Source organism: Dipodomys merriami, unplaced genomic scaffold (assembly GCF_024711535.1).
Source record: "Dipodomys merriami isolate MVZ:Mamm:240054 unplaced genomic scaffold, mDipMer1.0.p SCAF_900, whole genome shotgun sequence".
Classification (NCBI taxonomy): domain Eukaryota; kingdom Metazoa; phylum Chordata; class Mammalia; order Rodentia; family Heteromyidae; genus Dipodomys; species Dipodomys merriami.
In genome coordinates this window covers 71,186-211,608 of record NW_027206514.1, presented here as the reverse complement: position 1 = coordinate 211,608, position 140,423 = coordinate 71,186, and the positions used below count along the sequence as shown (strand labels likewise).

General features: G+C 54.8%; 1 protein-coding gene across 2 annotated transcripts; it reads right to left on the bottom strand.

Annotated features, from left to right (window-relative positions):
- Positions 1–51,705: 51,705 nt before the first annotated feature.
- Positions 51,706–122,291, bottom strand: LOC138821254 (nectin-1). Of its 2 annotated transcripts, XM_070013391.1 has the most exons (8): positions 121,763–122,291; positions 79,725–80,075; positions 78,749–79,051; positions 78,341–78,458; positions 76,810–76,961; positions 53,640–53,787; positions 52,413–52,488; positions 51,706–51,837 (listed from the first exon to the last, which is right to left on the bottom strand). In XM_070013391.1, exons 1-8 carry the CDS (start codon positions 121,839–121,841, stop codon positions 51,706–51,708), a joined length of 1,359 nt encoding a protein of 452 aa, XP_069869492.1. In that variant the 5' UTR covers positions 121,842–122,291. The 2 variants fall into 2 exon arrangements, with proteins under 2 accessions (XP_069869492.1, XP_069869491.1); XM_070013390.1 differs by lacking the exons at positions 51,706–51,837; positions 52,413–52,488; positions 53,640–53,787 and adding an exon at positions 65,518–69,376 and having other exon boundaries at positions 121,763–122,278.
- Between the last annotated feature and the right edge of the window lie 18,132 nt (positions 122,292–140,423).

Sequence of the window (140,423 nt, the reverse complement as noted above, 5' to 3'; positions counted from 1 at the left end):
ATCGGCGGTCATTCATTCATTCAAGCAAGAAGACAATTTGATTGATCCAGAGATGGAGCTGGGTGCTGGTGGCTCACGCCTGTCATCCTAGCTACTCTGGAGGCTGAGATCTAAGGATTGAGGTTCAAAGCCAGCCTGGGCAGGAACAGTCATGAAACTCTTATCTCCAATAAACCACCAGAAAACCAGAAGTGGCGCTTTGGCTCAAGTGGTAGAGCACTCCTTTAGCTGAAGACTGAGGGACAGTGCCCAGGCCCAGAGTTCAAGCCCCACGACTGACAAAACAACAACAACAACAAACCCCCCAAAACTCAGATGGATACTCTTCGAGGCACTGGCTAGTTAATAATCTTTGCTACTCAGCCGGGGCTGAGATTTGAGTATTGTGGATTGAAGCTAGGCTGGGCAAAAAAGTCTGTGGGAGGGGCTGGGAAGGTGGCTTAGTGGTAGAGCGCTTGCCTTGCATGCATGAGGCCCTGGGTTCGATTCCTCAGCACCATATAAGCAAAAAGAAAAAGGCCAGAAGTGGTGCTGTGGCTCAAGTGGTAGAGTGCTAGCCTTAGCAGAGAAGCTCAGGGACAGCGCCCAGGCCCCAAGGTCAAGCCTTAGCACACACACAGAAAAAGTAAGAAGAGAACAGAAAATGAAAGAAGGCTTCTATTTGGGTCTTCGGGGTGGGGGTCTGCCCCATGGCATGCAGACACATGCGTGTTGGAATGTCTTCCTCATACTGCATGCACTTATGCATGCATGAGAGGTTCACGTGCATGGGCGGGGCAGGAGGGGGAGGGAGGGCAGGAATGAGTGGTGGGGGGCTGGCATAAAGGAAGGTATCGCTTGCCAGGAAGCTGCCCTGTGTGAACTAGCGGGTAAGGTTGGCTGTGAGGAGAGGAGCGCGCGGGGGTCCACGTCCCCACCTCGCTCCCCAACAAGCCCATCAGTGCAGAGTCAATCTGAGCCCAGAGCGGAGCCGTTCCCCTGCCGGGCACTCCAAACTAATTTTCTGGTACATTATACACTTGGCCTTTTGAACAATCAATGGCCTTAAATGCTGTTTGGTTCCTGCAGCCAAATCCAAGAGAAATAAGACATAATCCATCTGCTGCGATGACTGGAGCAGGACGGGGAGGGGAGCGGAAGGCAGAGTCTGGAGCTGTCAGGGTGGGGGGCTCTCCTTTTGCTCAGGGAAGGCGGGGGACCTGGAGGGGCCTGCCAGCTTGGAAGAGAATGGGCCTTTAAGAGATCTTGATGGCTACCTAATCACAGCCCGGTTCATCTCAATGCAGCCGGCCCCCTCTAGCTGTCATTCTCAGGGAGGCTGGGGGGAGGCTCGGGATCCGGGCCTGGAGGGAGGCCCCCTCTAGCAGATGTGTCCTGGGTGGGTGGGTCTGCAGCTGGGTTTGGGGGCAGTGGTCTGGTTCCAGGCCAGGCCGGGGAATGGCTGGCAGAGACCAACCCCATCCTAGGAGGCTCAGACTAGGGCCTTGCCTGGAAGAGGTTGGGGTGCCAGCAGCGTCTTGGGGGACAGTGGAGCCTGTAGGGCCCAAATACGTAGAGAAAACAGAGCTTGCCTTCCTCCCAGCCTCTGCTCTGCCCCAGGACAGGAAGCTGTTGTACACAGCTAGGAGAGCTGTACCCCGGGTCCCCCCAAACACCCTCAACTTCTCCTACAGCCTCTGGCTCCTGCCTCCCTGGAGGAAGTTGGGGGGGGTGTCCAGCTCCTGTCCAGGTGGGATGGTTTCCAAGTGGGAAAAGACTCCTGGTAATTGGGGGGTGTGGTGGACCAGCACCTTTCCTGAAGGGTTATTTCAGAGGGGTTTCTTGGAGGAGGCAGGTGGGGCGGGGAGTGGGAGGTGGAAGATGGCGCATCCTGCACCTGGCTGTGGAGACCAGGCCTGCCCTGAGGCTCTAGCCCTGCCCCATGCCCGGGCTGCCGCCGCCATGTCTGAGAGACTGCATCACCACAGTCCGCCTCTTGGTGTAGAGACACAGAGAGGAGGGACGGCGGCGAGACTAGAACCCTGTCCCTGGTGTCAGAGCAGAGGAATTGGAGACAAGGGACAGGGAACGGTGGGGAGGGGGCGCCCAGGGTGGGCATTTTAGGGGGGGTTACTGGAGGTAAGGAGAGGACAGGAAGAAGCAGGGCTCAGCATTCACGGGCTGTGGAGCCCATTCCAGGTTTCTGGTGGAGATGCCGGTTCTTCATTGCCAGGGCCTGGGTCTCCTGCCCGCCCCTGCTCCCTGCGCCCGCTTCCCGGTCCAGGGCGGCGCAGCACGGAGACTAAGCAGGGACAGCTCTGTGAAGAGGGCAGAGCCGCGCACCTCCCCATGGGTAACTCTTCTTCCAGCGTGTTCTAGGGACAAGGCGTGTACTTGTTCCTGCAGAGGCCTCTGGGAGCTGAGGGAGAGGTGACAGTTGGGGAACCCATCCCAGTAGTAACGAGCGGAGACTCCCAAGCCGCATCCCCTGTGACCCCCATCCCTCCTGGGCCAGGGGAAGGAGGGAACCCCGGTCCTCTGACCCCGAGGATCTTCTGAAAAGGGGCGTGGTGTGTGTGGGTGTCACCCAGGCTCAACAGCCACTCACTCCAGCTGCAGCGATTCCTGATAAAGCTACGGCCGGCTGCCCTTTGCATAGTGCTCACATCTGATTCTCTCTGCGATGCTTTGAAGAAGTGATGCATCCTTAACTGATGGGAAAAAAACTAACCTGGAGAATGCTGGGCAGCTTGGCTAAGGTCCCAGGGCCTCTGGTCTAGAGTCCTGGCTGTCTGGATTATTTTCAATTTCACTGGAAGAAGTGCTAATGTTTGAGATCAGGGCTTTCTGATTTCCAGGCAGGTGCTCTACCACTTGAGCCATGCCCTCAGCCCTTTTGCTTTCATTAATTTTTCAGGGAGGGTCTTGTGTTGGCCTCAGACTAAGAGCCTCCTAATCTGGCCTCTGGAGTTAAAAAGGTTATATAATGAGGGGGTTCGGGGTTCACTCAGTGCAAAGGAATAAGGACTGTCTCCTCCTCCTCCCTCCCTCCCTCTTTCCCTCCCTCCCTCTCTCCCTCCCTCCCTTCCTCCCTCCCTCTCTCTCTCCCTTCCTCCATCATCTGCCAAGGGCTTTCTGGGGGAATTTTAAAGGGAGAACTCCTTTTCCCAGGATTGAGGGTGGAGGGAACTCAGGAGCTATAGGCACCTGTAAAACCAATTTGAGAATCAGTCTAGCCAACCAGCCCCCGAAGGAACCAAAGAGAACTATAGAGTAACTCAAAAGCAGACACTAATGGAGGAGAAAAGAAATGTAGTTACATATTCATCAGCTTTTAAATATTCATGAGGATTGTAAAGCAGATTAATTTTCATGCCTCATTTCTCTCGTGGTTCGCGCTGTCCATATTTTACCGAAGCGGCAGAAGAAAAAGGAGCTATGGATCACTTGGCCATTGCCTGACCATCACTTAAGAAGCAGGGTGTGTGTGTGTGTGTGTGTGTGTGTGTGTGTGTGTGTGTGTGTGTGTGTGTGTGTGTGTGTGTGTGTGTGTGTGTGTGTGTGTGTGTGTGTGTGTGTGTGTGTGTGTGTGTGTGTGTGTGTGTGTGTGTGTGTGTGTGTGTGTGATGGTGGAGGTACGGCACTGGTCTCTGGGGGAGACAGCCTGTCCCTTCTGTCCCAGTGAGGACAGCAGGGTGTGGTGGCTGAAAGGTTGGGGGTGTAGAGCGGCTAAGGACAAGGACTCTGGGAGCATCCGGGCAATTTCCTGCCTCTGCCAGGTGAAGAACGGGAGAGCCTTCTCAGAATCAGCCAGCGTCATCTCTCCTCTCCTTAGTCACTCCTTCTACAAATGATCGAGGGTGGGGAGAAAGCAGGGGGAAGGCCATGCAGCTGATGGAGAGGCTGCTAGGGAAGAGGCCAGAGGACAAAGAGACACAGCAAATACGAGGGCAGACAGACACACGGACAGAGGACTCGGTTAAGATGAAAGGATGTGGCCAAAAGATTTGGGGATAGAGGTTAGCTACCTGGAAGGACTTTCTAATCCCAAGGCTATGGGACCCAGCACCAGCTGGGAGGCACCGTGGAGAGGGGCTGGAGCCAGACCTGGACTAGGCCTGATGAAGGCTTGAGGAACAGCCAGCCAGGGCAAGGAGGAATTAGGGAAGATGCCACAATTGTGAGAAAACTATGGGCAGGAAGCTGTAGGTTGGATAATTCCTGGAGCTCATGCAGGGATGGGGAAGCGGCAGTGAGCTGGGCAGCTTTGTGGTGTTTGGTACTTCAGATGGGGGTCCTCACAAAGATGGTTATCTTGGGCGAGGGGTACGGCTCAAGTGGTGGAACCTTTCCCTAGCATATGTGAAGCGCTGAGTTCCATCTCCAGTACAGCCAAAGGGGGAAAATGATGTTATCTTAGCCATAGACCACAGCCCATCCCAGATCCATTCTACAGAGCTTAAATGCCAGCTCAGCTGAACCCAAGTTTGCCTGGTGTGGTAGTGTATACCTGTAATCCTAGCAGTACAGAAGTGGAGGCAGGGGGATTTTGAGTTAAAGCCCAACCTGGTCTACATAGTGAGATTCTGCCTCCATGGTGAAACAAAACACCACCACAAAGGAAACAGACAAGCAAACAAAATAAAAACAGAAACTCGAAGTTATTCCAAATAGCCATGAGCTAGAAGGAAGCCCAGTGCTCTTTAACGGGATAGAACAAAAATCCAGAGCCCAACAATGGAAGACTCACAATATCCATCATCTAATAATTAAGTTATGCCAATGAGCAGAAAGATATGACAACCAGAAGAAAAACCAATCAACACCAAAGACTCAAAGCACAGAAGTGACAGAATTAGCAGATAATTAGCAGACACGACAGCAATGGTTATAAACATGCTCCCGTGCTCAGTATGACAAAAACGTGAACACAATGAGGACACAGAGGAAGAACACAGACTCGGTGAGGATGAAGATGGAATGTCTGAAATGAAGGACACGGGACACATAAGCATTCTATTTCTGCTGCTGCTGTTACCAAAACATGGGGGTGTATTGTCCCCCCAAACTTATCGTCTCAGCAGCCAGAGCTTGCTCTGAGATTGTCTGGGAGAGGTTTGCGTTCCTAGGTCCCCAGAAAACAGGGGACTTAAGGAAACAGGTTTCTCTTCCATTTGGTTCCTAAACACAGTCTGGATTCTAGGCGGCAAACTACTGCTTCCAGGAGTCTTCCCTTGGCTGGTTTTGGACCTACTCTCTTGTCCTGTGATCAGGGCCTTCTGCCTCTGTCCAGCTGCATCACGAATCCTCCCCCCCCGCCCACCTCTTTACCCTCCACCCCCCAATTACCTAGGGACATTTCCAAATGGGCCCACGTCTAGCTTAGTTTACCCAATACAACGAAGAATGTGGCTGAGTTCACCGCTCTGTGTTGATAAATCACTCCGGGAGGGAGCAGACCTCATTCGGCAGGAAGGAAGGCTGCGTGGAGGGGGGACGTTCGGGCTGAGGTGTGGAAGGTGGTCAAGGCCTAGGCTGCTGAATGTGATGCGGGGACCAGCGTTCTGGGCCAGGCTGTGGCTCCTTGTGAATTCCCTCACTTGTCCCCCCCCCTCTCCCGAGGACCTTTGTCAGCCGCCAACACCGCCTCGAAGCAACCCAGATGAGGGCACCTGGTGGCTCACTGCCCTAAGCACGCTACGACCAAGATGGAGATCTGCACATCGGCCGGCCTTTTGGGGTGACCCTGGGACACGGTGTGGGTGCCCCGTCGGGGTGAGGGGGGCATGACGGGTGAAAAACAGAGCCAGAAGGGAGGCCAGGTATCATGGCGAGGTGGCCTTCCTCCAAACGCACTTGGAAAGCCACAGATGCGCTTAGCCCAAGCAGGGCGGTTCCGAGGCGGAAGGGTGGAGCAGCCGGCTGCTCAGACACAGGCCATACGCACCAACCCTTTGCGTGGCTGGCAAGGCACCCACGTGAGCCCTGGGTGCCCCTGGGCTTCCCCCCTGCGGGTTCCGGCCTACACGGGAGGTGTTGTCCTAGGTACTGGCCAGGAGCAACCTGGGAAGGGGGCACGGGACGGGAGCGGCCATGAGTCCCGAGGTTGCCAGGTGGAGCAGGGCCTGAGTTGCATCTCGTGTCTTGAGGGCTGGAGACACTCTCCAGTTCCTCGTCTTCTCCGTGAAGTGCAGACGATGACCTGTTCCGGGCTGAACCCGGGGCAGCTGCTGATGCTCTTGATGGACTTCCAGAGTGGATGGAGGCCCCTCCCTGCCTGCCTCCCCCTGCCCCCCCTCCCTGCCTGCCTCCCCCTGCCTCCTCCCTGCCTCCTCCCTGCCTCCTCCCTGCCTCCCCCTGCCTCCCCCTGCCTCCCCTGCCTCCGCCCTGCCTCCTCCTGCCTCCTCCTGCCTCCTCCTGCCTCCTCCTGCCTCCTCCTGCCTCCTCCCTGCCTCCCCCTGCCTCTGCCCTGCCTCTGCCCTGCCTCCCCCTGCCTCCCCTGCCTCCCCCTGCCTCCCCCTGCCTCCGCCCTGCCTCCGCCCTGCCTCCTCCTGCCTCCTCCTGCCTCCTCCCTGCCTCCCCCTGCCTCCCCCTGCCTCCCCCTGCCTCCCCTGCCTCCGCCCTGCCTCCTCCTGCCTCCTCCTGCCTCCTCCCTGCCTCCCCCTGCCTCTGCCCTGCCTCTGCCCTGCCTCCCCCTGCCTCCTCCCTGCCTCCCCCTGCCTCCCCCTGCCTCCCCCTGCCTCCCCCTGCCTCCCCCTGCCTCCGCCCTGCCTCCCCCTGCCTCCCCCTGCCTCTGCCCTGCCTCCCCCTGCCTCCTCCCTGCCTCCTCCCTGCCTCCCCCTGCCTCTGCCCTGCCTCCCTCTAGCCTCCAGCTTTTGCCAACCCCTCCGCTTCCTGACCCTTGCTCTGCACCCTTGTCTGACAGCCCCCAGAGGGCCTTAGTGAGTCCTTCGTTGCAATTCTTCTGCTCTGGCAAAGCCATCAGCACCTAATGTCCCATGTCATTGCTGGGTCTCTGTCTGCAGACACCTCGCTTCTCCTCAGCGCTCAGCCATCCAGGGCGGCTCCATCTGGCCAGGAACGACCATGGCGGGAGGGGGTGGAAGGGGGCGGGCGAGGGGGGGCAGAGTCAAGACCTCAGGGAAGCGCGGGTGACAACTTGCCTCAAATAATTTAATATCACAAAGTTAAGGCCACGGTCACTGGTCCTGCCTCTTACTCTGGACCTTCCTCTAGTCCCTCCCAGAAACCTCTCCCGGGACTCCACAGAGCAGAGCCCCCACCCCTGCAGGTCTGCCTGCCATGCAAAAGCCAGGCTGGAGAAGAGGAACCTGGGGACCAGGGCCAAGGGAGGCCTGATGCCAAGCACCCAAGCTGCCGAGGGCGGGCGCCGTGCTCCGAGTCAGGCCCCCGCAGCCCACGCCTGGCCTCAGCACCCAGAGAGCATTCAGGGGCACGGTGTGGCTTCCTCGGGATGAAGTGGGCCAGGGGCCAGCCACGTTCAGGACAACGGACTTTGCTCTAAGGAGCCCAGAGTCAGCCCAGGAGACAGAGACGGAGGGAGGGCGCCAAGGCAGGCCCCTTCCAGGGGAGGGGCCTCCTCTCCCAGCTGGGATCGGGTCTCCCACAAGCCCTCCTGCCTCCTCTCTCTCCCCCTCCCCCACTCTCTTTTTTCTCTTTCTCACACAACCACACCCCACACGCTCCAGGAGGTATGTCTCAGAGAGACACACAGACACAAACGGCTTGGTTAGCTCCTGTCTGCGCGGTTGAGATGGCCTGGCACCCCCACAAAGGTCTTCCATAAACACTAAGGGAGAACAAAGGAGAGGCAATTACAGAAAAGACAAACAGCATGAAACAGTCCAGTTTTGTAAGTGCACACTTCCCCAGCCGCAGACCACCACCCTGGCGCCCGGGCCGCTGGCCTGGCTTCCCAGCAGGCCCTGGACCAGGAGACGGCAGCGTCCCAGCCCAGCCGCCATCTTGGATCCTGCCGGACTAAGGGCCAGGCGCAAGCCCCTCAGCTCTGGTTTTCCTGCTTGGGGGTGGCCTTCAGCCACAGCTGGCACCTGCACCACGGGGCCTACTCCACCAAACAGCTCACCACCTGGCTGCCTCCTAGTACCACTGCCTGGCACGAGTGAGCACCCGTGTGGACCCAAGGCCTCGGCCATGGGATCCCTCTCCTCAATGAACGCTGTCAGACTTGCCATCTAACCCTCCTCAGCCCCAATCCGTCCTTCTTGCTTATGAAGAGTGGCAGGGACTGGCAGACATTTGTCCAGTGTGATACAGCATCCAGTGGAGGAGGACTGGACTAGACATTGTAGCCAATGTGGCTGGTTGGATTTTAACCTTAGGGGTGTAGGGTCAGCCTCAGGGGAGCCCCTTTGTGCAGTTCTTTAACCTAGTGCTTGCACACGTGGTCATCAGGAGTCCTGGGGTCTCCTAGAGAAAGCCCCGGGGCTGAGCAGCAAGCTGGAATCGCCAGTGCCTTGGTGGCTTTCCTGTCTTTGACAGAATCTACCTTCCTGCCTCTAGGTACCATAAGGTATTCCTATGTCCTCTGTGTGTGTGTGTGTGTGTGTACATCCTGAGTCTTGAACTCAGGGCTTGGGAGCTGTCCTTTAGCTTTCTTTGTTCAAGGCTCAGAACTCCACCACTTGAGTCATCTCTCCACTTACTGCTTTCTGGCAGTTAACTGAAGATAGGAGTCTCATGGCTTTTCCTGCCTGGGCTAGCTTTGAACTCGCAGCTTCCTGAGTGTCTAGGATTACAGGTGCCGACAGTGTGGCTAACATGTTAAAGAACAAGTCCAGGCCCCGGAAGGCTGCAGGGGGGCAGGCACCTCACCTGAACCAGCCAGCGGGCCCCGGTGGCTGCTGGTCCTTCCCCTTCTGCTCCCGCCCCTGGCGCTCTCCCTCCCCGCGTGGCCATCCATGCCAGGCTCCTCGCCTCTCCGTTCCCAGACTAGCAGCTGGGAGCAGGGCGCCTTCGATTTCTCTATTCAGGCTGAGGCGTAGCAATTTTCTGCTCTCCTGTAATTAGGGGATTTTAAGCAAACTCCCCGACGGATGATTACAGCAGGTTCAATCCCGGCTCCTTTGATCAGTGAAGAATGAGGACGTTGTTGGAATATTCCTCGCTCGACCCCAGGGCCAGACAAGCAGGAGAGCATGGCTGGTTCTTGGGCGCCCCCTGGAGGGGCTTTGACGTTTCACATCGGCCCCTGAGTCTCCAGAGCGGGGGCGTGGGGCTCAGATCCTGCTTCACCAGAGACTGCTTCCCATGTGCTCATCTGGGCTTGGGCCAGAATATGAGCTCTGAGGTTGGGCTGGTGTGTGTGTGTGTGTGTGTGTGTGTGTGTGTGTGTGTGTGTGTGTGTGTGTGTGTGTGTGTGTGTGTGTGTGTGTGACTTAGGTGTTGGCATGGTGGGCTCCCAGGGTACTCTGCTATAAAGACTCTTGCATAGCACAGCTTGTGTGGACTTCAAATGACTCCAGTTTTCAACCCCGCTTCGGGGTTGAAAGAGACTCTTCTCCTAGCCTGTTGGTCCAGAAAAAAAAAAGAGAGAGAGAGATGATTGTGGCAAAAATAAATAAATAAAGAGTGTGGCCTTTGGAATAGCCAATCTAGAGGATGAATTCTAGTTTGACTACTTCCTGGCTGTGTGACCTCAGGTGAGCGGACGAACCTCTCTGAACTTTAGTAGTTATCTTAAAGGATTATTTGCAGGTTAAATAACAAGGGCCCTTTTGGCCTCTCGTAGGTGCTCAGTAAACATCGCTGTGGTCTTGCTTTTTCTACTCCTTTCACACACGCCCTCTTAAACATCATCTCTACCCAGGGCAAATCTATTCTCTTTGTTTGTCCCCGAGCCCCTGTGTCCCCCTCAAAGTGTGCCAGAGCTCAGACTGGGCATATTAATAGAGCGTTCTCGAGCAGTGGGCCTGGGTTTTTCATAGGTTAATTAGGCCATATTTCAGGATAATTATGGCTGTATATCCCTGCACTAATTAAGTGGCTTTAAACCATCTCCACAATGCCGCTCCGTGAATCGTAATTAAGCCTTCCCACCGAGGGCCTCCGCCAGCCTCCCTGCCCTGCATCCAGCCCCTGCCGGCCACGCACAGGCACGAGAGAGGCCGTGCTGGAACAAGGGGCTTGAAAGGGACGTGTTTTCCTGGGATTGTGTCAGGCTGCGTCTCCGTGAATAGCGGATGAGGCTTTGAGCGGTTCCTCTTTTGTGTGCGCAGGGAGAGGAGGAGACAGACGGCGTGGATGCGGGTGGGTGTCGACTTGAACATACTCCCAGGGGCTGCGGGTGGGGCGGGCTGGGGAAGGGGCTGCAGGCGGGCTCTGGCGTCTGGGTGCGTGTGTCAGGCTGTTGTGAGTGTGCGTGACGCAGCGCGTGCCCACGCTGTTGTTCCCTAGGGACTTGTGTCTCATGTCGGTCAACACAGCTCACCTCCACTTGCAATGAGAACAAAGGACACGCAGAGATACCTGGTCAAGGGGCTGGCTGGGTCTGGGCTGTCGTTCCTGTGTGTGTGTGTGTGTGTGTGCGTGCATGTGTATGCATGCATGCATGCATATGTGCTCACGTGGGTGGCTGGGGACCGAACCCAGGGCTAGACAAGCGTTCTACCACTGAGCTACCTCCGCAGGTCTCAGTTGGTTTTGTTCCCAGTTCAGAGGCTCACGGCAAATCCGCGAATGTCAGGACCAGCCTGGACGGCAGACCCAAGTGATGGCAGACCCAAGTGATGGCAGACCCAAGTGATGGCAGATCCAAGTGATGGCAGACCCAAGTGCTGTCGTTGGCAGAAGGCCAGCTCGCGGCCTGGCTCCACCACTTCCGGCTTCCAGGGCTTTAGGAAAGGCGACGCCTCCTGAACTGGGATTTGCTCCTCCTCCTCCTCCTCTCCCACCCCCTCCTCCCCTCACCTCCTTCACTACTTTTTGGTTTTTGTTTGGTCAGTCACTGGGCTTGAACTCAGGGCCTAGGCGCTGTCCCCGAGCTCTTTTGCTCAAAGCGAGCGCTCCACCACTTGGAGCCACAGCGCCACTTGCAGTTTTCTGCTGGTTAATCGGAGATGAGAGTTTCATGGCTTTTCCTGCCTGGGCTGGCTTTGAACTGCGATCCTCAGATCTCAGCCTCCTGGGTAGCTGGGATGACAGGCGTGAGCCGGCAGCACCTGCGCACGTTCTTGTTAACGAGGGAGATCACGAAGCCCCTCTCACCCCTTCCCTGGGGGCGAGCTCGGGGAGCGCAGCAGGGCGGAGAGGCAGACACAACCAGACATGCACATGTCTGGAAAAGCCACCCTGGACATGGCCCAGGGCCTGGGTCCCCGCTGATGGCCCTTGGACCCCGGTTTCCCTGCTCTCCTCTTCTGCCTCCTGACTGCTCTCTTGGTGTCCCTCCTCCCCCCGGCTCCCTGCAGTCCTGTTCCCTCCTTTCTGGGGACCAGCCATCAGGCAGCAAAGGAGAAAGAGGGGGACACACCTTGTCCCTTGCTGTCTTCCACGCGAGGGTGGCCTCGGGCACTCAGAGTGTGCCGCTGATCACGTAAGGACAGGCGACACTACGGCGGACGCGCGGAAGCCGGGAGATGCCGGCTGCCCTGTGCAGCAGGACGGGGAGTTGGGGAAGGAGAAGGAGGCCGCCTTTATTTAACCTGCCTGTCACACAACCCCCGGCTTCTCTGACAAGCGAACGTGGCGTGAAGGGACGGATAAGCTCCACTGGAAAGCTGACAGCAGCACAGGAGCCCGGCACCCGCTCACTGCTTATGGCTCTATTAAAATAGAGAGCGGTGAGTGGGAGCCAAGACCCCCCCCCAGCTCCCCCTGCAGATAGTGGGGGACCCAGCCTGGCTCTCCCTGGAGGGAGCGTCAAAGGGCTGTGGGCTGACAGGAGGAAGCAAGATTAACTGACGTAGAGAAGAGACCGTGTGGAGAGGCGCAGGTCAGACCTCCAGATGGACTTCCAGCAATGCGCACTGATGGACAGGGAAGGAGGTTGCAGAAGGCAGAGGCTTAGCACACAGGGTGGTGGTGAGAGGGTCACAGTGCTCAGCCACGCGAGACTCACATCGCCCTTTCTGCAGCGAGAGCGAGCTCCCTGGCACACAGCGCATGTGTGCCGGGGACAGGGGCTTGACTCAGGGTCTGAGCGCCGTCCCTTAGCTTTCCACACAAGCCTGATGCTCTACCACTTGAGCCACGACTCCATGTCTGGCTTTTTCCTAGTTAATTGGAAATAAGAGTCTTCATGGACTTTCCCTCTGGCTTTGAATTGTGATCCTCAGATCTCGGCCTCCTGAGTTTAAATTATTATTATTATACTAATGAAATTAACTATTTGACTGACTACCGAAGTGCGCATGTGTTTCTAGGCCTCTTGAGATTCTGGAAGGTGGGGTAAGCCAAACTCTGAGTCCCGCAGTGATAGCTGGGCACTGGTGGCTCCTGCCTGTAATCCCCTCTATGCAGGAAGCTGGGATCTGAAGACGGAGGTTCGAAGCCAGCCCAGGCAATACAAACTGAGAGACTCTTATCTTCAATTACTCACCACAGAGCTGGAGGCGAAGCTGTGGCTCCAGTGGTAGAGCTCCATTCTTTAGTCAAAAAACTGAGGGATAGTGCCCAGGCCCTGAGTTGAAGCCCAAGTACTGGTATGCATGTGCACATGCATGCATGCACACATGCAAACACATACACACACACACACACACACACACACACACACACACACACACACACACACACACACACGATGACAGCAATGGAAATTACAAAAGTCCTATGGATTAACCAAACAAAGAAGGCCTAGAATCACAAAGGGAAATAATGTTTTCTGAAGTCCATTAACTAAAGGACCTGAATAAAACAGACACATTCTATCTATGCTCGGGGTGATTTAATCTTGGAAAGGTGCCTATTAACCCAAAATTAATTTCTACATTCAATTAAATTCCAGTAGGAATTTTGGGGAATTAAATTGATTATAAAAATCTATCTAGAAGAATTGAGATCCACAAATAGCTAATCCAATTTAAACAAGAACAAAGAGCAACACTGGTGCTGATAATCAGACTGATTGCAAAGAAATAATAATAAAAGCAGGGTGTGTCTGTGATAGGAATAGACAACTAGGCTGAAGGAACAGAGCAGGAGACCAGAAACAGATGTAGACACGCATAAATAAACACAAACAAGTCTAAACAAACAGAACCACAAGAGAACTCAGCGGATAATGGAGGACCACTGTCAGCCAGTGATGGAAGGATGCATTATTTAGTGCATGTCTCAGGAAAGATGGTCTACACTTTTGGAAATAAATTAAATTGGGTTTACACTCAATAAATCATACACAAACCATAAGGTACAAAATAAATGATTTGTTTACAGTGACATTATAGATTGCTATTAAAAGGAAAAACACGTGCTCTGTGCAGATGAACTCATGCCTGTAATCCTAGCTACTCCAGAGGCTAAGATCTGGAGGATCAAAGTTTGAAGCCAGCTCAGAGAGAAAAGTCCAAGAGACTCTAATCACCAAAATAATCAGCAAAAAAGCCACACTTCCAGCCATGAGCAAGAGAGCTGAGCAACAGTGAGTCCCTGAGTTCAAAACCCGGTATTGTCAAAGAAGAAAGAAAAAAAGGAGTGGAAGGAAGGAAGGAAGGAAGGAAGGAAAGACACTATACAAACAGAATTAAAAGAGAAGTGGTAGAGTGGGTATACATATATACACATTATATGTGTGTGTGTGTATATGTGTGTGTGTGTGTGTGTGTGAGAGAGAGAGAAAGAGAGAGAGAGAGAGAGAGAGAGAGAGAGAGAGAGAGAGAGAGAGAGAGAGAGAGAGAGAGAGAGATGTTTATTAGTGAAGGCTCAGCCCAGGACCCTCTCCCTCAGGAAGCCTTCCAGGATTTTTCTTCTTGTGATTTGAACAAACAAAAAAGTCATTTTTGAGGCAACTAGGGCATCATATCTATTTAAGGAAGAGCATTTTGGGCTGGGAAGGTGGCTCAGTGGTAGAGTGCTTGCCTTGCATGCATGAAGCCCTGGGTTCAATTCCTCAGCACCACATAAGCAGAAAAGCTAGATGTAGCGCTGTGGCTCAAGTGGTAGGGTGCTAGCCCTGAGCTGAAGAGCTGAGGGACAGCGCCCAGGCCCAGAGTTCAGGGTGACGGTATTGTAGTAGGTTTGAGCTGGGCCTGGTGATGGTATTGTAGTTAGCTTCCAGGAAAGGAAGGCCTCTTCTGAAGGCGTACAGGTGGGGTGAAATGGTGTCTGTGCTTTGCTTAGGAATCTTCAGGGGGAGAAGGTGTGTGGGGAGCAGGGGGATGCGGTCCCCGAGAGCGGGCCGGGCGGCTCTTGGACGCACTGTGGGCACGGATGGCAGAGTTGGTTTAGCATCAGCCAGAGGAGGCTTTCTTCACGGCTACGCCTCCTGCTGACCCCCGACGGCACCGCGCCATCCTCCCCCTGCGTCTCCCTCGGCTCAGACCCACTCCTGCTCCAAGAGGAAGAAACAGAGAATGGCATCTGGTGTTTTCAGTGGCCGGCGCTCGTCAGCCTTCTGCTCCCGTTGCACAGACCTGCTCGGAGCCGGGCCACGCGGGGGACCGTGTGGTGGCTCACACTTTCGGAGCTGGCGGTGGGTGGAGGAGGCTCCACGTGGCTGGCGCTGTGGGCTGGATGGTGGTGCCAGAGTCGGTGGAGGAGGCCCGTACCCCCCCAGCCCCCCCTCAGCTGACACTAAGGGCAAGAGAGGGGGCCTGGCTTCTCACAGCCCCCTAAGGACTCACCCGATGCCTGAGACCCAGACCTGCTGGGTGTCACCTCCCACTCCCGCCTTTAACACACGGATGGACTTCTTTCTCTTGGCATGGTGTTTGCATGGTTCTTGGAGCTTCCTTCCTGTTGGTGGGTGAGCAATGACCCTGGTACAGAGAGCACACAGCTCCCCCATCCGCAGCACGGGGGATTGAAGCGGAGATCGCAGGCTGGCTAGGCAAGGGTGTTACCACTTGAACGATGCCCCCGTCCCATCCATTTATTTATTTATTATTCATATTTCTGTGCTGCTGTTTGAACTCAGGGCCTTGATTCTCCACTCCGTGAGCCTTGCTTTAGAGATGATAATACCTATGCCGATCTAGCCTCGAACGTCAGTCCTCTTGCCTCTGCCTCTTGAATAGTTGTGATTATAGGCATGCAGCATCGTACCTGACTGATAGATCACATATTATTTAGCCATCAGTCAATTAACCAACATTCCCAATTGTTTCCATCCTTGGGCCATAATAAGTAATGCTGCTACGAATATTTACTTGTGTGGCAGTGCTTGTGCAGATTACGTCTTCCTTCCTTCCTTCCTTCCTTCCTTCCTTCCTTCCTTCCTTCCTTCCTTCCTTCCTTCCTTTCTCTTTCTTTCTTTCTTTCTTTCTTTCTTTCTTTCTTTCTTTCTTTCTTTCTTTCTTTTTCTTTCTTTCTTTCTTTCTTTCTTTCTTTCTTTCTTCCTTCCTTCCTTCCTTCCTTCCTTCCTTTCTTTCTTTCTTCCTTCCTTTCTTTCTTTCTTTTTTGTCGGTCTTGGGGCCTGAACTCTGGGCCTGGGCACTGTCCATGAGCTCTTCAGCTCAAGGTGAGCACTCTGCCACTTGAATCACAGCGCCACTTCTGGTTTTCTGATGGCTAATTGGAGATAAGAGTCTCATGGACATTCTTGCCCAGGCTGGCTTTGAACCTCGATCCTCAGATCTCAGCCTCCTGAGTAGCTGGGATTACAGGCGTGAGCCACAGTGCCTGGCAGATTGTTTTTCCTTGTCCTCATTCTATGCCTTTGAGTAGATTTGCTGGTTCACTTGTCTTCTCTTTTATTACTTTTATTAATACTGTTATAATGTATTAACATATCATTATAATTTATTAACTTATTTTTATCATTAGGCTAGCTATTTACCATGCTATTTCACAACACATTTTTGTTTTATTTTAGCTTTAGTTGATACATAATAATTGTACAAATTTATGGGATACCATATGATATTTTGATACATTGTAAAAATCATCAAATTGGGGTGATTAACATACTCATCACCTAAAAAATTTATCATTTATTTGTGGCAAAATACTCAAAACCCTGTCTTTTAGCTGCTTGGAGATACACAATGAGTTATTATTATTGTTGTTATTATTATTATTTTGGGTCTGGTCGTGGGGCCAGAACTCTGGGCCTGGGCGCTGTCCCTCAGCTCTTCAGCTCAAGGCTAGCGCTCTACCACTGAGCCCCCTTCCCAGCCCACAATGAGTTCTTATTGAGAACAGCCACCACTGCACAAAAAAGGAGCAAGGCTTGCTTTTATCTAACTGTAGCTCCGTCCTGTTGACCAGACTCTTCCGTTCCTCCCTCTCCTGTTTCATAATTTAAAAGGTACAAAAGAATTCTGATTCTGTCCTAGGAGCAACAAATATTTCCCACTTGCTGTGTATTTTTGAAGACATTTCTGGCATCTATAAACAGGGATGGGCAAGCTCCTTTTTATGTACAAATGCTCATATACAATACACACTCATCACTACCTTACTTTTGGGGGGGCACTTAACATTAAATCTTAGAGATTGCTCTTTCTCTAATGCAATCTCTAAGATTTAATGTTTCCATTCTTTTTATATCTGTGTAGTCTTTTCTTGAATGGAAGGAACTAATTTAAATACCACACACAGTCTTCAGTTAAAAGGCATTAGTGGCTTCTACTCTTTTGTTACCACAGACAATAAAGCAGGGAAAACCTTTGAACAAATATCATTCCCCATAGAACTTTATAAGTTCACGACAATAGGGTTGAAATTGTTTGTTTGCTGAAAACAGACCAAGGAAATCTGTTGAGATTATTTTAAGAAAGGGGAGAAGGTAAGGGAGAGGGATGGAGGGGTGAGGTGAAGTTGGTTGGGATATATTGTGAAAAAGAAGAAGACGAAGACGAAGATGAAGAAGAAGAAGAAGAAGAAGAAGAAGAAGAAGAAGAAGAAGAAGAAGAAGAAGAAGAGGAGGAGAAGGAAGAAGAAGAAGAAGAGAAGGAGAAGGAGGAGGAAGAAGAGGAGGAGGAAGAGAAGAAGAAGAAGAAGGAAGAAGTAGAAGAAGAAGAAGAGGAGGAGGAGGAAGCGGAGGAGGGGGAGGAGGAGGGGAGAAGGAGGAGGAGGAGGAGGAGGAGGGGAGGAGGAGGAGGAGGAAGAGGAGAGGAGGAGGAGGAGGAGGGGAGGAGGAGGAGGAGGAGGAGGAGAGGAGGAGGAGGAAGAGGAGGAGGAGGAGGAGGAGGAGAAGGAGGAGGAGGAGGAGGAGGAGGAGGAGGAGGAGGAGGAGAAGGAGGAGGAGGAAGAGGAGGAGGAGGAGGAGGAGGAGGAGGAGGAGGAGAAGGAAGAGAAAGAGGAAAAGGAAGAGAAACAAGCAGTAGGAGCAGGAGCAGGAGCACACGAGCTTTTCTTAGATCTCACCCCTGTCCTTCCTCTTCTCCATTGGCACAGGCTCCCACTGAGGTGGAGAGCCATCCCTCAGCAGTTCCAGACCCCTCTTTGGCCAGTTGTCCATCCTTGGTGGAAAAAAGAAGAGCGTGCGCAACACCTCCACAAGTGTGCCAAGGCTGAGGTTTGGGGAACCGGTGTGGAAGCTGCCTGTTCCCAGGAGAGCTGTCCTGTGTGGAGGGACTGAGCTGCCCGTGCGGGCGGGCCTCCCCCGCGGAGTTGCCTGAGCAGCAGGAGCGGCACGCTGTCTGCCGGGAGGGGGTTAGGATGCCAGCCCACCGGGCACCGGGCAGGCGCGATCACACGGAGTTACCTGGGGCATGGCGGTGCCCTGTGCCTGGCACGCAGGAGTTTGGTGAAGGCTTGTGGGCAGATGGCATGGATGATACGAGAAAGGACGTGACAGGCACCAAGCACGTGGCTCGGGTTTTTCCGTGACTTCCCACAACCGAACTGCGAAGGAGGCGTTAGGACTTCAGTCTTGCGGAGGTAGAAATGGAGGCTTGGTGAGTTCAGGTGATGGGTTGACCGTGCCAGAACAAGAAGGTGGTAGAGCTAGGACTCAAAGCCAGGTGGCTTTCGCCCACCAGGCCTGTGCTTTCTTATTGCACCATGCTGCCTTTGTCCACAAGACCCACACCAGAGACAGCTGCGTCAACAAAGCGTGCTTGTTGATCAGGGAGTTGAGGTGGAGGAAGAGGAGGATGATGAGCAGGGGGAGGAGCCAGAGCAAACTCAGGGGCTTCACTCTGAGTAATTTATCTCTGTTCCTGGGCCTGGAGCTCTGAGGGAGCCAGGTACGTGGGTGAATTCATTGAGGGAATCTGTGTAAACAACTGCTGCGATGCCTGTAATCCTAGCTGCTCAGGAAGCTGAGATCCAAGGATTACGGTTCAGGAGCAGACAGGGCGGGAAAGTCGGTGAGATTCTGATCTCTAATTAATCAGCAAAAAGCTGGAAGTGATAGAGTGCTAGCTCAAGTGATAGAGTGCTAGCCTTGAGTGAAAAAGCTAAAGTGTAGCATCTACGCTGTGAGTTCAAGCCCCAACAAAACTGCGAGGGAGGGAAACATAATCTTTTTGATGATTGGATGTCAAGGTCACGGGGACACCCAAGGGGTGACCTGCCTACTTAAAGCCTCTCTTGTAGCTCAGATGCCTTCCTGCCTGGGGCGCTGTTGAGCAGGGGTGCAGGGGTTGGGACCATGATGGTCTCCTGAGGCCACCCCTCAGGGTTTCTCAGCAGGATTTGGCTGTGGGGGTTTTGACTCTAGCTTCTACCAGCATCAGTGTCTGTTCATATAATGTTTCGTGTGATTAGCCAAGTAATGACACCTTAAAACTGTAGAGCTAATATATTACGTAATAAAACACAGGAGCAAATCTCTTTGACACATAGTGGTGATTTACTCTGCCAGCCGCAAAGATAATTGCGTTTCGGGTTGATATATACAAGGCGGCACTCAGACCTTGGTGTTGGACCCCTCTCCCTCCCCCCCGTCCCCACGGGCCTGTTTATCCCTCCTCTTTTGATCAGCTGGCACGTGCCAGCCAAGCTGGGGCTGCCCGGTGCCTGGGCAGGTTGGCGGCTGGCACTTACCAGGCAGGGTTGGAAGGCACTTACTCCTCCAAGCGGCTGTCACACCCCAGGGGGTGCTTGCCCAGGAGACCCGGTACCTTATCTCTGGGCTTGTTTCCCACCACCAGCTTGAAGCTACTCACAATATGCCCTGGAGACATGGTGTTCCCTGACTTGCCCCATCAACCGGGAGATGTTTACATAGAATGCTCCGATCTTCTGGGCCAATTTTCCAAAATAAAAGTCCAGTCTGTCCACCTGCCAACTACTTGTACAGTGGTAAGAACAAGGGAACGGGGCGTGCGTCCAGGGGCTCAGAAAACAGCGGCCTCAAGCACAGTGCTTGGGTGCAGCCATGCCTTCAAACTGGAAGAGCCTACAGAGCAGCAGACAGGGCTGGGCATATGGAAAATGTTTTCTGTTTACCTAACAGCAGAATGTTCCAGAAGATGTTCTGCGAATCCCTTCACTTGGGGAGGTGGGTATGAGAAAGGAGGTTCCCCCTCTGTCCTCTGAAAGTTTGCTGGAATCCACCTATAAGGAGAGATTAACTAGGAGAGACATTTATCAACGTGCGAAAGGACCAAGGCTCCAGTACAGAGTTCTGGAGTGTGGCTACCCATAAGTCCCATGTTACCATGTCCTCCATGTCTGTGGCTGTGTGTGCCAGGGACAGAGTAAAAGGATCTTTAGGGGAATTTAATGGGGTTGGAAAAGATACAGTGACCCAGGACAAAGTTGAGAATAATTAATCAATGTTATTGACAGGACCAAAATAGAAGAGAATGTCATGTAGCAAGTCTGCCTAGCTTTGTGGACAGACTTCCATCATTCTCCCTGAAGCATAAGCTTAGAGACAGGACCAGAGACCATTGTTTCTCCTTTAGCAGGCAGATGAGGGAACTTGTAGACAGTTCTCTCCTTCCTGCACTGAGTAGGAGGAGAGAAACAGGGAAGGCCAGGGGAAGCTGGTTTCTGAGGCAGAGTCAAACGACTGTCAGCAAGACAAAGCACCGGTCTTGAGGTGTTGTTTCCTAAACCCCATAGATGCCCATCCTGGGAAGGAGGGTAGATTCACCCCAGAGCCCCGATGCACTTGGTCCCAAGCTATCAGTTGCTCTTCAGGCCTGTTTATCCTTTCTAAAAGTCACTTGAAAATGACTTTTACATTATCTACCTCCAAATTACTCTGCTTCCCTCTGCCCTGTAAGGAGTTTATGTTGCTTGGGTTCTTGCTCTCCTGTGACATCCATGAACATAATGAATGTGTGTGCTTCCTGTCCTGTCCATCTGCCTCTTGTTCATTCACGGTCACATGGCTCAGCAGCACAACTTTAAGGGATGCAAGGAGCATTCTCATTGTCCTCTACATTGCAATTGACGCTGTCCTGGAGTCACTGGCTTCCAGGATTCCCTCCTCCATTTCCCTGCTCCCCAGACCAGGAATGAGATCAGGAGTTTGGAATTCTATCCATGCTTCCTGCCTGTTTGGAAAGCTGGGGGGGGGGGCTGATTCTCCCTCCAAATTCTGTAGAGGAGGAATAATTTTTTTTTCCCTTCTACTCATCTTAGGCTCATCGGCTGGGTCCCCGGTGACCAAAGACAGACTAACAAGCGAAAGACCAAATGTGATTTCCTCATCCATCTATGGGAGAGGATGTTAGCTTTCTGTCACTGTGACAAAATGCCTGAAGTGATCAATTTAGAAAGAGAAAAGGTTTATTGGGCTCACAGTGTTGGAGACTCCAGTTCATGGTTGATGGCCCTGTCGCTTTTGGCCATGATGGCAGGCCGGAGTGCATGACCCAGCAAAAGCATTCACTCTCATGGGCCAGGGAGTAAAACAGAGAAAGAGGAAGAGTTGAGGGTGGGGGTAGTTCCACAATTCACCTCAGGGGGTTGTCCCCCGGGGACACTTCTGTGAAATGCCACTTCTTAAAGGTTCTACCACCTCCTGAGCGTGCTATCCCGGAGACCAACCCAGGAACCCTTAGGGAGACCTTCCACATCCAAATTAGAGTAGACACTCAGAGGAAAATGAGTGAAGACCAAAAAGGAAGGTTAGAACTCGGAGCGCAATCTGAAAGGATGAAGGGCTGGGGTATCAGTCTATGACTAGGAAAATCACTGCTCACAAGGATAGGATGTGTTGAAGTTGGTGATTTGTGCGTAGAGCAGCGTCTTTAGTGATGCATTGTTCCCGTGCAGGAGCACCCTTACAAATGGGATTTCCTTTAGAGATGTAAATTCCTCCCTCCCCCACCTGCCAAGGGCAACCGCTCCTCTGTCTCAGCGCCTGCCTCCCCTGTGTGTCTGCTGCTCTCAAAATAATCAGCTCAAAATAGCTTTATGCCGAAGAGACATATTTTTGTGTGGAATATTCTAGTCTCCAACAGTCATATTCTAGGGTGGCGTATTTTGCTGTCTTATAATTCACACAGAAAATGAGTGTCAGAGCTGAGCCTAGAAACCAGCATGAGACAGGCCAAAGCAAAGACATGAAATCTTTGCTACCAGCCTGGTAAGCGGCTCTGCTGGGCCCTAGAAGCTTGGAGTGAGGACCCAGGACGATGCTCCATGGAGAACGTGGTCTCCACGCCAGGCCTGGGCACGCCTGTCATCCCAGCCACTCAGGAGGCTGAGATCTGAGGATCACAGTTCAAAGCCAGCCAGTGCAAGAGAGTCCATGAGACTCTTATCTCCAATGAATCACCAAAGAGCTGAAAGTGGAGCTGTGGCTCAAGTCGTAGCGTGCTATCCTTGAGCAAAAAAGCTAAAGGGGCCAGGCACAGGCCCCGAGTTCAAGACCCAGGATGGGCATTAACAAGTAAGACAAGGGCTGGGAAGGTGGCTCAGTGGTAGAGCGCTTGCCTTGCACGCATGAGGCCCTGGGTTCGTTTCCTCAGCACCACATAAGCAAAAAGAAAAAAGCCGGAAGTGGCGCTGTGGCTCAAGTGGTAGAGCGCTAGCCTTGAGCTGAAGAGCTGAGGGACAGTGCCCAGACCCAGAGTTCAGGCCCCACGACCGGACTCCCCCCCCCAAAAAAAAGTAAGACTAGATAGGAATTCAGCCATGCATTGAGAACACTGGGCTCCAGATGTGGGTAAACAGAAATCCCTTGCAGGATCTAGAATGTTCAGACAGCTGCCCGGAGTCCCTCTCAGCTCTCTGCTGAGCCCAGCAGGCAGATCACATAAGTTGGGGGTGGGAACACTAGGAACCCCCAAGCTCCTCTTCCTTCCCATCATGTCCGGCAGCAGTTCCCAGGAGGCAGCTTGTGTGTGGGGGGGGTTGGGAAGGGAGGAGGGAGCTTGGGGGAGGGACACGGGCTCTTGGAGTGACATGGGGGGGTTGTGGGCGGGACCTGGGGTGCTTGTGAGAACTCAAGCTCTTTGAGTGATGGGGGTGGGCGACAGAGGATCTTGAATGACATGCAGGGTGGTGGTGGGGAACGCCGGGTGTTCATTGTTCTCGGGGGTGGGGGTGGGGAGTGGGGTGGGGTGGGGGAGGGGGCTGATGAATGTGCCACTAAGGGCTGCCCCTCCACCTGCACCTGCTTCTGGGAGCCGCCCCAGCGGGGAGCTGGGGGAAGTTGAATCTTGTTGAGTGTCAGGCTGGATGTTTAATTTGGGCATCTGTTTAGGACACCCTCCGCCTCCACCCCTGCTCCCACCCTGCACCCTGCTGGAGAGAAAGCCTGGCTCCTCAGAAGTCACCTGGATGGATGCAGAGGAAACCCCCAACGTGGCTGACTTCTAGAAGGGTGTGAGGGAAGACGTCTACAAGGATAAGATGGGATTTGAGTCAGACATCCGGAAGGACTGCGCTGTGAAGGATGGGAAAATTGTGTGTGTGTGTGTGTGTGTGTGTGTGTGTGTGTGTGTGTGATTCTTCGGGTGGAACTGAGGCACCTGCTGTTACTTGTCAGGTGCTTTACCGTTTGGGCCACCCTCCAGCCCTATATTGGCCTGTGACTTACCATTTTGTGACTTGCGCAAGTTTCCTTGCTGGGGATGGGGCACTTGGGGTCCCAATCTCCTGGGAGTCCCACTCCAGCCTTGCTGTGGGAGGGTGGAGGGCCTGTCTGCCCAGCGGTGTGAGCGTCGGGAGGGCGGGGCTCAGGCCGCGGGGCTGGGAGGGCTGTGGAGCCCGCGTCCCCAGTGGTGGAGTGGCACCGTCCCTCCTGCCCTTCACCGAGCCCACGCTGCTCGAAACCCACTTGAAGGGGGGTGAGGTGACTCTTTGAGTGAAGAGGAATTGGGGAGCCGGGGATTCACGCTCCTCAGGGGCTGTAGGGTGGAGGACCGTTGGTGGCCGGACACAGGCAGGTCTGGAAGCACCCCGCCTGCTCAGAGGTGCTCGTGCCGTGGGTGCCATTGCTTTGCGGTGTCTGGCTGTCCGGCAGGCCGTTCCCACCCTGCAGCAGACCTGCTTCACAGAGCCAGGAGGGTGCACGGGCTGGAGTGGGGACAGGAGTCCTTCCTTCTGTCCACTCACTGGGGCCACTGCTATCCTGAAGTGGGCTGGAGAAGGGTGTAGCAGAGGTGTGGCGTGGGTATGAGGTGCTCCCACCAAAGACTCCTGAATCGAGGGCTTTGTTCCAGCTGGTGGCATTATAGTGTGTATGTGTGTGTGTGTGTTGGGGGGGTGGCAGGAAGTGGTGAGTCGCTAAGGGCCACTTCCTGTCCACCATGAGGATAGCAACTCTGCTTCTCCAAGGCCTCTCTGTCAGCATGCTCTCCTCACCACAGCCCACACCCACAAACAGTGGGGCTGGCTGACCGCTGACTGAAACCAAAGTCCAGAAATCCGTCCTCCTTTTAAGTTGTTCTGCCAGGTGTTTTGTCAACGGGAGGGAAAAAGTCTGACTAATGCAAACAGAAAGCTTTCGATCAGAGCCAGGTGTGGTAGTGCATGTTTGTAATCCTAGCTTTTGGGAGGTTTGAGCCGGAGGATATCAACGCACTCAAGGTCAGCTTTGGAAACACGTCAAGACTGGGGGGAGGAGAGGGGAGGGGTCTTCATTTGGTAGCTGTCGACTCAGTTTACCTGTCTATAAAATGAGAATGCTCGGTGGGCTGTGAGGCGTCAGGAGGGGAAGTGACAGCAGTGTCAGAGTGATTTCAGGTGTGAATTACTGTTGTTATTATGCGCCGTCCAGCAGCAGGCAGGGCACTGCGCCAGGTCGCCTCACCTCAGGGTGTGAATCACTCACCCCGGCACGTCCCACCTGCAGGTGCGTGCTCCCCGCTTGGGGTGGGGTGGGGGGCCCTGCAGGAGGAAGGAAGTTGGAGGATGAGCAGATCTCTTCCAATGCCAACCACCATTTCCTGCCCTTCATCCTCGAGACTGACATTTTATGGGTCCCAGAATAATTGCAAAGGGTTTTACAAGGCCAAGTGAATGAGGCCAACCAAGCAGGGGGAATTATGGACCCATTATGTGCAGATCCTCAGGTCATAACTGACAGCTCCAGAACCGTGAGCCCCACGAGGCCCTTTTCTCTTTGTCAGTTGATTACCCAGGGTATTTGTCACAGTACTGGAAGGCTGAGTAGCACTGTGATGTTTGAGGGTAAACAGGGTCCTCTCTACTTGGGCTGGGAGAGAGGATCATGGAAGTACTGGGCAGGAACGTTGGGGTGCCGGGCATTGTGGCGGGTCTACCGCCTGCCTTCCAGTATCAGCTCTCTGTCACCCGCTTGGGTGGTCCTGCTATTCAGTTCCGTTCCCACACCACTTCTCAGAGGTGGCACGAGTTACCAACTTGTCCTGCAAGGGTGACCCGATTTCAGATGTCAGCGGCTAGTCCCCAAGCCTTCCCGAACTTCCCACACTTCTGCCTGGTCAGCCTGAAATTCAGGAGTTCCTACCGGTCCCCTTGCTGACCCCTCTAGAGTCCATCGCTCATGAAGACGCTGATAGAACTCGCCAGAAGCACTGATGTCCACGCTTAGCATTTCATTGTGCTGGACAGGAACGAACAGCCGGCTGGAGAGGTAGAGTCTGGAGGAATCCCAGGCTCCAGAGTTTCTGTCCCTGCGGTGTTGGGGTGCGCCACCTTCCCAGTCTATCAGCATCAGTACGTTCTCCAATCAGGAGCCTGTCCAAAGCCATTGTTCAGAGTTTTTATTGAGGTTTCACTGTGTAGGCAGGCTTGATTAAATCACTGGCCACATGACTGAACTCAGGCTCCAGTCCTAGGACTCTTCCTGGGTGGAGGTCCACGGCCCATGCCTGAGAGCCAGCCCAGCTCTTCTTAAGGGACTCCCTCGGTGACCCGTGGTGACTCATCTTATCAACCTGAAACCCAGGTGTCATTGGAAGGGGCCTTTTTGTGAATAACAAGAAAACACTCTTATCATCCAGGACATTCTGTGGGTTGTTTCCCACCCCCCAAGTTCTGTGCTAGGAAACCGGGATAGAATTGTCACATATATGTTTATTTGTACCATCGTTTCTTACAGAGAGGGTCCAACCCATGGCCATAATGGTGAGAAGAAGGGAGATCAACAGGAGAGGGTGGGGAGGGGCTGGCACTGGCTCTGCGGGAGAAGCATCTGGAAGAGAGGAATGTGGGTGACTGAGGAGGCAAAGTATGTGGAAGATAGAATCACAGGTAGCTCTCTTCTCTGCAGGTGGAATCCGGAGCACTGGGCCAAAGGGATGGGGCGCTGGGTTTCAGCTGCACTGCCCGGTGATGGGGTGGGCGGCCTGGGAGGCGATGGGCCCCCGGGAGATATTTGTGCAGCGCTGAAGGCAAGCTGCACGTGAGCACTGACTCAGTGAATTGGATTCTGCTCGACGCCCGGGGCCGAGATATTGCCTGGCAAAGAACAGATCCTTAATAAATATTTGGTAAATATTTATTTGCTGAGTGCCCATTTGTCATGGCTCGAGAAGTTAGATTAAATAGCACGGAGGGCTAGACAGATCTTTAGACTCTTGCTTTTACCTTACTCAGCCATGGTGCTGTGCTGACTTTTGAGGGATTTTTTTTTAAATCTCTTTTTAAGTAGCTCAGCTCAGTTAGTTGGGAGACAGACATTTATCTCTAGAATGAAGTTCAATAAAACACAAACCAATTTCAGTTAAAGATGGCAAGTGGAACCCATCCATTTGTCCCCCTGCCTCCCCCTTGCCTTGAAGCCTGTGGTCTGAAAGCGAAGGGGGGTTATTTAAAAAGCCTTCAGTTCATAGGTGCCATGCAGGTGGTGCTTCTAGTAGAGACAGGGAACTGAGCATACAATTTGGTGCCTTTTGGAAGCCCTGAAGCGGCTGTGAAGGAATTCCCCTCCCTTCCCTGCCCCTTCCATCCCCCCTCTCCTCCTCTGCTCCAGCTCCTGCTCCTTCTCCTCCTGCACCTCCTCCTCCTTCTCCTCCTCTTCTTCTCCCCCCCCCACTGCCTGTCTGTCTGTCTGTCTGTCTTTCTCTCTCTCTCTCTTCAGAAGCTCACAGAGATGGAGCAAATAGGAGAGTAGACACATGCACACATTTGGAAACTGAAAAGTGAGGATGAATTCACTTAGCAGACTAAGAAAAGCCAGAGACCAAACAGACTGGTGGGAAAGCTGAATCTATGTTCCAGCCCACAAGCTGCCCAGAGCCAGGGGCACGGTGACTTTACCAGTTGCTGGCGCTGGGACGAAGAAGAGGACTGTGTCAAGGAGACCTGGCTATAAGCAAAAAGTTTAGGCCCTGAGTCCCCACCCCAAATCTGTGCAGGTGGATAATTACTTCTGCTGCTGGCAGGAGGTTTGTCCTTAGAGATGGCAAAAGCCAGAATCAGAAATGGATGTTGTTAAAAAGAACAACATGAAAGAACTCTTAGAAATGGGAACTGTGATGACAGAAATGAAAAATTCAATAGAAGCATTAGAGGATCATGGTTGGAGAACCTCCTAGAAAGTAGAACAAGAAAGAGCAGAAAAAAAAAAAGAGGAAATAGAAAAATCAGACATTAGAGAATTGGAGGTGGTGGCTCAGGTGATACAATGCTTGCCTCTGTGTGTGCGTGCGTGTGCGCGTGCGTGTGTGTGCGTGCGTGTGTGTGTGTGCGCGTGTGTGTGTGTGTGCATGTGTGTGCATGCGTGTGGACAATCTGTAGTACAGGGGAAGTTGGAAGGGTGAGGGAGGAGAGATAGAGGGGGAGAATAGTAAGAGGAACATTCCAGCAAGGGAAGAGGAAGAGGAATGAAGGAAGAAAGATTTTTCTCAGAAGGAGGAAGCAGAGAGAAGTCCTAAACGAACTCAAGCCAAGTCTTGAGGGTGTAGCTCAGTGGTAGAGAGCGTAGCATGAGGCCCTTGCTTCTATTCCTAGTATGGAAAAGAAGGAAAGAAGGAGGAGGAGGAGGAGGAGGAGGAGAAGGAGGAGGAGGAGGAGGAGGAGAAGGAGGAGGAGGAGGAGGAGGAGGAGGAGGAGGAGGAGGAGGAGGAGGAGGAGGAGGAGGAGGAGGAGGAGGAGGAGAAAGCCCTAGGCCTGAAGGGCATGAGTTTCTACAATGACAAGACCTACCAAGTACTCTACAGACTATAGAAGCAGCCCACACCAAATCACAGCAGTGTGACAGTTCAGCTCCCTGGAGAGCAGAGATGATTCCAGGAAAAGGAGGGAGAAAAAGCCATTACTTACAGAAGGAACAAGCATTACATTAAACTGGCGTCTTTAGAATCCTACTCTGTAAACAACAATGTAGTCAGACTGGAAGAATGGTGGGGTGGGGGGGAGAAGAGGCGGGGAGAGGAGAGAGAGAAAGCAGGAGGGGAATGATAAACAACAAAACTGTGGAAAGTTAATAGATCCCACCAAGAAATGGGAACACAAAGAAGTTTCAGAGTAAGCACATTTTAAAGCCACTCGAGATGACCATCAAAAGAATCAGCTGAAAGCACTGTCAGTAGTGGCCTCCAGGGTGGGGGGGAAGTTGTTGTTTGCTTTGTTTTCAATATCAAATGAAGCAGAACTGTTTGAACCATGGATGTATAGCCTTGGTAATTAAAAAAGCACAACTAAAACAACAAAAAAGTTGAGTACATCCTTTTTGTTACATTATTATATGTATTTGTATATCTGTAATTTTCTTTAAAATGTTTTAAGCAAAAAAAAAAAAATCCATGGGGCTGGGAATGTGGCTCAGTGGTAGAGCGCTTGCCTTGCATGCATGAGGCCCTGGGTTCGATTCCTCAGCACCACATAAGCAAAAAGAAAAAAGCCAGAAGTGGCACTGTGGCTCAAGTGGCAGAGCACTAGCCTTGAGCTGAAGAGCTGAGGGACAGCACCCAGGTCCAGAGTTCAGGCCCCCCGACCGGACCCCTCCCCCCCAAAAAAATTCCAGATCTGATGACTTCAGAATAGAATTTCTCATTTTCTTTTTCCTTTCCTTTTCTTTCTCTCCCTCCTAGAGGTGGCGCTGTGGCTCAAGTGGTAGAGTGCTAGCCTTGAATTGAGGAGCTCAGGGACAGTGCCCAGGCCAGGAGTTCAAGCCCCATTACTGACCAAAAAAAAAATTAAAAAATAAAATAAAAAATAAAAAATTAAATGTATATTTCTCTCCCTTCATCCCTTTAAACTTTTGTTTTTGTTTTTGTTTTTGTTTTTTGTTCATGGGGTTTGAACTCTGGGTCTGAGCACTGTCCCTCAGTTCTTCAGCTCAAGGCTAGGCTTTACCACTTGAGCCACAGCACCACTTCTGGTGGTTTATTGGAGACAAGAGTTTCATGGCCATTCCTGTCCAGGCTGGCTTTGAACCTCGATTCTCAGATCTCAGTCTCCTGAGTAGATAGGATTACAGATGTGAGCCACTGGTGCCCAGCTCCTATTTGAAAGTTGAAGTTGAAGGTTGCCAGCCTAGGGGATAGGAGACCAGGCAGAATATTGTATTTATTGTTGTTGTTGTTATTATATTTTGTAATTTACCAAAAGCAGATTTTAAAAAAGTATACATATACAAACATACAATCACCAACAACAGAAAAGCCAGACAGTACTGGAAGACAATGAGACCCTTGCCCCAGCCATTTTTATATGTCTGCTCATAAGTTTAGGAATGAATGGGTCTGTCTGGGGCTTCAGTTGAGGGGACTTGAACTTGGAGCCTGGGTGGATTTCAGAAAGGACAAAAGCCTTTGGAATCATGTGTATAAATTTGTGTATCCAGATACACGAATGGCATGGTTTGGGGGGACAGCCCCCATCTTGGGGGCTGCAGAGGTTGAAACGCTGTGGCTGGGCTGTGTAGTGGGCCTCCTCTCAGGTGGGTGCCAGACCTGCAGAGAGAGAGAGGAGCGAATCCCAGAGTGCTCAGGCACAGGGTGGGGAATGTCACTCCCAGACTACGTTTGGGTTTTTGTGGTTATGAGACATGTGACTGTGAGCCGATTGTTGTACATGTGTGTGCCTGTCAGTCAGCATGTGGCAGGTGTGTGAGTTCACCTGTGGATGGAGGAATGTGAGTGTGTACAGGGATGTGTGGTGGGGAGGGGACGTGCACGCATTGGACTCTGTGTGTCAGTGGAGGGTGGGATGTGTGTTTTGTGGTCCTGGGGTCTGTGTAAAGGGCAGATGTGTGTAAACATGTCTACACGAAGTGTGGGGTGTGATCTGAGTTTGGTTTCTGGGGTAGGTGGATGTGATGTGTGCCTGTGGCGGTGCTTGGGCGTGAGTGGGCGTGTGGGTGAGGAGGGGCAGCCATCCCAGCCCCCCAGGTCAGGGGCCCTGCTCCTGTGGGGTCTGACACTGTGGGTCAGGGAGAGGGAAGATGCTTTGTCTGCTTGTCACCCGCTCCGAAGCAGTGACAAGAAAATGTGCTTGCTTACGCCCAGATCCCTTAATAACCACACTGCCCCAGGATGCAGGTGGCATTCCAGGGGGGACACGTAGGCACGCAAGTCACGGTGTGACCCCTGAGGGGCTAGAGACCCTAGGCTCGGAGACCCCAGGTCCCAGGGAAAGGCCCCAGGCCTTTTCCTCCTCCGCTCTTCTCTTGCCCATTAGCAAAGGCTTGGAATAACATTAATTTATCTAATGCGTGTACGCCATAAGTTACTTTTTAAAATTATTATGATCAAAATATTACTTAGACTTGATGCCAGCTGCATGTGTTTCTGCTGGGGATCATAATTGCAGTTGTAAATTGGGGAACAGCTCAGCGCTTGGGCCTCCCCGAATATCCGCCCCGGTGCGGTTGTGGAGGGGTGGATAAAAATAAACACGAGCAGTGCAGAAATTCGCGGGCGCCGCTGAAGGGTAATTAGCCGACCAGGGAAGCAGGGACACTCACAGCTTGCTGGGCTCCTGGGGGGGGGTGCTGGGAGGAGGGCAGGGGGAGGGTGGGGAGGAGAGGGGTGTGGGAGAAACCCTCGGCTTGACAGCTCAGGAGTTGCTGTAATGGGGTCAGGGAGACTTGGTGGCTTTTACACCTCCCCCATTAGAAATGAAGGTTACTGTTTCTTTCCTTCCATCCCTCCCTCCCTCCTTGCTCTTTCTCCTTCCTCCTTCCCTCCCTCTCTTGATTTCTTTCTTCCCCTCTCTCCCTCCCCACTCTTTCTCCTTCTTTCCTTCCTTCCTTCCTTGCTTGCTTCCTTGCTTCCTTTCTTCCTTCTTCCTTCCTTCCCTCTCTTTCTCCCTCCCTCCCTCTCTCCCGTCTTCTCCCTCACTGCTAGGAAAGCCCTCCACTGCTGAGCCTCACCCAGCCCCGTTTAGACTGCATTAGCAGGAGGCAGCAGGTCCAGGACCTGGACTTTTTGGTTCCTGCCTGGCCTAGGACCGTCCAGGCCCTGGGGTACAGAGAGCAGGCTGTGGAGACCCCTGCCCTTGCGAATCTGGCCAATAAACACTGGGACAGGTGGCAGTAGGCTGATACAGAGGCAGACTGGAGAGCAGCTAGGAGCAGGTATTTCAGTTGTAGGACAGGACAATGCCCTGCCCAGCACTGCCCAGCCCTTTGGATGCAACAGGACATGCCATTGCCCTGGTGGTAACAGAATGAAGCTAGCTGGAACCCGTGTTGTGCCAGGCATGGTCCACCTGGTTAGGGGGTCTGTGAAGCCTTAATGATGGCCGCATGCTGGGGGAAGCCGTGGAGTTGCTTCACGGGGAGCAGAGTGATGGCCTCCGCATGCCCGGCCTGTCCACTGCCTGGCTCTCTGAGTGCGGTTCCCACCTCTGGGCAATGGGAGCAATGAGGGCACCAGGCTCACAGCGTTGACAAAACGCTGGTGATGGAACCTAGCACATGCTTTGGTTTTGAAAGGTACTGGGGTCTGAACGCGTGGTCAGGAGCTTGCTAGGCAGGCGATTGACTGCCATGCCTCCAACTCTGTGTTCCCTGGTTTCCGTGGTGGTTTATTCTTTAAGATGAATTCTCATTCATGTGCCTCTATTTCCGGCTTCCCTTCATTGCTGGGGTGACAGGTGAATAGCACCACCCCCAGCTTCCCTTTCTTGAGATGGGGTATCCTGAACTTGTGTGTAGGAGCTGTACTCAACCTCAGCTGAGCTGATCCTCGGCTACCTCAGTCGCCCAAGTAGCTTAGATTACAGCCTTGAGTCACTGCACTCAGGGCTTATCTTGCTTTTGCTGGTCACCGGTAAGTCTCTGATTAGGGATGAAGTCAGTTAGGGGCCCCAGCCCAGGTTCTTCCTTCACCTGACTGTAAACCTGGTCACCGGCTGAGTCGACCGGAACCTACGGCATCTCATGGAGATCACGAGGTGGACTGCCCCGGAGAGCCGCTGCAGGGACCTTTGTTCCTAGCCTGGGATCAAGTGAAGAACAGAAACTGGGAGCTGACACGTGGGGCTCATGTCTGTAATCTTAGCTACTCAGGAAGCTGAGATCTGAGGATCATGGTTTGAAGCCAGCCAGGGCAGGAAAGTTCTTGAGACTCCTACCGCCAATTGACCACTGAAAAACTGGAAGTGGAGCTGTGGCTCAAGTGGTAGAGCACTAGCTTTGAGCAAAACAAGCTCAGGGACAGTGCCCAGGCCCTGAGTTCAAGCTCCTGTAACAACACAAAAACAAAACAAAAAGAAGAAAAATGGAGAGTTAGACAAGGACTTTATTTCAAATGACAACCAGAAAAGGGGGGGGGAGGGGGAGATACTGTAATAGAAGACTATGAAACTCTTAAAGGTCATGGGGGGAACAATTTTTTCCAAATACATTTTTTTCTATGTTATTTTCCCCCTAAGGAAAGAACCAGTGTGTGTGTGTGTGTGTGTGTGTGTGTGTGTGTGTGTGTGTGTGTCTGTGTGTGTGTGTGTGTGTGTGTGTGTGTGTGTGTGTGTGTGTGCATGCACAGTGGGGGAAGAGGACCGGTGAGCAGGTGGAAGCGAGGGTCATTTGGGAAGCCGTGTCTGAGCTCAGAGGCCGGTCCAGGCTGAGGGCAGAGGTACTGGGGAGAGAAGCCTGTCTGGACATGGCCAGGGCCAGCAAGTGGGTGTCCGGTCCTGAGTGGCCAGTGACCCCTGGCTCATGGCCTTGGGGGCCATCTTAGAGTCTTAGCTGAGTCATAAAGACCATACTTAGGGTTTCAGGATGTGTAAAGCTGGGCTGGGGCCAAGGGTATGGGGTGTGAGGACCCTCCCTTTGTTGAGTCTCCTGTGTCACTATCCAGGACTCTGGGTGCTGTGGCGGTGTGGGCGGCTGCTGGACAGAAGCTTCCCTGTGGGGAGGGGACAGGAGAGTAGCTCAGCCCTGAGCTCCCCAGCTCAAGCAGCCACCAGACTCCACCCTCCTGTCTTCTTGTCTCCCTCAGGGTGACAACCTAATGACTATAATCAGGATGTAGGCTGAAAGACAGGGGAGATGCAGCCAGTGGAGAGGGTTTCTTAAGCCACCCTGTCCATTAGTGGGAACAGTGGCCTGTCACGGCTGCCCGGTGGTAAATGGGCCTGGACCAGCTGTAGAGGACCGGGGTATGTGTGGGGCCTGTGCCCTACCTTCTCCACCCCTGCCTCCTCTCTCTACTCCCTGGGTCTCTTACTTACCAGCCCTGCTCTAATTATAAATGGCTTGACAACATTTGGCCAGGGCCTGTAATTAAAAATAAAATGGAAGACAGCTTTGTCTCCTCACATGCCTTTAATTGGTAGAGTTAATTTTAACGGGGCCTAGCTGGTGCGTGGAGGAGGGAATTCTGGAGCTGGGGTACTTGCTGGCATCTCCCAGACGGCCTGCCCCCAGCCCCTTCCCACCGGCCTCCCTGCCGGCCTGGGGTCTCCTCATACTGTTGTGGTGTCTTTATTTATCTCTATCCCCAGACACCCGGAAGTGCTGAGAAGCATCGCAGAATGGCCTTCCACGGGGAAGACCAGCAATGCCCTGCACCTCACAGGGTGCCAGGCTCATTGGAAGGCGCCCATTTGGCTCCCACCCCATAAACCAAAGCTCTTGGGCCTAAGCTGTGCCTCAGCCCTGTCCCCATCACCCAAGCTCTGGCCCCTTATCTTGACCGGTTTCTATGAGGCTGAATCATGTGTTTGAAATCCTAAACCCACGTGTTCCTTTGTGTGGTGGCACCTCACCACTCCATTGATGGCACTACTACCCTGGGACGCACGGCCGCGGCCTAGAACAAAGTAGTCAATTGAGTTTCAGAATGGATTTTTTAAACTAGAGGCAGCCACAGATATAAGGAGCCAAGCGACTCTGATTTGCAAGAACTACAGCTTAAGAGAGAAACAGTTTAGCTTTAAATTCCAAAAAGACTTAGTTTAAACTCAAGGACTGATGGCTGCATTTTTAAAAGTTAACCCTAGAGTGCCTAGGGACAATGATGTTTAAGTGTTCATTGAATAATTCTCCTCCTCCTCTTCCTCCTCTTCCTCCTCTTCCTCTTCCTCCTTCTCCTTCTCCTCCTCCTCCTTCCTCTTCTTCCTTTTCTTCCTCTTCTTCTCCCTCTCCTCCCTCTGCTCCCTCCTCTTCCTCTTCCACTTCTGCTTCTTCTTGTTCTCCTCCTCCTCCTTCTTTTCCTCATGTTATGCTTCTAATACATGATTTTTCTTGTGTGTACCAGTACTGGGACTTGAACTCAGAACCAGGGCATTCTCACTTAGCTTTTTGCTCAAGGCTAGTGCTCCACCACTTGAGCCACAGTTCCATTTCTGGTGTTTTGGTGGCTAATGGGTGATAAGAGTCTCACTGGCTTTCCAGTCTAGGCTGGCTTTGAACTGTGAATCCCTCCGATTTCAGCCTCCTGGGAATTCAGTGAGTCACTGTGTGTGTTGTGCTTGCTATGTGCGAGGTACCATGCCAGGGGCTTGAGATAGCTCACTTAGTACTCTCATTAGCCTCATAAAGGTGGTATTGATTATCCTGAGTTGCGGATGAGCTCATAGCAAATTGCCTAATCCTCTCCAGTTAGAACAATGCCTCTATGTGTGAAGTGGTGCCTCTGCCTGTTTCCATTGCTCCTCTTCTGCCCAAGTTCTAGCGAATGCTCTGTTCTCTGCCAGGGAGAGGGTTGACAGCGTGTCTGTGGCAGGCCAGCCAGGGTTCCTCCCATGCCACTACTTCACTTGGGCACACCAGGTTTCACCTTTGCCCTCTATGTACAAAGTCTCACTGTGATTCTTTGTGTATATCACTTTCTCTTATTGTTTCCAATCACACAGTCTGATTGTCTTCCAATCTAGCAAACTCTTGGCATGAAGAAGGGATTGATGATTGACTTAACCAATGGGATACAGTTTCTGGTGGAGCAGGTAGCTGAGAGGCGTTGCCTACCGGCCCAACCAGGCCCTCCTTCCTAGGAAGATGGGGAGCCAAAGAACAAGGCAGAATCCGCGGCAATGAAGGAGCCTGTACTCAGTCAACCTCCTTCACTTTTCGTTGTTGGAACTTTAAGACAGGATCTTGCTATATAGCCTAGCCTGGTCTCCAATGCAAGATCTCCCTGAGTATTAGGGTTACAGGCCTGCATGCACCAATGGAAATTCTTCTTTTTTTATGTTTTATTTTTTGCTGGTTTTGAGGCTTGAACTCAGGGCCTGGTTGTCCTTGAGCTTCTGTTGCTCAAGGTTAGCGCTCTATCACCTGAACCCCGTGCCACTTCTGGCTTTTTCTGAGTAGTTTATTGGAGATAAGAATCTCACGGACATTCCTGCCTGGGCTGGCTTTGAACCGTGATGCTCAGATCTCAGCCTCCTGAGTAGCTAAGATTACACCAGTGCCTTGCATTTAAAAACAAAAACAAAAACAAAACCAAGCTGTTTTCACTGTCCCTATCTTTTTCCCTCTTGTCCCCCCAAACAACCCATAGTTACAGTCACATTCTATGTCTATAGGAGTACATATGTATGTGTGTGCATTTGTCTATGTCTGTTTGTCTGAGGTTAAGGCTGAGTTTTCCAGTGGGATAGCCAGGTTCCACTGCCCATCCATTCCTGTGGAATCTCCTCCAGGCACGTCATCTTCCTCTTGTGCTCTTGGGTGCTTGACAGGTGCAGTTCTGACAAGACCTGAAACTTGCCCATTGGGGGAAGGAATTGGCAAGGAGAGGCCTGAGTGGCTGAGGGGGTGGGGGCTGCCCCTTCCTGGGGGCACTGTGTAATGCCCCCTCTTTTCAGGGCTAAGGAGATTTTCCAAGGTCTACTCATTGCTTTGTGGAGGCCTTCCCTCCTGTCTACACCTGTCCACTACTGGCCCCTCTTGTAAGGACATTGTGATGCGAGTCTTCTCTCCAGTCTAGCCCAAAGGGATAATCCAGAGGGCTGTAAATGTGAGCTTGGGGTGTGGGTGGGAGTGATTGGCAGGTGAAAGGCCCAGGGCCCTGGTGGTAGGCCCACCCACCGTCTGGTTGGGAGGTAGGGAGGTAGGGTGGTGAGGGAGAGATGTGATTTGGAGGGGGCGGGGAGAATGCTGGGAGAGTGGACAGTTCCCATGGATCCTAGACACTGGCTGGCATTGATTAATCCATTCATTCTGTAGGGAAATGGACCAGAACAATTGCTGGTTCATCCTCTGTGACTCCTGTGTGTGTGTGTGTGTGTGTGTGTGTGTATGTGTGTGTGTGTGTGTGTGTGTATGCGCACTTGTGCATGTGTGTGGGGGTATTGAGGATGGAGCCCAGGATTGTGTCTGTGCTAGGTAAGTTTCTCCCACAAAGCTCCAGTCCCAGCTCCTTATGTAGTTCACACTAGTCTTAAGCTTGGGATCCTCCTGCTGCTGTGTTCCGCAGACTGGGATTACAGGTGTGCATCCCCACACCGGGAGCTTCTATTGCTCTAGAGATTTGAACCAGCTGTTTTTGGGGGACAGAGAGCAGTTGTCTGCTCCTTAGGTACCCAGCTCTCTTCCATCTCAACCCTCACGGGGTTCTACTGCTTCTCCACCCACCGCTGCAGTTCCTTTCTGGAATCTTCCATGATTGTTACAATTGCACAACTCTGTTAAAACAAAATAAAGAAAGGCCTCTCTCCCTGGGCCCCTCCTATCTCTTCAGATAATATCTTATCTTTCTCCCCCTTGCATATATTGAGAGAACTATCTCTGGTCTCTAGCTCATTTATTTGGCAAGCTAATGATGGAATTCGCTTCCAGGTGGTTTTTCTTTCCCAAGTCATCAACCCACTCCCCATTTCTACACCCAACGCTCATTCTCAGGAGCTTTCTCATGTCAAAAAACAAAGTAAAACAACTTAGTTTAAAGGATCTTAACTGAGCCTGGCCAGTAATCTTAGCTACTCAGGAGGCTGAGATCTGAGGATCCTGATTTGAAGCCAGCCAAGAAAGTTTGTGAGGCTCTTATCTCCAATTAACCACCAAAAAGCCAGAAGAGGATGTGTGGCTCAAGGGGTAGAGCACCAATCAGGATCGAAAGCTAAGCCCCAGTACAGGTACCAATTAAATAATTAAACAGATCCCATTGGTTTCCTCGCTCTCTCCCTCTTTCTCTCCTTCCCTCCCACCTTCCTTTCCTCCCTCCTTCCTTCTCTTTGGTACTGAGGATTGAATTTACACTCCTTTTCTTTTTTTGGGTCTGGTCATGGGCCTGAACTCAGCCTGGGCGCTGTCCCTCAGCTCTTCAGCTCAAGGCTAGCACTCTACCACTTGAGCCATAGTGCCACTTCTGGCTTTTTTTTTTTTTCTGGTTATGTGGTGCTGAGGAATCGAACCCAGGGCCTCATGCATGCAAGGCAAGCGCTCTACCACTGAGCCACCTTCCCAGCCCCTGAACTTATACTCTTGAGCCACGAGAGTCACACCCCTAGCCCTCTACCCGTGTTAATTGGCTTTATTATTTTTATTTCAGAACCAGGCATCACTTCATTCTAGAGAGTGAGTATTCTGATGTTTGAAACACAGGTGATGAGTTTTTCAGACACTGATGGGCCTGAAGAAAGCAGGAGCAGAATAAGCAAAGGGAATTGTCCTGTCAAAGTTACTCTTCTTACATGCTGGGGACAGGGAGACCCAATGGGAAAATCCCTGGTTGGTAAACAGGTTATTTCAGGTTACCTTTTCCTGTGTCCTGTTGGTGCCAGAGGGAATTTATTATCATGCCAATTGAAACCTGTCTGGGAAATTTGGCTGTTATCTCTGTAATCCTGATTTCTCCAAAAGTGAGATAAACAGCTCAGCTTCAGCTTCGTGATGTGGAACTTTCTAGCGTGACTGACTCCATTTTGAGTTGTAGCCTGATCAGTCGCTGATCTCCAGCAGAGGATTAGTCCCGAACAATGGCTTCCCGGACTTGTTATTCAACATTGACTTGAAGAGCCTTGGACAGCATGGCCACCTGTTGGGAGACGTCCATCCCCTGGGCCTCGGCTGGCGGCTGGCGTTTGAGGCTCCTCCTCTGGTGACCCTCCCATGGCTGCTGTGGGTGCAGTCCGGGGCTTTCTGCGCATCCTCCCCTGCTCTGTCCCCAGCCCCCACCCGCCGAGTGAGCTCATCCTCTCTGTGGTTTTAATTACCATCCGGAGGGTGATGGCTTTCCAGTGCGGGCTTGTCTCTCAGAAGGCAGCCTGGGAATATCTAGCTCGGGTGCCGCCGCCTCGGCCCTTCCCACTCCACACGGGCGAACGTGAACACATCCTAGATGTCCTCCTGGCCTCCACCGCGGTCGGTTTCTCCGCCAGCGACCCCTCAGTCGTTGACCATTGGAAATCTGACTTGATTCTTGTCTCCTCCGCCCGAATCCGTCCTGCTGTGTGACTTGTGCAATTGCTCCTTTACTTTCCCCCTCCTAATTAGCTTTCCACACCCGCCCCAATAGCATTTCCTGTGGTCTCCACCCTAGTGGTGGAGGCCAGACTGGTTGGTCATGGCCTGCTCTGGGGCTCCCTGTCTCTGGGTCATGTGTGCTCACGGGGTCCAGCTCTTGGGTGGTGGGCCATCTGTCTGTCCCCTTCCTTCAAGATTAGTGTCATGGCCGGGCGCTGGTGGCTCACACCTGTAATCCTAGCTACTCAGGAGGCTGAGATCTGAGGATCGTGGTTCAAAGCCAGCCCGGGCAGGAGAGACCGTGAGACTCCTATCTCCAATAAACCACCAGAAAACCGGAAGTGGTGCTGTAGCTCAAGTGGTAGAGCGCTCGCCTTGAGCTGAAGAGCTGAGGGACAGCGCCCAGGCCCAGAGTTCAAGCCCCACGGCCAACCAAAAAAAAAAAAAAAAGATTAGTGTCATGGCTTACAGGGGTCTGGGGCCCATGGCCTAGTTCACATCCAGAGCCATTCCTTACTGGCTCTGGGATTTGGGACAAACTTCAGTTTCCTCTTAAGGGCCACTGAGAATGAAGCATGTCCTAGCTACTTAAGTGTCCAGCTGGTGCGGGGAAAGTCTGGCCTATGTGCCATAGGAGAGCCATAATCATTTGGTACATGAGGGACAGAGGCGTCTCTTCCTGTCAGCTGCTGGTGGCCCTCTGCCTCTACTGGTAAACTTTTATGGCCTGTGAGTGATGCCACAAATATCCAAATGGCCCTTTGCAGAAAGAGGGGTTCCCTACCCCTGTGAGAAAGGCCCATCATGGCGCCTAGGGAGCCCAGGTCTTCGTTTTGAAGCATGAGCCCCTGGGAGGTGGAGGAAGTACTCCGGCCTCTGAATGGAACTGGGGAGAGAGGACGAGGTAGGGGCTTTCTACACATAAAAGTCAAGCATCATTTAACCAGGAAGAGGGTGAGAACCAGGGGAAGGGCAGGGCGGGCGGGTGGGCGGGTGAGCGGCCGAGGTTCAGACCTGGAGGGCAGAGGCTGGAGCGAGAGAACACAGCATTCCACTTCATGGATAGAAAGACACAAAAAATCTCACTGAAGGGAGGGGACAACCAAAATTGGCCACAGCTTATTTTCTCAACTCTTCCCCTGACAGCCAGTCCACTAATGGGGACACATGGCTACTGGTGACATTGTACAAGCAGGGTCATCGTGAGGTGCTGTGTCGAACATCTCCCAGGGCCTATGTGTTGAAGGCTGGGTCCCCGGTCTATGCTGCTATGGGAAGGTAGGCCTGGCGGGAGGCAGTTAGGTCATTGGGAGGCGTGTCCCTAAAGGGGTCGTGGGACCCTGGTCTTCCTCCCTTTGCTTCCTGGCTGCCTTAAAGTGAGCAATTTCCTCTGCTGCACGCTCTCCTCATGGGGTTCTACCTCGCCACAGGCCCCAAAGCAGCAGGGTCCATTGTTGCTGGGGTTCTTAATGCTGCTGGGCCCAGAAAACAAGACTCCAAAGTATGGCACTGTGCTGTGCTGAGCACTTTGAACTAAAAAAAGCAAACTCAGAACCAAAGGAACCTGTGACAGTATGAGCCCAAATAAACCTTTTCTATTATCAACTTGATCATGTATATATATATATATATATATATATATATATATATATATATATATATATTCACAATCACAGAATGCTAGCATGCTGACCCTTCTGGAAATGTCTATTAAAAAACAAACCCATTCTTTTCCATAAGTGTCATCTTTAATGATGCTGCTCTTCTCCCTCTGTGCTTCCAGAGCTTCTTCTGTCTGTCTCCAAGCTGATCTGTCAACAAGCACTGATCTTGGATGGCTGTTTTTCTATTTCAGTGTCAGGGACCTGGCTGGATTTCACTTGTGTTTTACTGAAATCGAATTGTTAGTTGTAGTTCCATCCTGTCTTCTCTTTTCTTGCTTTCCATTTTCCTGAAAGCTCTTTGAGTCGGAATGGAATCAAATGGCCACTTCTCTTGGTGCCCTGTGTCTTATGCACAGTTGCGGCTCCAGGATGTTTGCTGTAGCCCTGAGTGTTAATTCTGTTCGGCTCTGAGAGCAATATTCCAAAGTATGGTGCTTTGACATGAGGAATTAGAATTTTTTAACAGTAATTTTAGTCCAGGTGACACTTAGGAGGCTGAGATTGAAGATAGCTATTTGAAGCCAGCCTGAGCAAGAAAGTCCATGAGGCTCTTATCTCCAGTTAACCATCAAAAAACTAGAAGTGAAGCTGTGGCTCAAGTGGTAGGGCACTAGCCTTGAGCAAAAAAGGTAAGGGATAGTGGCCAGGCTCAGAGTTCAAGCCCCAGTATGGCCACAACAAAACAAAACAAAATAACAACAACAAGAAAACCCTGAACAAAAATTCCCCACAGTGACTGAAATGGTTTCCATGAACCGCAACCAAACCGGAATCTCTAATCCTGAGTGTACATGACTAAATTTTGAACCTAACTAAAAGACTTTGCGTTCATCCGTGACACTTTATTTATTTTTGGCTTGTGCAAGTATTGTAGACTGAGAATTTAGCTACACAGAACGTTCCTGACCCCTCTCTTCTCTTTCACCCATACAAGTTCAGTAAGCACAATTTCTATGTTCAAGGAAATAGTAAGAAATTTAGGTGGTGCCAGGCCAAGGAGAAAGCTTGGTTCCGTGGTGCTAGAGTCCTCCCAGTGGAGGGGCGGGCATTCTGTCATTCAGGTTTTTTTCTATCCTCCCTTATAAAAAGGAAGTGACGTCATCAGAAGACGTGGGCGGGCCTCGTGGAGATTTGTCTTCTTTAGGACATGATGCTTGCCCTAGCTACTCTGAAGGCGACCTGCTCTAACTCCCCACTCAGTACTGCCTACCTGGGCAGGTCTGGCCTCCTCCCTGCATTCTCTGGCCCCTTCTTGGCTTGGGAGAAAGGAGCTGGGCTGTGGGCAGATAGGAGACAGTGAGGGCATATTACAGCCTCTCAAGGCAAGGCCCAGATGGCTCCTGGACCCTCTCGGCCACTGATGTCAGAGCTGGCTCCGGAGACGCACCCTGTGCCAGGCCTAGGGCCCAGCGAGTCTCTATGCTTTCTGGGCTAGCTCTCTGGGCTAGCTGAGGAGTCAGGTTGGAGAGGATGGGACTAGAAACTTGATAGCCCCCAGAAGTAAGAAAAGCGCACCAATGGGAGCCCCTAGCCTCCTGGGCCTCCTGGGCCTCGAAGGTGGACAGAGGGACTCGGTCAGACCATGGTGCCCCAGGCTCTGAGGGCCAGGGGGCTGTGGTGTGGGCCTTAGGGATCTCCTCACAGGCCTCATTCCCCTTTGTCCACCTGGAGGTCCACTCCATGAGGGCCGGAGGGAGGGGTGAGGCTCTGGGGGGCTGGGTGGGGTGTCTGTTGGCGCTTCCCAGGCTGGCTGACACGCAGCAGGAGACGGCTTGTGTGATGGGAGCAGCCTTCTCCTCACACAGGCCCAGGAACGGTGCCCGGGGAGGCCAGCAGCAGGAGGAGGAGGAGGGAGAACGGGACACGGGCAGAGGTGGGCAGCCAGCTCTGGGCAGTGGTCTTCCTGGGTGTGGGCTCTGAGGTCCTGGGCTTCCCATCCAGAGTTCCAGAAAAGAGAGGAGAGGAAGAGGCAGGCAGGATGGCAGACACCGCCGTTGCTCCAGGAGCTACACTTCGTCTCTGCTTACTTCCGTCTACCACCCCCTCCCCCTGGTGCTGGCAGCTGGTCGCCTGTGCCCCCTCCACAGCCTCAGGAGCTCAGTCCCCAGCCCAAGACCAACCTCTCCTGTACATCACAGGCCAGCCTAGCGGGGAGGTGGAGAAAGAAAGGCCATCTCTCCAGGGCTAGTAGCAACTTCATGTCTGAGGTTCTGAGGTGACCTTTGCCTGGCTCCCCCCGCACCCCAAGCCCTGGAGGGGAGGACTCGGGTGCTGTCTCGCACCCCTACTGGATACCCCTCAGCTACTTCCTTAGGGAAGCCTACTTTTGGGAAGGCTCTAGACTAGGGTGTGGAAGCGAGGTGTCTTTCCTGACCTTGCCAGCAGGGGGAGCGCTGCCTCCCAGCTGCTGTGTTCCAGGGGCTGACAGGCTCTCAGAGATGCAACAGGCCTCTCTGCCTGGCTCTACCTACTACACTGCTGAGCCAGACAGCCTTGGCGTAATGACTGGCCCGGTCTGCTGGCTCTGGGGACGTCTCAGCCCTCCGCCTGGCCTGTGTGATATCTGGCTTCTAGGAGGTTGGACGAGTCTTCGGCCATTCCACTCCCAAGCCCCTTCCCAAGATGAGCCTGTCTCCCCGCCCTGCCCCCCACCCCCAACCTCCCCACACCAGGTCTGGAGAAGAAAGCAGGTCACCTGAGATGGTAGTGAGGTTCTAGGGGGAAAAGAAACTCCCCTGAGGGAAAGAAACCCCTCCCCAAAGGCCTCGGCCAGAAGCTCAAGCCTGCACAGGCCCCGTCTGCGTGGTCCAGTTCAGGGCAGGTCATACGTCAGGGCAGCGCCGTCAGCCTCCAACTGGACCACCTGGTCCCCTCCGGGCAGTGGGTTCAGGGGAGGGCACCCTGGGCTGGGGAACTGGAACTTTTCTTGTTTCTTTTACTGGGACTTGAACTCAGGGCTTGGGCATTGTTCCTTAAGCTTTCCACTCAAGATTAGCACTCTGCCACTTGAGCCACAGCTCCAGGTCCAGTTTTGTGCTGATTAGTTGGAGACAAGAGTCCACCAACTTCGAATTGTGCTTTGCATTGTGCGTGTAGGTGGCAGCCTCCTGAGTGGCTAGGATAACAGGTGTGAGCCACCCACCCCCAGCGTGGAAGCTTCCCCAGTTTATTCCATGGTCCTGCATTCCAAGGCCAGGCACGGAGGGTGTGTGGGAGCTTCTATCCACCCTGCCTGCTATGGTTGCTCTTGACCAGTGTGCACTGCCACTTTGTGGAATCCTGGCAACTGGGAACCTTGATAGCTTGCTTGGTGACCCATGCTCCCAACCATGACGTAAGCCAGACTGACGCTGAGCCCTCTTGGATCAGCCCTGTGGTTCCCCGCCCCTCTTCCACCCCAGGGACTGGAGTTCTGTCTCCTTAGTTCAAAATTATACTCTGTGTGTGTGTGTGTGTGTGTGTGTGTGTGTGTGTGTGTGTGTGTTCAGTCTACTTCCTAAGGAGGATTTGAGGGAGCTAACCTGTTATTTTACAAACGAGCAAACAAGCTCTGAGAGGGTTGGGGACTGACTCAAGACACGTGACCTCTGAAGTCCCCTGCGGCTCAGAGCCCAGGAAAGTTTCATTAATGCAGACGTTGGTCTCTCATCCCCATCAGGACACCACCTCCCCGCAAGGGACTGTGGGGAGGACTGGAGGCTGGGGATGGACTGCAGGCTGTGAAGCTTGGAGAATGAGCTCAGGTGGGCCTAGAGCCAGGAATGCTAGGACGCCGTGCTCCAGGGTGGCAGCAGGCATACTCCACATACTGCCGGGCCAGAGGACTTGCGTAGAGCAAGGGTTTACTGAGCAGCTACTATAAGGCAGGCAGAGTGCTAGGTATGTGAGCTGTGTCCTCTGGTTGAACACACTCAACAACCCTGGAAATGGCTCTGTTTAAAACAGGGTTCAGCCACCTGCCCGGTGTCACTCAGCCGGGAAGGGCCGGGCTGAGCCGGCTTCCCAGCTGTCTCTCTCCCCCCACGGCGGCCCCACCCTCCCATGGAGAGCACTGGGGGCCCTGGCTGAGCATGTGCTTCCCGGGGTGCTGAGACGCAGGACCCCGGCTGGCTGTCGGGGAGAGTTACAGTCTGGCCGGGGTGCTCCTGGCAGAGCCTGGTGTTTGATGGGGGAGCCCAGCTTTGATCTCCTTTTGAAGTTCTGGCTGTGGAACAGCAGCTTCAGCAGAGAGATGGTGCGGGGTGGGGGAGATGAAAGGGCAGGGAGCCAGGGAGGGAGGGGGGGCAGGCCAGGCCAGAAGAGAGAAAACAGATGTGTGAAGAGGAGGGGAGCCAGGCAGCTGGGGAGAGGGACAGGAAGACATCAGTGGGAAACGGGAATGGGGCGGGGGAGGCAGGAGGGAGGGGCCGGCGTGGAGGGAGGGGCGGTGGGGAGAGAGGCCTGTGGAGCCCAGCTTCCCACTTCTTCTGCACTGGAGTTGGGGCTCTGGGGTGCTCATGCAGTCTTGCCCGCCTCATTCACTGCCTCCAGTCTCAGATCTCTCCCTTGCTCCCTGGTGACATCCACAGGGTCCAGCAAGTGTCCAGCCAAGGCCTCGAGATGGCGTTGGATGGCCTCAGGGAGGGGTGGGCGCGGTGTGGGTCTCGCTGGACTTCTGGGGTGGATGGCAGAGGCCTGCTCCCGGGTCCAGGAGGCAGGGAGGGATGGGGGAGAGTCCTCCGCGGGCTCCTGCACCTGTTCCTGCCCCTCCCGCAGGGCCGGCGCATGAGAAGGGGGGTGAAGGGGCCCTGGCAGGCAGCGCTGAGCTCGGCAGCACCCCATGCCTTTTCCTGTTGTCCCATGCTCCCCGCCCCCCAGTTCCTTGTGAGCGCCTCCCTTGTCCTCAGTGTCTGGTCCAGCCCCCGGATGGAGGGCCTCTCCTGATCGGCCCCCCTCCCCCCTCCCGCCCCCTCTGCTGAGGGTAGGAAGGCTTAGTGAGGGATTGAGGGGGGCAGCAGGACCCGTTCTGCCAGGAGCACCCAGCTTTATACCTGCCCCAGCTCCAAGCCCTTCAGAGGGGCTGGGAGGGTGTCCAAATGAAGACTTATTGGATTAATGGCTCCCGCCCGCTCCCTCCCCTGGCCCCCGGTCTCCCCTACCCTGAGCTCCATGCCTTCCTCCTGCTGTTGGCCCCCCTGAGCCAGACCTCACAGGAAGCTGGCTCAGCCGTCCGTGGGGGTGGGAAGGCGCCCTGCCCCTCTTCTGCCCACACGCCCCTCCGCAGTGAAACGTGGGATTCAGAGTCCATGTTGTTTGTGGGTCTCGGACCCCGACTTGGTTTCTGGAAGAGGGAACTTTCTGTAGGGTTTCCAGAAAAGGTGGCTCCAGTGACACCCCCATAGGATCTACCCCTGCTGCCGGGGGAGGGGGCGGGGAACGCTCTGGCCCTCACTCCTCTCTCCTGGCCCGCTCCACCTTCCTTCTGTCCTGCCCTCTGCCCTGCCCAACCTGCTCAAGCCCAGGGTCGTCTGCCGCTGTCACCCGCAGCTAGTGGGGGGAGAGGCCCAGCCCCTGAGACCAGGGGCTCACGTGGAGGGTCTTTAGCTTCCTTTGCCCCCCTCAGGAAGGGGCCTTGATGTCTCCTTGTGCCAATGTCTGGCTTCTGTCCTGAGGCTTCCCAGTATCTTCCACAGCCCAGCTGCTCAGCCTCTGTGGAGCCTGTGCATGTAGAGGCTCCCCTGGCTGGGAGCTCCTCGGGGCTAGGGCCCTCCCTGAACCTGGGGTCCTCAGCGCGTGCCTATCTGAGTGGGTGCCCAGTGAAGGTTGTTGGTTGGCTAGTCAACTGGACCAAGGGAGGCCAAGGGGAATGCGGGCATGTGGCTTGGAATCTGGGAACCCCTTGGTAAGAAAACAATGTGGGGTGCACTGGGAGCCATGGTAGATAGATAAGGAGGAGAGCTGTAGCAGCACAGAGCCCTGGAGGTGGTCGGGTCCAACCTCCTCTCTTCACAGGTGGGGAAAATGAGGCTCAGGGAGAAAGGAAAAGGGGTGCTCAAGGCCACAGCAGTCGGTGGCAGGAATGGAGCTGTGTTCTAGGTGTCTGGGCTTCTGGTCTGCGACCCTTCTCCTGGCCCCGCCCCTGCCCTGCCCCCTTCACGGCTGGGCATCCCCAGCTGGGCGCAGACCAGGGTGGGAGGGGCTGGAGGAGCAGGAGGGCATCCGCAGGCTCTACCTGTTGTCCAGAGCGGGGCAGGGGGTTAGGAGTCCATGCTAAGGTGGCTCGACTGGATGGTGGCATATTCTACAATGTCTCCAGACCCTGGCAGGGTGGTCTGCGGCCCGGGCACAAGCTCCAGGGCAGAGGTGTCCAGCTCTGCATAGTAGATGTCCTCATCCTTGCGGCCAGAACCCTAGGAATAAGGCGGAGGAAGAGACGGCAGGACAGGGAGCCATGGTGGGGAGGGTTAGGCGGGCCAGGAAATTCCCAGGAGGTGGCAGGTTGGGTGTGCAGGGAGAAATGGGGTGGGGAGGGTGAGGGAGAAAGAGATCAGAAAAACAACTCATCCGTGATGACAGAGAAAGCAAAGCTTTTAGAAGAGGCGTTCACAAGATTGTGCCGTGAGCCTGGCACTGGTGGGTCACGCCTGTAATCCCAGCTGCTCAGGAGGCTGCTCAGGATCTAAGGATTGCAGTTGGAAGGCAGCCCAGGCAGGAAAGGCCAGAGACTCTGGTCTCCAACTAACTACTCAGAAAAATGCCAGAAGTGGTACTGTGGCTCAAGTGGCAGAGTGCTAGCCTTGAGCAAAAGAAGCTCAGGGTCAACTCCCAGGTCCTGAGTTCAAGCCCCAGGACTTGAAAAGCGAGGCGTGACAGGGCCGGATGAGGAATGCAAGGCTGCATGGGGACCAGACGCGCTGCCTTCCTGCTGGAGCCGGGCACTGCTGTTACTTGTCGGCAGATCGTCCAACCCATCCGAGCCTCATTTTTCATGTGTAATGTGGGGAAATGAAATTGATGAGCGGTTTATCACCTTTGTGAGAGCACAGGCCTCCTCCCCCACTGGGGTCACTGAGAGCGCTACATGATGCGAGCTCCTGGCGTGATTTGGAAATGTGTGTGTGTGTGTGTGTGTGTGTGTGTGTGTGTGTGTGTGTGTGTACATGCACGTGCATGCACGCAGTACTGGGGCTGGAACTCAGGGCTTTGCATTCTTGCCTGACTTTTTCCATTCAAGGTTAGTGTTCTACCACTGGAACCACAGTTACAATTCTGTGTGAGTGGTTTATTAGAGATAAAAGACTCTCATGGACTTTCCTGCCTGGGCTGGCTTTGAATGAGGATCTTCAGATCTCAGCTTCCTGAATAGCTAGGACTGCAGGTGGGAGCCACTGGCGCCAGCTAGCACTTCTGAGAATGGTACCATGGCTGTGTTCGTTTCTCCTCCAGTAAAATGTAAGGGTGGCTTGGTGACCAGGAGCCCTTCCAGCTCTACCTCTTCCTCCTCTCATCTCCAGGGCTCCATGCTAGTGTTTAGGCAGACAGACAGATGTCCTGTTCACAGAGCAGGGCTGAAGGAGAGCAGGCCAGGAGGGCAGGAGGTCTGGGGAAGACATGGGCTTTGGGCAGGCTGGGCCCTCTGAGCTGGCCCTAGCGGGCGCATGCTCGCCACCGGATTGTCAGCAGGCAAGGCTGAGTGTCCTGATTTCTCTTGTCCTCCATCAACGCCAGCGCGTGCCCATCAGTGGAGGTCAGGGGCTCGTGGCAGGGCTAAGATTAGCCCAATTAACTCCTGACTGCTCACACCCAAGTCACACTCTCACACCTCGCATCTCCACCTTTGGGCCTCCAGGGCCTGCCTGGGGCAGGGGTGAGGGGGACACCTCTTCAGAAGGAAGGAGCCCAGGACAGGAAGCTGCCGAGACAGAAGGGAGAGGAAGGGACTGGACAGGAAGGAGGTTGGGGTCCTCACCCATGGCCTGGAGGTGGCTGTGGGGTAGGGAAAGGCAGGGGGAGGGGAGGGAGGGAATAGGCAAGCAGGGGTGTGTGTGAGGGTGGAGGGTGGCCTCGCCGTGTGCCATCCCTATGGCCGTTGGAGCAGGAAACACTGACTCCTTTGCAGCCACGGTTGCAGGCGGCTGCCGGGTGGAGATGGAGATTGGGCTCGGGGACCATGGCTCATGCACACACCGGCGTATGAGGCGGGACACAGCAGACCCCGTCCTCTCCTGCTGCATCATGGCCAGGGTGCCTGGGGGGGGGGTGTCAGAGGTGTGGCCGGCAGTGTCCTGGGACAGCTGTGTCTGAGTTCACGACCAGGGCATCAGCAGGGCACCTTGGTTCTGATGACCTAAGTGAGGTCTGGGCATTGGGGGCAGGGGGAGGGGGCAGCAATGGCTTGGGAGCATCTCGGTGGGAAGAGGGGCGTTCTGCAGCTCGTGCCCCAGGCTGTGGGGCTGCACGGTGAACCCGGGCACACTGCCATGGGCCTTGACAAAATCCGTCCCAGAGATGACCAGCCTACAGTGACCCGAGCCTGGCTGGCAGACACACAGGGAGGGGCCTGGGGGGAAAACAGGTACAGCAGGGGAAATCGAGTCCTGACTTACTGCCTGCCAGTGAGGAGGACCCCATCTCGGAGGTAAGCGGGGCACAGCGCACCCCTGGCCTGTCTGATGAAGATTTCAGGGATGGTGGTCTGGGAGAAGGTACTGTAGGGGTTGGCTCTGGGGACAGCAAGGCAGGCAGTAATGATGTATGGGGGCAGGGGTGGGGGAGGGAGGGCTGGCTATTGGGAAATCATGCATAGGAATGAATGAGTTCTGAGAACCATCAGCCGTGAAGGTTCAGTGTGCGAGCTAGCACCTTCTGGAAGGTGAGCTTCTGCTGCAGAGGGGCAGACAGGTCATGAGAGTATGGCTGGGTGGGTGGGGGCGTCATGAGAACCCCAGAGGGGCTCAGGCTGCAGGCTTGCTGTGTGAAGGGCCCTGGAACCGAGGTGGGGTGAGTGTGTAGAGATCTCCAAGGCGGTGTCCTCAGAGCAGGCAGCGTGGCCCACCCCCGCCACGGGCTAGCAGATACCACCAGCCCACCTAAGTTGGATTGTGTAATTTCCTTCCTTCCTTCCTTCCTTCCTTCCTTCCTTCCTTCCTTCCTTCCTTCCTTCCTTCTTTCCTTCCTTCCTTCCTTCGCTCCTTCCCTCCCTCCCTCCCTCCTTCCCTCCCTTCTTTCTTTCTTTCTTTCTTTCTTTCTTTCTTTCTTTCTTTCTTTCTTTCTTTCTTTCTTTCTTTCTCTCTCTCTCTTTTTTTGGTGGTACTTAGGTTTGAAAGCAGAGCCTCACACTTGCTAGTCTGGTGCTCTGCCACTTGATCCATGCCTCCAGCCTTGCTTTATGCTGGTTATTTTGGAAACAGAGTTCAGTCGACTTTTTGACCTGGGTTGGCCTTACACCATAATCCTCCAGACCTCAGCCTCCAGAGTAGCTTACAGGGAGGCCTGAGTTAACATCAGAGCTTCAGAACTCTACCCCTCCAATGGCTATTCAAGCAGGCCTGAGCTCACAACGCTGAGAGGCTGCCAAGCCTCTCTCCTCAAAGGTAAGGCCATGACTCTCTTCCCTCCACTCCTGGATCTTCTGAAGGTCTCTCTAGGATCTAGCCTCCACCCACCCAGCTCTGCAAGCGCATGCATCCTCCAAGCCCGGGAACCTCAGCAGGCACAGGAGTGCGTGCAGTGTGGGCCTGGCTTACGCGCAAGGCCCGGACCCTGTCAGGCTGAGGCACCGAGACTGGTCAGGCTTGCAGGTGCTGGTCCTCCCAGCTCCCCGCAGCCTGCTCAGCCCCAGAACTCCGCCTTGGAGAAGGTGCAAGCTCCCTGCTTGTTGAGAATTGATGACAGCATCAATAATGCCACTTGTATACAAGCTGCACGGACAACAAACAGGAGTACTGGGGATAAATCCTTGGCTGGCCCAGTAATTGCTCTGTAAGCCAAAAGGAATTACACTTCTCTTGATCATAGCAGTAGGGCCTCCCCAGGGCGCCGGGAGACCTGCACACACCACCCGCTGGCCCCTCTCACAAGCATCTATCCATCCAGACGCCTCATCACAGGCCCTGGGACTCACGCTGGACTCCGTGGGAGGACTCTCCCCATCGCCCGGCCCCTCCTGCCCAACGCTGGTGGGTGGGAGTGGCGCCCTCTACTGGTTGTCCCAAGAGGCAAATAAACTCATCCAGGGCTTCCATCAGCCCAACTCGGGCAGAGTGGGGGAGGGCTGGCGGTCTGGGATCCGAGCTGTGGGCTGGGGTCTGGTGTGCCCACATGGAAGGAGGAGTGGGCAGAAGGGCCTGGGGGTGGGAGCTGACCTCGAGCTGGGGCTGCCAGGCCCCTCCTGGGTCCCCAGGGAGGGCTGTGCATGCCCAGCCGTGGGAGCAGCGGTCAGACAGCAAGACGGGGACACCAGCGGTGGGGATTAGGGCCAGCTGCAGCTGTCCTGCAGCTCACAGCGATTTTTATGCTAAGCTTGGACCTGCTCCACACAGGATCCACTGGAGTCTCCCATGAAGTTCCAAATCGCTAACTTCCGCCATCTTCTCCCTCTGTGCTTCAATCCTCCCCCCACCCCAGCCCCCACCCCTTCACCTTCCTGACGGGAGGTGGCTCGTGACTGGACGGCAAAGGAGAGCATCATTGCCTACATCCTGGCAGGGACCTGGCTTTCTCTCTCCATCCTGAGCTTGCTGGGCTCTGGTGGCTCACGCCTGTCATCCTAGCTACTCAGGAGGCTGAGTTCTGAGGACCAGGGTTTGAAGCCAGCCTGGGCAGGAAAGACCGTGAGATTCTTATGGCCAATGAATCACTAAAAAGCCTGAAGAGGAGGTGTGGCTCAAGTGGGAAAGTACCAGCTCTGAATGAAAAAAAAAAGAAAAAAGAAAGAAAAGATTCCCGAGCCTCAGTTTCCCCCTGTATCCAACGAGCAATCACAGGGCTCACAGCTTAGATTGCTGTGAGGTTGATGTGTTTGAAAAGCGGCCGGGGCTCTGCGCGGTGGCTCTGATCCCTTTGTGGGAGCCACGCGGTGCACACCGGGCTGCAGCACGCTCTCTGGTGGTGAGGATAATGTACCCAGTGGACCAGCCGCTGCCTGGGGAGGGGGTTCCCATGTCTCCCGCTCCTTGGAGGTCCGGCTCACGTCCAGGTGTGACCAACGAATGGCCCTTCCCTCCTCCCACCCCTGTGTTGTATCAGAAGGTGTAGGCCCAGCACCCAGGGACAGAACGCCACTTCCTTGAGCAGGATTTGGCATCTACAGTGGGCCTTTGCTGGCACTTCCAGCCAAGAGGGAGGATAGATGTGCGGGGGAGACAAAGGCCTGACTCTCCCGCGGGTGCCAGGAGAGAGGGTATTATCGTTGGGCCCAGGCGCTCTGGCCTGGGACTTGGGGCTGGCACCGTGTGGTTCCATCCCCAGCTCCCGAGTCTGCTGAAAGGGGTGTGCACAGAGGCTGCAGCCATTCTAGTGGGTGCTGGCCCTCTCCACAGCCACTGTGCAGCCAGTGCTGGCTTCAGGTGGGGCTTGACGTGACTGGGGATTGGGGTGCCGCTGCAGAGCTGGGGGCACGTCAGGCTGGGCTCTGTCTCTTTGGAAGGCTCACCTCCCCGCTTGTCTGTCCAGCGTTCAGCACCCCTTTTTGCCCAGTGCCCCAGGACCCAGGCTTCTTTCTCGGGTGAGCCTCCCACATCCCTCCTTTCCCCCCACCGTCCCCTCTTTCCTTTCTAGTCAATAGGGGAGCCACTGGTCTCAGGGTTCAGTCATCCTTACCAAGGGCTGGTAGGCAGGGGTGACCCCCAGGTCATAGTATGGAGGGAGTAGGGGCTCCGGCTGTAATTCTTCTTCCTGCTGTGAAGGCCGCTGGGACTCCAGGTGAAGGATCTAGAAGAGCAGGAGAGAACACTGCACAGACCTCTTTCTCCATGCCGGCTCCGGGCCTCTGGGTGAGGCCCCACACAATGGTGGGGGGGCCCTAATGCATACCCCGAGCCTGCAGCATTGCAGCCTCTGCCTGGAAACAGCCCAGAGCTAGATGCTGCATGGGGGCTCATTGAACGCTCAAAGAACAAACAAACAACATTCCCCCAAACAACAAAAAAATACAAATGGAATAAAGGAGCCAGGCACCGGTGGCTTAAGCTTGCAATCCTAGCTACTCTTGGAAGCCAGCCCAGGCAGGCCCTGAGTTCGAGGCCCAGTACTGGCACAAAATCAAACCAAAACAAAAATGAATGAATGAATGAATGAATGGTAGGAGAAGGGGGCTCTCTCCCTACTCCCCAGGGTTCTAGGTAGGAAGCGTTCCAATTTGGCACCTGGCAGGGTGAAGGCAGGGGAAGGCCAGTATCTGTCCGTGTGGGGTCTGCCCACGGGTGTGCGTCCTCTCCGGGGCTGTCTTCTATTTTATCCCCCCACCCCCAACTTAGACATTCGGTTCTCTGCTGCCCCAGGCCCACCTGGATGTCCACAGGCGCCAGTTGACTCTGCCTGTTGGGAAAAGGCTCCAGCTTCTGGGAGGGAGACAGGTCCATCCTGGAGGAAAAGAGCAAGGGTGAGCTCACCGCATGGTCTCACTCCGTGGGACCCCCTGCCTGTCGCTATGAGAGGCGCCAGGCCTCTGCGGCCAGGGCTAGGGGTGCGGTGGGTTATCCGGATGGTGGGTGAGATGCTGAGGGTGGTCTGTCAGTCTTTCCTGGGTATCTCAGCCCATCCGGTAAAACTCCCAGATTTCTGAGCAATAAAGAAGCTGGCATCCAGGGCCCCGGGAATGAGACCAGGGGTAAAACAGTGGAGATGCAAAACTAAAACCTCACCCATTTCTGTAAATAATATGTAGTGTGATATTTCAAAATGAAAATGAATGCAAAAATCCATGATGAACGGAACGTTTTAACTAAAGACAGGATCGGTAATAGAGGCATGCTGAGCCATACCAGAGCTCAAGGCAAAAGGAAAGAATAAAATCAGACATTCTACTCCTTGCTTTAGTTAAAATGTGCTTTTGTTCATCATGGAGTTCTCTTCACTTTTTTTTTTTAATTAGGAAAAAAATTGTCTCTCATGCCTATAATCTGGAGATCAGAGGATTGAGATTTAAGGCCAGCCTGGGCAGAAAAGTCTGAGAGACTCTTCTTTCCACGATTGTCAGCAAAATGTTGAGCCAGAGGCATGGCTCAAGTGGTAGCCTGCCAACTCAACAAGTTCAAGGCCATGAGTTCAAACCCCCGTACCACCATCACCACCAGGTGGTGGCACATGACTGTAATCCCAGCAATTGGAAGGCTAAAGTGAGGAGGATCACATGAGGCCAGGAGTTCAAGGCCAACTTGGGCAACAGAGCAAGACCTTGCCTCAAAGAATAAAACACAATAAAACATTACTCACAGAAGCCATCTATAAGTAGATGCCATCTCCGCATGGAAGAATGTGAAACAGGGCCTATTATTGAGGTTCTTTGGGCAGCGTTTTGGGACATCTATAACTCATGGATTATAATTGCACATCTACTTCCTCTAGCCGTGGAGGGTATAACACATCTCTGTGCTGGGCTTGAAGTCTTCCCGCCCAAAGTCAGACGCCACTGGCCCGCAGGTGGAAGGGAACCGCACCGCTGAGGGGCCCTGAGTGGCGGGTGCGAGACGTGAGGGAGCTGTGGTCAGAGGCGCAGCCTGGCCGCCACTCACCCGTCGCTGTCCACCGCTAGCTGGCTCTTCTGCTGCTGGCAACACAGGAAGAGGACAGCCAGAGCCACGCCGAGGACGAGCAGAATGGCCACGGCGCCTCCCAGGAGCCTGGCTGTGCTCCCCAGGCCCCCTTGGTGGAGGGGCTTTTCTGGAACAGAGAGAGAGGGTGTGTGTGTGTGCCTGAGAGGGGGAGAGTCAGCCAGGCAGGTCAACAGTGTTCCGAGGACACGCGGGGCAGGAGGGGCTGGCTGGCCCCAGAGCGGACGGAGCCCCGGCGCCCAGGACTCGAACCACAGGCCTGGCTGTGATGTGGGATCTGGGTCACGGAGGTGGGGGGTGAGGGTGGGTGGGGTGGGCAAGCCTCTTCATCCCGTTTCTGGCCCTGCAGGGAAAATCCCCGTTGAGTTCAATTTCCTTCCCCTCCCCACCCAATTAAACAAGCAAATGTGCTAATTGGAGCTTTGCCCTCCTGGCTCTGAAGAGGAAGAGGAGCAGGAAGGGAAGAAGGGAGTGGTGAGTTGGAGGGGAAGGGGGCACCTTGGGGACTCCCAGGTGAAACGAAGTCTCTTCCGTAAGCCCCAGAAGCTGCAGCTTATGAGAGGGAGCTCTGCCTCTTGGTTCCCTGGGAAGGAAGTGGGGGTGGGGAGGGGGGAAGGGGTGGCACCAGGCAAGCTGTTCTAGGTTGGAGCAAGCACTCAACCTCTCTGAGCCTCAGAATGAAAAGGGCCCTGGAAGTTTGGTAGCGTTTGTGGAGCTGATTCTGTCTGGGCTGAGCCCCCATCCATCTCGGGGCCAGGGGCTTACAGGTCTCTGGGCATGGTGTGTAATGCCACGGAGAGTGGGAAGCGCTTTGTGTCCCTCCCTCTGTGGGGCTCCATTCCCCACCTCTGGTCTTTCCAGTGCTCAGGGAGGAAGGACTGAGGAGAGAATCACACACACACACACACACACACACACACACACACACACACACACACACACACACACACACACACACACACACACACACACACTCCTGCCTGCTTCCTCCCTGCCAATGTATTATGTGTAATTAAGCCTGGGGAGGACCTGAATAGAGATGCTAAATTGTAGTTTGCAATACACATCATGTAGCCAATTTTCCTAAAGTGGATTGACAAACACTTGCATCCCCCCCACCACTCCATTTCAATATCATGAAGGAAGGGGCATCTGGCAGGGGCCCCCATATAGCCCATCTCCTTCACTCCTCTGGACAAAGGCTGTGGTCCAGCGTCCCTCCATCTTCCCACAGCCACTGGAACTAACAGACCAAGGGGGGCGGGGGGGGGTGTCTTTTGGAAGGCAGCTCTGGGTAAGAATTACAGGTTCCAGGGCTGGGCGCTCTGTCTCTGTCTCTGTGTGTGTGTGTGTGTGTGTGTGTGTGTGTGTGTGTGTGTGTGTGTGAGAGAGAGGGGGGGGTGGTGGAGGGAGGGAGGGAGGGAGAGAGAGAGAGAGAGGGAGGGAGAGAGGGAGAGAGAGAGAGAGAGAGAGAGAGAGAGAGAGAGAGAGAGAGAGAGAGAGAGAGAGAGAGAGATAGGGACTCAGATGTCCCAACATCAAATCTTTTGTTTCCAGACCTCTTGGGCAAGGAAACTACCTTGGTTAAACAAAACCCTTCTCCCCTTTTCTCTAACCCCTGGCATCTTTGCACGTGCATTTTTCTTCTGTGCCTTCATCCCTCTTGCTCTGCTCCCCGGCCTCCCTCTCTGCCTATAGAGCAGCACCTGTGGCGTCGGGGTAGGCCGCGGTGGGAGTTGCAGGAGATCTAGTGCCTGCCTCTGATCCCGTGAGATTTCCCCAGCAGCTCCTACATCCCAAATAGCACGCATGTCCGGGGCTGCCTCAGTGACTAGGCTGTGGCCACAGCCAGCCAGCCCCTCGGCCTCCAGTCAGCCTGGGCACTTGCAGCTTTTCCTCTTGCTTGGATGGTGCAGAAACACTGTCTTGGGAGGGCCTCTCTCCCTGCCCCCCCTGCCAGGTGATCCAGCCTCCCGGTGTTGTTGAACATGCTTCCCTTCCGGCCTCCTGCACTGCGATGCCTCTCCTCCTCTCTGGGACTCTCCTTTGTCCCTGGACTGTGGGCGCCTCTCTGTGTGACTCGTTTGGCACAGCCATCCTGGGCAGGAAGGGCTTGCCCAGGGTGCTCCGTGAACCTGGCGGCCAGCCCTGGCCACTCCAACCTCACCTTCCACCAGGGGGCGCTCTCACCTAGAGGCCTCAGGCTGTTTTCCTGAACACGACCCAAGGACGTATGTCCCCTTTCTATGGGTCCAGCTGAGGGAGGCTGGCATTTCCAAGGGGCTGAGTGGGTGTGGCCGTGGGGAAGCCTGCAATGCCCTCTCTGGCTTATGAAGTCCAGGGGTTTTTTCCCCCACTATAACCAGTCCTGCGTGGCTGGTCTGCCCCATAGAGCCCACAGGAGGGAGAAGATGAATCAGAACCAAGAGTTGGGGTCTCAGCCCTGCCCTGACTCCGTGCTGCCAGGGGTCCTCTCTCTGGGGCTGACCCCTTACCCCCTCAGGGATGCTGGGTCTACTTGTCAAGGGAAGGCCTTTTGCCTTCCTTAAATTGAAAACAAGAGTATGTGGTAGATTAGCTGGGCACTGGCAGCTCAGGCCTTTAATCCTAACCACTCAGGAGGCTGAGATCTGAGGATTTGGGGTTGAAGCCAGCTCAGGTAGAAAAGTCTGTGAGACTATTATCTCCAGTCAACCAGTAAAAAGCTGAAAGTACAGCTGTGGCTTGTGTGGTAGAGTGCCAGCCTACCTTCAGCAAAAACAAAAACAAAAACAAAAAAAAACAAGTAAGAGACAGAAGTGGCGCTGTGGCTCCAAGTGGTAGAGCACTAGGCTTGAGCTCAGAGGCAGCATCCAGGCCCAGAATTCAAGCTCCATGACCAAGACACACAGACACACAGACACACACACACAGACACACAGACACACACATGCACTCACACACGGAAGAGACAGTGCTTAAGCCCTGAGTTCAAGCCCCACTCCTGGAGCACATGTGCACACACACACACACACACACACACACACACACACACACACACACACACACACACACACACACACACACACAGAAGGAGGAAATGTTAGCCTCCAGTCTGTGGCATGCCAGGCTCTGTGCCAGGGGCCTTGACCGAACTGGGGTCGTTTGGATCTTCATATCACATCTGCAAAGTTAGATAATGCTATTCTTCATGAGCAAACTCAGGCTCAGGAAGGTGAAGTAATTTGCCCAAGGTCCCTCAGCTGACCAGTGGCCCAGGGGATGCTTGGACTCAGGCATGTGTGGCATTGCCTGGCTTGAGTTGGGAGGCTTCGTGGACTCTCACTGGGTACTGCCATCCTCAAATGGTCCCTCTGCAGACACTACAGGGCTACCGAGTCTCCCTGCCCCAAGCGGGGCCCCTGGTTGCTTTGTCTCTGAGCCCCCCCCCTTGACAGCTGTGAGGAGGGGGCCTGGCCAGGGCCCCAGCTGGAGCTCTGGCATGGAGCCCCCAGACGCTCTCTGCTTACACCGTGACCAATCTGTTTCCCCGGGCCTAGTCCACAGCTTTAGCGAAGGCCTTGTCACCTGCAGGCAGCTGGGCTTGGCTGGGCCGGGGCTGGAGCCTGGTGCCCGAGAGAGCTGGGGCTACACCCTGTCTGTGCATGGGCATCACGCCTGTGTGTGTCTCTGTGTGCCTAATTCTGAGAAGGCTCAGCTGTCTAGAGACTGCCACTGCTAGACTTGGGTTTCGGTGACTTTATTTGTACCAGGGCTTGAACTCAGGCAGGGCCTGGCTGCTGTCTGTGCCTTAGCTTATTCACAAGGCTGGTGTTCTGCCACTCGAACAGCAGCTCCACTTTGGGCTTTTATGGTGGCTAATTAAAGAGGCTCACAGATTTTTCTTGCCCGGGCTGATTTCAAACCTTGATCTTTAGATCTCAGCCTCCTGAGTAGCTAAGATTACAGGCCTGCGCCACTGTGCCGGGCTGACTTAGTATGAGGTCTTGCTATGTTGCTGAGGCTGATCGTGAAGTCACGGATCACGTGATCCTCTTGCGGCAGCCTGCATTACAGGCATGCCCCTTGGCTCAAGTTGGCCGATCGAGTCTTTTTTTTTCCCTCACACATCAGTGGGCCTGATCTCCTCCCGACTGCTTCTCTCCCCTGGCGATCATGACAACACCCCTGGGTGTGCCCACCTCAGATTAAGTGAAATCCCCCGTTAGGTAGCACCACAGGCCTGGGTGTGCGGGTGAGGGGGCTGCTAACCAGGGCCAGCTAGGATCCTCGCTCTCCCAGTCACACGACTGCCCAGAGGCCTACCTTCCCAGCCCCCCGGAAATGGGAATCACTTGTACCTGTCACATGACATCAAGGTGGAGGTGAGGGGTGTTAGAGTCCCCGGCACAAAGCCCAAAGCCCTGCCTGTCATCAGTGTTGGTGGTATTCCTGTGTGGGTTTAGGAGGGGGGGAGTCAGGATGTCCCAGTGTGTGTGTGTGTGTGTGTGTGTGTGTGTGTGTGAGAGAGAGAGAGAGAGAGAGAGATTCAGAGGTGCCCTCTTTGGGGAGGGTTGAGGAGCATCTCCCTTTCCACTTTGCTCATGATATACTGTCCATCTGGAATGTTCTCCTCCCCTCCCCCCCCCGGCCCCTTCCCACCTTGAGTTGTCATTAGGTAGGAGGAGGGGGCTCTGAGCGGAGGTCTCCTGGGTCAGGCCCAGCTGGAGGGCGTTAGTGGGATTTCACACACATTCCATCTCCCGTGGGGACCCTGTCCAGCAGGGACCTGACCCCCCAGCCGTCTTAGACAGAGGCGGGGCAGCCAGGGCCGGTTGGGGGAGGGCCCAGGGCCCGGGGAAGCCATTGTTCTGTCACATTTCCATCCCTCACCCTGCCAGGCACCCAGTTTCTCTTACAAGCCGCCACCTTGAGTGATGGAAGTGCCAGGCAGGCGACCCTGGGAAACCCAGGCTGGAAAGGGCTCCGCGCAGAGGGAAGGCTGACAGCGGGCTCCCCAGGGGCTGCTTTGGGGGAGCGGGTGATAGGATACTAAGGTTTGCACTCCAGGTCTCGAAACTGGCTAGGCTGGCGCTCTACCACTTGAGCCGTGTCCCCAGCCTCGTTTGCTTCAGCTTGTTTTTTTTTTTTTTTTTTTTCAAATAGAGTCTTGCCATTTTGGAGGGGGGCGGGCAGAGTGCTGAACTATGATCCTCCTGTGTAGCTGGGATTTCAGATGCATCCCACCATACCCACATTCCTTGTTGAGATGAAGTCTTACTAAGTTTTGGCCCCTGTGGACCTTGAAATATAATCCTCCTGAGCTGTTACCTCCTGAGTAGCTAGGATTACAGGTGTGAGTCTCCAGCACCTCTCAGCTAATCTGGTGGCTTTGAGTGGTTCTAGCTTAGTGGGGTCTTCTATATCCAAGGCATGTCTTCCTGGCCAGTATGGCTAAAACAAAACGGATGGCTGATACCAAGAATAGGTAACAGGGCGGAGCCATGGGAACTCTCCGGTGCCGCTGGTGGAGTCTATGTCAGCCCTACCCCTTCAGCAAACCGCATCTACAGCCCTAATTCTACCCTGGGGTAGGTACGCAACAGGAGTGAGTGGGGTGGGCCCCTGCACCAGTGCTTGTAGCAACTTGATTTATAATTGTCCAAATTGGATACAAGTCATATATTCCTTGCTGACAGCATGAATGTATTGTGGCCCGTTCCCACACCGGATCACACTCAGGGGAGCGTGGTTGTACAATACAGGTGTCCTGTTAAGGTAAAGGCACTAGACACTCAGGTACATGTGATATGCTTCTATTTCTTTGGATTCTAGCATGAGGGTGTGGCTGGTGGAGTTGGGGAGGGTGAGGGAGCCCGCCTTAATCTGAGGGGGGGCGGGACATCTGTATACACACAGCACTGGGCCCTGGAGCTCTGCATACTTCACCATTGGTAAGGCATCACTTAATTAAAAATGTTAAAAAAAAAAAAAAGAGCTTAACAAACTACTAAAACCTTACATGGAATCTTGATTAGTTGAACAGACCCACGTTCAGGCCTGTCCTCTTGCTTTCTGCTTTAAGGAGTTCTGGGACCTTTCTCTCTTTCCTTCCTTCCCTCCCTCCCTTCCTCCTTCCTTCCTTCCTTCCTTCCTCCCTTCCTCCTTCCTTCCTTCCTTCCTTCCTTCCTTCTTTTCTTTCCTTCTTCCCTTCTTCCCTTCCTTCCTTCTTTCTTTCTTCCTTCCTTCTTTCTTTCTTTCTTTCTTTCTTTCTTTCTTTCTTTCTTTCTTTCTTTCTTTCTTTCTTTCTTTCTTTCTTTCTTTCTTTCTTTCTTTCTTTCTTTCTTTCTCTATCTTATTATTTTTCCTGTGCTGTGGGATCAAACTCAGAGCCCCATCCATGCTGGGCAAATGTTCTACCATGGGACCTGGGAGATTTCTGCCCATGCCACTTTGGAGGCTGCACTAGACATCTTTGCTGTGGAGCAAACAGGGCCTCATATCCTTCAGCTGGCCCTAGGCCCCATGCACGAGGGTGGTCCTGCATGGGTTCCCAGCCAGGACCCTGCTCTGAGAGACACACCCCAGCCCCTCCTGTCTCCCTCCACCCAGCTGGGGGGACGTCCAGTGTGCAGATCAGGAAAGAAAAAACCCAAAGAGGGTGGTGGTCTCCACATAACTTGGAAGCACAGAGCTAGAGTCTTACCTAGGATTTGGCAAGTGTCCTAATACCTGATAGCATTTCCCTGGCAGGTTCTGATTCCCTGCCTAGGGCAGATTATGCAGTAGTGAACATTGCAGTAAAGAAAAAATGCTATTCTCACCAAACTTGTCTGAGCACTGGGTCTGTTCCAGGCACTGTGTTGACTATTTGACAAGAAGATTATTTTCTTGTAATCCGTATAGCAACTGCCTGTGGTAGGTGCCATTCTTATCTGCCTTTCTAACAGCGAGTGCGATCTCTGAGGCATCTGTGGCCATCCCAGCAAACTGTTCACATAGATTGAGAAATGAAGCTCTGGGAAGGCAAGCACTTCCCCCGAGGTCCACGCGGCTGGTGAACGTCGGACGTGGGATCGAATCATGGTCAGTCTGACCCTCCAGCCCTGTGTCTTTCCTTTCACACTGCTTCCAGGACATATTGGTGGTGAGCTGATCATGGAAGAGCTTCTGAGGAACTGCAACAGCTCAAATGGTGACCCCAGTCATTGAGATAACACATAGCAAAGACACACAACGATCCCCACACTGGGGGGAAGATAGGCAGTCCAAGTACGAAGGATGTTGATCAATTTAGGCCAAGCACACAAGAAAAGATTCAGAGGTTTACTTGCCTATCGAAACATCCATCAGTCTATCCATCCATCTGTCCATCCACCCACCCACCCACCTGTCCACCACTCACCCACCCACTCACCTACCCCTCCCTCTTTATCCAGGGCTGTAACCACTAGGACTGAGTCCCACTGCCAACCCCACGAAGTCTAAGAGTTGGTTGTGCCAAGGTTAAAGTGTAGCTAGGCCAAGGTTAAAGTGTTCACTCCTGAACGCTCATCCTCTGCAGGTCAGACTAGTTTTCGAAAACAGTATTTTATCTCAACTCCTTTGGAATGAGAGGGAAATGGTAATTCCCCCCACGAACACCTGGAACAACTGGAACTTTCAAAAAATAGATTTGATTTTCTATTTCACAGTGTGGGCCCCTGGAAGGCACAGCGTGCCCTCCCGCACCGTCATCTCTACCAGAGGGTGCATTTGTTATACTGCACGAACTCACCCAGAGGCATCATTACCTCCTGTAGCTCAGAGGTGACTGGGACTGTGCGATGCTGGCTGAGAGCTCATTCGCTCTTGAGATCGTGTTTCCCTACAGCTATTGACCAAGGGGCCAAGACTTGAACTCATCTTCACCTGGCTCCAAAGAGCAGCATCTTGGCAAAGTGGTTTGTTGACCAGTGACCATCCTCCAATAGCTGACGATGTTGCACCAGGCTAGGCTGAGTTATTCTTTTTGGCCTCGCACAGGAGTTCCCCTGCCTGGGCTTTTAGCTCAGCGTCTAATTCTCCCTTTAGGCAGATTCCCAGGAATGGTGGAAACCACGGTGGAAACTTGCTTCCTGAAGCTCACAGGTGAGGCTTCACGATGAGTGTCTCGGGGAGGCCTGGCCCACGGGGGGAGGCCTGCGTCACGCAGGCTCTCATGTCTTGGAGGTGGAGATGAAGATGATTAATGACCGATGATGGCAACAAGAAAGAGCAGAGCTGGCATTTAAGCCTCACGTGGACTCATTCACGGAATCACCGATACCCACAAGAGGCGGAGTTTGTGTCAGGGCCCGCCTCTTCCTCATGATTGACACCTGGATCAGCCCTGACTCCACCCCCGACTTGGCTGCTCATCTTTTAGAATCTTATTAACAAGTCCCAGCCCCGGAGGCTCTGCCCTACTTGCCTGGGTCTGGGGCCTGTTGTTTTCAATCCTCGGGGATCCGGGTGTTATTCTGGGCCAAGTTCTCTGAGCTCAGGGGGTGTCGATGCCCTGACGCTAGCTCTCGAGGCCAGCACAGCCATCCCGGTGCCTTTCCCAGTACTTGGCCATGGAGCCAGACATGACACCGGTATGGTGTGCGTGCGTGTGCACGTGGCTGCAAGGGAGCGGTGGTTGTCCGTGGCTACCTAGGAGCTGGTGGTAGCGATGGGGAGAGCCAGTAGCAGCTGAGAGGAGGACCTAGCCTGGCTGTCTTTAAAGGGAAATAGGGCCTGGGGCCACAGGAGCCAGCACCCAGGAGCCGAGGGCCGGGTGCAGTGTTCCTCCACCCTAGGAGGTTCCCGACCCTCTCCAGATCCCCTCCTTCCTCCTCCTGCCCTGTCTTGCCCTTGAACATGGTTGGCACACACTTTCTAAGGTGGGTTGGGGGCAAATGGCAAGCTTTTTCTGAAGATGTTAGTTCTCCATGTGCTAGACTAATGTAAGGGGCTAAAGTCTCTACCTGGAGTCCATGGAACCTGGAGATCTCCTATACATCCTTCAAGGCCCAGGTGGAAAATGACCTCAAACCCTCCTGAACAAAATTAGCCACTCCTGTCTTGTATTTCCACATGCGGCTCTGCATAGCCTGTGGACAGGATGACACTACCTGTACGTGAAGCTGGGGTCCCTGGGGTCCTTGGGTTACTCAAAGTGTGACCTAGGTGAATGAATGCACGTGAATGAATGAGTCCTTCTACTCACTGAGTTCACCCTCTTTACCATCTTGCAGTCAGGAGCAGGTGGGGTTAAGGGGATGGAGGGAGCAGAGTCAGGGGGTCTCCAGGGAGAGTTCCAGATCTCCAGGTATCTGAGAATGAGGCCTAGCAGTCGGGAAGGGGCAAAGGCAGGCCGCACGGAGGATGGACGTGGCCACTCGGCCACTCGGGCAGGCCACCTCCAGTCAGGCAGTCCGGCTTTGGCTCCTCAGCTCTACTGAGGGCGGGGCGGGGCAGGGCAAGGGCTGGGATTTGGGTAGAAGAAGGAGCTATCACCTAACGAGTAGAAAGTTCTTTCTAAGCCAGACACAATAGAAGTTAAGAGTGGTAGCCGGGCGCCGGTGGCTCATGCCTGTTATCCTCAGGACGCTGAGATCTGAAGACTGCGGTTCGAAGCCAGCCTGGGCTGAAAAGTCTTTATCTCCAACAAATTACTCAGAAAAAGCTGGAAGTGGTGTGTGGCTCAAGCAATACCCTTGAGCACAAAGAAGCTCAGGGACAGCACTCAGGCCCTGACTTTAAGCCCCAGGACTGGCAAAAGAAAAAAAAAAAAAGAAAGAAAACCATCACTGGACTCTGGTATCCTGTGGCCAAGGCCTGGAAGGGGCTGGGCTGGCTTCTCTGGCACAGAGCTCCTCCCAGAGAGGTGGTGCTTGGCCTTCACTGGCTTGCCCTCCTTCAGCACAGCCAGAGAAAGTCTTGGCTAATTTGCCGGAACGCTCTAGTTAAATGCCAATTAGGACGTTCTGTCCACTGCTCTCTTCCAATATATTAATAACGTAATTAAGCATTTATTGCCTGTGCAAATTAAAAATTAACTTAAACAGACAGCCTGAAAAACCAAGGAAGTGACCACTCAAGCAACCTATTTGCATCACATTCGAAGATCGGCATCTGAAGGCTGCCCTGTCCATGGTGGTCCCCCCCGTCCACGGAGAGGGGCCCAGCCAGCTGCCTACAGCTGCCGGCTTCTCCTCTGTGGGACCGTCCTGCCCTAATCCTAGGTGTGGAGGATGTGGCCTGGCCTACACACGGGCAGGACTTTGTGCTCAACAGCTACCGTGGCATCTGTCCCTCCCCCTCTCCCAGGGGTCCTTGGTGTGGGTTTCAGTGAAAAGAGATGCTACTGGCCAGGGGGCCCGGGGTGGGGCAGTCCCCTCACCCCCCACCCCTCCCACCCAGGTCCAATTTGTCCTGCATTCCAGTCCAGGAGATGGGAAGCAGATGGTGCTGGCATGGGGAGGGGGAGGGAAGCAGGGAACGCGGGGATCTTCCCCTCCCCACCCTTAACCGGGCCCTTGGGGAGAGATGGGGCTGTTTGGCTTGGACTGGCAGGAGATGGTCCGGGCAGGATGGATGTGAGGATAAGGCGCCTTTCTCTGGCCTTGGGACTCCACCCGGGCGGGCGGGCTGGCGGGCGTGACCAGCAGGGTGGTTTTCTGTGCCAAGGAACCATGGGAGGAAACCGAGCAGAGCTTCGGGACACCTTGAGAGAGACTACAGGAGAGCAGGGGAGGGGCAGGAAGCAAGATCTGGGGACAAAGGACAATGCCGCTGAACAGTAATATTTATTGAAATAAATTCCAGGAAAGGAAACAGGATGCTCCCCCCCCCCCGCCCCCGCTGCTGTTGGTGAAGATAGCGTTGTCTGTTTTTGCTTTTTGGTGGTTTTTATTGTTTTTGTTTTGTCTTGTTTGTTTACCTGTATTTAAGAGGAAGGGCACAGAGGGGCATAGAAATGGAGGGACAAAGGGTGACCAAATGCAGCTGTGACACTCAGTAGACACTATGTTGAAAATGCACTGCACAACTGTGGCAGGGGAGAGGGAAAAACTGGCAAAGAGTAAAGGGGTGACACTGCCCAAAAGAAATATACTCTTTACCTGACGTATAAAATAGGAGCCCCTCCACACATCACCCCAATTTAGAAAAAGATGTGTGTGCAGTGGAGGCCTCTCTCTGGCTATGCTCAGCCTCCTTTCTTGTTTTTGGTTTTGTGCTGGTATTAGGGCTTGAACGAAGGTCCTCACACTCTTGCTTGGCCTTTTCTACTCAAGGGTGGCTTTCTACTACTTGAGCTACACCTCCACTTGGGCTTTTGGCTGGTTAATTGGAGATAAGAGTCTCCTGGATTTTTCTGCCCAGGTTGGTTTTGGACCACAATTCCTTCTCGGATCTCAGCCTCTCGAGTATTTAGGATTGCAGGAGTGAGTCACTGGTGTCAGGGTCAGACCGCCTTTCCCCGAGGGGTCCTACATCAGCCCCGGTCCATCCACAGCCCACAGTCTTCCCATTCATTGGGACATTTGTCCACAGCCGTCTCCAGCTTTATTCCCCCACCCCTACCTCGGTAATAAGAGGCAGTTGGGTTTGTTTTAAACATTTTATTTATAAAAAAGTACATTTTTTTTCCTCAGTACATTTTTCAACCCATCATTTTTTTTTCTTTTATACAAGTAAAAGGGGGGTGTGGCAAACACCCCGGGATCAGAACCAGGAGAATGTGCGGGGCCGTCCCCAGGACCACAGACAAAAATGGTGACATAGAAATTGAAGCAAATCACACTTGGTGATGAGGGTGGCAGCTTCTCCTGGATTTTGTTTCCATTTATACAAAAGAGAGAGAGAGAGAGAGAGAGAGAGAGAGAGAGAGAGAGAGAGAGAGAGAGAGAGAGAGAGAGATCCAACTTTTCTGGCCAACAAGCCTGATCCTCACAGCAGCAGCCAGGCCTGCAGCCCTCCCCTTGTGGGCAACTCTGGTCCCAGGGTGACTTTAGCCACCTGCCCTCACTAGGAGCGGGTTTTTGTTGGCAGTCAGGCTTGGAGGTCTCCAGCTCAACCCCTCAAGGCCTGGAAGCACCCCCCCTCCTCCAGGAGAGGAAACACCGATGTCTGCTGGGCTCAGGTGAGCCGCCACATCCACCTGACATGAGTCCTGATTCTCCTGCCTTGGTGGCAGTAAGTTATTGCACCAGTGACTGGGGCCCGTGGGGGGACAGCTGGCCAATCTGCCCCGGAACCAAGCACTAGGAAACCATTGCTTCCCCTGAACGGCGCTCCGCAGGATGCACCCATTCTTCTGCTGCGTCTGCACTGACTGTCCGTCTGGCCGTGTGTGTGTGTGTGTGTGTGTAAGTGTGCGTGCACATGCACACGTGTCTGTGCCTGCAGGAGGTGAGTGTGCCCATGTGCGCGTGTGCTGAGCTTGTGTTCACTGATTCCGTGCTGCTGCCTTTCAGCTCCTTCTGGCAAAAGGGGACACAGAGGGTTGTCGCACACTAGAACAATATCAAAATCCGTAGGGAACCGGGGGCCGGGGGCCGTGGGGGGCGGCCGGGGCAGGGAGGGCCACGAGAGGCAGGATGACAGCTGGGGAGGCCTTGGCACGGTAAACACCAGGTTTATTTTATTTCCAGCGAAGCGGAAGCTCAGCTCATGCTGGGGGCATGAAGAAGCAAAATGTCCTCATCTTTCTGCTGGGCTGGCCCTCCCTCCGGCAGCTGGCTGTGTCCACCACTGTCCCAGGGACACAGGGCACAGGAACCCCCAGCTCCCTCGGCCCGAGCGCTAACCCGTGCCTCTGGGCCCATTCTCACCCCAAGGCAGCAGCTGCCCGGTGAGCAGGCAGGGGCTGGGCTCTCAGCCCCTGCTGCAAGGACCCCATCATTTGTGCTTTGCTTGTGGGGGGTATGGAGATGTTTTATGGGGGACTCAGTGCTTTGGCTGGGCCCAGGGCCTCTTCAGTCTACCACAGAGGGGCGGGGCGGGGGGGGGGTGACTGGTCCCACAGGGATAGGGACGGCCTCTACCAGGCAGACCCCCGGGCTTGCCTCCTGGGGAGGAGGAGACAGAGCAGTGGGACCCGTGTGGCATGAGGAGGAAGGAGGGCAGTAAGGTGGCGTGGGAAGGGACCTTGGCCCTAGGGGACGCTAACACTGCTGAGGAAAACAGCCCAGCTCTTCCACTTCCCTCCGCCTTGTGGCTAAAAATCCTTGAATTTTCCCTCCCAATCCTGCCCCATCCAGTGCCTCCAATGCCAAGAGGGGAGAGCCGCGCCCGGGCTGGCATGGCTTCAGACTTCTGCTACATGGCTACTGGGCGGCCTGGGCTGGGGCTCCGGCAGCGAGGGCCAGCGGGGTGGCCAGGGCAGAGATGGAGCTTCTGGCTGGGGGTGGGGGTGGGGATTCAATAGCAGCACCTGGGCGGGGAAGAGGCTGGGGGCTGGAGGTTCCCTTGGGAAGCCTATGGCAGGGTGGTGAGTGCCCCTGGGGCACAGAGTGGTCTGCCTCCTCTTCCCCCAACATCTTCCGTTCCACAGTACACAGCACCCTGGGCTGTTAGCCGAGATTGTGATGGGCAGGCCGAGGGCCCTCCGAGCCTGCCCGTCCATCCCAGGGGATGGGCATGCCCATGTCGAGTGCGGGGAACCTGGGAGGGGAGGCAGGTGAAGAAACTGAGGCACTTTGAGCTGGGGGACAGAGAGGGCTGGGAGAGGCCAGCACCCGTGCAAGCAAGGGAAGCCTAGCCCTGGACGGCCGAGAGGAACCTGAAGTCCCACTGAGGAGAGAATCTGAACTCAGCGCAGGTCTCTCCCGCCCAGCCCGGGCGCCAGGGGCTGCTGAGCAGGGAAGGGAGAGTGGACCAGCAGCAGTCTCCTGGCCGCTCCTGGCTCTGCACTGGCCCTGGGCCTGCGGCGAGGCCTTCCTGTCCTCCCCAGTCTACCCAGCCGTCCTCGAAGCTTCTCCCACAAGGCTTCCTTCTCCACAGAAATCCTTGGCCTCCACCTCTTGGACGGAATTCCCTTCGGAGACCCCAGCCCTGAATTGCCAAGAGAATTAAGTGTTGCTGGCAGTTGATAGGTAAGAGAGGAATCTGAGAAACTTCTATACTATAGGGAGAGGTTGGGGCCATCCTGCAATCCTAGAGTGGCGGCAGCTGGAAGGCTCATCCTAGCTGTCCCTAGAAACTTGCAGATGAGGATTCATCTGGAGAGGGGGAGAGGCAAAGCAGGAGGGGTGGGCCCTGGGCAGCGTCCAGCCTGGGCAGGGTGCAGGAGCCCTGGGAGATTGGGGCAGGCCGAGTGGCGTGGACATGTCCCCCCTGTGCATGTGTGGGCAGAGGTGTTCAGGAAGGAGGGGTGAGTCCCCCCGGAGTGTGTCTCCCGGTGTGAGGAGCACACCCTGGGGGCACAGGGAGGGGCGCACCAGAGCTGGGTCAGCTTGACTCCGTAGGCCAAGGAGAAAATAAAAAAGGTAAGACCGCCCTCACCGAGAAAACATACCACCCAAGGCCCTGGGTAGGAACACTTGACAAGACTCCTCTGCGGGGCTGTGGGACGCCTCCCTACCCCTGTCTCTTCGGTGTGCTGGGTGTCTAGACCAGGTCCCAACCCCCTGGCTGTGTCAGCTTACGGTGGGGTGTTGGGTTTCTTCTGTCTGGAAAGAGGAGCAGCATCCAGGAGTGAGGGGTGTGTGTGTGTGGGGGGGCTCTTCCTCTTGGAGCCCCGTTAGCCCTGCACCCCCAATGAAGAGAATACGAACAAATTTCCAGTGTTAGGGGGTGGGGGCAGGGCAGGCTCCCCAAATCCTGGAGGGAGGCCCAGGTACACAAGACAAGAACGGGGCTCCCTACACAGTGGGTAGCGGGTGGGGTTGTTAAAGGAAAGATACAGCAACACCAAAGCCACAGTGAACACAACACCACGGGGAAGGGCTGGGAGAGGGAGGAAAGAAAAAACAAAGCCAAGGCGGGTCTGCCCTGGGCTCCCCTGGCTCCCCAGGGTGGAGGCTGGCTTTGGACAGAGGGGCGGGGGAGTCTCTGTGGAGCTCCTGGGGGAGCGGGCAGTAGGGGGTGGACAGGGGGCGTGCGGGTAGGGGCGGGGAGAAGTGGGCACAGACAGAGGCTCCACAAATGGGGGGGTAGGGGCTACACGTACCACTCCTTCTTAGAAATGAAAGACCCGTCGTTCTGAGAAACCATGTTCTCAGCCAAGTCCAGCTGCTCGGGGTCGTACTGGTAGCCCAGAGTCCGGTCCCCATAGCTGTCCTGTCGGGCCTCGGCTTCGTCCACAGTGAAGTAGGGCCGCTTAGCATCCTCGTCGTACTTAGGGTGGGGGGCGCCCACCTTGCGCTCGCCCCCTCCGCCGCCCTCCTCCTCGTCTTCCTCCTCGTAGCTGCTCCCGCCCAGCGGGCCGGCCTTCTTCTCGTCGTCCGAGTCGTCGGGGTACTGCAGGTTCTGCGCCATGGGCGGGTGGTGCTGAGGGATGCCTGCCTTGCTGTAGCCGTTGCCGTACACGTGCTTCTTGGTGCTGTAGTCACCCTTGAAGGTGTGTCGGCGCCGACGCAGGGACACCACGATCCCGCCGACCACAATCAGCACCAGCAGGACGCTCCCCGCCACGCCCCCAATGATGGCCGTGGGCACCGGCCCCGCACGCAGCCCATGCTCAGGAGGAGATTGGGTATAGGGGAATTCTGGGTGAGGAAAAGAGATTGCGGGGGAGAGTGTCAGCATCAGCTCTTCGGGAATCAGCGGGGGGGGGGGGGGGGGGGAAGGGGAAGGAAAGGCCAGGGTGTGGTCCAGGGCTAGGGATAGGATGTCTGCACCCCAGGCTCAAGCAGCTCTGCTTCCAGAAAACCCTGGGCACCCGCCCTCCTGAAGCTCAACCGAGGTAGGCGAAGGGAGAGGCACCCACAGGCTCTGCCACCATGTCTGTTCTTGGAGGGCGGCCGTGCACTCGACCCATGCGCTGGGGCAGACAGGCACACGGTCCCCGGACCGTAACACCAGGCACCACTCGCTGTCGCAGCCATGCCAGGCAGACTGTTACTCATTTCTAGTTGATTCACGCAGCAGATGAGGCGTACGGAGGTTAGATAACTTGCTCAAGGCCACCCAATGGATGATGCAACCGTGATTGCAATAAAGCCTGTGCAATGTCACCAATGTCCCTTTGCTGGACACCTAAAGGTCACTGTACCCCAACACTATGGCCTTGAGACTCAAAGCTCAGACGAGACTAGGAGATCCATGACTAATCTAATCTGCTCCCCAGGACACAGGAAAATGAGTTCCCCAGTTTTGGCTCAGTAGATGCCAAATTTTGGCTGACTGTGAGTGCCAATCAGCTGCTTAAGGTGCCAGAAACCAGGGCTGGGGCTCTTGGCTATGGTCTGGGCCTGCAGGGCACGGTGGGGGCGTGGTGGTGCTGCCCGCCTGGGCTGCAGGCATGAGACACGCAGCATGGCAGGTGGCAGGCTCACAGCGGGGCTGAGCACAAAGGGGAAGTGCAGGCACGAGCATGCACTGAAGACTTGCGTCTCCGAGGCTGCACATGCGCATGGGCTGCAGCCTGCCCTGGTGTGAGGAATGCGCTGGTTTGGCTATGTGTACGCTGAGGACAGAGCAGAAACAAAAAAGCAGGCAATGGAATGAATGGAAACGAAGAAGCTGGGCACCAGTGGCTCAGGCCTGTAATCCTAGCTACTCAAGAAGTCTGAGACGGTAGGAAGGAGGTTCAAAGGCAGACTTGGCAGGAAAATCTGTGAGACTAATCTCCAGCAAAAAGCCAGAAGGTGTGGTCTCTAAGGTGTGGTCAAGCGCCAGCCTTGAGTGAAAAAGTTAAGCAAGAGCACAAGGTCCTGAGTTAAAGCCCCAGTAACAGCATTAAAAAAAAAAAAAAAAAAAGGAAAGGAAAAGAAAAGGAAGAGGAAAGGAAGAGCGTGGATGGGAGAGGCTGGGCTGGTGGCTTTTGCATCAGCAAGCCATAGTATTGTGGAGCTCTGGGCCATGCATGCTGCTCCTTCCTTTTGCTTCTAGAGCCTCGGGGGTGGGGAGGTCAAACCAAGCCACACTAGGCAGAGGCCAAGAGGTCCCAGGTCGAGGCTCAGGGAGGTGGTTCCTGGCACTACCACAGGGTGGCATCAGAGACCGTGACTGTGGGCCTAGAGCAAACCTGCAGGGCCATCCCTAGCTGCGCTCCCTCCCCACTCCTGGTCAAGGCCAAGCTGAGAGCCAGGGTACAGGGTCTGTCTGTCTTGGCCCATGCTGTTACCCCTGGGAGTCCATTGCTGCCAGCTCACTCCCTGATTCACCCCATCAGAATCACGTCCCTCCCCGGAGCCCATCCCCTGCTTCCGATGGAGCCCGGCCCTGAGTGAGCCTGTAGGCTATGGGGTGGAGATTTTGGAAAGAGGAAAGGCCTCTTGAAGGGCTAACGAAAACACAGGGGCCCCAAGAAGGGGCGGCCATTTGTCCATGATCACATGGCTGAGCTGAGGTCACCCAGATGTTCCTGTGCTTGGGGCTGGAGAAAGAAGCACAAGCCCCATTTGTCACCCTGTGTCCTCAGTCAGGCCACTGAGGGGCTGCTCCGCATTGACTACCCATATCTAGAACCTCAAGCACCTGCTACCCCCTGAGACGTGAGCCGCCTCTGCCTCAGGTGTGCAGGGCAGCTAGGAAGAGGCTGCTCCAGTCTGTACTTCCAACCTGCTGCTCCCTCTTTAGATCTCTCCAGATCTGAATGCTATACCTGCTTCCATCTTTACACTCAGCAAACACATCCTGAGCCTATCTTTGCTGGTCACAGTATCTAAGAAACTCAGCCTCGCGAGGGATCCAAAGGGTATGCTTAGAGTCAGAGCGGTAGGCAGATACCACGGAACTGACAGTGAAGTGGTCAGGAGTGCGGGGAAATGGAAATACGCTGGCACAGACAGTAAGCAAAGGGCACCCGGATGGAGGGACCTGCCTGCTGTTCCTCACACACGTCCCTTGCCTACCAGATGAGGATTCCGGGATCCTTGGCGTTCCTGAGTGCTCTGTCTCCGGCACAGAGCTGGGCCGTCTCTCTGCCCCAGCTCTCTCCTTGGAGTCTCTGCCCTTGGGCCGTCTGCTGTCTTTCTTAATGATAGACTACTCTCGGTTTCATGAGTTATCTTTATCTTCTTGGCTTTCCAAACATTTCAGGTATACAACGCTCACCTGACTCCAGAACTTTACTTACAAAGGCCTTGCAGACAGTTTCCAAACTGTACAGAGGAAACTTGAAAAAATTGGCTCAACGGTCAGCAAAATCTTCAGGCCAAACACCCGGGAAAACGTTGGCTTAGATACAGCCTCAGGTTCTCACGCACACACTGGAGGCTACAAGAGGTGTAGGGTGGGATGTTCTCTAGCTTCGGGAGTGTGAGGCCCAACCCTCCTGCTCACAGGACATCGCAGAGATCCCACATTTAAGGTCGGACGTTTGAGAAGCTGTCTCTGAGCCTTTGCTGTATCTTGGATCCTGAGTTCACACTACCATGGGCTCAAGCACCAGCTTCTGGTGGAGGCCATGCCCACCCACCCACATTGCCGTGTGTGAGCCCTCTGCTCCCAGCACTGCTGTTCCCCCCAGACCCCCCCACTCCTCTGTTCTTTTTTTCCATTTTACCTTAAAAAGTTTTACAAAAACTTCACGGGACAGGGGTGTGGTCCTTTTTTGCCCACAGATCGATTCCTGAGCACCTAGAAGGCTCCCATGTGGCTGGAGTTCAAAAATCTCTTTTCGAATGAAGGACTAAATTGTCTCAGAGGTGAGCCCCGGTGTAGGGCGAACACGGGCTCAGGGGACACTCAACTGAACCAGGCATGGGGCACCCTGGGGACCTCATTTCACTGGTGTGGGGCACAGGAGTGGAGCGGTGGCTCATGAGCAGATCACACACGGTTTCCTCCCTGATCTGGGCTTTCTGCTTCACTTGTTTGTTCCTAGGGCCTATGGAGGTTTACTCTTCCCTAGGGATCTTCTGGGATCAAAAGGAGACTTTATTTTTGGCTACTTTAGGGTCAGGCCTGAGTAAGAGGCAGAGGGAAGGCTAGGATGACCTTCCAGCACCGGGAGAGGACAGAAGAAAAGGGTAGGTGTGGGGACCTAATCTGGGTGCAGGCGGAAGGGGCTGTGTGCCGTGGAGCATCCTCCCCCTCCCCCTCTGTCCCTCCAGCTGTCACATTCAGCCAGTAGCTCCTGTCTCGGTGCCAGGAGCAGAGCCCCAAGGGCCGCAGCTGGGAGGAGAGAGAAGAGCGGCAGTGGAGTCGTTTGTGCGGGCTGGCAGGGGCCCAGCCAGCTTCCCTCCCACTCTTACAGAAGGGGCAGTTTTGCTCTGTTTCTGAAGGGTTGCTGTCTCCCCCCTGAGATCTCAGACTGGCTAGGCTGGGACCGCAAAACCATGCAAGTGGGGCTTTGCATTCCTCTGGGGCTCTGGCTCCCTGACCTAGGTGGATGGGTTGTGTGGGGATGCATCTGTGGTAGAGTGAGAGACAGAGTTCACAGTCTGGATCTAGAATCTGGAGGTTTGGGGGTCAAGCAGAAATGTTTTGGATTGTTTCCACAGTCAATGCCCGATGCTCCCTCAGACAGGAAATGCTCTAGCATCTGTCCAGCATCAGATCAGGCTGGGAAATGGTGAGAACTACATCTCCCAGCATGCAGTGCAGATGGCTGCAGGGAGAGTGGGAAGGCCTGGGGTCACACTCTGGGAAGTCCGGCCATCCTGCAGCTGTGTATTGGGTCTGACCACCAGGGGCCTTGCTGGAGGCCTCCGTCCTCCCAGAAGCATGGGCTCGGCTGCCTCCTAAGACTCCTGGACGCACTGCTTATTTGTCAACAGCTTCAATATTTGCACACTCAACCTGAAGACAGTGGCAAGCCTGCTCACAGTTACACGCTCACAGAAACACATATCCACACTCATGCCTGAGTGTGCACACCTGCACATCAGGCCTTGAAAACCAACCATTCATGGAATTCCTGGTTTGCTAGGTAGAGCCCATGACCACATACCCAAGGGAGTCCAGACTGCACTAGAAACGGAGTTAGGTCTGGTGCCTTGCCCCTCGCAGCCTCCCTCACCTGCTCTTAGAAGAGGGGCAAGAGGCTGGGCCCCTGCCAGAGATGTCTGGCTACGCCCCTCCTAATATCCTGGGAGTAGATGCTACACCATTTGGTGTCCTGAGCTGGTCACGGTGACATTCTGAACCCTTTCTCCAGCCTTGGCATTAGCCCCTGAGGAACAATGTGGAGAAACTCTACGTGTGTGTGTGTGTGTGTGTGTGTGTGTGTGTGTGTGTGTGTGTGTGTGTGTGTGTGTGTGTGTGTGTGTGTGTGTGTGTGTGTGTGTGTGTGTGTGTGTGTGTGTGTGTGTGTGTGTGTGTGTGTGTCCACTTTCCTCAGCACAAGGGCTTGGGAAGGGTGGGTTTTTTGGTGCCATGGAAGTTCCCACACACACTCAGTTCTCACCACTCCCACAGACACAGCCTGGACTTACTGTTTTATACTAGATGTGACTTGTTGCAGCAGCCCCTAACTGGCATCCAGTGCCACCACAGAGCCTCCTGAGTGCCCAGCACTCAATCTAACCCGTGCGCTAGACCTGCTGCTTTCCCGAGAGCCACCCAGAGCCCCTCTGCAGTCCTGCTCCTTCGTGCCTGCCAGAGCTGCAGCCTCTCGCCTCCCACACGCCCTCCCTACCCCCTGCCTGGCACCCTGACCTCCACGGCTCCACTTATGCCTCTGTGTCGCCCTATCCATGTGCATCTACACACACGAGTGACTTTGCGCATGCCCCGCAGCTTACAGCGCCTGCCCTTGCCCTTGCTGCTCTTCATTCCCCTCTCCAGATGTGTGCAGGGCAAAGCTATTACCTGAACGGATGGCCAGAATGAAAAATTAAATTTCCACTTATCCGCCTCACTCAAGCATTGCCTCAGGACCGGTGGGGCTTAGAGCACAGGGCCCAGCTCAGCCTCGTGGCTCCCCCGCGGCACCCCCCCCCCCCGAGAATTCCCATGTGGGATAAAGGGTGCTAAGGTCGGCTGCTACTCAGAAATTGACCGGGAGCATGACAATAAGCAGTCCTGAAAAGGCCCAGGTTACCTGGAGCAGTTCTCTAGAGGGGGCTGGGAGTTCCGGAGCATGGCAGTGATTTGGTGAGTGGCATGCCTAATGGGGCTGTCAACAGCAGAGTCCCGATATGTCCCTCTTCTAGCCACAGTTCTCAGGGGGGCCTTGTCCATCTGCCCTCCAGATGCAGCACTAGCGTAATGACCGGCACAGGCAGGACAGCACACCACCACCTAGATGGAGCACCAAGCTGACCCCGGATGCCACAGCAGGTATGGGAGAGTAGTCTCCCATCCCCACAGGGCTTTCTCTCCGCCCAGCTCCAGATCTGAGCCTTGCACTCTTGGCTGTCACCCTGCCCCTTAGTCTTTGGAGATAAAAAGCTGTGATCCTCTTGGTCGCAGCTTCTGGGGGACAGGCACACGTTATAGCTTAGCAGGGCCTCTGGCTGGTGCTCTTACACAGGGGAAGACCCTGCTGTTGTGTTTCTTGGCTTATCTTGATTTTCCAATCAGCAGTTTCTCCAGAGAGCCCAGGATAGAAGGTGATACATACATCATGACACGGGCATGCCACCCTTAAGGGAAGGCATCACCAGCCACAAGAAGCTTGAGATTCTATTCATGAAAAACAATGACATCCACATTACAGAAGCGGAAGCTCAGGCTCAGAGAAGTGAAGAACTTGCTCAGGGCTACACAGTCCAGAGCTGATCTTGAGAACACGTAGGCCAGGTTATGCTGGCCCACACCACACTGCCTCTGAGAATTGTCCATTCCCCATCTGACTGCGCCCTATGGAAGGGGACCCTGCATTTCCCCGTCTGCCCCAGGGGGCCCCTGGATCACAGCTTGGCTCAAACCTGCTCCAGAAGGAAGCCATGTGACTGCTCCTCCTTTCTGTTTGCCAGGCTGTGGGAGTCCCCGATCTCCGGCCTGTGTGTGTGTGTGTGTGTGTGTAGCCTCTCCCAGGCTCCAGCCCCGACCCCGGGAACCCAGGCATCACTACCTAGGTTCCTGGAAGTCCGAAGCCCTTTGCACATATTACGTTACTTCTTGTCCACCTGGCAGCAGTAGGGTATCACTTTCTGTTCTAGAAGGTTCTTTCTGTCACTTTCTCACCCTGCCATTAGCTCCAGGAGTGACATTCCTTGTGAAGTCTGATGGCAATGACTCCTCTGTTGCCTTGTTTTGATGCTTCCCTTAATCATGATAATGACAGAGGTCATCACGATAATCACAGAGCCCTGGCCATTTATGAATAGACTGATCTGTGCTCGCTGGGTTACCTGACCTACATTGCTTATCATTCTGACATAGCCTGTCCTGCCAGCAGGCCACATTATCCCCACTTTACAGATAAGGCCTGCCGTGGGGCTTCTCCACGGGACATGTTGGTCGTGCTGTTCCTTTGCCCTGAGAGCATCACACATGCTGACAAAGATCAGGGGGGAAACAGCAATTCAGTTGCTGCTGGCTTTGGGCTGTGTCCTTGCTCCGGTCTCCCTGCCTGAGGCAAGCCTCACTCTTGCAGCCCAAAGGGTTTCTTCAGCTGCAGATGTTGAAGATGAGCTCTGTGTACAGACTGCCCTGCTAAGCTCGCACGCCACAGCAGAAGATCCCCAGGCAAGTCTACCCTCCGCTCGCCCTGCAAACAGCATCCCTGCAAACACTACATCCTCCTCCTTCTTGGCCCTCTCTGATTAGGACCAGGAAAGCGGGCACCCTAACTGCTCCATACAGCCTTAAATAAAGCAAAAAATAAAGCAAAATTAGACCCATGGCTAGAGCTCCAGGGAAAGCCAGCAAAGCAGAAGACACAAAGAAGACACAAACTTTCCAGAATGATAGAGCTTAAAGGGGTGTGTGTGTGTGTAGCAGAAAGGTGTGTGTGTGTGTGTGGTGTGTGGTGTGTGTGTGTGTGTGTGTGTGTGTGGTGTGTGTGTGTGTGTGTGTGTGTGTGTGTGTGTGTGTAGCAGAGAAACCCCAGGGCGGGACAGCCCGAGCAGGTGCAGCTTCCTACCTGTGATATTGACCTCCACCTGGCCCGAGCGGGTACCGATGGGGTTGGTGGCCTCACAGATGTAAGTCCCTGCCAGACTGTAACTGATGGGTCCCCTGAAGAAGAGGGTTCTGTTCTGGGCCTCCACGCCCTTCGGGAGAGAGCCGTTCAGCCTGTAGGCATGGAGAGACAAGGTGTAAGGTTAGGAATCTTCTAGACCTCTGGGCCAGGGGCTTGGTTCCAAGACTTCTTAGCTCTTTTGCTGAGTGCCTATGGTAGTAGTCAGTCTTAGAAGGAGGAGGAAAGAAATCAATAAGGACTGCTTGCATTTGGCAGTTTTATATTATTCAGCATACTAGATCATCATGTCACTGAAATGTATACAAAGCAAGCTTAACAGATAAAACCTGAAGTTCAGGCCAAGGAACCCAGCTAGCGAGCAAGCAGCAGAATGAGACCTCTAATCAAGTCTCTGGACTCCCGGTAGAGTACTCTTTCTACTGGTTGTTGGTCCTCAGTCTTCTGGGTACTGGGTAACAACGGGAGACGCCTTGATCCTGACCCCGGGTCTCCTGAAGCAGGACGGGAAGCCTGGGCCTCTGCATTTTAAGAAGTTATTAGGGACAACGAGATGGAGCTGTTGTGCTCCATGCCACTCGGGGCCTGGTGCTCTTGCTGGGCACGCCACAGCACTTTTTCAGGTGGAAGAATCCTGGAGTTTGCAGAGCACAGACAGCTTCCTTCCTTCCTCTTGATTCCCAGGACCATAAAGCGATTGCTCAGTTAACAGAGCAGCCTCTCAGCATACAGGGTCTGCTGGCCGGTAGCCTCTACTCACTTGTACCTTCAGAAGCATGTTTTGTTCCCAGAAGCGGAGGCGAACAGACAGGGCCCACCAGGGTCCCCTGCTTCTTGAGACGGCGTAGACTTGCTCTGTGCTGCTGTCCTCTGGCCACCCGGGTGACCTTTCTTGGCTCCCCCCACCCCTGTCTCTGTTTCTTCTAGATCTTGGTGGGAGGAGCCATGCTTGGAGCTGGCTGGTGGGGATCCGGATCACTGCGTTCCCGGCCCCCGACCAGGAAGGCAGGAATGGGCAGGAGGGTGAGGGGTGGGTACTCTAGGGGCACAGGCATTCTAGGCTCATGACTGCCCACTCCAAGAGTCTGCAGAGAAGGAGCAGGAAAGATCTGGGATGCTCCAGAATGCCAGCTTCCCCGGGGACACCTCGATAAAAATAAATACCAGGGTGGGAGTGACTCAGGCTGAATCACCAAAGGAAAAATGACAAAAGTTCTTTCTTAGTGACAGGGAGGGAAGCAACTTGAGAGGGGAGCCCCTACTGGCAGGATAGTTTGTCCTACTGACCCTGGCACTCAAATAGAGGTGCGTGCGTGCGTGTGTGTGTGTGTGTGTGTGTGTGTGCGCGTGCACGCGCTGATATGAGGTCTTTTAAGGTTCCCGTCTTACTGAAAAACCTCAACACCGTCTCCCGCCTCCCTGCTAAGGCTCCTGACCTCACTGTGAGCTGGCAGCGAGTACCTCACGCACTTACGTGGTCCAGTGGTACTCCGTGGCCGGGGGGTTAGCGTCAGCTTTGCACGTGAGCCGCACATCTGTCCGCTGCAGGTACCAGTTGCCATCAAACCCCTCGATGGTCACCTCGGGCTCATCTGTGGGGCAGAGGATGATTTTGGAAGGAAGTGAGGTCAGCAGAACAGGACCTGGGGTGAGTGGCCCCCAGAGAGGGAAGGAATGGAAGGAACAGAGACATGGGGACAGTTGGGAAAGAGAGAGGGAGGTGGCATTGTGGGACCTCAGAGCAGAAATGGCAAAGGGGAATGGGAGGGAGGAAAGGAGGAGGCAGGTGCCAGTCCTGGGGCTTGAACCCAGAACCCCAGAAGAGGAGGGAGCCTGGAGGGTGGGGCTGGAAGAAGCCGCCCTGCTCCCAGTCCCAGCTCACACTGCACATTGAGAGTGAGGCTCTCCTTGAAGCGGTCCAGATGGTAGTTGACAATGCAGGCCAGGGACTGCCGGTGGGCCTCCCGGCTGGGTATGAGGCGGTAACGGCTAATGACTGTCACGGTGCCATTGGGGTTTCGGATCTCCTGGTACTCGGCTTCGCCCTTTAGCCGGGTTTCCCAGGACACCACGCTAGGAGGCTTCCCATTGGCTGAAGTGCAGGTGGCCACCAGGACCTTGTCATCCTGCCCCTTCCGGACTCGAAGCACCGTCTGGGTGCCTTCTATCCAGTTGGTGGGTTTGGCTGTGGGGAGTCAGAAAGCAGCAGCAGGTCAGTTCTGGGAAGCGAGGTCCCCCCCACCCTGCCTCAGCTCCCCGTGGCCGCCCGCCTCTCTGCGCACAGCTCACGCCTGTGTTCCCTGCTGCACTGGCCAATGTCAGCCTTCCTGGCGTCTACCTGAGCTTTCTCACTCACGGTCGGTGCTCTACCACTGGAGCCACAGCTCTGCTTCCAGGTTTTTTTTAAAAATCACAGTCAGTCTCACTGGCTTTCTTGCTACAACTGGCTTTGAGTCTCGATCCTCAGATCTCAGCCTCCTGAGTGGCTAGGATGACAGGCGTGAGCCACCAGCGCCTGGCTTGTGTCGTGGTATCTGGCCAGGTAGCCTGGCCACTCACAGTGTCCCGAGGCAAGGCTTCCTACTTAAATATTGACTCTATTTGGTTTTCTTCCCCACCCTCCTCCCTTCTTTCTTTTTTTTAAAATGGTGGTGGGGATGGAACCCAGTGCTCTACCACTGATCCTCTATTCTGTCCATAGCTTTGTCTAGCCTAATCCCTAGTAAATTGTGGACAGTCTGGCTAGAAGCCTAGAGGTTTGCCCAAGGAGGGTATCAGGGCCACGGAGGCAGCATTAGAGACGGCCAAGCCCCCAAGAGCACAGGCATCTGGAGAGACGCGGAGGGCGGCCAGCTTACCCATCACAGTGAGATTGAGCTGGCTCTCCCGGTTGCCGGTTGGGAAGGTAGCAAACTCGCAGATGTAGACGCCCTCGTCCTCCAGCTCCAGGCGGGAGAGGCGGATGGTGCCGTCGATGAAGGATGGCCGCAGGAACTTCACTCGCTCACGGTAGGGAGGCAGCACGGACACACCCATGGCTGGATTATAGATGGCCACATTCTGCTTGGAGCCGTTGGTGGCCTTCTGCCACGTGACCTGGGTGATCTTCACAGCGGGCAGCGGGTTGGCAAAGCTACAGTGCAGTACCACGTCTGTGCCGATGAAGCCATACATGGAATCGTTCACCTGAACCACCTGAGAGTGGGTGCCTGGCAGGGGGAAAGGCAGGGCACGGTCAGGGCCAGTCCCAGCTCCCTGTCCCCCTTGCTCCCTGTGACTTTTATAGCAGTCGTTAATTTTTAAATTCTTCTTATAAAAATAATTACTTGTTATAAAAACACTCTGGGCAGTACTGAAAACTATTGAGAAGAAAATTACACCATCACATCCGTAGAATCCATCTTCTCTCTCCACATAAATGAGCAAAATCACAATTACACCATACAGATTACTCTATCACTCCTTTCCCATTTAGTAACATATTGCTATCTCTGCATGCTATCTATCTATCTATCTATCTATCTATCTATCTATCTATCTATCTATCCATCTATCTACCTACCTACCTACTATGTATCTATCTATTTATCTACCTATGTACCTCTGTATCTACCTGTGTATGTATGTATGTATGTATGTATGTATGTATGTATGTATGTATGTATGTATGTATCTATCTATCTATCTATCCATCTATCTACCTACCTACCTACTATGTATCTATTTATCTACCTATGTACCTCTGTATCTACCTGTGTATGTATGTATGTATGTATGTATGTATCTATCTATCTATCTATCTATCTGTCTATCTTCTCCACCCCTGTGAGATAGGATCTTGCTATCTATGTAGCTCAGCCTGGCCTTAAAGCTCCTGCCTCAGTTTCTTGAGTGTTGGGATGACAGACATCCATCACCACAGCCGGTACATCCTCATTTTGGGAAGTGTCAGATGCTCAGCTTGCAATGAAGAGTCCCGGCCCATGAGCTCTGAGCTTCTTTACTTTCCTGGCCTCAGTTCCCTCATCAGATAAATGGGGCGGATAATCCAGTCTTCCCTACCTCAAGGGGTTGCTAGGAGAAGCAAAGGCACAGGGGAGAAAGTGCGTCATGCGACGGAAGCCACGGGGGAGCATGAGGGCTCACGGTGACCCACATTACGGCCGCTGCACTGTCTTCTCCCTCATGGCTCCCTCGTGTGCTGGGTCAGCCCATTTTCTGGTGGCCAGGCAGAAGGACATAAATGCTACCCAAGGCTGGGTCTCTGGGGTTCTGATGCCTTTATAATCAGGTCTAAATGCCTGAACTTGGCTTTTGGCATCTACAGCGGTTGCCTTTTGTCCACACCTTTCCAGAAGCTGGGCTCTTCAACCACATCAGACCTGTCCTCAACATGGTTCTTTTCTGTTCCCTTCTCTCCCTCCCAATTACCCCAGAACTGTTTGCTGAGTGGCTATATGCCAGGATCTATTATTGGTACTTGGGTCCTATCAGTGAGTAATTAATTCAGCCAGCCCCTGGCAGATACAGCCAGCGGCGTGCAGAACCCATCCACACAACCCTTCTCAACTTCTGTTCATAGAGTTCCTTCAACTGTGTGGGTCGCTCTCCCTCTCCACCTGTGGGGAGCTTGTGGTAGCCCCCTCCCAGCCAGAAGCAGCCAGCTACCCGAGCACGGCTCTTTCTGCCTTGGAGTGATGTTTATGTACCTTCTATGTCTGCTCACGTATCTGCTTAGGTATCTTATGTATCCAGTGTCCAGCCCAGCCCCTGGCCCACAGGACAGGTTTCCAGGTTTACTTTTCTCTACTACTAGCAAACAGTTCTCCTTGGATGAACTGCAAGTGAAGGCCTGATAATAATGATTTGCAAGGAGGGAGCAATGGGTGTTGTGGAATGAACAAGTCCCCTCCTGACTCCCCACTGATGACATGATCACATCCGGACTGTTTTGGTTGAGCATCCTTTCCCTTGCAATTGGCTGTCTCATCTATCCTGGCCTGGCCGCCGCCGGCCCTAGGCTCTGCCCTCCGCCCCCTAGCCTGTCAAGTCTGCATCCTTGACACACATTTGTGTACTCATGTCCTTGCAGCTTTACTTCACAGAGTCAGTTTATTAGAGGGCCATCAGTACTATCAATAATGCAGACTCAGAGATAGGGGGACGGGATCCAGGGGAGTCTAAGATCTAAGGGTGAGAAGTGGGGGCGTGTGCATGATGGAGACTCAGGAGCAGTGTGGGCTCCAAAGCCCACGGTCAAGGTTTTCATGGCTCCCCACCCTCTCCTCCAGAGCACAGGTGACTATGGAACCCCAGTGCTCAGTACACAGCAGGAACTCCACAAGTGCTTGCTCAGCCAGGTATGGTGGTGCATGCCGTAATCCCCGCACTCTGAAGGCCGAGGCAGGATCTTGCCAGGCTGAGCTTGCAGAAAAAGAACCAAGAAGGTCAGTGTAGTTTATGTGCCTACACAAAATACAATAATGAAACATGTTGAAATGTTCTAAGAAGGGGCAAGTGGATGGGGAGCGTGACAGAGAAGGTGAGGTGGACGGGGGTGCTCATGCGTGGAAAGGTCCTAAGGACCGTCCCCCAACAACGCACATTAATACTAACTAAATAATAGAGAAAGAAGAAAAACTGTACAAGTCTATGTGTGTGTGTGCGTGTGTGTGTGTATATGAACGCTAGCACTAGGGTTTAAACTCAGGGTCTAAGTGCTGTTCCTAAGCTCGGTTTGCTCAAGGCTGGCACTCTACCACTTAAGCCATGGGACTTTTTGGTGGTAAGTTGGAAATAAAGAGTCTCAAGGACTTTCCTGACTGGGCTGACTTTGAACTGGGCTGCTAAGAGCTCAGCCTCCTGGGTAGCTAGGATTATAGATGTTAACTACTGGTGTCTGGTTCTGTATAGGGTTTTATGCCATCAGTGTGTCCCCATCCCTTCCGCTGCTCCCTGGGCTGTTCTGTGGGTGCTTAGTACCTAATAGCTTTCAAGCAGAGGCACTGGGACAAGTGCCACCGACAGTCAGAGGCTGGGCTCTGCCTGCTTGTGCCTTTGACTGGTCACTGTGAGACCTTGGCCAGTCACTTCCCCTTTTGAATCCTTTCTCCTTCTTTTGCAAAGGAGCCAGCTGGGCTCCCAGTTTCTCCTGGCTCTAACTGTCTGACAGCAGCCCAGCCCGGGCCTCACCCCAGAGAAACAGTCCCACAGAGAGGTCAGTGGGTCAGACAGTCCAGCACTCTTGCTGACTGGTTGGCTGGAAAGCAGCTAAGCCCCGGAGGATCCTCCCCATCCTCGGGCAGGAGAAGTGGGTGCTCCCTGTCTGCCCCCCCCCCCCAGCTTCCACTCCCCAGGCCTGCTGGAGGCTGCCCAGTAGCTGAGATAATATGGGCATAATTGGAGAACTTGCGCCACACAAAGCCAGGAACTGGAAAAGCCAGTTGGAGGGCTTGGGCCCTAGGTGAGAGTGGGGGAGGGGGCAGGGCTCTCAGAGCCATCTTGAGACTGGTACCAAGTGTGGTGGGTCTACAGAAGGACACAGCCTCCTCCCTTTCCCCCTGCCATGCACGGGGCCCAGCAGGGCACGGGCCCAGGCCCACGGACTGACAGCCACCCACCGCTTCCCAGGTGACCTCACGCTTCAGGCCAGGCCAGGGCAGGAGGGGAGGTCCCTGTGTGGGCCGGGGAGGGCGCTAAAGGGCCTGGGTGCCTAGGCAGTGAGCTCTACCAGCCGCAGCCCTGTGGCTGGACAGTCTCCTCACTGTACATGGGTGTGTCCCCAGTCCTAATGTGGTAGTGATGGCCAGGGTGGGGCCGCAGGACCTCTGAGGAGGTGGCTCCCTCACTTTCACTCTTGTCTGTCATGGGTGACTATCAGCAGCGTCGGGGAGGTGGCCCTGGAAGGGCCTGACGGACTCTTGGAGCAGCGAAGGTGAGGACAGCTTCCAGCCCGGGAGGGCTGGCGGCTCTTCAAAGTCCTGCTCTTCCCTATTTCACCCAGACCCAAGCTTCTGCCAAGGGGTGCCTGGCCTGGTCAAGGGTTGCAGAATAGAGACAGCATTCCTAGCTTTGAAAGGGCACACGGGGAGGCCTCCTGAGGGGTGGGGCAGGGGGTTGCCCTGAGAAGGGACAGGAGGGGCTGGAATCCTGAGCCTTCCTGGGAAAGCTTCGGCGAAGGGTCCAAGATTAAAGGATGCTCTGGATGGGGGGGAGTAATGTCCACCGAGACTGCCCAGCCTCAGGCAGTCCCAATGCCATGACATCTCAAGCTGGGGATGGAGGTGACGGATCCAACCCTCTGAAGAGCTCCAGCCCCTCAGGAAGAGCCACCATGTGTTTTGTTTTCTGCCTCTGCAGAAGACTGGCCCCAGGCCAGTGACTTAACCTCTCTATGGCTCAGTTTGCACTAAACCGTATGTCTCCAAAACAGGGATTCTTATCATCAACACTATAAAACTATATGCCCCAGAAAACTGTTGTGAGAATTAAACGAAGGAGTATAAGCAGCATTCAGTACACAAATGCTTCATGAATGTTGCTACCATGCCTACTACCACCACCACCATCATCATCATCATCATGACCATCATGATCATGATCGTGATCATCATCTACTGAGCATCAATCCCGCCCTGGCCGTTGTACTGGGTGCTATGAGACCATTCCTCTATTGGAACACCCTTGTAAGTCTCATCCTTTCCTTCTTGGCTGACACATACACCTTAACAGTATAGAACCTGCACCTCTACCTCGTTATTGTCCATTTCCAGATGGTGTAGCGTCTATGTCCTGTGTCACAGGAGTTGGCAGACCCCTGTGAGGGAGGCAGGAGCAGGCTGGGCCTTGGATTGCATTGAGGGCACTATACCTCACCCTTGTAGATCTGGGGCTTGAGGGACACCTGCCACCCTCTGTTCCCAGGCAGGGGTGCTGCTCACAGAAAGCACCACCTCCTCCCCATCCTCCCCAAGGCGGTGGGAAATTGGACCACTCACATGGCAGCACATGGGAGCTCAATAGACCAGGCAGCCTGTCACTTTCCAAGTCTAGCAGCCTCTGGCCTGGTGCTCTCCCACCCTGACTCAGACCTGACTCTGGCTGAAGTCTTCCCAGAATGCACTTTATGAGCCTCAGACATCCCCTACAGAAAAATACAAACTCCTGTGACGGTACGCAGCCGCAGTATCTGCAGGCACCCCACCTGCACTGAATTTTGGGGAGCCCAGGTGACAGTACCTGCAAAAGGTTGCCCTGAATAGAACAGGATGAAGAGAGAGATGCCCACAACACCTGTGCCCACACAGAGGGGCTCTTGTATCCTGGGGATACAGAAGTTCCGCCTATATTTTCCCTGACAATCCCTAACATGCTCAGGGTACGGGACACAGGTTCCTGTGGCCTGTGCTTAGGTGCCTCAGTTTCTCCCACAGATACGTTGGGCTGGGCAGTTTGGGTGACCTGGCTTTCCAGAAGTGCTGAACCAGCAGGGCAGGCGTTCGGGCCTGCCCCCCGGAACGTCACAGAGCTGCAAAAGCCCGAGCTCAGCAACAAAACACAAAGGCTCCTCAGTTGTGGTGGACAAACCTGCTCCCCAGGCCCAGCCCTGCCTCCTCAGAGCTAATCTGCAGGTGGGAGGCGCAGTTCCCACAGAGGGTGTGGCACTCTCCGCTTCCCCACATGGGCTTGGAGCAGTTTCTCTTCTTGCCCTGTTAGACCTCAGACCCCTTCATGTAAACCACACAGGCTGGGGCTGGGCCCAAGTGAGTGGGTAGCTGAGCAGGGGGACTGGGTGACATGAAGGAGAGTTGAGGGTTCTGTGGACCACCTTGCCCCCCTTTTCCTGACAACTGAGTGAGCAAAAGTGGCAGCACACTGTAGAGAGAGCAAGTCTCTGCGTGTGTGTCCATGTGGGGTGCTGGGCCCCCAAGGATCCCCCAAGGGATCCATTTCTAGGGCTTTCCAGGGACGCTCCCTGTCCCCTCCCCCATATCTAGGAATTGGCAGGAAGGACGTGAATTCTGGTGAGAAACAGCTAAGTGTGAATGAGGATGGCTCATCCATGGAGAGGGAAAGGGTCCCCTCCCTGCCTCCCCCCCCCATCTTAGGATCCTCCTCTGGTGCAGCCTCTACCCCAAATGCCCACTCCCCAGGCTGGCTGGCTTCTCACCCTCCAAAGCCCAAGCTGGATCCACCTGGGAGAGACTGGCAAGGCAGAGGGGACACCGGGAGCGAACCGCCTCTCTGAGGTCTCCTCTTAGAAGGCTTTGCCAATCAGTGTCACTTGCACCTGATCAGGTTTTGCCTGCAAGAACCCACAAGGGCAGGGCTCTTGAAGCCCTTGGAACTTGTCCTGTCTTGTATCTATGCCCCAGGCACAGTTCCCCATTAGTTTAGGGGAGTCCTGGGCCATATGATCTGCCTCTAGACTCTCCTCCACATCTGGGGCCCAATGGACAGAGGAACAGGGCTCAGAGGGGCCAGTGGGCAGAGAGAAGCAGCTGACCCAGTTCTTGTCCCAGTAACCAGTCTGCCCCCCAGGGCCAGCAACTGGAGTCCAGTGGGAGCTTTGGCTCTGTGCTGGAGTTAGCCCAGCATCTTGGTGCCCTGCTGGGGGCTGGTGGGAGGAGGGCCCTGGAGGATTCTTTTCTTGGGGACAGTCCTTCTGAGGAGGCTCCAGGACACCTGGAGCCCCCTTCCACACCCCCTTCAGCAGCAGTGGTGATAACATCCCATGATCCCAGAGTCGGGGGACTAATTGCTACTGTCCAAGCCCAGGCGCCTCCATCCCCCTCCGGGGTCACAGAAACTGCCCATGTTTTCCTCTTGGCTGAGGCTCCCCCAAGTCCCCACACAGAGCTGGTTAATGATGGGCTGTGGAGTTGGCGCCCGCCGCCTTGGGCGGGGGAGCACAGCGCGTGGGAGAAGAGGGGGTGCGGCAGCCTGGGAAAAGCCCCGAGAAGGAGCTGGATCCCAGGATCTTTCAGACAGGCCAGGCCGGCCCTGCTCTGCCAGCAGCTCAGGGGCCCTGGGGTGGCGGCAGCCATGGGGGTGCTCTGACAGGCCCCATCTCTCCCTGAAACCTGGAAGGACAGGTTGGGGGACAGGGATGAATCAGCGGGGAAGGGGGAGGAAGGGGGAGCTGGGTCTTGCTTTTTCCCACCAAAGAGCAAGTGGCTGAGGACGCCCGAATCCTGCAGGCCTATGTCCTGCTCTTGGCTCTTTCCCAGGGGCCCTGGCAGGCAGATTCTGACCCAGCCCTTCGCTTTCCCATCAGCACCCAGGGGCCTACATGGTGGTTCCCTTCTGGCCCTGTCCAACTCCATCTCTAACCTTCAAGGTGGCACCTCTCTGCCTATTCTACACCTCCCATCCTGTGTCACACCCACTCTTCCTCTGGGCAGGTGGGAGAAGGGAGGGCTCCAGCTGAAAAGTGGGAGAGGCTGTTGTGGTTCCCACTGCCCGATCGATCACTACTTCTGTCTGGAAATGAGTGCTGTGCTCTGGACTTTGACTGGCCAGGCCCCTTCCCCCTCCCAGCTTTGCTCCCTGCCCTGGATCAACATCAGTGGAGTGTGTGGATCCAGTGGCTCTTGGCCTTTGTTTACTGGAGCTGGGGTTCACAGGATCTTCTATAGTCAAGCGCTCAGCCCAGCCAGCTGATAGGAGTTGCTTAATAAGTTTTGTTGACCTCCCCCTCCACCTCTATCAGTCCAATCCACTGCTTTGCGCCCCTTCCAACTACTGCATCTCTGACTCCCTCATTTTCTTGGCACTCCTGGGAACCTTACACCTACATCCCACCCCTCCCCCCTCCCCACGCTTTGCACCAGTGTAGCCCAGGCCAGCTCATACCAGTCTATGGCAGGACAATGCTAAGTCTCCAATCCCTCTGATATAGTACCCCAACCCTTAGAGGCTCAGCAGCCAGTGTAAACTTCTTGTATTTCAAATCCTCCTGTGGCAGTCTCCAACGTCAAGTCCAAGGTCCTTCTGGGTCTGGACTTTATTTTGGATCTCTGTAGTCCCCAGCCACCTCTTCTCCCTACTTTCTCTCTCTCCTGCTACACTGAACAATTCTCAGTTCCTTGTCATGTTCTTTCTTCCTTCTGCTAAAAATGTCCACTTGTGGTTTTCAGCCTTCTGGGATCATCTTAGACCTGGATCTTGAGGAGATGGCATCTGGGAGCCTCCCTCTTGCCCATCATGAAGATCCGGTGTTCAGGCAGGGACCTGTCAGGATTTCTGCTCAGTGCCTGACAAATAGGAACTACAAGGGTGCCCCCAGTGGTTGATAAAGGCTGTACGCTAGTTGGGGGTCCTGGGCCAGGAGGCTGACTTCCTGGAAACTGTGTTCACCAAGGGAACTCAAAGTGAGGCCTCACACCTGCACAAGAGAGACACAGGTCAAGCCTGGAATCTTCTCTTTCTTTGACTAAAAGCAGGAAGTGACATCCCAGCGTGTTCCAAGCCCATACCTCCTCTGCTTACTTTCCAGACTTTATTTCTTGATTCCTTTCCTGTCTCCCCCTGCCTCAGTTCACAGCATCCCTCTTTTCCTCACGCCAGACCATAAGGTGAAAAATTGTTTTCTCACCAAAGCCAGTTGCAGCCCTGAGGCATTGCTCCCAAGATTGCAGTCCTGTGTCTGCATGTCCCCCCACCCATGCAGCCCGGCTGCTCCCCTGCCCCACCCTTCCACAGCCTCCCAAAGCTGGAAGCCTTTGCCTCGAAGGCCAAGATTGTGAAGGGCCAGGCACTTGAGATGATGCCAGCCCCCTCTGCCCCAGCGGTGGCAAATGCCACTGTGTCCCAGCAGACGCACAGCTCTGGTCTTCCTCTGCAGATGTGCACTGACACTGACAGGTCTCAGGGTGTATAGGTAGCAGCCTTTGTGGAAGGCTACTGAGCAGGTGGGAAAAGATGGGGGGGGTGCTGAAAAGGCAGAGGGAGAATTCCCCAGGCTTCCCCAGGGAGCCTTTGAAAAGCTCAAGGTTGATGCCTGCATTGTCTCAGCCCTTCGGGAGCCAATGCATGTTGAACACAGGGCTCTCAGATCTGCCTTCTACCACACAGGCCCCATTGGACCAAATCACAGCTCAGCTCTGTGGATGCCCTGTCCAGCTGCTGCTTGCATCTTGGCAGTGAGGAAGGGGAGGAGGTCAGGTGGGTACAGGACTGGTCTTCAGGGAAGGAGCATTCTAGAGCAGAGGTGGGTGGAAAGTGTGCTACAAGGAAGGGGTTGAAAGGTTCGGTGTGGAGGGGTGTAGGATGGTGGGGTATATAGTCTATGAATAGTGACTTTAAATTCAGACAGACCTGGGTTTGTATCTACTCTGCATTAGCTGGGCAGTGCTGACTAAATGGCATTCATCTCTTGGGGGGGGGGGTGAGTCAGTTTTCTCTTGTATAAGATGAGGTAGCAAGTGGAGGTGTGGCTTAAGCACCACCTGGAGCAAAAAGAAAACCTAAGGAAGAGCGAAAGGTTCTGAGTTCAAGCCCCAGCACTGGCACAAAAATTACGTAAAATAAAACAAAATGTGAATGATAGCACTGCAGATGAAATAGAGTAGTGCACCTATGTTCTCAGCACAGAGCCTGGTACACAGGGTGCGACACAGATGGTTGTGCGTGACAGGGTGGGGAAAGACCTGCGTAGGATTCAGGTGAGCCGGCTGCTATCCCTGCAACAACCCCACATGACCTGGGTAAGGCCCTCCTGGGCTAAGGCCTCCGCCCCAGAGCGCTGGGGACCACCGAGGACCACTGATGCGCTAGGCCAGGCAATTCTGTCGTGCATGGCAAGATGTCTAGTGACACCCCTGGTCTCTCCCCGCTAGATGTCAGGAGCACCGCCTCCACTTGTGACAACCAAAAAAAACATCTCCAGACACTGTCACACAACCCCCCAGGGAGCAAAATAACCAAGGATTCAGACTGCTGGCCTAGATGGAGAGGGGCTGAGCTCAGGCAGGGGTGGCAGAGCTAGAGCTGGGTGAGAATGGGGTGCAGGGCTGCTTCTGGAGGAGACGGGGTGGGGGGGGTGACCAGCATGACCCTAGAGGAAGCAAGAGCACAAGCAGGGGCCGGGATGCAGGTGGGGAGACATGTGAAGGAGGGCTGGGGGACCCTGAGTCAGGGAGGGCAGCTGAGAAGCAGCTACGCCTCTGCTCCTCAGAGCAGAGATGAGGCCAGGTAGCGTCTTCCTTCGGCGAGTAAACTGCTATCATTTCGGAAGGATTTTCACCTCATTTGGTTCCTGCTTAAGTGAAATCCACAACATGTGTTCTCTGCATTACTGGAGTGTTTGTGCTTAATTAGTGGCAAATTCTTTCATATTAAAGTCATTAAGTTTTGCCGTTTGCTCTCCTTACCCTGGGCCTGGCTCTCCTTTTAATGTGGGCAGGACTGACTACAGATGCACAGGTTGTTCCAGCCTGTCTGTCTGTCTGTTTCTCTCTCACACGCACATGCACGTGCACACACACACACACACACACACACACACACACTGTGCACATCTATTCCCTGGGGCACTGGGACTTCGCAGCACCAGCCTGTGTGCCTCCCACCCAGAACTGACCTCGGCCCTTCCATCCACACCTGGCACCGGCTCGCAGTGGCAGCCTCCTCCTGCTCTTCCTGGCTCCTTTGGGCCTCCCTTGTAGGCGAGGCTTTAGGGGCAGGGATGGTCCCCGCTGTGAGGTATATGTTAGGCCCTCCTACAGAGGTGTGACCCCACAGAAGGCCAAGTTCACACAGTTCCAGAAGGCAGCAGGATGGAAAGCTGAACGTGCAATACTGGATCTGGACTGAGGGATGCTGGGCTGAGCGGAGGTGGATGGGCCTGGCTTTGTCCCAGCCCCTCAGGAAGGACTCGGTCTCACCAGTCCCTAGGCCTGGAGCTCTGTGACCTCTGGGCGGTGTTTTGAATCCCAGCATCATGAGGACTCATGTCATGAACCTCCGTGTCTGAAGCAAGTTGTTCCTTCCCATCTGTGGTCAAAGCCACTTTGGAAGGGCCCCTGCCCAGGGAGGCCCCGGCCTGGCCTTGTCTCAGTGGGAGCCATCTGGACCCAGGCCCCAGGGGCCTGGGCTCTGTCCCTGAGCTTCTTTGTGCTCAAGGTTCGTGCTCTACCACTTGAGCCACGGCACCACTTCCAGCTTTTTCTGAGCAGTTTATTGGAGTTAAGAGTCTCAGACTTTCATGAGTGGGCTGGTTTCGACCTCTATCCTCAGATCTCAGCCTCCTGAGTAGCCAGGCTTACAGGCATGAGCCACGAGTGCCAAGCCTGATTAACTTTTAGCTCCTACCCCCCAGCTCTGGTTCAGCTAAGGCTTAGGGAGCATGAAGATGCCAGGCAAGAACTGGCGCTGGGTCCCCTGAACTCTGAGACTACTAGTGTTAGGGGTCATAGCCAACTTCCGGCACCCACCCCAATGTCAACCCCCTAAGCGTACTCCCCAGCCACCCATGTGAACCTCCACAGTAGTCCCAGCCTAGCTCGATGCCAGTGCCCGCTGAGACCACCACAAAACCAAGGGCATGACCCCAAAGCCAGACGCCAACCTCTTCCTGACTTTAACCACGGAGTGCAGCCAACCCCAAACACAGTCACACTTCAGTAATGGCCTAACCCCTCTTGATTTTAGACATGAGTTGCTCTGTCAGGACTCCAGCCAGCGAGGAACACGGGTCCACACCACTGCACTGGCCCAATCTCAACCCTGGTTGGCTCCCAGGACACTCCCGACTCCGTTTCAATCCCCTTGAGGGGGCAGAGAGAAGATGTGATCTTTGAAGGATCCTGATAGGGCATTTTGGGGGAGAGGGAGGCTGTACTGGAGGCCCTCCCACTCTGTGGGTGCTATTGGATTGGGGTATCCTGTGCTCAGCAGGCCTGTAGCATAACAGGTCCTGACAACTCTCCTGGGCTGCCCTTTCCTCCCAAGTTCCCTCTTTGTCTTGGTCACCTGAAGCTGTCTTCACAGCGTTTAAAGGAGTCCTTAGAAGTGAGGCACTGGTGGCTCATGCCTGTAATCCTAACTACTTAGGAGACTGAGATCTGAAGACTTAGGTTCAAAGTCAAATCTCTACAGGTAACCAGCAAAAAGGCCGGGCAGAGATATGACCCAAGTGGTAGAGCACTAGCTGTTAGCAACAAAGCTAAGGGACAGCACCCAGTCCCTGAGTTCAAGCCTTAGATTGGCACCAAAAAAAAAGAAAAGAAAGAAAAAGAAAAAGAAGAAAGAAGAAGAGGGCCCTCATACGTCCAGCTCGCTCAGCTGGGGTGAGGTCACCCACATAAGATGACCTCCCCAGTCTGGGGCAGTCTTGTGGGAGACTAGCTCAGCCTCCTCCATTCCCAGCACCACGCTGTCATCATCGTCCCCTCCTCCTCTCCAAATCATCACCCTCCACTTGGTAACATGCTGAGGGGAGCACATCCCTGCCGCCCGCCCCGCCACAGCCCGCCTCCTTCCTGCCCCGCCAGGCAGGGGTGCCCAGAGGTGAGGGGACCAGGAGATGTGTGTGGGAGCACTTGAGCCCCTCCCCTAGCTCTACTCATCCTCAGCTCCCTGTTTCCTGTGCTGTCAAGGTTTCAAGAGTGGGGGTCTCTCCCACCCTCCTCCCCACGCCCACCCTCCCTCGGCCCAACACCAATCTATCAGAAGCCTCGCCCGGTCCTGCTTCCAGCTCAGACTTGTCGAGGTTTCTGGAGTCACTGGTAGGGGCTGGCATGCCAGGGCCTGCTCCTCATCCTGCCTTGCAGAGGAAGTCAGCACGTAGGCACAGGGCAGGGTGCCCAGCTGCGGGGATGGATCCTGGCCGCTGAGCCACCTGCTTCTTTTCCCTCCCTTCTCCTTCCCATCTTCCTGTGCCCTCCTGGCCCTTCTCATCAAGGCCTCCTGAGAGTCCAGGATGGCCCATTTCCTTAGCAGCAGCCGCCTAGGCACCCAGGTGCTGCTGGGTGAGCAAATACAAGAGTGTTGCTCTTCCTGCCCGGCTCCCTGCCCGGCCCCTCCCAGAAACACAGAATGGTTAGTGCTGGCCTAGGTCCTAATGCTTACATGTGCTAATTTACTTCATTCTTTTTTAGTTTTAGCATTCTTTCTTTCAAACTTAGTATACTTTATTTACCTAAGGGCAGATTTCACAGTGACATTTCTATGCGTGTATACAATTCACCTAATCTCCATCTCACCCCCTCTACTCTCTCTTACCCACTCCCTCCATCCTGAAACCATTTAACAGGCTTCCTCGTTCTATCTACATACATGTGAATTATCTACTTGGACTGCATTCATCCTCATTCGTCATTTGCCTTTCTTGTTAGTCCAAGCCCTTCCTGCTGCCACCCCTAACCCCCCACCCCCAACAGAGCCATTCACTTAATCCTTACAACTCCAGGACCCAGAAATTATGACTGGCCTTATCTTGGAGACAAGATGCTGGGATGCAGCTTGGAGACAGGACACTTTGCTAGCATGCATGAGCTCCTGGGTTCCATCCCCAGTACTGGAATTCAGAGGGTGCAAGGCAAGTAACCCACCCAGGGTTAGCTGTGTGGGGCCCGTTCTGATCTGGGAGGTATCTCCAGAGGCCACGCCTTTCCTACCATACCTGCCACCCTATGGCTTGAGCTTCCCTTCCTGGAGCAGCAGTGGCTGGCGCTCTAAGCCCAGGGTGGTAGGGAAGGTGTCCACTTGGAACCCTCGTCCATCACCACCCTGGCTGAGTTTGATGAGAATTCTTTGCAGGCTGGAAAGACGCCAAGCCCTCTGCCTTAGCCTTGATTTAGGGAGAGGCTGGGCCTCTGCCACCCTCTCCCTCCTAGGTCATGGTTAAGGGCCAGCCCACCCACAAAGGGCCACTAAACCTATGTACTTGGGCTCTCCCCCTGCTCCCTGACTTCTGCTCTGCCATTCTGGCTGTGGTCTTTGTCTAAGCAACTCAGCCTGGGAACCAAGATGTTGGTTGGGTTCTGCTGGGAACCACACAGGGCTAATGACGAGGGGAGCACTTGAGCCTCCACTGGTATGGGGAAATTACATGTATAATCTCATTTAATCTTCATAAACATCCCTGAGGGTCCCTCCACCTCAGGCTCAGAGTGGAGAGGGACTGCTAAGACTGGGGAAGTGCAGGTATTTCCCCCCCCCCCTTTGGTGCTGGCCTAGGGGCTTGAACTCACACTCAGGGTCTGGGCTTTGGCCCTGAGCTTTTCTGCTCAAGCACTCTTAACACTTGAGCCACAGCACCAAGTCCTGCATATTTGGTAGTTAACTGGAGGGAAGAGTCTTATGGACTTTCCTTCCTGGGCTGGCTTTGAATCTCGAGTCTTAGATCTCAGCCTCCTGAGTAGTTAGGATTACAGCTGTGAGCCATGAGTGTCCAGCAAGTGCTGGTATCTGTTTACTTCCTTTCCACCTGTTCCTCCCACTTGCTATGCTACATACCCCCACCAGTCTTTCCTACTCTGACTTGTCAGTGAACTCCAAAGCCATGGGAGCCAACAGGAGGTACTCATCAAATATCACCCATTCCCCAAGAGTAGACTTGGAGGCTCAGCTGAACCCCCGAGGTGAACAGGGGCCCATCAACTCTCCCACCACTACTACCATCACCAAACACCGAAGGCTGGTCAGTTCTACCTCTGGGCCCTCCCACCAGAGGCAGCCGGGATAGCATGCCAAGTTAGCTTAATGAGTGAGGGCCCCAGCTTTAATTGGGGCCTTCTGCAGTGCTAACTCCTGCTTTCCTTTTTAATGCAGGGAAAGGGTAGGCTTTATTTTTCTCTCCATCTCCTTCTCCTATGCATTTTCACCCTGGCTAATGGCTCTTCACTCAGAAAGGCCCCTACCACTGCTAATTGGATTTAATTGCTGGGGTAATTAATGATTTGACTGGCAAACTAAAATGCTGTGGGTGAATTTTGTGTGTAAATAAATAGGGATGTCCAAGGGACAGAGAACTCAGACTGACCCGAGGAAGGTCTGGGGGTGAACGAGAGGAACAGGCTGGGGACCCTTCAGCTGGCAGACCAAAACTGAGCTGGAGACCAGCGGGTGCTGGCTCCTCCTTTATAGATCAAGAGAAAGGTACAGAGGAAAGCAATTCTGTCAAGGTGGCAACGCAGTTGGTGGAGAATGGGAAGCAGGAGCTGGCAGAGTCACCCTGGAAGAAGAGAGGTGAAAAGGTGTGACTTGCCCTGCCAGTGGCTCCATCCCATGTGGACGGCCGAGGGAGCACCTGGGGAAGACTTATCAGCCAGACACAAGCCGTAGAAATGTACGAGGGTTGTTTCTCTTGTTGTGGTTACAAAGGCCCTGCCTCTGGGTCACGAGATAAGCACACAGCTCATGGAAACAGGAGGCTGCCAGGTGCAAGAAGAAAGAAAGAGGAGTGGGTGTGAAGCTGGAAGGCCACCCCTGTTAGCTGCGCACGTGTCCCCTCTTGGCCTCTTTCTCCTGGCCCAGATGTCTCTTAGGGCCCTTGACCTGCTGGACCTTCCCTGCTTGATTCATGCTAACTTACAGACCTGCAGCAGCAAGATGGAGGCTAGAGAGGGTGGTATAGGCAAGACCTCCTAAACCTCTATGGTGACTTACAGGCCTCTACAGTTCTGGGAAGAGGAAGATGGAAATGGAATAGCGGATAAGGGTGTGGGGCAGGGCTGGTCACCTTCCTCTGTGTGTGTGTGTGTGTGTGTTCCACCCGGGTGGGTGGGTCCTGGGTGAGGGCCTGAATCCATGTGTCCAGTGGCCAGCTGGACATCTTGCTCGCCACGTGCCTCTACTCAACTCTTCTCTCCAGCTGCCCTCGCCCTACCTCCAGGGCCGAACACATCTGGCACAGCACAGCATGGCTGTGAACTTTAGCTCAGAATTGAGCTTCCTGCAGCTCACAGCAGTTCACCTGGGAGTCTGCCTCTCACCATTTCTTACCTGAGATAATCATGGGTAACACTTGGGAGAGGGAGCAAGCGGATCACTTACTAATGGCATCAAAGTCTAACGGCTGTGACGTTACCCAATGGAATCTCATTTTATCCTCACACAAACTTCGTAAGAAGATGGATGCCACAGTCATGCTGGGAAACTGAGGCCCGGGCTGGTGAAAGTGATTCTGTTCAAGCCATCTTGCTAATAGGACCTAAGTTTTCAGTCCTCTCCATTGCCTTGGGACAAAGCAAAACGACTCCTCAGGCCTTCCATCTGTCCCTGCCCGAATTGCCAGCTTCCTCTCCCTTTCCTCCTACATCCCCACCCTCCATTCCAGCCTTGTGGAAAACTCCTACTTCAACACTCAGGACCCACAGGGCCACCTGCTCCATCCTCCAGCTTTGCCCCTCACCTCCACCCCCCAGATCTGATGCTCTGTGCTTGGCCAAACCTGGAACCGTGACCAGTCATCTCGGAAGCCCCAGCCTGTAGTCTGCACTGGTCCGCTTGATGAACTGTGTGCCAGTCAAACCCTAGGGAGCAGACTCAGGGATCTGTGTCCCCGCTGACTTCTCAGGTCACCGAGAGCTTTCACTCAAGACTTCTTAGAAGCTGACTGATCAAAGGAAGACGAGGCTCCCTGGTGAAGGCCATGAGCATTGGCAAAAAGGAAAGATTTCAAGAGGAAGGCTGAGAGGCTGCAGGGGTGCAGGGAGAGGACCATTCAAGCCCTGTCCTCCTCTTCCTAATGTAAGAGTTAGCACCCCTCCCACCCTCTGCAATCCAAGCTGGCTCTCTAGGGCTGGGCCCTCCACTCTCTTCCTCCAGACCCGTCTGACATCCCAGGATTCTGGGACAATCAAGGAAGAAGGTGCTGCTCATTTTGAGGATGATAACATTGAGACCCAGGTGATGTCTTGCCCTATTTGCATTTATACAATAAATCGAAAAGCCAAGGGGGTGTGGGGACATCTCTGGGCCTTTCTACATTCCAGGTTCCAAAGCAATGAGGAAGTAGGAGCAAACAGAAACAGCCTTCCATGAGAGAAGGCTTCTGGGTAAAGGTCTTGGGTGGGGACGGGGGTGCTAGCTAGCATCTGATGCAATGCTGCTTAAAGACCTAAGCTGGCCCTGATGGGGGTGAACATGGGCTCCCCTGGTTCCCTATCACCCCTGGGCCACAGCAGCCCTAGCTAGGCAGGGCATCTAGTCAGTGCAACCAGGAGGTGCTCGGGAGTTCAGCCCCGCCTGCCCCCTTAGGGTGGGGGTGGGAGGCCTGGAGAAGCAGGTCAAAGCCAGTCCTCCTCCTGCCCCACCCCCAGTGAGAGCGAGCGGCAGAGGCGAGCCTGTAGGACCAGAACCAGGCGCCCTGTCCTGACACGTCCTGGAGACACAGCTTGAGTGGGAAGTGAGGCAGTGAGTCAGGACTGGAGGAGGGGTGCAGGGGAGACAGGTAGAGGAACACGAGGTCTGTCCTCTCCAGGGGAGGTCAGGGCCAGCAGGAGGTAGGGCAGGATGAATTCCCCACGTGGGTCTGTGGGTCTTTGGTCCCTGCCTGCCTGGCACAGGCTCTGACTGGGGAGCAGGGCTGCTGATGATAGGTGGGGTGAGCCAGGAGTTCACTGCCTCCTGCAGTGGGAAGCACCCGCCAGATAATAGTGAGATAGCTGCACACGGTATAACTCCAAACACATCACAATCCGTAGGAGACCTGGGGAGGAGGGTGGGCACCAGGCAGGGGGCAGTGTCCTCAGGGCGCAGCAACCTGTGAGGCCTGCCAGCCCCGGTGTCGCCCACCGCGGCAGGCAGAGCTGGCCCTGGGTGTGGCAGTGTCCATACCCCTCAGGGGAGGCCTCTCACCCACAATGGTGGTGGGGGTGGGGTGGGGAGGTTGGGGTGAGGTTTAGGGCGGGGAGACGCTTTGAACCCCAGAAAGACTGGTGGGAACTGGTTCTTGACTCATGGCAGAGAACAGGGGGTGGGGAATGGCAATGGGCTTGCGCTTTATTATTATTATTTTTGTCTTTTATGACATGTGAACCCAAGCAATTAAAAATATGCATTTTACTTGACACCATCTTCCTTGCTGGGTCCAACCCTGGTCCCATCGGAATGGCTGGTGGTTCCTAGTAAGTTTTCATCCTTGGAGAGCATAAGCTAGATGGAGCATGTTCCTATCTACAAGGCTCAGCCCCCTCCCAACTTAGGGGCTCCATCAGTACAGAAAGTAAATACAGATGAACACAGGCAGCAGAAGGCTGCTCTATGTCCATCAGTACATCTGAACACCTTCAATGCTTGCATTTGGGGAATCTTCGCGGTCATCTTCTAGAGATTGATATTTCCATTTTACATGGGAGGAAACAGAGGTCCAGTGGCTGAGAAAACTTGTCAAGTTGCATAGCTAAAGCGTGGTGGATCCTAGCTACTTCGGTTCGGGAGGCTGAGGTCTGAGGATCATGGTTTGAAGCCAGTCTGGTTAGGAAAAATCTGTGAGACTGCAGCTGTGGTTCAAGTGGTAGAGCATCAGTCTTGAATGAAAGCTAAGGGGCAGCACCCAGGCCCTGTGAAACCCCAATACTCAAATACACACACATTGAAAAAAGAGTGGCAGAACTTGAACTCAGACTGGCCCTGCCCCTGCGTTTCTGACTTTCCCAGGACTGCAGGCCAGTGTTTGCCTCCCTGCCTCACACGGGAGGCCTTGCTCCGGGAGTGGATGATTCTCCAGAGGCAGGGTCTCCCCTGCCCCTTTCCAGGGACAGAGAGAGGGGAAATTTCCAATCAGATGGGCCTTGGAGCAGTGCAGTTCTCCAGTCTGGTGTCCAGACAGGCAGTGGGTGTCCACACCTGCCCGAGCCCTGTCCTGCCCTGTCTAGCACAGTGGCCCAGGTACAGTGGCCAAGGGCTCCTAAGAGGACTGGGGCAAAGAAGCCTATGGAATGGTGAGACCCTCTTGGCCAGGTGGCAGGTGATGTCTAGCCAGGTGTGGCCTGGTCATGACCTTCCTCTGTCTCTGTCAGAGTCTGACTCCACACATCTCTATCCTGGGAGATCCAGGAGTTTCTTCTCCTTCCTTCAGTATCTCACAGCAGGGATTCTACCATTTCCCCTGGAAAAGGACTGAAATTTCCATACACCCTACACTAGGGAGGAAGTGGTTGAGGATGTCTGTCCTTAAGTCCTCTTGCTGCAATAGAAGCACACTGTCCTGTGGTCTGCTTGGGACCTGTTGGTTCAGGCATCAGAGATGGGGACCAGGCTGTTCCCCCTTGTTAAGTGAGCGGGAGGGGGGCAGGGGAAGGGAGGGAGGGTTAGTGGGCTGCCTGGCAGACCAGAGCGTGGCTCTTCCACTCACTGGTAAACTGCCTTAATGCAGTCCATCTGTAAAATGGACTTGATCTTTCATTTCAAAATCAGCTCTGAGGACTCAAATGAGGTATGGCCACAGTTAGCTAGGTGCCTGGTGGACTAGTTGCTCAGGACGCGTAGGCGGGCATACCGCCATTCTAGGATCAGGAGCTAGGCCATGGCTGAGACTACCCTTCAGGGCCAGCAGGGACCTTTCTCACACCTCAACTGGACTCTAAGGTTATCCCATTTGTTCAGGTTTTCTAAGATGCCCTGTGCTGGCCTGAAGCTGAGCTCTACAAGAGGTCTCAGCCATTTCACTGGTTTTCCTCCAAAGCGGCCCCCTTGCTCTGGCCTAGTGTGCTATCCTAGTCCCAAGGTGGAAGTCAGTGTGCCAGGGACCCAGGCGAGTCCCACAGGCCCTGGGCAGCCTCGCCCCCCAGTGTCCCTGCCGGCCAGGCACCTGGGTGAGTGACCCTCCTGCCTCTCATGCTCACCCTGTGCCCTGGGACAGGCCCCAGGGGTGTGGCAAGAAGAATTGGGGGGGTGCGAGGGCTTCCTCAATCTCCTCTGCAGGACTCCAGAGTCCAAGAAAATTCCACTGTCCTCAAGGGAACTCTGGGACGCTCCCAGACCTGCCTGGGACGCCAGCCACGCCAGCTCCTCCCTCTCCTGTATCCCTCTTCTCACTCTGCAGGTTGGCCACACCTGGCTGCTGTGCCCAGCCCTGGGTCCTGGGGACCTGAGGCCTCCATCCCATGGGCGTGGCTGGCTGGGCATCCAGGCCTGGCTGGAGCCACAGCATGGCCGGGAGGGCCCCATTCCAACATCTCCGCCTGCTCCCTCATCACCCATAAACGTGGAGAGGGAAAGTGGCAGGAGCCCAGGGCAGGGCCTTGTGAAAGACACACAATGGATTCACTGGGCACCGGCACCAGCCTGGAGGTGTCACACGCTGGCTCATGACGTCCTTATCGCCATGTTTCAAAGCAGGTGTTACAAGACAACCAGGGATGCTGAGCATGTCACTCAGGAATTGCCAAAGTCACAGAGCAGCACATCGAGGACGCAAGGTGGGCTCTGCTGGGCTCCCAACAGGCCAAGCCCTGTTCCCGCGACTTGAGGACACGGATCAGGAACACATGTCCCAAGCGAGTGGGGAAATGGACTCCTGCAGTCACTGGAGGATGGGGGAGGTGGGCTGTGATCTCATCCCTGTGCTCTGACCTTGAAGTCTGGCTCCTTGGGCAGAGCCTCACCTCCCGCAGAGGTACCTGTTCTTGGCTCTGCAGGTCCCTGCTGTGACAGATTCATTTTCTTTCAGTGTCATTTATCAACCACTGGCAGTTCATGACAGCCCTGGCCTGGGAGGCAGGGGACCCGGATCGTAATCCTGGTGCTGCCAAGGGCCAGTGGGCTGTGTGGCTTGCTCTTTCCGGGCCTGTGTCGTCATCTGAGCTACTGGAGACTGGCCCGTTGGTCCTTCCCCCAGCTCCCTAGGCGTGGTCAGTCTGCGAGTCTGTTCTGCACCAGCCCCAGCAAGGCAACCTGCTCTGAGCCTGGGAGACCCCTCTATGTGTTTCCAGCTGGGCCAGACAGCAGACTGGGTTCTGTAACCCTTCAGTGTGGTGACTGCCAGGTGTGGCTGGTGTGATCAGCACTAGCCGTGTCTCCCCGAATGACACTGCAGGCCAGGCCCCATTCTGGGATGTGGTGAGTGGAGGAGCGGATCGGCTCCGGGAAACCAACCAAGAGGAAGCTGAGCTCCTGCCGCTGGGATGGTTCCCAGGCTGAGACCTCGCTCTCACACCCAGGAAGTGAGGCGGCTGTTAGTAGGGGAGACTCCCGGCGCTGAGTCAGGCCCCGGGATGGCTTTGCAGCGGCTCTGGTCCTGCCCTGTCAGCCTTTCTAGCTGTGGCCACACTAAAGCCCTTAACCACAGCGCTCAGTTTTGCCATCTGCTCCTGACACCTCAGGAGCCTGCGGCCAGGGCCAAACCCAGTGACCTTGTGAGGATGGCACAATTCCGAGGACTTTCCAGGATCTTACATAGTCCTGTCTCTCAGAGTAACACCAGGAGCCGACTGCCCTGAGACCTAGACCTGTCCCACATGGTCCCCATAGTTCCGAATGAAGCCACTGCTTCACTGATGAGGTGACTCAGGCTGGCGGGCGAAGTAGTGGAGCTTTGGTCACTGGGGTTTTCTAGGACTCAGCATCCAAGCAAGGTGGACAAAAGCCCCAGAAGAGGATTCTACCATCTCCCTTCGAATGGAGCCTGTCCTCTGACCCATCCCTGGGGCAGGTGCGATGGGGACAGGTCAGGGATGAGGCCTCCTGGCCCAAGCCTGGCCTCTCGTGACCTCTTTCCTCTCCTGCTCTGGGGGCATCTGGAGAAGAGACAGATCTTGGGGAGATGTTAATGAATTCTGACAAATTAATAAAGAAAGCTTAATTTAGTCTCCGTATCTAATTTCCTTCCCTGTGTTTTATTTCCCTGCCCAACAAGCTGCTGTTGGGAACATGGAGGGGAAAAGTGTGTGTATGGGGGGGGGGGGAATCAGTCTCAGCCCCAATCCACACGCCTCTCCTGGTGGGCCCCTGGCCCTCCCTTCCCCCCACTCCCAATAGCTACCCCCACCCAGCCAACCCCAGACATTAAGCTGTCAAGCCGCTCCCAATTATCTCCCTCTATGCCTGCGGGCTCTAGGGGCGACAGTTGTAGCAAGCTGGAGTTGACTCATTCTGTCACCCGCCTGCCCTGCTCCGGGAAAATGTGATTTAATAAAGTCCAATGGCAGGGCTGGAGCACACAGGGGTCTTAGGAAGAGGGTGGTGCCAGCCTGGGGTGGCTCTAAGTCTGCTCTTCTCCTGGGACAGTGTCTCCAATCTGCGTCACATAACCTCACGTCTCAACCCTAGACGGCTCACCCTGGAACCCCTTTTCTTCCATTCACCTCCCCAGTACTCTGAGCAGCAGTGGCATTAACCTTCTCCGTGAGGGCTTCCGCCTCCCCCGGCTGCCTGTTTTACTAGCGTATGGTCATGACGGTGGGGAAGCCCTTCCTGCTGCTTCATCTCCATCCTTTCTACTGCAGAGGACATGCTTTTTGATACTGATCCCGGGTGTGGGTCGGACACCGCCAGATGCCACCCAAGCCAGTCCAAGGCTGGAGCACAGTGAGTCTTCCCCTTTGCTTTTGCTCCGGCTGCCCTGGCCCTGGGCCTGGTCCCCACCCTGCCATCCTTCCTCTTTAGAAGCACTTGCTGGAGATCCCCATTCTGACAACGCCCTCCGGGTTCAGGCTTCTGGGTTCAAATCCCAGCTCTCCCACTTGCTAACCTTGGGAGAATGACTTCATACTCTGTATCTGTTTCCTCATTTACAAAAATAGAGGGAAGTGGGGTAACTATGCCCGATAGGAAATGGACTCTTTACCTTACTCATGTAACTGTAACCCCTCTGTACAGCATCTTTACAATAAAAAATATATATATTAAAAAAAATAGATGGAAGCCAGGGACCTGTGGCTCCTGCCTGTGGTCCTAGCAATGGAGGAAGCTGAGCTCTGAGGATTGTGGTTTGAAGCCACCCTGGACAGGAAAGATTGTGAGACTCTTACTCTCAGCCACCCAAAAGCCAGAAGTGGAGCTATGGCTTAAGTGGTAAAGTGCCAGTGTTGAGCAAAACAGCTAATGGCACTCTGTCCAGTTCCTGAGTTCAAGCTCCAATACCAGCACCAAAATAAAGTAAAGGAGGGAGAGCCAGGCATGGTGATGTATGTATACAATTCCAGTGCTTGGGAGGCTGAAGCAGTCTGGGCTAGCTAGTGAGTTCAAGGCTAGCCTGAGCTACACAGTGAGACTCTTTCACATACCTCACACATGTATGCATGCACATACATGTGCACACAACATACATGCAGGGAGGGAGATTACTCATTTTCTCATTGGTCTTGTTGGATAAAGCCCATGGACCATGAGCCCTTGTGCTACGGCCAGGTACCTGGCAACTGGCAGGGCCAGCACACGGGAAATCAGCAACAAAGCCAGGAGGCCATGGTGGCCTCCATGCTTCCCCAGCCCCAGTGGAAAGGGACAGAGGATCTGGCTACGACTCCCCTCCATGTGCTGGAGACCCAGGAGTCAGGAAGAGTCTACATGTGGGTACCAAAGGGATGGAGAAATAAATCTTAGGAAGAGGCAGGATGGCATCTCCAGCATTAGTGCTCGGCCCTCAGAAGTTACAGCCTCACACTTGCTTGTTCCAGAGTTGTCTCTGAGGCCTGGGACTTTGTGGTAGTGAGGGTGGTCACCATACCCACGACATCTACACTGCGCAGAGCAAGGACCAAAAGAGACTTCATTCAAGCTACAAGTTCAATCTTCTTGCTGTACAGATAGGGAAACTGAGGCCAGTTTCCCTAGAGAGTAGATAGAGTGAGCCGATTCTCATTCCAGGGACCAGAAGCTAGTCATCCCAGACCATCCAGGGCTAGTGGGAAGCAGAAGTGGCCAGGAGTGAGGAGGAAGCCCTGCATAAAACAATGGCCTTGAGGCAGGCTATGCAAAGGCAGAAAGCTTCCAGTTCCCCTTTTTTAAGATTACAATTGAGAGAAACAGAGCCCTGAGCAGCCCCCTCCCCAGGGCCTGGAGCCAGGCCCTCACTCCTCCCAGCCACTTTCCCTTCTGCTTTGCTTTCCAGATGCAGAGATCAAATAACTTTCACTTCATCTCTCCTTACAACACAATCCCAGCACCTGCAAGGGGGGGGGGCAGGGGGGGCAGACTTAGAGGTAATCAATTGGCTTTGTTTCTGTAGGGGCAGAGGTCTGTAGGTCACTCTCCTTAGGATCTGGACCCCCTGTGGCCTGGGCCTCGGGCCTATCCCTACCACATCCTACCTCCAGCTGCAGGCAGGACAGACTGCCCTTGGCTGGCAGAACTCCTAGGAGCTAGGAGGGAGGCCCAAGCAGGCCCCCGTGGTGGTTCTTGTGTCTGTACACCTGCATCCATGGTAGGATATGTGTTTCCCACCATGTCCAAAGCTCACAGTACTGTTTGCTCTCTAGTTTATTTGAAATCAACAACATGAACTGTTGTCCAAGGCATAAAAGATGGGGCAGATCTTGGAGGTTCCTCCATCCACAGATCCCAGCCCCCGCTTTTTCCACTGGGTAAACTCAAGCCTACAGTCCACCTGTGGGCAAACATGGCACAGCCCTGCCGCGCATCTGCACCTCCACCTCACTCGAGAGCCTCTGAGGGCTGGGTGAGGAAGGAAGGAGCAGGATTAAGATCCATTACTTGGGTGGACCATGATGGATGTGGGGGTGGGGGGGAGTTCCATTGGTTGCAGGTAGAAAGGTCACTGCTTTGTCCCTGAGCTGCTAGGCCCCTGCTCATCCCGCTGGGCCCTGTTCACCCTCACAGCCCTACTTTGGGATATTTTAAGCACCGGCTCTCACCTGCTCCGACGCTGCTCACAGAAGTGACAACTGGTCTGTGGTATTTTCTATTTCATTGGAAGCTCAATCTAACAAGGGCCCCAGACATGAAAACAAATAATTACTGCATGCTAAGTGCTGGGTTTTGTTTGTTTTTCTGAAAGTATGAACCAAAAGTGAAGGGAATTGGGAAGGAGGGGTGGTTTTCTTTGTGGGTAAGGGAAGTATTATAGCAGAGGTGAGATTTTTTTAGCTGAGTCTTGCAGGATGAAGGAGTCCTTGGGAGAGAGGGCTGAGAGGGGGACAGAGGAGGAGATCAGAAAGATGATTAGAAGGAAGGTAGGAGCCTGACCTACATAGACAAGGGTCCTGTTGGTAATGGAGCACCACTGAGGCTCTCTGAGCAGGATGATGACATCAAAGGTGCCTGCTTCCACTAATCAGTACGTCCAGAATAGACAGAATATGGACTGATGGTTATCAGGGAAGGTAGTGCCAGTGACATGGTGTGGTGCAGGCACAGAACTCCATGAACATTATTAAAGGCCACTGATTGAAAGCTTCGAAGGGGTGAATTCCATGCACATGAATTGTATCTCAGTTAGAAAAAAAAAAAAGTGGGTGAGAAGAATGGGTAGTAGGGGCTACCAGATCTCTGCAAAGCTACAAATGAGGGGTCCTTAGATCAGCCATAAGTCCTCAATCTTCTCCCTCACTTCCCCGCCTAGCACTGATTCTGCAAGGGGTGGGCACTGGAGAGGTCTTGGGACCCCACCTACAAGAAGCATCCCTGAAGCCCATGACAACTCCAACCGGAGTGACAGGCAGGTCACCTGATAAGCCACACAGCTTCCTTTTGAAGACAGGCAAGTCCCCTGATAATCTAGCAGGCATGGGGAAGCTCTGTCATAGATGGGGAAATTAGGGCAGCAAAATGACATCATGCAAAGAGAAGAGGAAAGTGTTCCCTCTCGTCCCAGCAGTACTGTAGGCTGCCTGAGCTCCTGGAGTCCAGGGTCTCTGGGCTTCAAGCTGCCACACAGTGTTCCTGGGCCCTTGCTGGTGCCTTGAAAGGGGAAGGAAAGGCTTGGAGGAAACTAGGACTGCTAAAGAGGGCCATTCCTGTGGGGTCCTGGGTGGCTGAAGGAGGGCTGTGAGGGACCACTCGCTTTCCCAGGAAGGCCCCTGGGAGTCTTGTTCCTAAGTCCTTGTTCCCTGCGGGCCCTGGAGGAGGCCATGTGGATATACTGACTTGCAAGAGAAACTTTCCAAGGGGGGGAGGGGGGCAGGGAGAAACCTGGGTAGGCAGCAATTGGTAGAGGTAGGAGCAACCCAGGTGCAGCAGTACAGGAACACTGCAGGTTTCATCCTGCCCCAGGCCACCCCCATCTCCCATCCCTCCCAGGGGTGGGGCAAGCAGCATCAGCTGGAGCCCCAGCCTCCAGAGTAGAAAGTACTTATGAATGGAAGTAGAGAGAGGAAGGGAGGGGGAGCCACGTGTGTGGGAAGGCAAGAAAGAGCCTGGGAAAGAGCAGGGCAGGTGGCAGAGGGGGCTGGGGTGGGTGGCACAGGGGAACTCCTCGGGTCGGGGAGCAGGTTCCTTCATTCAGGATGTGGGGTGAGGGCAGGGCAGAGAGGAGGGGAGAGGTGGAGGTGGATGGGGCTGAAGAGGAGGACCTAGCAGGTTTTTTTTTTCCCAGCATCCCTCAGGCTACTTCTCTCACCACAAACCTCAGTCTCAAGCCACTTGGTTGCCATGGAAACAGGACGGAATAGAACAGATGGTCTCCACTAGCCAAATTCCAATTAAACAGGGCAGAGATGGATAGGAAAGGAGGGAGTGATCTGACTAGGCCATGGAGGGCTCTGTGCCCCACCCTGCCCCCCAACCCAGCCTGCACACCCTTGGTTACCCCAGAATGGAAGGTAGCCCAGGAAGAGGGGCTCACCACTGGGCATTCCTACCCTTGCCCCTTCAATTCTCAAAGATGGGGGATGTGGAGGTTGAGGAAATGTTGGCTTGGGGGTGCAGCATCGGGGGGTATGCATCCTTAGATTTGCAGAGCGCAGAAATAGACATACACACATGCGCATACAGATGTCCCATCACATGTAAGAGCCCTGCTGTTTGTGTGTACACATCTACATGCACAGAAGCACGGACCAGAGCAGAAAGGTTAAGCAAAGTCATTACGCACAAATGCACTTTTAACACAGTACAAAGAAAATGCTTTGGAAACTAAAATGAGCAATTTATCCTCATTTATTTAATTAACATGTAGTAAGACTCCATCAAGTGTCTGCAAGTAGGAATTATAAACACACCTTTGCACTGAATATAGTCCCTGAGCTCAAGAACACAGGATAAATAAGGTAAGCACATGACCAGAGATGGGATGGTGGGATGATGTTTGAAGATCTGTGACAACAGAGGGAAGAAATCATGAATTTGGGGAGAGGGATTCGAGAAGGAAGGGCATGTCTCAGAGGAGGTAAGATCTCTCTGGGCTTTGAAGGATGAGTAAGAGTTTGCCAGACAGTGACGTAGGGCCCTCCAAACACAGAGGACAGAAGGAAGATGGTTGTGGTGGGATGAAAGGTCATGTCTTGCGGAAGGGATCAGCTCACTTGAGTGGAGTCTGGATTGCAGAGCAATTATGGAAGAGAAGAGCTCAAGACGCATTCTGGCATGGCTGCATAATTTCTGACGCAAACACTCCACATATAGCAACACGCCATCACTCACCTCGGCCTGCGAAGCCGCACAGCCGCACACGACTTCACACACACAACCACAGAGCATCCTCAAATGTAGCAAATGTTCGGCAAACGGAGCAAAGATGATTTTGTTTGCTGTGAACTAAACGAGGTGGGCAAGGAGGTGTGAGGGAAAACAGAGCCACTCCATCCTGGCTTCGGGGAGAGGCAGGGTGCCAAGAACCACACAGAAAGAGGGGCTCGGGTGAGGAAAACCTGGATTACTGGAGCTGAGAAGCCAGCCGATGATGCCTGGACCCTAATATACACTTATGAGGCACCTACTGTGTACCAGTACTGAGCAGGGGTCAGCAGAGGTTTTCAGGTCATCTTTCAAGGAGCTGAGGGTCTCAGGTTGAGGATGACAAGAAGTGTGAAGTACAAGACGGAAGGGGAGGTACTCTGGGACCTGGAGACTCGCATGGGGGTGTGTTGGATTTGGTCATCAGCAGGAGCCAAGGCCCGGAGCACACCTGTCCAGCAGACAGACCACCACCATGAAAATACCCGGCCCAGTGGAGGCCCAGGATTAGGGCAGCTGGGGGGGGGGGTGCCTGCTCCCTTGCTTCCGTCCTGGCCCCTTTCTCCTCCTTCCCTGCTCTCCTGACCACAAAAGCAGCTCAAGGTAACTAAGCAGGAGGCTGCAGGATGAGATGGCTCCCAGGGTCCCAAGCCAGAGGCCAGACAGGGACGGCCCATGAAGACTCCCCCCCTCCGCCACTCTGCAGGATCACAGGGAAGCAAGGCCTAGAACCTCATCTCCAGTACAGGTCCAAACAAACACCACCTACTGACTCACTGACATCCCCTGAAGGGTTAGGAAAGCATGACTCCCGGGTGACTCCATGATACTGCATGACCCACAGACAGGACCCTCAGCCAGGAGTCAATGGGGGCAGGGGCCGCCGCTCACAGGGTACCTGGAGCCCCTCTCTGGGTGGCCCTGGTGGGAGTGGGGGGACTGTCTTTCCAGCAGGAACTATTAGGGGCATCCAAACAGCCCATGGGGGAGGGCAGGCCACTAATCTCTCTGGGAGATTATAAACCAGCAGTGGAGACCAGAAACCAGCTGGGGGGTGGAGGGGGGGAGGGTCAGAGGATCCTGCTCTTGCCTGGTCAGCCCAGAGCAGAGCTGTGCTCCCCCTCCCCCCTCCTGAACTAGTCTAGAAAGACTTCCTGGGCTGAGGGCAGGGGACTGAAATTGGGAGAACAAACCAGCTGATGATTAATTAACCAGAATTACTAATGATTAACTAGCTAGACTCCAGGACTTCTGGGCCTGATTTTGGCTTCCTGCATCCTCCGTGCTGACAGGCCTTCCTCAGGCCACCTCTGGGCCTGCTCTTATCTCCTGTGCCCTGGTGCTGGCTGCTACTTACTAAACCACCCCTACTCCCAGGACTGAGCTGGTTGGGGTGACCCGGGAGGGGCCGTGACCTAGCATGGGAGGTCTCTTCATTTTTTAACCTCTCTGCCCAGCCTTGGCCTGCACCATGTGAAGGGATGTGGGGAGGGAGGCAGTTAGGCCAGGTCTTGGGGGACAGCCCTCAATCCCCCGACGTAGGGGTCAGACACCAGAGAGGTGGCAAGGCAAGCCCCAAACGGAGCGTCCAGGCTTTGGGGGAAATGAGACGCTGGACGGGGGCCGATCCTGAGCAGCCCCCTCACCCGGCGCTCAGGAAGGCAAACTCAGAAAAGCTCTGACCTCCATGGGAAGCCAGGAGGCTGGTGGCTAGGAGGCCCCTCTGGTGAGGAACCCTTCAGAGGGGCAGCAGGGCCTGCCTGGCGGTCTTCCTGGAACTATCTGTGGGGTGAGGGCCCCGTATTTCTGAGTGTGCAGCATCTGCCTCTGCATCCGAAGAGCAGAGCGCCCCACCCACACATGTTGGGGCTGGCCCCTCAGGGACAAGGCACCAAGCTGCCTCACCGGGTCATGAAGCACCGCAGGTGACACGAGAGGCTGCTGGGAGATCATGCTTCCAGCACCTTTGTGACACGCCTCCCCGTACCATCACCAAATCCATTCCCAAGTGGTCTGCAATTAGTCCCCTTGAGGGGACAGACGGCTGGGAGTTCCGGCCCAGGTCACTGATGCAGACAGAGGGTCCCACAGCTCCGCCATCTCCTGCTCTTCCCTGCCCCCACTCCACTGTATGCTGATCCTCTGCATATGCTAGCTCCTGTCCCTTCTCTCCCCATCACCAACTTAATTCCTTAATTCCCACTGGCGATAAGCAGATCTTTCACCACAATTTACTGTTAATCCAAAAGAAAACAGAGGTGGGAAGGGGTGAGGGGTGGGAAAGATGGGTGAGGAAGGAGGGTACTGGCCAGCTGTATACTCTGCCTCCTCTTGGACCCCAGACAACTGTGGCTGGTGTGGGGGACGCAGTCCCCAATCTCCAGCGGCTCAGGCCTCTTCTGGAGCACAGGGTTCAATTTTGGGGACCATTCTTGTTGCTGGGGAACTCGACAACTTAGTCCCCAGGATAGCAACCAGATGGCAAGGCACGTGACCCTGGGTGACAGAGCCGGCGGGAGAGGGGAAGCTGTGGCCCAGGGAGTGGCCTGGTCCTGGAGGCCGTGGCCAGTGGAGTTGGATGTGCTCCATGTCATTCTAAGGGGCAGAGAGGGCACTGGCAGGCAGAGCGCAGCGACATAGGTCTGGTGGACTCCGTGCCAGGGGCCAGTTGGGGCTGTCCGTGCGGAGGGCTTCCAGGGGGCGGCAAGCTCGCCGTGACCAAGAGTCATGATGAAGCTGGAGCACTGGCCGTCTGGCAGGGATGTGGTCAAGAGGTTTCAGGGCATGAAGAGCACATTCCATGATTTGATTTCCTTCCCCAAGTGGACCCAGCACTTTGCTCTCACCTGTAGGGCTGGGAGGTACCTTCAGGTGTGGGCCCTGCTGGGAACTGGGGGGCTTGGAGGGTGAAAAACAACACAGTGACAGCCTAACCCAGCTGCCTTTCAGGTCCACACACACCGCGTCTGCCATGACCACCAGGCCTCACAGCTTTGTCTACAGTGGCTGGCCAGCCTCTGTGCTCAGGGCACTCCTGCCCGAAGGAGCTGGTCCCTCAGGCCATCCGCTGTGCATGACGTCAGAGGTCAGATGTCACCCAATGCGAGCTGGCACATTATGTTTGCTGCTTGGTATCCTCAGCGCCCACCTCCGAGCCTGGCACATGGTGCTGACAGAATGTACCCTCCTGTGCTGACCACCCTGGTGAGGGATCCCCACACAGCATTCAGGGTCACAGGCTGCTGGGAGGACTTCTCCTCCTGGAGACTGAACCCTCCTTTCCTAAACTCGGGCCCTGGGCCAGCTGTGGCTAAGGGTGACCCTCCATTACCCATCAGGCAGTTACCCCGGGTAAGCCCCTAAGGTCTCCCACCCAGTTCCAGTTAAGAGAGTGGAAGCCTGAGGAGATAAGACACGAGCCACACACCGACGCACTCACAAAACACGGAGACCATTTGGCCCCCGCATAGCCAGTGGCTTCAGTGAATTTCAAGAAGAAAAATAGATCAGTTGTTTATGATCTTATATACAAAGCAATTATCAAACTGACCTGCACCCAGCCTCTAACTGGCAGCTGGGGGCAGCACAGGAACAGCCTTGGAAATCAGCATCTTTGATCACTTGCCCACTTCACCCCTGTACCCAGGCCCTGCCCTGCACCAGGGGCTGGGGGAGACCTTCAGCCCCGTGAAGATGGCAACCGGTCTCACAGGAGCGAGGTACATGCATGCACGCACACACACAGCATGTGACCCCATGTGCGCACATACCCCGCACGGCTATACAGCTCCCTCATACACACAGAGGACATAAAAACACTTACAAAGAATCACATAAAGCACACAGATGATCATTGTAGTGTGAACATGCACACAGGGCAGCAGGGATGGGTGATGGGATGACAGGGGGCGGGGAGAGTAATCAGGAGACAATTCTTGCCTGAGAAGGGTGCATACAAGCAGAGGTTGCGGGGGGGGGGGGAGGTGCAGGGGGGGAGAGGTCATGGAGACCCTTCCCAGCTATCCTTGCTGCAGCAGCCCCAAGCCAGGGGGAGGTGGACTCCATGGGCTGTGGCTGCCTCCCTTTCAGTACTCACCCAGACCCATTATCTGCCTCGGGGAGGGGGGAGGGCTGGGAAGGGTGCTGTCACCTAAGTTCCCCCAGAGGCCCATCCATCAAGTCAGCAGAGATAATCAGAGTGCTCAGCTGGCCTGGGACCCTGCTGACACTCTGGGTACCATAAACACAGAATAAATCTGGGAAGGGGCTGGGAGGAAGTGCCTCGTAGTAGTAGCGGGGCTGGCCACCCTGCCTGGGAAGGGTAAGGGGCCCCCATCCATCATTCTGAGAGATGCAGCAATCTAGGCCAATGAGATGGAGATAGTTTGGGGGCGGGGAGGTGGGCCACAGTAATAAAATCATCCTGTGCAATGTGGTGGCTCTGCTCCTATCTTATTTATTTACACTCGGGGAGATGCATGTCTCTGCCTTTGCTCTAACTGAGACCTGGGGGCTGCTGCAGAATGTGTGTGGCATGCACTCTAGCCCCCAAGGAGACCCAGCCAGGGAGGGAAAGGGGTCATAAAAGCCACTGGGCCTCAGAGCAGAGCCACACTCTGAAGCCCCCAGGCAGGGGCTTCCTTTGTGTTGGATGAGTGATCCGTGGGTTTGCAGAGACTCAGGCAGGCCCTAAGCCCACTTTCCTCATAGGGCTTCCAAATACTTTGTGGGTCCAGGGCAGATCCCAGCCCCAGGAACCTAGGCATGGCTTGGCTGGTGTCTGGGCCATGGGGCTGCGTGGTAATTCAAGCTAACGGAGCATGGATAATCAGGAACAGCAGAAGGTCCAGGAGGAATTTCTCCTTGGCATTGAAACCGATCAGATGACTCTTCTGCAGCCCTGTTACCTTCCTAATTAAGGAGGGAGTCTATGAGGCTTGAGCCCCTGGGGTGACGGGCTGGGCCAGGGGTGCCAGGAGGAGCTTTGGCCTGAGGTGACTGATGTCAATGCTTAGTCTTTAGTCACCATGCCAGGAAAGGGCTCTGGTTTTTCTGCTCCTTTGGTCTCTGCTGGGAATTTTCTTCACCTCACCATGAGGGCCTGGCCCAGGATTCACTGTTTCAACCCCAGCTCCTGTCCCTAGGTTGCCTGGGGCAGAGGAAGCACCAGACCTTTCATCCCAGGAGATCAAAGCTACCCATGCAGGTGAACACCCTAAATCCTCCCCTCCCCTCCCCCCCAGGGAGGGGCCCCTTCTCTTGCCATCTTTTGGGAGAATGCAAGAGAGACAAAAAAAACCTTCCAGAAGATTGAGATGAGCTATGGTATAGGACCAGATTGCTAAACACTGGATGCACCACCGGGGATCTGGGGTCAGAATGGGAATCTGCTATGGCCTGGGGACAGAGCAGGCAGTCTCTCTGGCAAGGGTCATCATACTTGCTTCATACAGCGTGGGAGCCCTGCAATGCATCAGTGAGACACAGACAAGGATGAGGGAGCAATCACACCCAGACGTCCCACCCTGGCACAGCCACACCAGGCCCAACAGGGATGGCAACAGGATGTACCAGGAACACAGCAGCTGGACTTCTAACACTTCCAAGAAAGCCAGAGACAATCTAATGGTAATGCCACCAAGACCCTGGGAAAACGTAGCCTTTGTAACTTGCCCAAATGCTCCAACGGTGTCACTGCTGCACAGCTGCTCCGGGACCATCACAGACCCATGTGTAAAAGTAATGAGGTGCCACGGGAAGCACAGTTCCGCAGGCAAGGTCTGTGAGCAGTCCAGACTAGCAGGTTGCCTCCTCCAGCACCTACCTGCCTCTGAAGAGAGGAGGCTTAGCATGGATTAAGGCTGATTTTCTAGTCCTGCATCCTGGCTCTGCCACTGAATATTGGAGTGACCACAGGCAAATGGCCTAATGTCTGTGTGGGCCTTATTGTCCAACATGCAAAAGTGTGGAAGATAGAAGTACCTTCCACGTGAACTGTAGCACACACGCTGCTACTGGGACTTGAACTCAGGGCCTTGTGTTCTTTTTTTTTTTTCTTTTGTTGGTTGTGGGGCTTGAACTCTGGGCTTGGGTGCTGTCCCTGTGCTCTTCAGCTCAAGGTGAGTGCTCTACCACCTGAGCCACAGCACCACTTCCGGTTTTCTAGTTGTTTATTGGAGATAAAAGTCTCATGGACTTTCCTGCCCGGGCTGGCTTTGAACTGTGATCCTCAGATCTCTCAGCCTCCTCAGATCTGAGATCTCCTGAGATCTTTCTCAGCTAGGATGACAGGCATGAGCCACAGGCGCCCGGCTTAGGGCCTTGCGTTCTTGCTTAGCTTTTTCAATCAAGGCTGATGTTCTACCACTTGAACCACATGTCCACTTCCTGCTTTTTGCTGGTTCACAGAGTCACAGAGATTTTCTGCCCAGGCTGTCTTTGAACCTCAGTCCTCAGATTTCAGCCTCCTTACTATGCAGTATTACAGATGTGGGCCACTGGTGCTGGCTAAGCTGCTTCCAGGAGTGTCTGGCACCTATGAACTCTCAATAAAAATGCTTTCATCACCACTACCGCCATCACCCATGGTCCACAGAAACCACCATCTATCTAGGCAGCACTCACTGCTGGGAACCAAGCCCCATCAGCCAAGGATTTATGTCTTGTGGAGAAGATACAACCCAGGCTCAAATAACTATTCAGCAAGGTGGACAGTAATTAGTGTCACATGGGGTGGCATGGGGAGAGATGTGCAAGGGTTTTGAGATGAAAGGGGTTATCCTCAGCTGGGGTGGGGCGGTTCATGCAGTCTTCCTGATAGAGTGGCTCTTGACCTCAGCATTTAGATTTAGTATTTATGGGAAGCAAAGGCAGGGTGGTGGGAAAGCACTAGGCATGAACGCAGGGATGGGAAGGATGCCAGAGCCAGGGAGGGACACATTCCCTCCTGTCACATGGTCTGGGCCTGTGATATCCTCAGGTATATTTACCTGGCACACTGGAGCCAAGAGTTGGGGCAAAATATAAGCCCTGCCAACAGTAATGTTATCACCAGTGTCCCCTCCAGTGGCAATCAAGTGGAATGACCAAGGGATGGCCTGTCCCTGGGGCACCTTCTCAACATTCTTGTCTCAGCAACTGACCGCATTTGCCTGTAGACACCAGGATGAGGGAGACACCTGGGGTATGCCTCGGGGTCAGGAGTAACAGCCACCTAGCAAATCCTATGGGGATGGGACCACAGAGGGCCTGACCTGGATGCCCAGGGCAACAAAGGCCTCCAGCCCCCTTTTCTCCATGCAATCTGCTCAAAGAGATTCTCACTGCCATCTCCACTGACTCATCTGGCGGGGACATCAGCTCAACCTGCCAACACGTGGGCTGGACTGGCATGGCCCCTCTCCTTTGCAGGAACAGACCGGAGCTGGGTGTGCCAGACCAGGCCTCTAGGCCTGGCCCATTTTGTCCCCTGCCTACCTGAGGAACTGGGAGGGGGCGTGTTTGTTAAGAGTCTTGGTATTCTGGTATGTTCCACTGTAGGGAAGAAGGATGAGGTAGAAAGGGAAGGGATACAGGCAGGTGGCCAATTAGCAGGCACTGGAACCTCTGGTGGGAAGCGGCCCAAGATAGAATCTAAGGCCTCACCCCAGTGATTCTGGACTAGATACTCCATTTGAGGGAGGACACCAGGCTAGGAAGCCCTGGCCAAGGCTACTAGGAAACCTCTTTAGTTACAGGTGGGTAGAATGCTTTGCCCCCGAGGCTCCAAGTCCCCACCCACACCTCTTGGATGGAAAGACAGGCCAAGATTCAAGCTAAGGCCACCAAAAGGACTCCAGACTCCATCTTTGCTGCAGCTGCACGTGGGATGGGTGCTGTCCCTGTCCCCAGAAGCCCTCTTGCACGGAATAATGATGTTGGGAGTTTCATAGCTAGCATCTCAGAGAAGGCACAGTCTTGGAGCAGCCCCCAGGGGAGCTGTGTCCCCTACACCAGAAGCAAGGGAAGAAGTGACAGTTGCGTAGGTGGAGGGAGACGCACGTGGGCTTTGGAGGAGAGGACTCCATTTAAACCCACAGGGCGGAACTCAGTCTCTTGGCTGGGCCCAGGGCCCAGGGCCAGTTGTGCTGCTGGGGCCACTTCTGCAGCTGTGTCCCAAAGGAGCCACAAGCCAGCGAAACTAATGTCCGCTAATGAGATTCGGGACAGAGTGGTCGGGAGGGTTTTATTGTCTGTGGCATGGTAATGAGACTCCTCATAAACTGGAAATGACACTGGGACCTACACAGACAAAGGGGGTGCTGTGGCCAGGGAGAGGAATCTGATGCTGTTGGCCAAACCCCATCCCTTTGTACGCCTCCCTTCCCCTGCCTGGGCTGCTGATCTAGTCCGTGACACTTTCCGAGCCCCCACTCTCTGTCCCAAGCCAGGCCCACACCCTGTGCCAGCCTGTGTCCTAGGGCTCCATGCAAATACCTTGGGGCCCTACCCAGGTCTCAGCCTACATCCCCAGGAGGGGATATGCCAGGGCCTGCACAACACCTCTCCCCTGCTCCTCAGTCATCCAGTCCTGGCATTTTCTGTGCCAATCTGAGATCTGAGGTCAGCTTCAGGTGACATACACTCTCAACTCACCCCTCCCCCCCACTTCCCCAGGAAGCCCTGGTTCCCTGGGCAGGGAAGAGGGGAGCTAAGTCACCCCATAGATGCGCTTTTGGCTAGTCTGGCTCAGTCTCTGGCTGGTCCTAGCTAACCTCCTCTTCCTGATCTACTGGACCTGCAAAAACTGGTCAGTGGCATGAGACAGACAGCTACTTCCCAAACATTTCCTTCATCTGTGAAATAGAAACAATAGCAAGCCATTCCAGGGGAAGGGAAGTGAGATGAGGAGTTGAAACGTCTGGACTTTGGAGCACTGCAGACATTGTTGCTTATTACAATGTTGCAGAAAAGTCTCAAGCTGTCACAGTAACAGAAGACAAGAAAAGAAAGAGGTGGCCAGCACTGGTTCTCTATCTACCTGGAGGATACCATCTTACCTGGGCAGCAGACTCCTGGAGAGAGGGTCTTGCAGCCCACACTTCCCTCAAATGTGGAAGTCTGAAGGAAGGCTGGGAGAAGACCCAGGTCCTCCTTGCCAGCCCCGGGCTGCTGCCAGTGAATACTCCAGATGGGCAATGGTGCCCCAGCTGGGCTGCAGCCAGGGAGCGAGGCAGGCGTAGGAGAGCCCTGGGCCACACACTGCAGAACAAAGGCCGCCCAGCACCTGCTGCCTGTGTTGTATTCGACCACCAAAGGGCGGGCCTGCCAGGTGCTGGGGCCAGCCAGGCCACCTGAGTCCCTGCACTGGCCCCTGCTGGTCCCCAGTGGCTTTGCCATCCTTTCCAAGTGGAAGCAGGGACACACTCCCTGAGCAGTGCTGGGCTGGAGGCAAGAGAAGTGAGCTGGCAGTGAGCAGGCAGCTAAGTGGATCTTTCTCAAGAACATGAAGGTGGCGCTGGCCGAGAAGCAGACTGGAAGGCATAGGGCTGGAAGTTGCTTTACCAAACATTTAAAACATGCCTGGCTATGTGCTAAGCACCTCTCATTTATCCTTCTCAATCCCATTTGGGCTTCTTTGGAAATCCGTATTAATAGAAACCTATTGTACAGATGGGAAAACAGAGACCCTTAAAGCATTCATCTAAGCCATCAGTCCAACTGGGATTCCAACACAGTCCAGCAGGCCTTACTCTGCAGTGATTCTGGGCTGCCAGACTGCACAGAGAAGATTGAGCTATCTGCTTCTCATCCCCCCCCCCCCGCACCCCACCAGGAGACCATGAATGGCACAGCGTCCAGGCACCTCCAAGAATATACACTTATTTCTTCCACCAGCCCCTGCTCAGGATAAACCTGGGGTTACCCATGGTCCTGAAGATACTACAATCCACCATCCAGAAAGCCTTTCTATGCCACAAGGCTTTCGTCCAGTCTCTTCTCTTTCCTTCTCTCCCAGCTCCAAACAACACAGGGAGTGCAGAGAAAGGGTTAACTGGAAGAAGGGTGTTATCTCCCCTCAGGGCATTCCCTCTGCAAGGTGATCCCAGCTCAGATCTTATGTTACCTCCTGCCCAGCCAGAGCATCTGCTGCAGGCTCTGCGAACTGGCCTCTACAGAGGGGTGAGGGCAGCCTGGGGGGGGGGAGGGGGGCGAGGGACAGTTCCCAGTTGGCTTTGGGCACAGAGTGCTGGGCACCTGGGACTTCTGTCTCTCTCCTCTTGGTTCCTCATTTCTACTTCCTTTCCTAGCAAGTGGGCTGCCACCTTCTATGCAAGCCCAGGATGCTTCTAGACAAGTGCATGTTGTCAACCTGGGCACCCATATGGCCCTGCAGGGCTCCATGTGGAAGGCCAAAGCTCCCAGCTCCAGCAAGTCCAGAGTATGCCCCCTGTGATTGCTTTTTTCCAAGTAGCCGTGCAGGAAGCAAAGATGCCAAATTAGGAGCTGCAGACCAATCTCCCTCAGCCCTTCCCAGGCACGTAGGGTTCCTGACAGCCCGTGGGGCAGGCCAGGCAGCAGTTAGCTCCAAGTTCCAGCATTGCTTGGCGGGCCCCAGGAAGGGTGACAGAAGAAGCAAGTCTCTCCAGGTGTTGTCAAGGACTCAGAAACCTCCCTGCAAGGATGCAGAGGCCAGGCTGAAAACCAAGGGCAGAGCAGAAACAGAAGCTGCAGCCAGCCTTACTACCCTGCCCCCTCCCTCCCCCCCTCCCCCCCAGCCCTACTCCCACCTCCAGGGCCTAGACCTGGCAGCCTGTCTTGGAAGGAGCAAACCAAGGGCAGATTCTGGGTCTCCTCTCAAAGTCATCCTCACTGGCACTCTGACACAGACCAGGCATTATCAAGGCTCAGAACCAGCAGCAATCAGTCATGTGTGAACAGTCATTTGATGTTATATATTGGCCCCAGACGGTGGCAACCCACAGAAGAACATGCACACCTCCTAATCCTGCCCTACTGATCATCACTTGCAGCAGTGTGCTGTAGATCACCAGCAAAAACACACAAAGCCCTGCTCCCGTGTGTGCATTTGCTCACACTAGATCAGAGGTGAGGCTGTCAGATGCGTGAGCGGCGAGGTTCCGCAACTGGCGAGCATCCATTCCCAGCTGGCGAGCTGGCTAATGTTCAAAGTCAAAAACAAAAAATATCCCACCAGGTGAAGGCACAGGCACCTTTCCATGTGCCCTGGTCTCAGGTAGGAGGCGCTCAGTTTGCCAGGTTAACCAGGAAAGATACCATCAGGAAAAGCGAAGACACATTCACACCTCCCTGGGGTATTTTCTATTTGTGCTGAACAATAAGCATTAGTCAGCTTCTAAACAATGGCGGCATCATAGATTACAGCAAGTGGAGCCCACCCTCTGCCCCTCCAGCCTGGCCCACTGGTTCATCTGTCAGGATTCTGGCCAGCATGACCGTGCTGGTAGCACACTTCTGGCCTTGCCACAGGTCAGGCAGCTCAGGCAGCGGCCCAGGTAGATTCACCGTACAAAGCCAATGCTGGAAGAAGGAACTGGTAACACTCCTTGGGGAACATCAGCAGCCAGGGACTACGTGTCTTACACACTCCCGACTTCCTAGGCCAGGCAGTCAGGGCAGCTGGGTGCAGGCTCTGTAGTGTCTCTTTCTCCTTCAGTCTTCACTGTGATGCTGAGAGACACTCACCACAGTGCTGCAGGCAAGGAGACAACCCGGTGTACACAGATCACAGCCTCCAGCCCAGCCACAATGCTCTGACCCATAATCCCTAGCACACCTTGGTTTCCTTGTGAAAACAGAGAGAGAGATGAAAAGAACCCACCAGCCACCAGACCACCACGAGAGCAAGCTGAGCACAGGCTGTGGAGAGGGTAGGCTATGAGGCTCTAGGCTGACAGGTCTTCGCCTGGCATACATGACACCTAGGGTGTGTGTTCTCTTACCAGACAAAAGGTGTGGGGAAGCTAATTAGGAAGGGTGTGGTGTGGGTGGGACTCTTCCTCCTTAGGCAGGTTCTCTGTCTCCACCTCTATGGGCTCCTTGACCCTCAAGTAAAAGCCCAGGAAGGAGCCACATCTGTAATCTCAGGAAACAAAGAGAGGCTCCGGCCTTCCCACCCTGCCTGTATGAGGAATATACTTCTGAGGTCACTTCAGTAGCCGGATCAGAGTGTTCTAAAGTCAGGGGCCATGATACACACGGTGGGGGTCTCCTCCCTCCCCAACCCCCTGACTCTCCCTGCCACGGCTCGAGAGAACCCAGAAAAGCGCACCAGACTGGTGATTCCCTAGAGGGAAGCAAGACCCAGCAGGAGATGGGGGTGGGGTGGGGAGTGGAGGTAGGCTGGCAACTTCCAGACCTCTCTGCCTTCTTCATCAGATTGGATGCAGCCATTTCTGCCTGCTCCCTTCACCGAGGACCCCAGAGAAAGCAAGCAGAGGCATACAGAAGACATTGACTGGGTCCAGGAGCTCCAGAGAGCCCAGGAACTTGGGCTGCTTCCGTGGCTGCCGTTCATCAATCACAATCAACGGAAGAGCACTTATTAAGAACTGTCTCAGCTATAGTTCTGTTCTGGGCATCCTGCTGCTCATTTGGATTTTTGGTGGAAGGAGCAACCACCTAGAGCCAGGTGAACCTCCCCTCCAGCCCCCAAAGAATTCATCACCTTTCCACAGAAAGCTGGGGAAAGAGAGTGACAAATGGAGAGAATGAGGAGAGCTCCTCAGTGCAAGCCCTCCAATCCTTTATCCATCCCAGGATTAGGTTAACCCCTAGTGTGCTGGAGACCGCCAGGACTCTGGGGCAAGCTCTCCTTTCTCTGGGTTCTGGAGGTGGACACACACATTTAAAAGGTGCTGAGCAGCCCAAACCCCAGGGTCAGGCAAGTCCTGGAATCGGAGTTTAACCTCAGGCTCAGGCTGTCTGGTGTGAGACCAAGGCCTCTCACGCCCAGCAAGCCCAGGCCCCTACCTGCTGGGCAGTGGCACCTGGGCGCCTTAGAGTCTCCCTTGGGACACCGAGTAAGGCAGCACCCCAGGCAGTGGGGTGGGTGCATACCTGCTTTCCTGGCATCTACCCCTGTGGGAGACTTCAAGGTGCCCGGTGGGCAGGAGGAGGGGCACTGGAGTGAAGGAGGCCGGGCTCCTGCTTTACAAGAGGGCACCAGAGCCACACTGGACAGCCAGGCTGGCCCCTGGCTGACAAACTTCCAGATGGATTTTTGGCATCAGAGCCTCTATCTATCTAATACTCTTTTCCCAGGAGCAACCAGCCTCTGTATTCCAGCCCCCCACCCCCGCCTTCTGACACCCCAAGTCGGGGGCCATGTGCTCCAGCCAAGGGCTAAAAGCCCCCCTGCTGGGGGCAGGAGGTCGTCTCCGATTTCTTCCCAAAAGGGCTCTGTAGGCTCCTCCCCCGCCCCCCTCGGGCCCCAATCGGGTGTCCCGCTGGGAGCCCAGTTGCTTCCCCAGGGACACAAAGGGTTAAACGCAGGCGAGGGGACTCGGTCGGATTTGCCTCCTAAACGCATTTTCCAGTTCATTCCCCAGTACAATATGCCCGGGCCGGGCCGGCCCCCTCCGCCCCCACCCCTCCCCGTCAGAATGGGCCACCGTGCGCCACCCCGGGGTCGGGCCCCCGGCTTAACCCGTCGACTGCCGGCAGCCGGTACCTCGAGGAAAAAGACACGCGGGGCACCCTCGGGAAAGTGGGTCACGCAGCCACCTGGCTGGCAGGAAGCCTGCAGCGCCTCCTCCGGGGAGAGCCCCCGCGTTCGAAGCGGGGTTCCACGGCGGAGCCGCCCAGGGCCAGGAGGCTGCGACCCCCGCGGCTGCCTCGGTTTCCCCGCTCCGGAAAGCACCCGCAGGTGCCGAGCGAGCGAGAAGCCGCGGGTGCCGCAGGAGCGAGCTCCGCGCGCGCGCGCCGTCGGTCGCGGGGCGGTGCGGCGGGGAGGGGGCCCCGTCGGGCCCGGGGTCGACGAGGGAACGCGCGGCCCCCTCCGCCGCGGCCCGCCCCAGCCCCGAACCCACAGCCCCGCGGCCCCCCGGCTGACGCCCTCCCCCGGGGGCCGCCGTCTCACACCCCAGACGCCGATTACGGTGATTATCCGTGCGTTTATGTAACGCGCAGTGTTTCCAAACTGCTGCTCGGGCTGAGGACCGGTTATTAAACAAACAGAACGCGATTACCTACGACGAGGATCGTGCGGGGCGGCGTGGATGGAGAAAGTGCCCGCGAGCCCCCGGGGCCTCGCCCGCGCCGCCGACCCCCTGCACCCACGCCGTGACCCAACTTTCCGGGCTCTCCCTCCGCTCCCTGCCCCGGGTGGGGAGACCGAGGCGAGCCGGCTTACCTGGGAGGAAGAAGGCGGTCACGGCCAGGGCGAGTCCCCACCAGCGTCCAGCGGCGCCCGCGAGCCCCATCCGAGCCATCGGGGGCCGGGGGTCCGGCGCGAGCGGCGGCCGGGAGGGCGCTCCCCGCGCTCCGGAGTCCGGCCGGGGAGACGAGGACGGAGAGCGCCGGCGGCCGGCGGGCGCTGGGAGGACCCGGGTCCGCCGTGGCCGTCGGCCGGGGTGCGGTGCGGTGCGGTGGGTGGGGCGGGGTGTGCGCTCGGCGCGGCCGCGGTCGGGTTCCCGGCCGCCTCGGGCTCGGGTCCTCAGAGATGCCCGCCGCGAGTTGCTCGAGTCCAGCCCCTCGGCTCCTCCCGGCGCCGGTCCCCGCCCTCTCCTTCCACGCAGAGCGGGGCTGCGGACAGGCACCCACCGCCGCCCCCCTCCTCCGGCTGCCCGGAGCCCGCGCCGCGGTCACACCCGCCCGCTCCGCTCCAACTCGCCGGCGTCCATGGCCGGCCGCGCTCCGAGGGTGGCGGGCCGGACGAGCCCGGGCGGCGCGGAGGGGCTCGGGGCCCAGGCGGCGCCGCGCGGCTCGGCGGCCGGGCGCCCGCGCTGCCTGGACCGCGCGGCCGAGCACGAGGAGAGCGAGCCGGGTGCGCCGCGCGTCCCCGCCGCCGGCTTCGCCTTCGCCGCTCGGCCCGGGGCCGGCGATCCGCGCCGCTGTGGAGCTGCCCGGGCTCCGAGGCGAGCCGCACTCGCCGCCGCGCTCTGCCGTCTCTTTCTCTCACTCGCCGCGCTCCGGCCCCTCAGCCGCGCTCCGTGATGTCAGCTCGGGGGAGGGGTTAGCGTTAACCCCTCCAGGCGCCGGCGCGCCCGGCCCGGCCCCGCGCCGCCCGGCCTCCGCCCGCGCGCCCGCGCCGCCCCCCTCCCCCCTCCCGGCGGAGGCGGACGCGGGCGAGGCCGCGGGGTCCCGCGCCGGCCCCCGCTCCCGAGATGCCCCCTCGGGGGTCCCCTTTCGGCCCGGGCGCGGGCCGCGGGGCGGGCGGCCCTGCTCGGCGGCTGACAAAGGGAGGCAGTGACCCCTAGCGGCCGGCGGCGGGGAGCCGCGGCGCGGCGGGGGTGGAGTTAAGATGGGGCGCGGGGCGGCCGCGCCGGGGCCGGGCGGGTCCGCGCCGCGCGGGCTCCCCGCAGCCCTCGCCGGCAGCCCTGGGCCCATTGCGCGGACGGGGCCGCGGAGGCCCGGGGGGAGCGGCGGGCGGCCGGGCCGGGCCGGGCCGAGGCGGCGCCGGGACTAGAACCCCCGCGGCCGCAGCCCCCTCGCCCCGGCACCGGGCCGAGGCCGCTCGGCGCCCCGCCAACCGGAAGCCGCCGAGGAGCCGGTGGAGCGCGCTAGCCGGGAGAGCGGGGTGCGCGGGTTTCGGGCGCGGATTCCCGGGCGGTCCCCGCCGCTTCCCGGGGGTCCTTCCCCAGCCGCCAAAGCGCCCGACCTTCCCCAAAGACCGCGAAACCCGCGGGCGCCCTTTCCCGGCGCCTCTGCCCCGGCGGTGTGCGGGATTCCCGCGCCGGCGGCCGTCCGGGACGGGTCCCCCGCGGGCGGCGGCTCGCTGCCCGTCCCGCTCGCCACCACCCCACATCCGGGTGGCGGCCTGCCAGGGCGAGTGCGCCCGCCCGGCCCGCCCGGCCCGCTCCCCCCGACCTCCCGTCCGCATCCCCGCCCCGGGCGGGCAGAGGGACGTGGGCTCCCGCCAGACCCGAGCAGGCGCGGCTGCCTCTGCCCTTTGTGCCCAGCCCTGCACGCGGCGGGACAGCTCTCTATAACGTGGAAATTATCCACCCTGAGAATGGCCGGGGGAGCAGGGCACGGGAGTAGGGGGCCCGGGAGGCAGAGGGGCAGGGGCAGGGGGCCTGGGATGGGGCCTGGGGGGGCAGGGGGAGACGCTGGGAGGGCAGAGGGGCAGGGGCAGGGGGCCTGGGATGGGGCCTGGGGGGGCAGAGGGGCAGGCGGAGGGGGCCTGGGAGGGCAGAGGAGCAGGGGGAGATGGCTGGGAGGGCAGAGGGGCAGGGGGAGAGGGCTGGGAGGGCAGAGGGGCAGGGAGAAGGGCCTGGGAGGGCAGAGGGGCAGGGGGAGAGGGCTGGGAGGGCAGAGGGGCAGGGAGAGGGGGCTGGGAGGGCAGAGGGGCAGGGAGAAGGGCCTGGGAGGGCAGAGAGGCAGGGGGAGAGGACTGGGAGGGCAGAGGGGCAGGGGGAGAGGCCTGGGAGGGCAGAGGGGCAGGGAGAGGGGGCTGGGAGGGCAGAGGGGCAGGGGGAGAGGCCTGGGAGGGCAGAGGGGCAGGGGGAGAGGGCTAGGAGGGCAGAGGGGCAGGGGGAGGGGGCCTGGGAGGGCAGAGGGGTAGGGGGAGAGGCCTGGGAGGGCAGAGGGGCAGGGGGAGGGGCCTGGGAGGGCAGAGAGGCAGGGGGAGGGGGCCTGGGAGGGCAGAGGGGTAGGGGGAGAGGGCTGGGAGGGCAGAGGGGCAGGGGGAGAGGGCTGGGAGGGCAGAGGGGTAGGGGGAGAGGCCTGGGAGGCAGAGGGACAGGGGGAGGGGCCTGGGAGGGCAGAGGGGCAGGGGGAGAGGGCTGGGAGGGCAGAGGGGCAGGGGGAGGGGGCCTGGGAGGGCAGAGGGGCAGGGGGAGAGGGCTGGGAGGCAGAGGGGGAGGGGGAGGGGCCTGGGAGGGCAGAGGGGCAGGGGGAGGGGCCTGGGAGGGCAGAGGGGCAGGGGGAGGGGTCTGGGAGGGCAGAGGGGCAGGGGGAGAGGGCTGGGAGGCAGAGGGGCAGGGGGAGAGGGCTGGGAGGACAGAGGGGCAGGGGGAGATGGCTGGGAGGGCAGAGGGGCAGGGGGAGGGGGCTGGGAGGGCAGCACTTGCCCACTACTGCGGTGGGCTTTGCATCTTAGGAAGTAGTCACATTCAGCCTCACATGAACACTCACCCATTTGCATCGTTTTCCATTTCACACTTGTAACCAGGGCGGACTTTGTACCAAAACACCATGCCCAGCCTGTGGGTACACAGACACCACCACCACATCACCCTTGCCCAGTGGGAGCCCTCCTTGGCGCAGGGAGACAGACATAGAAACAGGTGTGACGTGGAAGCGTGGACTGGAGGGGATGTGGGTTAGGTGGGTAGCAGGGAAGTACCCAGTTTAGCCTGGGCTGAGCTGGACATCAAGAAAGGCTTGTGGGAACAGAATATGGGCTGAGTGCGTCATCTATGAGACGTTTAAATGTGGGAGGGGTAACCCCAGGAGACTGCATTGAGGGTGAGCAATGGAGGAGGGGGTGGCTTGGGGACTCACAAATGGTTAGTCCTGAGTGGAAGCTGGAGAAGCAGGCAAGCCTACTGCAAGTCCATGAATCATTCCAGGCAGCTGCTGGGGTAGGGGTGGCTGAACTAGGGATTGTCTTGTCAAATGCAGTTTTGGCAGCCATTATTCTCAGGTACCTTCAGGGCCCGGGCTGGACGGCCTCAGCCTCAGACTATGCCTGCCACCTTATCCGAGCTGAGCGGGGGTGATTGTGGCTGTGATAATGCCTGCCAGTTCTCTGCTCATAGTCTCCCATTCTCCCCACCCCTAGGTGAGGAGGATCTTAGCTCAGCTACCCTGAAGTGGATTTTCAAAGAAGGCATGTGTGGAGAGGGAGGGGCATGGCAGCCTGGGGTGGGTCGGATGGAGCAGGTGAAAACAAACATATAAGATGATATGGCCGTGCAGTTATTTTCTTTAAGCCAGTGGGAATGCAGCTGGCAGTGGTGACTGTTGATGCTCTCCCTGAAGGATAGATCAGATTTGGAGCAAGGGAGACAGGAGAGAGAATTCCAGATGGAAAGGCCAACTTGTGCAAGGAAGGGGTGTGGAGGTGGGTGAGGTTCTACCTTCCTGGGATGAGCAGGGGGTCTGGTTTGTTTCACCTTTTGGAAATGTGTGGGAGAGAGTCAGGTAGGTGCAACCAGCTTGTGAGCCACCTGGAAAGGTTTCCTTCTGTGGTGGGAAGAAAAACCGGACCAAGCTTGAAGAGGATAGACTCTGATCCTTATTCTTAAGCTAGGAGCCCAAATGCAGTTCTGTGTCTTCTTTCTTCTTTAACTACTTTAACTTTTTTTTTTTTTAACTTCTTCTGTAACTTCTTTAACTACAATCTTCTGACTCTAAAGCAAGCTCTGCGGGCTCCACCTCCCATCTATATCTTACATCTGATGACATTGCCTGCTTATGCTATTGACACCTTCTTCTTTACAATACCTTCTGGCCAGGGTAGCCAGAGCACATTGAGGAGAGAGGCAAGCCATATATATTGATTGAATACCTGGGATCTGGGAGCTAGGGGGCCTGAGACTGAGTTCTTAAACACCAGCTCTGGCCCACAGTATTATGTTGTCCTTGGACAAATGACTTAATTTTGCATAGGTAGGTTTCTCATCTGTAAAATGGAGTGGTATAATAATGCCTACTTCATGGAGTTGTTGTGAGGATTTAAGTGATTTAAGCATTTTAAACACTTGGGATAATGCCTGGCGTATAGGGAAAATGGTTTCAGTGTTAGTCATCGTTCTGACTGGACTCTGTCTCTCCACATCCAGTCTGACTTCTCTCCTTCCAATAGGACATGTGTGTGTAAATTAGGGTCTCCCTATCTTGAGCCATGGCGCCACTTCTGATTTTCTGCTGGTTAATTAGAAATAAGAGTTTCATGGACTTTCCTGCCCAGGCTAGCTTTGGGCCACGATCCTCAAATCTCAGCCACCTGAGTAGCTAGATTACAAGTGTGCGCCACGGGTGCCTCACTTTTCATTGTGAAGTAATTATGGATTTCCAAAAGAGTTGTAAAGTAGGTACAGAGTTTCTGTATACCCTTCATCTGGGCTTCCCCAAATGAGAATATCTTATGTAAATAAATGTAGTACATTTATCAAAACTAAGAAATTCCATCACACACATAATTTTGGGGGAGTTCTGATTAATATGTATTTTTCTGTAGCCTCATGTCACCCTGCTCCAGGGCTTTGAGGAAGAGCCACTTGACTTTCCTGAAGTTCCAGCCATCAGACCTGCCTACTATACGCCCAAGCTGTTCCATCGGGATTCAACACTCATCCCCTTCTTTTTGTTCAACTACTTTTCCTTTAGGGTTCAGTTAACATGAGTCACTTCCTCCCAGTGGAACAGGCCTGTCTCTGTATCCTCTGGTGACTTCCTTCATATTCTTGTCACCATTTTGGTAAGCCTGTGATGCTTGATCTACTTGATGCTTTTATCTCTTGAAGGACAGGGGCGGTGTGTTGGGGGTGGGGTTTGCTCTCTCTCATATACGCTACATCTAGGACATGCCTGGTACCTGGTTGACACCGAATGGAATACATTTTGGTTGATTCTCTTACATCCTGTGCTACTTGCTACCAATCACATTCTGTTTCTGGGCCTCAGTTGTCTTTTTCTTGTCTTTTCTTTTTTCTTTTTCTTTTTCTTTTTTGCCAGTCATGGGGCCTGAACTCTGGGCCTGGATGCTGTCCCTCAGCTCTTCAGCTTAAGGCTAGTACTGTACCACTGAGCCACCTTCCCAGCCCCTGGGCCTCAGTTTTCTTATCTGTATTGTAAACTTCGTGTGGTCACTGGTTTGCAAATTATGTTTTGAGAGATCTAAAATTTCCAGGGTTCCTTACTCCTTGCTTCTCTAGGAGTTTGCATTTAAAGAGTATGTTGTTTATAAGCCCTGTAAACATTAGATTTCTGAGGATTCTTCGTAATGGCTTTTGAAGATTCTGATCTAAAGGTTCTGGATAGATTATTGCATATTATCTTATGTATTTATTAAAGGTTCTGGATAGATTATTGCATATTATCTTATGTATTAAAGGTTCTGGATAGATTATTGCATATTATCTTATGTATTAAAGGTTCTGGATAGATTATTGCATGTTATCTTATGTATTTATTAAAGGTTCTGGATAGATTATTGCATATTATCTTATGTATTAAAGGTTCTGGATAGATTATTACATGTTATCTTATGTATTAAAGGTTCTGGATAGATTATTGCATATTATATTATGTATTGTATCTAGTTGCATGGTTTCTGTTTTCTTTCGCAGGCGATGGTGAGCCATTGAAGGTTTCTCAACACGGGGTGCTTATTGGGAACTGTTGGAGCTGTGTTTACAGGAGATGAATCTGGCAACAATGTGGGTAGGATGGACAGATGATGATTGGTCAGTGAAGGAGGAGGGGAGCAGAGAGAGTAGGTTGTCATGGAAGCCAAGGGAGAGGATTTAACAGGGGAGGAAGAAGATGAGGGGGTAAAGGAAAAGGGGTGGAAGTGGAGGAAGATGTTGCCAACTGTGTGTGATGTTGTGGGATGCAGTTGTAAATCAGAAGGGGGCTTTGGAAACAGTAGCAAAGACACCAGTGGCCCGTGAGAGGAAGATGTTGACTGCCATGCAGAGGCAGAGCTCAGATCAAAGGGGGGGAGGGGGGAGGGGGGAGAGGGGGAGGGGGAGCAAATGGGAGGGGGTGGGGTCCTGCTTCCTGGAAGTTTGATGGTGATTGAGGAGGGAGATGATCAGAAGCTTGGAGAGGCTTAGTGAGACAGGCAAGGAGCTTGTTTTTTCCTTTTTGATGGGAGATCAAATGCATCTTGTAGGCGCATAGACAGACAGCATCTTATAGATGCGCAGTGGACATTGTAGGGCTGGAGAAGTGCAGGAAGTGACAGAGGGTGTGATGTTAGAGGGAGCCCAGGAGACGGGTGGGAGGTGGGACTGAGGGTGGGAGGGGGCAGCGTGGGGAGAAGAAGAGGAATCCATCTCTGAACCTGCAGGGAAGGTGAAGAGAGCACAGAGGTGGAAGTTTGGGGGTGGAAAGCTGGGAAATTAATAATAAGGGCGCTGCTGTGGAATGGGAGATGAAGTTACCTGCAGAGAGAGGTTGGAAGGTGACTTCAGATTTCACAAGTGGGCAGGCAAGAAGATTGGAGGGGAGGTGTGATTCGGGATCTGCCGGCACCTGCAGGTGATGCGGGCCTGCACAGGGGCTGGCACACCTTCACTGGAGAATCAGCACTGTAGACATCTCCTTGGGGCCGTAGACATCAACTTAGTCTGGAGAAGACCAGTTAGGGATCCCAGCTGACTGTGGAATGGATTCCCAGTGGCTTTCTGACTGGGCCACAGGCCCGTTTGTCAGCAGTGCTGTCCCCAGGACTCTTGTCCTTTTGTGGACACTGGACGAGTCCCTTGCCCCCTCCCGTCTCTGATGCTTGATGACTGTAGATGTGACAGTCCACTCACAGGACAGGCAGTGGGTTCACCTCACCCCCCTTGATGTGGGGGCAGCAAGGAGGGCAGGGAGGGGTCAACCCAATCGAGACCGGCCCTGAGGGAAGGGCCATCCCTAGGAGAGTCTCCCCAAAGCTTTCCCTCAGCTCCTCAGGCTCTTTCAGACAGGCAGCTGTTGGACTTGGAAAAGACCCAAAGTCAACAGAATAATGACTTCCCCTCCCCGCCATCTCCCGGGCCCCTTGGTATCATCCAGTCACTGGCTAATGAAGCTCACTTTGATGTGGAGGGAACGCTATGAGGAAGTCTCCAAGATTCTCCAACCCCCTGAAATCTGTTAGCAGGAAAAGATGCTGGCGTAGTGTGCTCACCAAGAGTGTCACCTCCTGGGTCCCCAGCCCTCGATAGGAGGTCATTGGAGGCTTGAGGGCAAAAGCAGAGGAGGAGGAAGAGGAGGAATCTCATGGAGCAAGGGTAGCCAACACTCTAGCCAACCTCAGAGACACCCCTAACCTGACAGGCCCACCTCACCCCAGCCAGTGCTCCTGGGGGTGGGTGATTACTGTAATCATCACTGTGGTAGCTGTGGTGATTATGATGGTGCCTTGGTATCCCACAGTGCTTAGCAACATTTAATTGCTGTTATTCCTACAGAGATCACTGCAGAAACTCCCTATTGCCATGGCTGCCATTGCTTTTGGGGATAGATTAGCTGAGCACTGCTGCATCCCACCCCCACGTCCAACCATCTCATGTGCCAAAACAGCTTAGCAGGCAGCCAGCCTCTCCCTGAGGGCTGTGATATCTTGGGGGGGGCATACCAGGGCTGCTGGGGGGGCTGGCATCCCATTGTGACCCCCATTCAAGAGGGGAGTCTGGGAGGTAAGTTTGTGTCTTTGATCTGAAGGAATGGCCACACCCAAACCTTAGAGAATTGTGCAAGCATTCCCGCCTTGCATGGCAGTACTTAAAACTCTCCAGTGCTGAGAAGAGTGCTTGAGGGTCCAAATGGACCGGGGAGATTGGCTCATGAGCTTGGCAGGGCTCCCGCCTAGAGCATGCTCAGTGGAGGAGGATGGAAGGAAAGCAGACTTTTGAGAAAGGAAGACACGCCTCCCTCCACCTCCTAGAGGGAGCCCTTAGGAGTTGGGGTGGGGGTTGTGATCATTCTCATCCGCCACTCCCCCCCCCCTCCAGTCCCGCTTATTGCCAGCCACACGATATCAAGAAGTGGAATCTGTCAAAAGGGGAGAAGGCAAGTCCAGCCAAGAGAGCAACTGTGGCCACCGGGCCTGGGAGGGTGGAGATGGGGCTGAGGCCTGAGGGCTGTGGATCTCTCTGGGAAGGACCTCAGGAACGCTGGGGCCCTGTGTTCTGGAATCCACACATCTGCCCAGGCCTTGTTTGCATGACAGGCTGCTGAAACCAGCCGGGCGCTGCATTGGGAATCCTCACTTGACTGAAGAAGGGGACCCTTGTAGGCTTAGTCTGGAGACCATGCTCCCTGAGACAGGGCTAATGAGGGATGGCAGTGACCCATCTCCAGTGAAGAGGGCCCAGACAGTTTCTATCACATGAAGAGCAAGGAAGAAGGCTCTCTCTCTCTCTCTCTCTCTCTCTCTCTCTCTCTCTCTCTCTCTCTCTCACACACACACACACACACACACATACACAATGACAATTCTGCCCAAGTAGGCACCCCGAAAGAGAAAAAGAAGAAGGCCACATGGAGAAATGAAAATAATTTGTGAGTGAAGATTCTTTTTTTTAAAATTTAATTTTATTTAAAAATTTACTTTAATATAATTATAAAGTTACTTTAATAATAGATTTAATTTTTTCCCTATATTATGTAAAGTGCTTTTTCTGCAGAAATGAGCTTCTGAATTATGTTTGATTTAGGTTAATATTAATGCCTTGTACTCCTTGAAGCACATGCTTCGGAGAAGAGGTGCTCCAGGAGGGCTGCAGGCAGCCACGGGGTGACAGCCGAAGGGTAGACAAGGCCAGCACAGGTAATTGGATTTTGAAGAGACCACGAATCACTTGCTGGCTGAGCAAGGGGAGGAGTGGGGAGTACAGGGTGGAGTCCTGGGCCTGCCATTTTCCAACTGTAAGATCTGGGATAAAGAGGGTGATCTCCCATTCTGGTTTACCAGGGAGGGATCTGAGAGGGTCCTTGAACAACCCAGGACACAAGGTAGGCACTTTCTTAATGAGGTACTTGACTTCTCTGAGCCTTAGTCTCTTCCCTTGTAGATGGTGTTTGATGGAACCTCAGGACCTTTGTACAAGGTCTTTGAACTCCACTCTTGGGGATGGTGATGATTGGTGGGGTGAGATGCAGGAAGGATGGTTCTCTCCAGCCTTGAGAGATGAGAGAATAAGACCTGTGATGGTGGTTCACAACTATTTTCCTAGCTGCTTAGGAGGCTGAGATCTGAGAATTGCAATCCAAAGCCAGCTTGGACCCAAAAAAGCTGGAAATAGAGAGCTATAACTAAAGTGGTAGAGTGTCAGTCTTGAGTGAAAAACTAAGGGGGACAGTACCCAGGCCCTGAGTTCAAACCCTAAGACTGCCAGTCCAGATTAACAGCATGAATGATTTATGGGAACTTAGGGCAACCCCTCTGTCACATCAGACTTTAAATTCAAGAAATAATTATGAGGGCTGGGGAACTAGCCCAGTAACTACAGACCATCTATGACCAGGTTCTGTACTGGGCATGGAATAAAGTCATAAATAACTGCCCGTCCTCCTTTTCTGGAACCGCAGCGTAGGCAGGGACTGATAAGGAAGTGGGGAATCTAGGAACCCATTGGAAGGCTAGGTGCGCGGTTGCAAGTTGGGTTGGGAAGTGTTTTCTGCAGGGGTGACCAGAGTCCGGAGGGCCCTGGGCCTGACCCATCTACTGAGCTCCCCTGCAGCTACTGACCTGGTACACCAATCTGTACAGTCCCCTGGCAGAGGCTCTGCTGCCTGGCATGGGCTGTGGCTCCAGAGAGTTGAGCGGCATCTCTCCCAAGCACGCTGCTGTCACCACAGTGCCTGTGTGGGCCTGATGGCTGCCTGCCAGCGGGGCTCACAGCAGCCCAGGCAGCCGAAAAATAATGAACAGCGTCACTAATGGGCCCAGGTATAGGGAGGTGTGTGTGTGTGTGTGTGTGTGTGTGTGCATGCTTGCACACATGTGTGAACATTTAGACTCACTGGCTTTTTTGCCCACACCTCCATTGAAGCTCAGGCCATCACACGGGGACATGCCCGGCTACCTGTGAGAGATGAGTCCAGGGTGCACATGGCTTACACGCCACTGCCAGCCCACACTCCCCGCAGGTCCCTGCTGACGTGTTGGGGGCGGGGCAGGAGGGAGGCTATGCTTCTCGGGGAGCACAGGAGCATCTCTACACAGTGTTTAGCTCGAGGCCTGGCACATAGGAGTGTTGCATTTTAATATAATATCATTACGTAGGATCACATGAAGACACTAATGTGGGCACTGCAGCACTCCTAATAGACACATGTACTCTGCTCCCCCACCCCGCGTACTTTTGGAAGCAGGTGCACACACAGGAACCCACAATTCCACAGCACTGGCACACACATCCTAATGTACACAAACAAACATGTTCAGTCTCGTGGGCTTGCTATAATTTCCTCTCCCAAGTGTGCCTACACACTCACAACCACAATAACCACCACGGCAAAACCCAGTTGACTGATTTCTTTCTGCATGTTCAAGGCTTTTCAAGGCTGTGATCTCGAGTGGTCCCTGTGACAGGCAGCCCCTGGGCTAGGTGAACAGAGCAGGGATTTCTCCCCCAAGCTTAGTGAAGGTTGCTGGCCACCCCCCCTCCCCCAGAGGTGGATGGAAGCCCAGAGCCATCATGGTGGTGAGCTCCCCTGTCGCTGGGTGTGGATCTAATGACCTCCAGCTCTTCTGTGGAAAGCCAGCCAGGGCCGGACCCCGGACAGAGTCTTGATTCCTAGTCAAAACATTACCGGGAGTCAACCCTGACTGAGAAGTGGGATTTGGAGGCTGATAAGGAGAATCTGCCATCATTTGAAATCCCATAAAGTCTCATTTACAACTCCCTGTCAGATGAAAGGAGCGATTGGATGTGTTGGAGGGAAAGGCAAATACCCATTTCCCTTAGGACTCTGGCCTCAGACAGCCGACGGGATGGGGGGGGCAGGGGGGTGGGGGTGGGAGGGCCTAGGGGAGGCGTCTGCCCATCTGGGCTTCACCTCTGTGTGCTTCCAGTTCCTCTCTCCAGGGTAGCCTTCCTGTCTTAAGGCTCTGGTTCCAAGGGATGAGAGGAGAAAAGGGCCGAGAAGAAGAAGGATTTCCCCCTCCCTCAGAACCCCTCCCTTCTGGATGAACTTCCCTTTTCTGCCCAGGGCTGAGCCTGTAGCACAGGGAGAACACCTTGCTTCATTCCTGACTGGGTGGAAGTAAGCAATAACCCGCCCCCCACTCCCCCCAGTACCTGCCTGCCATTTCTTCAGAGGCTGGATTTACAACCTTCCAAGGTGATGAGGCCAGCTCCCCTCCCAGGCGGGTCTCTAGCAGAGAGGTGGCCTGCTGGGGACAGGTTAGGGAGAATGACATCCCTCGGGCTGCTCCTGGCCCACCAGCACTACAGGCCTTTGTTTCTGTACCTGCAGAATGGGGATGGCACGAGCGGACAACAAGATGGGTTTTGCAGAGCCTAGGTTGGTGCCTGGCACACCGCCGGGCCTCCACGCTGCCAGGGCTGAAAGTCCTGCTAGCAAAAGGTGCATGCCCAGCTACCTGGGTGTGCCGGCTCTGGCTGGGAAGGAGGGAGCGAAGAGGGAGGGGCAGGGAGGGGACATCTGTTTGACACTCTTGTCAGCATCCGTTACCTGGTGTGTATTTTCCCAGGAGCTGATTACATTACAGCATGTGTTGATAAACATTTGGAGTCGGAGCACAGAGGAAACTGAGCAGAATGTTAAGCGGGAGGTGGTTTGGTCAGGAGATGCTGAGAAAGGGCTGGCTGGGATGAGCCCCTGGAGTCTATAAGAACCTAAGGCCTGCCTGGCCCCTTCCTCGTTCTGACCTCTCTCCTCCCCGGCTGCTTGGACCCCAGCAGAGTTACACATGGAGATGGCTTGTATAGCAGAAGAGGTGTGTGATTTGGATCCCAGACACTCATAGGTTCCAATGCTAGCTCTGCCACAGATGGACTTTTGGCACTCTGGTCCAGTCCCTTAACTTCCCTGAGCCTCAGTCTCCCCTTCTGTAAAGTAGGTCCAATTTCCACTCCACAGAGTGGAGTAAAAAACGCAAAGACTTCACCCTGCTGGGCATGGTAGCTCTTTTTCTCTTGGTGCCCAGATTAATTTCAGGAAGATGTCCTCCCCACCCCCCCCCCCAGCTGTGCCGGTGGCTGCTGTGTCTCATTTTTTACTTGGAACTGAGAGATGGGTAGCTTTCCCTACTTCCAGCCACAGCCAGGGGAAGAGCAGGTGGCCCCCGGTGAGTTGTAGCATTCATCTGTGGGCTTTGTGCGATAATCTGCCTGGTGCGATGTTTTGTCCAGCTCCTCCCAGGGGGACAGAGACTGTGTCGGTCTTGCCATCATGCAGTGTCTAGCACCTGGCACTGGCCTATCTGTTGGTCCGGAGAGGAAGGTCAGGGTACCTCATGTCTGCAGCCTGCATTGTCTTGTTTCTGAGTTGAGAACATCAGCTAAGCTTTAGTCATGACCTTGGGGAATGCATCTCTACTCTCTCTGAGGTTGTGGCATTTAGACCTTCAAGAGGAGCAAGTCCAACTGTCTGTCCTTCTGTCCAGCTGTCTGGTGCAGTGGAACTGGGTAAATGAACCCACTCCGTGGGGCCTTGAGTGGGCACCTGCCACCCGGGCCGGCGTTCAGGTGCACCTGGCACCTCCCCGGCTGCTGGGACAGCGCCACCTAGTGGGCCTGGGCCCGGGAGATGCAAGCCGGGGTCTATTTATTCTGGACGGTGCCCCAGAGCCCCGTCTGCCCTGGCAGGCTCCTGTTCTCCCGTGCAGGACTTGCAGAGATCTTGAGGGGCCACATCCCCCTTGGGCTCGGGGGGAGGGCACGTGCAACCTGCAGGCCCTGGGTAGCGCGCAGGAGGTACCTTCCCATCCCCCGCATGGCATGTGCCGGCCTGCCACAAAGGGGCCATTGATTGGGATGAGCAGACTGGCTGTGGTAGAGAAGCCAAGGGAACACACACACACACACACACACACACACACACACACACACACACACACACACACACACCCCTCCGTCAGCGCCCTCTGCTCTCAAGGTGGGGGTGGGGAGGAAGAGCATGCAGCCTCCTCCCAGGCTCAGGCTCCACCTCTTTATTAGGACCTCACCTGTCACACCCCCAGGCCTCCCTGTTCCAAGTGTCTTTGGGTGAATCCACAGCAATGACCCCAGTTCCCATCCCCTCCCATATGTGGTCCCCTCTCCCGCAAAGGTATTCTCTGGCACTTAGGACCCCTTTGTAATACCAGGCAAAGCTGATACCACGGGCAGCTGCTGCAAAGGCAAATAAGAGACAGCAATGCATCCCAGCTGCTCTGGCTCACCAGCCTCGGGCCTCTCCAGGGACGCTCCAGGAAGGCTGTGTGTGTGTGTGTGTGTGTGTGTGTGTGTGTGTGTGTGTGTGTGTGTGTGTGTGCATGCGCGTGTGAGTGAGATGGGGCTGGGTGAAGAGACCCCAGGCAGCAAGGAGCCTCTTCTCCTGCTTCTAAAGTTAGGAGGCTGCCCTGACCTAAAAATGGCCCTGGATATGAACCCCAGCTGGATGTAGGCTTCTGGTCCTTCTGTAGACCCGTGCTCAGTTCCTCTGTGACAGGGGAGCCCCAATTTCTAACAGCCTCTGCATTCTGGGTACACTGACCTTTAGGGGTTAGCAGTGCCCAATTCCTTCCAGTCTACCTGTGTCAGAGCTAAGAGCAGAAGCTGGGTTACAGACCCCATTCCTGCTCCTTGCCCCCACCCTTCCTCAGAGCTGTATCTGGGCAGCCCCGAGGGGTAGCTGGCAGTTGGTACTAGGGAGAAAGAGCTGGGAGTGTCCAGGAACAGGCTCGTGGACATTGTTCTTGTCTCTCGTTCTGCTCCTGCTGGCCACCTGGCTTCCAGTGTGTACACAGGCAATGCTAGAGGCTGTGGGGAGATGGGGGGGGATGCTGGCATGCTGGGTTGCTAAGGCCTCTTCCTGCTCCACAAAGCCTGTATGGAGAGTGTGTCCCCATTTGTGAGCAAGGCTGTACCCACATGGGCGCCTGGGCTTAGGCTTAGAGCCACAGGTTCTCAGGGTTGGAAGGACTTGGCTAAATGCTCATCTGGATTTTGCTTGATAACTCATGGTGACTGGAAGCTCATGTCCTTCCCGGATAGCCCGCTCTGGCTGCAAGTTGGCATGTTGAACTGAAACTTGTGCCAGCTACCCTCCTCTTCTGCAGGAAAAGAGAGCCAAGACCAAGTGTTACACGCACTGCCCTCACAGCTAGCATTTACTGAGGACCTAGTACCAGCTAGGTGCTGTGTGAGTGTCCCACATACACATTGACTCTCATAGGTCTTGTCAAACTCTTTCAGAGGAAAGGGAAACATAGAGAAGTTAAGGAACTTGTCTAAAGTCAAACAGCCAGGCAGTGTCAAAGTGCTGGTTCAGAACAAAACAAGCTATTGGCTAAACAAGCTGTTGGCTCATGCCTATAATTCAAGCTCTTTGGGAGGCTGAGAATGGGATGATCATAGTTCCAGGCCAGCCCAGGACTCCATTTAAAAAAGGTCCATAAGACTCCCTCAGCAGAGAGAAGCTGAGTGTGTGGCACTGCACACCTGCCATTCGACCTACAAGCCTAAAAAGGTGGATCGTGGTCAAGTCACCTGCCCCATGAAGACGGGAAGACCCTATCTCAAAAAGAACCAGTGCAGAAGGACTGAGGTGTGTGGCTCAGTGGTAGATCACCTGCAGACCAAGTGCAGTATTGCAGAAACAAAACAAAACAGTTGCCACCGAATCAGGAAGTATCGCTCTGAGTTTAATCAATACATTATCCAATGGGGGTGAGGGCAATTCATTTGGATACATTCATTTGTATATATACCTTTATTGCCAGTTCTAGGAAGCAGAGCTCAGTGGTGTTATAGGCAACCAGGAAGAGCTCTCTTCCTCCTCCTCCTCCTCCACTTCCTCCTCCTCCTCCTCCTCCTCCTCCTCCTCCTTCTTCTTCTTCTTCCTCTTCCTCCTCTGCATCCTCCTTTTCTACATTGCTGAGAATTGAACCTAAGGCCTTGTGCATGCTAGGTAAGGATTCAATCACTGCACCAGCCTGGTCTTTCTTCTTCCTGCCCCTTCTTCATTCCCCATCACACTGTCCTTACCTTCATCTAAATGGAATGTCCCCTTCTCCATGTGGATGCTCTTTGGAGTTCTCCGGAAGCAGCGAGCAGCCAGGCTAAGGCAGGTGTTCAGGGACTCACACAGGCAGGCTGTGTAGACTAGAAGTGGTTACTCAATGGGAAATAAACAGGGAAGTTCTGTATTTATGTTCCACACGAGCCCAGGGTTAGGTGGTACACGGTTCAGAGAATTTTATGTTCAATTTTATGTCTCTACAGAGTTTGGGATGAGGTTATCACTTCTCATCTAATTAGCTCAAGAAAGCTTTGGCAGGCCCTGCTCTAGGGGACTTGCTCGCTGTCTTGGCTTTGCCATCTGTCCCCAAGAGTAAGACTTGGGGGTAGAGTGAGCCCAGAGACTGAGCACTAGATTAGGAGTCTGAATATCTTTGACCTTGGTTCTAACTCCAGCTTGCCACATGGCCTTGAATAAATTACCCTGCTCTTCTGGGCCTTCACTTCCTCATTTGTAAAACAAGATAAGACAAATCTGCACAGGACCCTTCCGCAGGTGAATCCCCTGAAGTCTGTCAGAGACTGCTGTGTGCAGGTGGACAGGTTTTGCACTGGGCAGATAGAGACCTGGCCAAAAGGTAGAGGAAGCTGAGATCCAGCCTGTGATCTTCTCACCAGGGGGTGTGCCCCGGTGAGGCTGCCTTCACCTGGGGTAAGAGGCCCTGTGTGTAATTCACACAGAGGTGCCTGAGGTCTGCAGATGCCTGCAAGGTCCTCTTGTGGGCTGGCTTCCTGTGGTGAGAATGGGAGTTGAGGTGGTGCTAAAGGAGTTTATTGGGAAGGGAGACATGGGCTAGGGCTGAAGGGCGGAGCTGGGAGATGGAGCGGGGCAGCTGGAACACATCACGTTGGGGCTGAACTTCAGAAGAGAGGGAGAAGGGAGAGAGGCAGGCTGCGCTGCACTGACAGTGGCACCCGTGGACTGGGCCTCTCCGGGAATAGTGGTTCCCTGTCAGCGGCCCAGCTCTCTCCCACTCCAGGCAGCGCCCACAGCAAGCCTGGATGGCATGGTACCTTCCCTGACCCTCCCTTTGGAGGTTTGGGGTTTTTCCAGGGCTCCTCAGAGGCCTTTCTTTCTTCAACTCTGGATCTGGGGTCCCAGAGGCCTGCTGTGCAGTGACCAGGCAGTGTCCTGCCGTCAGGGGGGCTCAGCATTTCCCAGGGTTCCTGGGCAGGGGTGTGATGGGAAGGGGCCCCAGGCTTTTGTGGCTGGGGATGTGTGTGGTCACTGGACTCAGCCTGACCTGAGGTGAAAGTGACCACAGATTTGAGGATCATTTACTCTTGAGAATGAAATCTGCTGAGGACCAATGTCTGTGTCCCCCACTCCACACTCCATCTCAATCTGCAAGAGGAAATGTGGGGGGTCGCTGAGAGGGAAGAATGGGGCTGAAGGCCTAGGAAGGAAGTGGGGGGTCTTGGGGAGCCTGGTAAGGCCTCAATCTTGCTTACTTGGGGCAGTGACAGAACAAGATGACCGAAGGAGGGGCGCTGAGGAGAGCTTGTTCTGACCGACTGTTCATCAGTCAGACTGTAGCTCTGGCAAATGTTTCATTCCCTTATTGTGCTTGCCTCCAGCACCCAGAAAATAAGGAGGAGAAGCAGCCCGACCCATCAGCACACCAGTCCTCTGAGTAATTCCTGCACTATCTGCTCCCAAGAGGAAAGTGCCCCGCCCCCCACCCCGCGCCCCTGGGTCTCCCCCAAGTGCTTCCTCATTGCTGCACAGCACAGCGGGCCCAAAGTTGGAATGTCAAATCAGTCATGGCCAAGCCCTCCTGGCCACTCTGTCTCCTTGGCAGGCTGATTGTGTGAGGTGGGATGGGGGCAATTAAACTCCCTGCTGGGAACTCTGCAGGGACAACTATAGGAATGTCAACATGTCTGTGCCAGACAGCCCCACCCCTCTCTCCTGGGTGCCCACTGCTCTGGTTCTTTAAAAGAAAGGGGTTTGATCATCTGTCTTACACTCACAGGGTGGCTGTGCCCAGTGACATTTTGTTTCTGGCCTTACAGTCAGTCTCCTTTCTCCTTGCAGTGAGATACAGTGTCTAATCAGGTTATTCCACCCTGGGTGTCCTATATCCTGCCCCATCACAATGATAATAACCAGCAGCCAATGTTTACTGAGCTCTTCATGTATGCCGGACAACTCCTCAGAGTGCCCATGCACAGGTATTAGTTTCCTGTTGCTGCTGTAACAAATGATGCCAAACTTAGTGGCTCAGCCTCACACAGGTTGATTTTTACAGTTCCCATGAGGGTTAGAAGTCTGACCTCAGATTCCCCAGGGTTAAAATCAAGGTGCAAGCAGGGCAGCACTGCCTTCAGGAGGTTCTGGGGTGGGTGTTTTTCCTTTCTTGCTTCCTGGCATCTCCTCTGACGGCGTCAAGGTGAGTGAGTGCTTTGCCTCTCTGCTGCTGTTTCTGCGGTTGCTTCTCCCTCTCTCTCTACCCCTGCCTGCACAGGTTAAGGACCCTTAAAGACTGGTGTGAATAGATCTGTCCACTTAGATTATGCAGTTGGCCCCTGCATCTTGAGGGCTATTGTCATGGTTTAGATTTCAAATGTTCCCCAAAAGCCATGCATTGAAAGGCATTGTGATGCTATTAGGATGTGGTGAAATCATGAGTAGGCGGAGTCTGGGAAGGAAGTTAAGTCATTGAGCCTTTTGTCCCGCCCCCTCTACCTTTTGCTTCCTGGCTGCCATGAGGCCAGCTGATCTCTGCTCCATACTCCCCAGCCAGATGTTCTGCCTCATCCCCAGGCCCAAAGGCACTGGAGCCGAATGGCCAAGGATGGAAACTTCTGGAGCCTGAGCAATCGTTCAGTTTCCTTAAAGCTCACTATCTTGAGTACTTTGTCACCACAACAGACACCTAATGAACACAGCCATATAAGCCATGTCTGCAGAGTCCCTTTGACTGTGCAAAG

What these genes read in the sequence shown, in the direction of transcription:
- LOC138821254 (XM_070013390.1), bottom strand. Translation starts at nt 121,841, where the DNA reads ATGGCTCGGATGGGGCTCGCGGGCGCCGCTGGACGCTGGTGGGGACTC. An exon ending in GACCGCCTTCTTCCTCCCAG is followed by an intron (nt 80,076 to 121,762) that starts GTAAGCCGGCTC and finishes TCCCCCTGCCAG; the next exon opens with GCACCCACTCTCAGGTGGTT. An exon ending in CCTCACTCTCAATGTGCAGT is followed by an intron (nt 78,459 to 78,748) that starts GTGAGCTGGGAC and finishes TCTGCCCCACAG; the next exon opens with ATGAGCCCGAGGTGACCATC.